Consider the following 142,825-nt stretch of genomic DNA (forward strand, 5'->3'; position numbering starts at 1 on the left):
TTTGAAAGTATTGTAATTCCTTCGTGTTTTGGCCCCACTTTGCACTTCTTACAGGAACTTAGCTGGCTCAACATCAGTCAGTGATAAAGGCGGGTGAACTTTGAAATCGTTCCGCAATTTTTGTCTTCAGATACTTCGATCTCATTGCATTTTTAAGGGCACAAAACCCCACAAAATGCTCCCAACACCTTCTGCAAAAATAGGACCCACACCAACAATTTTAGGTGGATTTTTCAAGTCTCATGTTCCTCACTGAGCAGTTTCTGATAGCTATCTTTCTGCTACCTTTGTAAAACTTTCCCAGGACCTGGCGGGACCTTTGAACACCACCCATTACAGGACAGCAAAGGAAGTGCTGTTGTGCACAGGCTGCGGCAGCCGATAAGAGCCTGAACTTGCCTGCCTTTTATTTGGCAACCCATAGAGTGCCTCCTTCCCCTCCTTCATTCACCGGAAGACACGGGATTCCAGCCTGCAAGGCCACCGGTTGCTGGAGGTCCAGGTCACGACTTTCACTTGCGGAAGCTGGAGTGGCCTACCAGACCCTGTGAAATCCCCCAGCATCGTGGACAACGCCCCCATTTCCCTCAAGATGGTTGTTCTAGTCTGAGCCGACTGTCTGTGGTGTCCATCGAAAACTGGGGCAGCTCCAGCGTCTTTCTGTCAAGAGTTTTGGGGCCGCGAGTCCGGTTGGAAGGGGGAGATGGAAAGGCTGGAAATACTCTGTTTTGACTTTGACTTTGATTTCATCGTGTACTGGAAATAGAGATACGTGAAATGGAATTTTTCAAAAGTGTACATATGTGTGTTTGTGTGTGTGGGAGGCTTCTGGAAAAAAAATCTCTGCACTGGTTGAAAGCGCTTCCTAACATGTAAGGATGTAAAATCGCGTGGTCTGTGTTCCAAAACTGAAGACTCGGGATTCGGAGCCCGCACGTTGTGGCATTCAGAGCAGAGCCCAGGGCCGAGGCACAGGGCAGGCTGCGGGGTCCAGGGCTCGGCCCCCGCGCTCTGCTGCGGCTCGAGACCACCCCTCATTGCCACCCGCACCCCCAGCCCCCGGCGATCGCGAACGCGCGGCCGCCTCGCGGTCCCAGTCCCCGTCTCCGCCCCGATCGCGGTGGGCGGGCCCAGGCCGGGCCGGGTGGGCGGGCGGCGCGGCGCCCCGGGCTCCGGGCTCGGAGGAGACGGCGGGCGGCACTAGAGGGAGCTGCTCGCGCCGCCGCCGCCGCCTCCCGGCCCCACGCCCGGCCCCGAGCGCCGCCTCCCGGGTCCGCGCCGCCGCGATGGCGGAGGACAGCGAGTCTGCGGCCAGCCAGCAGAGCCTGGAGCTGGACGACCAGGACACGTGCGGGATAGACGGGGACAATGAGGAGGAGACGGAGCACGCCAAAGGGTAAGCGCGCGGGCGCGACAGGGCGCGGGGACCGCGCGCATCTCGGGCTCCACTCGGACCCGGGTCAGGGGGCGCGGGCTGGTGGCCCCCGCGTGGGGTTCGCTCGGCCCCGAGACCGTGGGGAGGTCCAGGTCGCGCGGCTCGCGGACGGAGCGGCGTGGTGCGGTGCAGCGAGGCCCTGGGGTGGGCGGGGAGGCGCGGGGACTGGCGACGCCGCTGTCACCTGCCGCGGGGCCGCCCGCCCGGCCCCGGCCCGCGTGTGACTCAGGGGGCCGAGCGGGGGCGCGGCGCCCTTCCCTTTGTGGCGGCTGCGGTGGTGGGAAGTCGTCCTCCTCGCCTCTCCTTGTCATCCTCTCCTTAAGTCCTTCCAGACTCCCACCCCTCCCCCAGCCTCCGCCGCCACCAGAAAAAAAGAAGAGCTGATGGTGGGGGGTGGTTTGAGATCTGTCCCTCCTGGTTTCGGTGCTGTTGGCCCGGACCTGCGGAAAGTTGTGCTTCCCGGGCCGCGGCCCCCACCCCGCCCCGCGCCAGCTGGGCAGGGGGCGCCCAGGGGCTCCCCGGCCGGCCGTTCCCGGGGACGCGCAGGGTTGCCACCGCCGACTGTGACTGCAGAGCTCTCTAGGGCAGATTCGATCCCCTGAATTTAGGCTCAGTCGTGGGGGGCAGCTCCCGCAGACCTGTCCAGATCCTGCTTGCAAAGCTGGTGTTTCGTCTCCAAAGCCGAATGCACCATGCGTTTTAACATCTGATCCGGTTTCTGACTCCTTTCACTGGCTCCCTGTCTCCCCCGCACACTTGATTTGCTCTCCCGTTGGAGAAAAGATTGCTTCCGGTTAAGGGTGGTATTGAAGTTCTGTTTTTAGAGGCGAGGGGGTCATTTTAAATAAAGACGGGTGTTTACATTATGTTTTCACCCGGTTGGATTCCAGCTATGCGCTGGCGCTGTGCACTTAATGCTGCCCCTTAGAAGTGAGATTTTGCATACCATGGTGATGGATGAAGTGGGTCAGCTTAAAAACATGATAGGGAGGCCTTAGTCACAGAGGGCTTATTTATTCAGTTCATGGAGAGGATTCTTTAAATGATTGATGATTTAAAGTGTAAAGCGTTTGCATTCTATTTAACGTCTGTTTGAAGCTTTAAGAAAGGAACTTTTATTGCACTTTAACGTGTTATAAAATATTAAAAGAGATCAAGAAAAAAGCTGACTAGATGTATCTCCCATTTGCGAGTTGCTTCTTTTATTTTTGCAGTGAATATGTACTTCGGTGGCAGCTGCAAGCACTGAATGTTATAATTCAAGTCTGGAATATTTTTTTAAAAGAGAGGAAAGGAAATTCTACAGAAATCGGAGCCTGAGTTCTGTTTATGCAGTGATAAAAACTTGCCTATGATAGGTAGCTAAATATAGATATGTTTTTGAAACAATAGCACCAGTGCCAGAAATGAGCCCAGATGCAAATGTGATGGATTACCCAGATAACTTCAACATCTGTCCATTATCTTTCTGGCGAGACCCTGCATTTCTCTCTTCACTGTAATTTCTGTTGATTGTTCTTCGTTCTTTTGAAGATCTGGTTAGTACTTCTTTGCTTACACAGTCAAGAATGTCCATGGTACAAAGAATTAGTCATCTCTGGGCCGGTTGATCGGGGCCTGTCCCCAGGAGTCTCGCTGGTAGGCTGTGTGAAGTTCCAAGATTGGCAAAGGCATCTTCTTCCCCTCTTCAGAGGTCTTCGGTTTCATGCATCTGCACATTAATTATATGTTAGCACGGTTACTCAACATTTAGAGAAGCCCAGTGGACTGAAATGTTTTAACCAAGAGCAGAAACATGATAACAGCTTCTGGTGGGAAGAGCCTGATATAATGGATTTCCTGTAGTCTATCAAAATGTAAGGAGATCAGTAAAAATGCAAGTTGCTGCCATTGTTGGATGGCGTTTTTTTGGATTCGAATTGAGATGATGTGTGCCAAATGGGGGGAGTGTGTTTCCTTTGGCTTGTGTACTGATGGGGTGGCTCAGTAGAAACCTAGATTTCTTCTCATAAGTGGCTCAAGTTTATAAATGTTAAAATTTGAAAGACTCTTCTTTTCTATGCCCGGCTTCTTCATTCTCCACTAATTTAAATTGAATGACGAATAATGAGCCTTTGGAGAATGAGAAGGTAAATGCTTTACCTTTTGAAGGTGAATTATCAGTTTGAGGCCACTAGGTATCGATCAGTGCACACAGCAATAATTTACTAAATATACCCTTGTGGGCTGAAAGAATTAATTTACCCCTACAGCTGAGTCTAATGTATTTACTAGTTGTTTTAGACCTGTTAAAACCAGAGCCTTGGATAGAAAGAAAATACCAAATTAGCTTATTTCCCCCCACAATGTAAGTATTACTCTATATGCTTTTCTTTCATTTTCATAGAATTTCCTTTATGGACTTGGTATTTCATTTTGTGGATAATACCAAAAGACCGTGAATGAAATATTTATGTTCAATTAAAAGCAGTGGCTTAAGTATTATAAAATACTTGCATCTCACTATCTTTATATCTTATTTTTCATAGCAGATGTGCTCTTGATTTAGCTTTTTGGTCCACCGAAGTATGAAAGTGGAATACCACTGTAAAAATTTCATAAATTCCAAAAAAACATCAAGGAGGGGAGGGATTGTCCGTTTTAATCAGTGAAACTATATTTAAAGAAGTGTAGTTTTATTATCTTCAAACAATATGGAGCAATTAGAACTAGACTAATAGAGGATTACCCAGAAATATTCTTTAAATAACTTGTTTTAACACCTGATTTACAATTGGGGGAAGTAAGTCGATATTTGTAAAAAGCTTGAACCATCTGGAAAACTTAAAGCAAACTAAAAGTTCTAAGACAGTCTTGTTGATACTGTTATATTCTTGGCAAAGACTTTCTACCTAGATAAAAATTAACTTCAACTATCTTCTTATCCTTGCCCCATTGAGGTGCATCTTCTCCGTTTGTGAAATACCTGGGAGAGTGGTCATAGCTTTTATTCAGTCTACCACCCCACCTTAAGCATAGTTACTGTCCAGTGTTGGAAACAGGGTCACACAGCTGGCCCCGAATAAAATTACCCTTCAAATTGGCAACAAAATCAATTTCTCTCCTTGCTTTACCAGCTCTGACTTTCAGAATGTGTATTTCCTAGACAAATTGACGTTATTCGTCTCCTTTCCGCTAAGAAAACTTTATCCTCAGTATTCACTGTGGTGGAATAGGAGGCAGCTACCAAGAATATTTATATAGGGAATAAAATAAGCATATATGAATATGCTTTTGTTGGCAGATAAATGACTGAATTATTCCCTGGGGTAGACATGAAGTAGTTTTAATATTTGAGGGTTATTCCCAGACATTTTTAATAAATTTTTTTCTTAGAAAAATTAAAGATCTGGTATTTGGCAAAAATTAAAACTTTGGAATTCTTTTAACAAGGAACAGAACCTCTCTTCTCCCACCCCCAATTTAGGAAAAAAACTGAAGTTATTTTCTGTGCAGTATGTTATTATTTTTGACTTTGAGTATTGTTGAGATTGGCTCTGGGAACTTCTTAGTCAACTGTGTGGAATCAGTGGGAAGATGCAAAAAATTGCCATAACTCTCAATAGATTTTTCTTGTCATGGAAAATTTAAGGGATAATTCAAAGCTGCCCTTTCTGAAACTTGATCTCTTATCAACTATATAAATCTCCGCGTAATGGTGTGTCAACAGCTTGTGCCCAAGGAAGCTTCTCAATTCGAGAAATACAGTTTGAAATTATCAAATGTCTGCTCAGACTTGCTTCTGAGATGGTGATATCACCCTTGGGCCCAGAACAAACTTTTTCCAGACCTTAGCTAAACTATAGAAAAGTTGTAAGTACAGGACACTGACGGTGCCATCTTGAAATTGTTGATTAACACAAGAAGTACATAGTAAATAGATACGAGTTAAAGTCAGTTGGTTACCTCAGGGATTGGAACCAAGTTCCATACCAAGTTCAAGAAGGACGTTGGTTGATTGGTTTGTTATCCCATTTGAAAATATGTTAATGCCTTTTACTCGTTATAAGAGTAAAATATGCTTATTAAAAATTCAAACAATAAAGTGTATAGAGAGTGAAAGATCCTTGGTCATCTTATTTCTTAGAGATACCACCACTGACAGTTCAGTCGAGTTGTGTGTGTGTGTGTATGTGTGTGTGTGTGTGTGTGTATCTGACATAAATAGGGTCATCTGTTACATAGACTCATTTGTTACCTTGTATTTTTCACTATTAGTGTCGTCTGCTACAACTTTCTGCCATGAGGGAAAGGTCCAATACGGAGGTCATTAGCCACTGGAAGTGTGGCTGGCGTGACTAAAGAATTGAATTGTAAATTTTATTTACTTTTAATTAATTTAAATTTAAATAGCCCGGTGTGGGTCGTGGCTGTTGTATTGGATGGCACATGTCATATCCTGCCTTTGAATTTTATAAGCTTTCGTGGTACTCAGAATATTTCCTTATTCTTTCCTTGTTTTTTGCAGAATATGTCAAGTTTTCATTCTTCCTTTTTTTTTTTTTCCTAGTAGTTTAGAAGCTCTATATCCTTTTTTATTCTTCTGGGAATTATCTTTAAGTTTTGAATAAACATGGTTTTCTCTGTATTTCTCTATCAATGTCAAAACTTAACCATTGTCCAAAATAGTCTACTGCCAAACAAGACAAAATGTGTTGGATGTTTTGACTTCTTCCTTTACATTTCCTAGGTTTCGTTGAAATAATCTGGAATTTTAATTCCATGTGGCTTCTTTTATTTTTGCCCTTGTTAAAACTTTTTTTTCTTAACTATTACATTATATTCAAATCCATAGTATCACAAACTTCTTAGACTTTGCTTTTCTCACACTTTACTGTTTTTATTACTTACCACTGTTCCTTATAAACTCCACGCTCTCCTTTCTTCTTTGAGTACTTTCTCTTTTAATTTTTTTTTCTTTTTTGGTGAGGAAGATTGGCCCTGAGCTAACATCTGTTGCCAATCTTCCTCTTTTTGCTTAAGGAAGATTGTCACTGAGCTAACATCTGTGCCAATCTTCCTCTATTTTATGTGGGATGCTGCCAGTGTGGCTTGACGAGAGGTGCTAGGTCTGCAACAGGGTTACAAACCTGCGAACCCTGGGCTGCCAAAGTGGAGCATGCAAACTTTACTACAACCTTGGGCTGGCCCCCTAATTTTTTTCAGTTGAGCATGTGGATGATATATTTTCTTAATTCTTGTATGTCTGAAGCTGTCTTCCTTTTGCCCTCACGCACAAACCATAGTCTGGGTGCGCATGTAATTCGATGAGAATTATTTTCCTTCAAACTCTATAAACAATGTTTTATTTCTTCTAGCAATTTAGTGGTCAAATGTTGTTTCACTGCCAGTCTGCTTCTCTTTCTTTTATAGGTAACCAGATTCTTTTTCTTTATTTTGACTTGTTTCCAGTCTAGAAGCCTATAGGGTTTTTCTCCCTGTCTTTTTATAATCCAAGGGTTTCCACATCCTTTACCTTCTAAAATCACTGTTTTCTTTAATATCTAAACACAACAGCCCAAGCTCATACACACTGATGGGGTTTCTTGGAGACTGAGGTTTTCATGGTCCTCCAGTGTGTCCATGCTGCCGCCAGCTCCCCCATCACTAGCTCCTAACGCATTGGGTCCTTTAGCGTCTCTCCTTAGACGTCTGACACTGGGTGGAATACAGTTAGCTGTCTTTCCTCTCTCTGATCATTGCGTAGGGCCGAAAACAACTTCAAATTCAACGTCACACGTCACTGTTCAAAGGGATTTACCACAGTACACGCCCTCCATAAGCCTCAGCTGCCCACATCGTTCTTGGGAGTCCCCTCTCCCTCTGAGAGTGGTCACGTCATTGTCCCACCCCTGCCTCTTCTCCAAATTCAAGGTCCAGCTCCAAAGTCCTTTTCTTTCATGAGGCCTCCTGTGGTCATTATAACCGAGAGTGATAACCCCTGTCAAAGACCTGTGGCCCTTACTGAACGTATCCTTCATGTGGCGCCTTTCCACCAGTCGCCCCCACTCCCCATCTCCCCTCTCATCTTCTCAGGCAGACCTTTGTTGACCGCGAAGGAAGCTGTGGCTCAGAGAGATAAGTGGCTTGTCTAGAGTCACGTGACTGGCAAGTGGGGAACGGAGTTCTTTGTGTCTGTTGTTCAACGTGTCTTTGTAACGTCTTCTACAGACTGGCTCAAATAAAAGAAGGTTTTATTTTAAACATACAGTAGATTCTCTCAAAATAAAGTATGGCTGAGCTTTATTAGCCTTGGGGACCAGAAGGCCAGGAGCGCAAAGTCTGTCTCTCTATTCCTTCCTCTCTTCTCTCTCTGTCAGTCAACTACTAACTGCCTGGAGAATCTGTTTCTTAGTTCAGATTCTCCAGAGAGGATCTCACTGGCTTCTGGCCAGCAAGCCTGGTCCAGTCAGCTGGGGCAGAGGCTGGGAAGGCAGAACGGGAAGATTGTCATGGGTACAACGTGGCCACCCAGGGCCCCACCTTTAGTGCGGTCTGTGGTCGAAGCCATTTTCAGAGGAGATGGTGAACAAGGTTGGTACCTCCAGACATGTCTACAGAACATGGACATGTGTCTGCCTGTCTACCCACAGGTGGACTGAGCACAGAGACAGCACTTGCGGTCCCCGACCCTTGCAACAGCTGGTACATTGCACACGTTGGTGGTTTAATAAAGATTTGTTGAGTGGATTCCAGTGGTTCTTAATCTCCATTGACAAATTAACTTCTAATTTAAAAAATTTTCCGGTGTACATTAGGAATAGGTGAAAGATTTTCTTTTTTTAATTGTAATTGAAAGAGTTTGGATTATAGAATCTTTAGTTGCTTTCTCTGCCGTCTAGGACCCAACATGGTAGAATAATAGTTAATTTTCTGAAGGCCACTGAGACTTATCCAAGTTTAAGTAACTTGCCCAGGCCACATCTCAGATTCGGACTTAGGTCGTGGGCCTCTCGCTGTCCGACTCTAAACTCTTGCCTTTGGATTAAATTGTATGATCTCATTGACCATAGATAAATTAAAAAGAGTAATTTGTTTGATAATGTTTCAAGCTTATCTCCGTGTAAGTCATAGATCACCAACTTCAGTGCCTCTGGGGCCAAAATTCACCAGTGTCCTGGGCATGTAACGTACAGCATGGGGACTCTAGTTAATAATAGTATATTGTATATTTGAAAGTTGCTAAGAGAGTAGATCTTAGATATTCTCATCACAAGAAAAGAAATTTGTAACTATGGGTGGTGATGGACGATACCTAGCCTTACTGTGGTGATCATTTCACAGTATATACATGTATCAAATAATGATGTTGTATACCTGAAACTAATACAATGTTATATGTCAATTATATCTCAATTGAGAAAAAGAAATACAGTGGGAATTGGCATTTAAGTATTTAAGAAATTTTCAGTTTGATGTTGCTGCTATTAGTAAAAGTTTATATTTCCAAAATATTTTTCCTTCTGCCCTCCTTGTGCGTCTTCTATTGTTCTTTCATACATTGAGAATGGATGGGACGACCCAAAATTGACTTGCTATGTACTATGAAATCTGGAAGAGGATTTGTGTTCTGTTAGGCTCAGCAGCCCTGAAATAATTGAATAGCCATATTTTTTTAAAAATATGTTTTCCCCAGTCTCTGACTCTTCCTTGCTTAATCATCATATTCTTTGATACATGTTAAAGAAAGTAAATAAATCCATACATTGCCTTGTTTAAGAAAATAATGCAATTTGATTATAGAGAACCCTTTCGAGTTTTGCTCGAGGAAGATTAGCCCTGAGCTGACATCTGTGCCAGTCTTCCTCTATTTTGTATGTGGGACGCCACCACAGCTTGGCTGATGAGTGGCATATGTCTCTGAACTCAGTATGGGTCTGAGCTGGTGAACCTGGGCCACTGAAGTGGAGCACGCAGAACTTTAACCGCTCAGCCACAGGGCGGCCCCTTAAAGGACTTCTTTTAATTGTAGCATCAATATAATTTGCAATAAGAGTTTTTTCTTTTATGTTTCTTTCTTAGCCGTCTCATCTCCTTTCTGGTTCAAGTTCTATAGCTGCCCCACTGTAGCCTCAATCATATCAGCATCCTTTCCCTGTGCCCCTGCCCTGCCCTCCCCCCAAGCACTGCCGTGGTTCAGGCCTCCAGCGTCACTTTCCTGTAAGAAGCAGAAGGGGCGCAGGAACCTGGTACTGAGCATCTCTGGATGAGAAGGCTGCTGGAGGAATCCACTGCAGCGTGCTGGTACTTCGGCTCCACAGCCCTGCTACTTAGCACTTGAGGCCAGTAGTGCTTTCTCTCTGCCTCAGTCACCAGGTGGGGGTCGAAAACTGAGCTGGGATTTCAACTAAACAGCTTCTCTTTTGTTAGCACATTGTGCTTCTATTACTGCCTTAAACACGCACACACACACCTAGGAAACACGGGCTCCTTTATTCCCACAGCCGTGTTCACTGAGTGTTTCAAGTTCATATAGTACTTTCCTGGAGAAAGATGGCGACTCAGTTAATATGATAATTTCCCGAAGTTTCTTCTCTTTTTTTTGGAGTGAAGGGGTACTTGTTCTTCACTACCTTTTGGGTATTTATTAACATTTTAAAGATTTTATTTTTTTCCTTTTTCTCCCCAAAGCCCCCCTGGTACATAGTTGTATATTCTTCATTGTGGGTCCTTCTAGTTGTGGCATGTGGGACGCTGCCTCAGCGTGGTTTGATGAGCAGTGCCATGTCCGGGCCCGGGATTCGAACCAGCGAAACACTGGGCCGCCTGCCTCAGAACGCGTGAGCTTAACCACTCGGCCACGGGGCCAGCCCCTTATTAACATTTTAAAGAAACGGAAGAGAAAACTAGGGGAAGCAGAGTTCTTTTTTGTTTTTCCAAGTGAAGTCTTTAAAAAAATTCTTTTTTCTGCAAACTGGTGCAGCCACTATGGAAAACAGTATGGAGATTCCTCAAAAAATTAAAAATAGAACTACCATACGATCCAGCCATCCCACTACTGGGTATTTATCTAAAGAGCTTGAAGTCAGCAATCCCAAAAGTCCTATGCACCCCGATGTTTATTGCAGCACTGTTTACAATAGCCAAGACGTGGAAGCAACCTAAGTGTCCAGCAACAGACGGATGGATAAAGAAGATGTGGTACATATATACAATGGAATACTACTCAGCTGCAAAACAGAACAAAATCATTCCATTTGCAATAACATGGATGGAACTTGAGAGAATTATGTTAAGTGAAATAAGCCAGCGAGAGAAAGATAATCTGTGTATGACTCCACTCATATGAGGAATTTAAAATTATGGACTAAGAACAGTTTAGTGGATACCAGGGGAAAGGTGGGGTGGGGGGTGGGCACAAAGGGTGAAGTGGTGCACCTACAACATGACTGACAAACATTAATGTACAATTGAAATTTCACAAGATTGTAACCTATCATTAACTCAATAAAAAAAAAAAATTCTTTTTTCTTCTCTGTCTTTCCTCCTGTTCTCCTCCCCCCAAAAAAAGAAAAATAAATTAAAAGTTTAAAAACTAAAAAGTTCTTTTTGCAAAAGCACTTCATTTTTAATGTAGAACATTAGAATGTATCATCAAGCAAAAAGACAATGCTGTGCTATATTCACAAATACATTTTCCTATTCGTATATATTTATCAGAATGCAAGTATACTTTTCCTGTTGTCCTGGAAATTCCTGTTTGTCATTCGATATGCCAGGAGCATCTTTCCAGGGCCTTGCACAGCCCTCCCCTGAGTCCTGTGAGATGGCTGGCCAGTCCAGTGCACGGCTCCGTGTCTGGCACCATGATCTAGTCCCCTCTTGTTGGGCCCTGGGTCGAGGCTGCTAGTGGGCTCCTTCTGCCAAAGCCACACTGTTTTTCCTTGGCACTCAAGTGTCTTCCTCCTCCCTCCCACTGCCGGGGTGACCATGTGATGGGAAGTCACCTGGGACCACAGCAACCCAGCAGACACCCTGGGGATGGCCGAGAACAAGGCAGAGGGAGGCTGGCCCATCTTCTTCCAGCAGAACTCGCATGCAGGCAGCTGAGATGGCCATGAGAGAGAGGTGAGCTCCTGTGTCGACGCTGCCGTTACTTTGGGCCTCTATCCCGCAAGCTCAACCTGTACGCTAACTAATAGAACACCTGTGTGGTAGCTTTGGCTGTGTAGACATTGCTGTTTTTTAATTATTATTTTTTGAATAGGTGGTGTGAGCATATGGTACAAAATTCAAAAGGCACCCAAGGGTATCCAGTGAAAAGTAAGTCTCATTCTCCCAACACTGAGTTTCGCTCCCCAGAAACAGCTACTGTTGCCCATCCTTGGCGTTGTCTTCCAGTGGTGTTCCAGACACATATACAGATGCGTGTGTGTGCATGGGCATGCTTGTGCTGGGTACATACATTCAGCACAAATGGTAGTGAAGCTGGGTACCTGAGGGTTACTGTAAATATTCAATAAGATTACCTTGTTAGGAAAAGAAGTTAATCTCGTCACTTTGCTGTTTTCTTGTTTAACCTGAGGGGTAACTCAAGGGTCTCACAGATTTGTGAGCTTGTTTTACAGAAGAAAGAGAATGCCTTCAAGGATCACCAGATAACCAGCCCCCAGCTGCTGTTGCTGCCCAGAAGTCAGATTGCCCCGGGCTTATGGGGAATGACCCCTTTGTGTCTCCAAAACTCCTCCTGCCAAGCCCCTTAGCTCTATAAACCCCCTGCTTGCTTCTCTTGTTAAGGTGGATTTGGGAGAACCCATGCTCCCACCTTCCCGTCTTGGCCACTTTGAATAAACCTTTCTCTATCTCCAAGCAGATGTCTCAGTGTTTGGCTTACTGTCCAGGTGTATCTTGGGAATCATTATATATATCAAAACACAAAGACCAGCCTCATTTGTTAAAGGCTGTATGTCACATTGTTGAATGGATGTACCATTATTCACTTAATCTGTCCTCTGTTAGTAGATCATGAGGTTGTTTCCAATCTTTTGTGCTAATAAACAGTGCTGAAATTAATATCCTTGTATACATATTACTTCTCCAGAATATTTCTTAATGAATATTTAAAAATCCTTCTTAGCTAACAAGTTTTAGAGAATCAGTGTGGTGTGTGAAAATGGGTATTAAACCAGGGATCAAGAAACTTCCGTCACTAACCCTCAGTTTGATTTTGGAATAGTCGGTTAACCTCTCGGGATGTGTGTCTTCATCAGGAAATTGAAGAGTTTGGCTCTTGAAGTCTTATGATTTAGCAAGGATGCACTTTGTCCTGGGCCCTGTCCCTACCCTCAGGGATAATGGAGCATAGACCTTGTGCCTCAGGCGCCCGGCAGGCCCCAGTGCATTCCTTGGATTAATTTTTTGCTGTCCCCAGCCCAAGGGGAAGGGGAAAGGAGAAATTTTGGCAAAAGAGTAACCCCAGTAACTGGCTCCTCTCCTGGCTTATCCCAACTGTAAGCGTTCCTTCTAGGTTCCACCAGGTGTTCCTTTTCTTTCAGACAGTTTCTCTGAGCTCGGGGGTGTTTCTGTGCTTTTAAAAATGTCCTTTTCTCTTTCCTCTACCATCCCAAGGTGGACCGTGTCCTTTAGCTCCCTTCTGGATTTGGGAGGTCCTACCCTTTTGTGTTTGAGAATTCTAGGTTCACCTTGGTGGTTTCCAGTGACAAGTGCCCCAGCACAGCCTCACCTTGGCCCGTGCTGGCCTTGACTCTGTCCCTTGCAGTCCTGTTTTCTCTCTCTTTTGCTTCCAGCCTTTGCTCTTGGTCGCATGTCACAGACTTATCTCTCAGCCCTTCTCCTCTGGATTGAGCTGTTGTGTCTTCTCTAGTCCAGGCTTTTTCTACTCCTTCTGAGCCATCCGTCTCCTGGAGTCCCGTAACCCGCATCCGCCATGGGTCTTTCCTGGTTAGGAATTGACGATTGATCCCCTTATTGCTGGTGCAGCTTCCTTGCCCCTCCTCCCAGATGTAACTACCTGAGACGGCAGTTTTCCTTCCACACCTTGAGATCTCAACCCTTCTTCACAAGATTTTTCTGGGAGAAAAAAGCATCATATTTTGCCACATGCTGTAACTACAAGGATTTCATCTAAATATGGAACATTCCTTTGATGACAGACTTGACTAGGTCGGTGATCAGCATTGGGATATAGAAAAGAGAAAGTCAAAACTGAAGATTTGAGGGCCAGCCTCAGTGGCCTAGAGGTTAAGTTCAGTGCACTCTGCTTCAGTGGCCCGGGTTTGGTTCCCAGGCACGGACCTACACCACTTGTCTATCAACAGCCATGCTGTGGCAGCTGCTCACATACAAAATAGAAGAAGATTGGCAAGAGATGTCAGCTCAGGGCGACTCTTCCTCAGCAAAAAGAGGAAGATTGGCAAGAGATGTCAGCTCAGGGTGAAACTTTCCCAGCAAAAACAAAAAACAAAAAAACAAAAAAAACCCTGAAAATATGATATGCAAGGGAATTCAGAAATAGGAATATAATTTGAAATAGGAATATATATATATATAAAAACTTCAAATTAACTTTACTGACATTAATATTCTTAAATATAATAATGCTAAGTAGAGTACTGAGTTGCTAATATTGAAATGAATCAGCCAGAAAACAGATTTTTTGACCTCTTAACTATCTACCTTTAGTAAACTCTGAAAGACCTAGAAATGAGAAAAATCATATAAGTAGGAGTTAGTGTATATCTGTTGTTTTATCAGAAAATCATTGTGAGCATGGGTGAGCAAAGGCTGTAGGAAATAGGATAATTTTTCACTAATTTTCACAGTCTTAAACGATATACTTTGCCAGCTCCCTCAAGCCTTTTTTAAAAATTTGATTTTTCTTCTTGTTTTGTTCATCATTTCATCTTTAGGAACAGTTTTTACCTAAGATGCAAAGAAATAAGTCTTTAAGAAATTTGTTTGCTGAATAGCTGAACAATTTACATTTAGTCTTTCAATTATATGTAATGATCTTAAAGATATATAAAAAAAGTTTCATTTTGCATTTTAAATATGTCCTCCTTGATTCTGATCTTGGGCTATTTGCCACGACAGGTCTTACTTCACAAACTAAAATTCACACTAGGCTTGTTTCTGGCCAACGAGTATTGATAAAATTTTATCATATCTTAATATTAACTCTTATCAGAATTAGGTTTTTATGGGAAGTAGGCACCAAAATTGTTTGATAATAATGAAATAATTGTGGAAAGGGAAGCCTAATGAGATAGGACACATTTTCCCACATTTAGATTATGGTAAGAGTTGAAAGAAGTAAAAGCTTGGAAACAACCCAATATCTAAAAAAGGGTGGCTGGTTAGCAAACTAGAGACCAGAAACTGGCCAAGGGAGTCGTCCGGGTTCTTCCACTCCAGCTGGCCTGGCCTGAATCCAGGGCTCATCGAACCCACTGCCCAGAGCCAGCCACCATTTGCTGCAGACACTCATGTAAATATTGAAATTGTTGGCTGGTCCCACCGTGACCTCTGCCCAGCGCTTGGGTCTCAGTAGCTGCAGCCACTTGCCCCCTTGGCTGACCTTTATAATGATCTCTGCTCCTTGCTGGCCATAAACTTCAGGAGTGGCTTTGACCTCTGAGCCATTCAAGGGCTTCTCTGTGACTTGCTGCTTTGACCAAGGATGATGTGGCTTTGAAGAACCTCTGATATTTTCTACGTCAGTCCCAAAGGGAGAAGGAACGTGCTGAGAAAGGGATGGAGCTACTGAACCGATGAAGCGACTGGAATCTTCGTTTTGATCAGACCATAAGGAAGCCAGATGATGACAGCTGGAAGGTTGGCTTCTTGCTCTGGATGGTGCATCACACTTGGGGAGAAAAAGGATGAAGAAGTCATTACTGGAACTGCATGGTTGAGCCGCTGACGAAACCAGGCTCACTCACGTGACTTCTTCAAGAGTCTGAACTGCAGGCAAAATCCACTATGGAACTGGGTGGCCACGTGATGGGCCATGTACCATGGGTGCCCCGCATCCACCATGAGGACGGGCTTGTGGCCAGTACCCCCGGAGAATCTGACTCTGCCTTCGCCGACTTCCCACAGCTGTGGTGTGAATTCTCTTCCGTCAGCAGGACACCATGATGCACCGTGGGTTACCCTTCCTTTTTTTCATAAACTGCACCAAAACCTCCTCATTTTCTCCCTTGAGGTGCCATTCCTTCTAGGAAAGTGGTTTTGTATCCCAAACAGCACACACACACACACACACACACACACAGAGTACCAAAGATATGTTACACTTCATTAAAAAATAGGCTAATAAAAAATGTTCAAAGATCATGACTAGAATGAAGACCTAAATATTGCCAATAAATATCTAAAAAGATGTTCAGCCAGTGGAAATGCATCAGCAAGAGGCCATACAGTGTAGTAGTTACGTAGATTCTGCAGCCAGACTGGCTGGATTCTAGACCTGGCTCTGCCGTTATCAGCCATGTGACTTCCAGCAAGTTACTTAAGCTTTCTATATTTCAGTGTCCTCTTCTGTACAAGGGGAACAAGAATAGTAGGACTTACCTCCCAAAGCTGTTGTGACAGTGCACAAGGTTGAAATCTGTAAGGTGCCTAGAAGTGCCTGACGTGTAGGAAGTACGCTGCAGTGTTACCTGCTATGATGATGATGGTGATGATGGCGATGACCATGATGCTGGTGGTGGTGGTGGCGGTGGTGGCAATGCCAGATTGTTCTCCAAAGTGGTCATATCAGTTTACATTTCACCAGCAGCATACGAGCATTCCTTTTATTCACGTTCTTCCAGTATTATCAGACTTTAAAATGTTCAGCAAATCAATGGATGGAAGTTGAATCTGAGGTGGTTTTATTTCCATTTTCCTTGCTTCCGGTGAGGAGGAGCGTCTTTTCCTTTTTTGGCCATTAGGGTTTCCTCTGTTGTGAAGCCTTTTTCATATCCTCAGCCCCTTGTTCTGTCAGTCCTTTGTCTTTTTCTTATTGATTTTTTTTATTGATTTCTCATTCATCCAGCAAATATTTATTGAGGACCTTTTATATGTCAGACACTGTTTTAGGTGCTAAGAATACAAAGGAAAACACTGTTTTATGGATCTTATGTTCTAGTTAGAGGAAGACAAACAAATAAATAATACAATTTTAGCTAGCAATAAGTTAGATGAAAAAAAGTAAAGCAGGACAGTCATCATAATAGCTAACATTGACGGAGTGATTTCTGTGTGCCAACTACTATACTAAGTTCCTATATATATTAACTCATTTTATCCTCACAATTTTTCTAATACTATTTATTGAAAACGTCATCCTTTACAGCTATGGAAACTGAAGCACAGAGAGGTTAAGTAATATACTCCAAGTCACACAGCGAGAAAGTAGTGGAGCCAGAAATTCAAAGCCAGGTGGTCAGACCCTAGCTAATGCCTGTGTTCCTGGCCAGGATATTATGTTTTCTTTCTCTACTAAACTGGAGATAAAATGTGAAGGGAAAAAGAACTTTTTGTATATTCTGGCTATTAATGATACTTTATCATGTGTTTTATAAATATCTTGTCTGTTTCTGTAGTTTTCAAATTTTGTCTATAATCACTTTGCCACAAATAGTTAACTTTGATGTACTCAAGTTATTGCATCTTATTTGTGGTTTGTGCCTTTGGGTCCTTGTTTAAGGAATTCTTTCCTTTATGGAGTCCTTGTCTTATTCTTTCAGTTATTCATTCAACAGAATTGTACTCGGCATCTGCCTTATGCCAGATGCTGTTCTAGGCTCTGGATAGACGTTAACGAAACCAACAAAAATTACTGCCTTCTGTTTTAAGGTTTTATTTTCTAAGTTTGGGTTTTAAGTCATTTGGATTTTGTTTTTGTCATTTGTGGGAAGCAGCAAACTAATTTTGTTTTTCTCCATACAGGGAGTCAGTTTTTCTGATTGTGTTTATTAAAATAAGTTCAGTTTTTCACCGCTGTTCGTGATGTCACTGTTATCATGTCTCACGCTCCTGGATACTATGGGCTGTTCCTGGTCTGTCTGTTCTGTTTCATTGATCTATTTGTCCGTTCTTGAGCTCTGGTTTTTTTTGTTATTGTTGTTGTTGTTGTTTTGAGGAAGATTAGCCCTAGCTAACTACTAGCAATCCTCCTCTTTTTTCTGAGGAAGACTGGCCCTGAGCTAACATCTGTGCCCATCTTCCTCTACTTTATATGTGGGATGCCTACCACAGCATCGCGTGCCAAGCGGTGCTGTGTCCGCAGCCGGGATCCAAACCGGCGAACCCCGGGGCCGCCGAGCAGCTGAACGTGCATACTTAACCACTGCACCACCGGGCTGGCCCGTCTGTTGTATTTTAATAATGTTTTAGTTGCAAAGGTGTTGTGATTATTGTAGACAATTTAGAAAATGCATAAAATACGATGAGAGTTACAATCACCTATAATCCCACCATTTTCAGTGCAGGAAATTGGAACTCAAGGGGAAAAATCGTAAAATAATTGTAATATCAAACTGCTAATGGTTCTTATGGGGAGGAGCTAAGTGATGTCTCTGGTGGAATCCCATGAAATCTAAAATTGTTTCTCATCTTGGGATTCACATGCCATAAATTGAGCTCTTTTGATGTTGCTCTTAAAATTAATGTATTAGTTATAATAGGCTAAGCTGCTATAACAAATAGACTCGAATGTGTAATTGCTCAATTCAATGGAAGTTCCCTTCTTAACCCTTTGACAGTCCTGGGTGGGTGTTCAGATGGATGGCAAGGGGACTGTCAATCAGAGACATATAGGCTTCTCCCGTCACGTGGCTCTGCCGTCCCTCTAGTGTCTCACCCTACACCTGCGTCCAGTCGGCACAGAGGAAGGAAGAGCATGGAGGATGACCCCCGAGAGGGTCTCTGGGTCAGCAGAAGTGGCAGACATCACCTCCGCTCCCGTCCCACTTCCTAGAACTGAGTCACATGGTCATACCTGACTGCAAGGAGCTGGGAAATAGAGTCCAGCTGCGAGCCTAGGGAGGCAGCGGGGGTGGATGTTGAGAGCTGGCAGAGTCTGCTGTGCCTGTTTCTCCTGGAGCACCGGTAGAATGTTTACGTGGCTGGGGGCCTTCGTTCATTCCGTCAAGTGCTGTCTGTGAAATCCTTGAATACTTCTTCAAAGAGATTTGCTGGATGTGCTTTTTAAATATCTAGCATTTCCACGGCTGAGAAGGAGTTCACTGGTTTATACTTGGCCTTTGAATACACCAGAGATTCTCTCTAGACACAGACGGAAGTGTCTGTCCTTCCTGGGGTAGCAAAATTGGGAGGCTCTTCGTACGAATTCTTGGGGAAGCAGGAAGTGGACTTCTGTTGTTAGAGATCCAAGAGATCTCTGTGAAAGGGCTCTGTGGTTTCCATGGCCAGAGTTCTGTGATTCAGTAAACAACCTCAGCAACTGAGGGTCTGAGTCAGTTTCTCTTCATTGGATTTCCAAGAAGAGTCCTCGAGAGGGACTTGCGCGAGGCAGCCATAGCCAGCTCTCCATCTACTCAGGCTAACGTCATCCTACCAGCCCCAGGGACAGGATTTTCACCTGTCCGTTCTCTTACCAGCTTCGTTGAGATGTAACGCACAGACCCTACCATCCACCCGTTTGAAGTGTACAGGTAGTCATTCACAGAGTTACACAGCCATCACCACAATCAATTTTAGAACATTTTCATCACCCCAAAAAGAAACCCCGCATTTCTTACATGTCCCTCCCAACCTTTCTCACCTTCCCGGTCCCTGACAACCACGAATCTATTTTCTGTCTCTATGGTTTTTGCCTGTTCTGGACATTTTATATAAATGGAATCATACACTGTGTGGTCCTTTGTGATGGCTGCTTTCATTGAGCATAATGTTTTCCTGGTTCATCCGTGTGGTAGCGTGTGTCAGTACTTCATCTTTTTCTTTGCTGAATAATATTCCATTGTATAGATATACCACATTGTCTTGATTCATTCATCAGTTGATGGGCATCTGGGTTTTTCCCACTTTTGGGCCTATTATGAATAATGCTGCTGTCAGCAGTCACGTCCAAGTTTCTTTGTAGATGTCTGTGTTCCTTTCTCCTGGGTAGATACCTAGGAGTGGAATTGCTGGGTCCCATGGTAACTCTACGTCTAGCATTTTGAGGAATTGCCCGACTGTTTTCAAAGCAGCTGAACCATTTTCCCTTCCCGTCAGCACGAGATGAGGGTGCTGATTTCCCCATATCCTGGCCAACCTTGCCATTACCTTTCTTGATTGTCGTTACCCTCATGAGTGTGAAGTGGGACCCCTATCAGCTCCCATTCCCAAATTCTAGTCTCCTAGGCTTCTGGGAAATGGACCAGTAGCTCTTCCTCGTTCAAGGGTTGGGGAGTTCTGCTTCTCATCACTATGTAATGATCACCTGTCGCTGGGAGTTGGAAGGAAGAGATGGGTAATTTAGTGCCAATTTCTGTAGGTCTCTGTCAGTTTATTTTTAAAGTTCAGATAGAGAGAGAGAGAGAGAGTGAAAACCTTGGCAAATTAGAGTTAACAAAAATGATTGCAGTTTCTCCATTTTACCAAAATAAGATGGTGTAATTTTAACAACACAGTTTGGGGGAGAGATTGGGGCACAGTATCAATTAACTCCCCAAATGTAACTTAACAGAAGCTTCATTGCACGAGTGTCCTCTAAGTTATCGAATAGATGATATAAACGTATTTAAGGAATTTTGGTGAGATAGTCTGGTGTTTTTATTTTTTTATGCCTCTATATCCACTCCCATGAGTTTCCATGAGTTTAGTTTGTCTCTTTTAGGAGAAAATGGATTCACACTCAGGACAAAAATTCCTGGGCTCTTCATTGGTGGAGATATTTCCATTCAGCTGGAGAGACATCCAAGCCAGTCATGACCTCTCAGTCTGTATCCCTCTGGATGGAAGCTTCTTGGGAATTTGGAGATATTTTGAACTGAATGTATTGGACCCAAAAGCCATGAGGTCAAGTGGTTCCTGGAAAAGCCACAACCAGCAGCAGTGAAAGGATTGAGGCAGGAGGGGGGTAAATCCTTGGGTGGCGAACCCAAAGGCATGTCCTGAGTGACGTCAGTTACTGCCACCTCCCTGCTCCCAGCACTCTGCTGAGCACTAGCAGATGTTCACTGAATACATAATAGGCCGCAGTAGGCTTTCCCACTCAGGTAGGGAGAATTGTAGCTCTCCAAGGTACTTCACCTCCTGGCAATACGTGATTGGACCCGTCTCAAAAGCCAGAATCATTGACTCATTCATTCAACAAGCCTTGTTATAGAAATCTACCGGTGGCAGGCATGGAAGAGTGAGAGACCTTAGGGATACAAGTATGAATGGCTTTCTTCCGTACCTCCCACACCCCGCCACAAATGCCTATGTAAATCATGTGATCACAGTACAGCAAGTGCCCCACTTTACAAGGTGCCAGCCATGGGAACATGGAGGGAGGAAAGCCTGAAATAGTCAGACTCCCAAAGCAGAGAGTGTACAAACCATACTATCCAGGGCATATTTCGAGCTCTAGTATCTGGCTGTGATATGTTTGTTGAAGCCCAATTGCCAGTCAGATATTTATGGGCCACCAGATGATTTTAAATATGAGCTCCACGGTAGTACAAACTGGATTCTACTGAGATTTGGTGAATATAAACTGCTCATTTTGGGGGGTGGGAAGGCCTTACTATTTGTAGACCTCAGGGGTACCATTTGGCGGGGTCTTAACGTGTCTCTAAAGATGAGCACGACTTTCTATTTTCAGATGAGGAACAGAGAACTATGAATCTGTACCTCAAGCGCCTCTTAGACAGTTTTTCTCACTATTGAATGTACCTTTCCTATTTTGACTTTCCAGAGAAATGAATGATCCGTATTGGATTTGAAAGTTTGTGATTTCAATATATGAATAAGGGACAGAAAGAGGAGTCCCTTGATGACCTAGATATGGGATGCTAAGGCCAGCACTTGTGTGGTAGGATACTCCACGTTATGACATGGTAGAAAACACCCCCACACTTGTGTTGCGTAAGTCAGCGAAGGTTCATCTCCCACCTACGCTGCATGTGTGGAGAGGCACTTGGGCCCATGTGGAATGGGGCTCCCTCACCTCCCAATGCCATCCTCTTGCAAGGCTGCAGGGCTTGGCTGGAAGGGGAGGTCAGCAGGGAGGAGAGCGTAAGGGCTCGCCAATGCTTTCCCCTGAGAGGAACACCTGTGCCTTCCACGCATCTCCCCTTGCTGGGCATTGCTCTGCCTGCCCGGGCCTCACTTCAGGGGGCCGAAGAAGGGTATGCCTTCCACTCTCAAGTGTCCGAAGGAGAGGAAATTCAGAAATACTGGTGAGCATGACTGCTTCCCACACATCTGAGAAGTAAACACCCGGGTCTCCTCCTGTGTTTCTCCTCTACGCTCACACGGCTACCACATTCCCAGCACTTCTGACGCCAGATGTGGGGGTTTTCCTCACACCAGGCAATTCTGCGACACCAGCTGTGTGTCCTGCAGTTTAACTCGATTCTGACACTGTCTACTTGGAGATAGTGTCAGATCCACAGATTGTGTTCAGTCCTAAAACACTACCCCCTCCCCCCCGCCTTCAGATGCCAATCACAAGTCCAGGTTGTCCCCTGTGCTTCTGATCGACTGGCTATAAATTGGAGGTTCCCGTGCCCCGCTCCTCAGGTCGATTAATCTGAATTCACAGAACTCAGGAAAACAGTTTACTTACGGTTTACCAGTTTATTATAAAAGGGTATGATAAAGGATACAGATAAACAACCAGATGGGAGAGATGCATGGGGCAAGTTATGTGGGAAGAGGCGCAGAGCTTTCCTGCTCTTTCCAGGCGTGCCCCCCTCCCAGCACCTCCATGTGTTCACTAGCCCAGAAGCTCTCTGAACCCTGTACTTTTGGGATTGTTACGGAGGCTTCCTCACGTAGGCAGGATCAATGATTGACTCCATTTCCAGCCCCTCGCCCCTCTCTGGAGGATGGGGGCTGGGGCTGAAAATTCCAAGCTTCTAATCATGGCTTGGTCTTTCTGGTGACTCGCTGCCATCCAGGAGCCACCTCAAAGTCACAGAGAGTCACCTCTTTAGAACAAAAGACAGTCCTATCACCCAGGAAATCCCAAGGGTTTTAGGAGCTCTGTGCCAGGAACTGGGGGGCAGAGACCAATATATATTTTTTATATTATTTCACACATTTTATAGAGAAATGAGACACATTCTGTTCTTAAGAAGCTTACGCTCCAGTGGGAAAAGCAGATAAGAATACCAAGTTTAGAATGTGCTAGATGGAAGGATGCTTAGATGGCAGGGGGATCATTGAGTTAGGGGCGCCTTATTCAGATTAGAGGAGGAGCAAGAAGGTTTCTCAGGGGAGGTGATTCTTGGCCTGAATCTTGAATGACAAGCAATTCACCAGGGAGTGAAGAAGACAGGTGTCCTGGCAGAGGAAGCAACATGCTGAAATGGGTAATAATAACAGTACGTGTTATTTATTGAGTGGCTTGCTCCATGCCAGCCACTAGGCCACGCACTTACAGGCCGTGTCTCATTTAATTTCCCGTCGGCCTCCCATCTTTGTATAATCTGTTGCCTTAAGAGCATATGCTCCACAGGACGGGACTTTGCTTTGTTCAGTGTTGTATCTGTATGTTCCAGTAACTAATGCTGTATAACAAACCACCAACCACTTTATTGCTCACAAATCCTGTGGCTTAGGAATTTGGAAAGGGCACCGTTGGAGGGGGTTCTCGCTGGGAGTCTCTTATGAGGTCATGGTCAGATTTTGGCTGGGGCTGCAGTCAGACAATGGCTCTGCTGGAGTGGATGCCCAAGGTGGCTCACTCACAGGGCTGGCCATTGGCCGGAGCTCAGCTTGGTTCTTACCCAGCATGTGGCCTCACCAGCATGGCAGGTCTCAAGATCGTCTGACAGAGAGAACATTCTATGAGAAGTGGGTGGCAGCTGTGTGGCCTTTTCTCACCTAGACTTAGAAGTCACATATTGACACATTTGTTGTGAATGATTGGTTGTAAGAGAGTCACAAGCCTGGCCACATTCAAGAGGAGGAGAGCTAGATTCTATCTTTCATTGGGAGGAGGCTTGGAAAATGAGGTCACATTGAAAACTACTACAGTCCATCTTCTGGCCAAAAATTACTTACATTGTCCCACATGCAGAATACATTTACCCGCCCTAAGACCCTCCCCGAAATCATTTCGTGTTTTGGCTTATGTCTTAGGCTCAGGCTTGAAGTCCAGAATCTCATCATCTAAACCAAGTCTAGGTATGGATGACGCCCCTCAAGGTTGACCTGAATATGTGTGGACTGAGCAGATATGTTATCTGCTCCCCACACACATTTGTGGAGTGGTGGACAGATGTAGCAGAGCCACTATAGATATTTCCAAAGAGAAGGAAAGAGACAGTGCACGGCACTCAGTGGTCCACGGCACTTCTGAAATCCAACCCGTAACGTGTCGCCAGTTCCCTGACTTGAGTTCATCACTCTCTTTGGGAGCTGTTCTCCGTGGCTCTTGCCTCTGGCCTTTGGGCTCTTGGTTCCACCTTTTAAGCCCCTGAGTCACCTCCATCTGCTTCCTGCCTCTGAAAGGCTGAGGGTCCACAGGCTTCTTTTTGTTTTGTTCTGCTGTCTCTTTTAAGCTAATTCTTAAAAAAAATGTCATGGGTTTACTTTGTCAATTTATAATCCACTCCATTAGGCAGAAGGCCCAGCCACAAATGTCTTCGAGATAAGCTTTTCTCTAGCTTGGGTTCTCTGTGAGCCTGAATGCCCTGGAGATCCTTAGAAGCCATGTTTAGAGAGCGGATGTAGAAGGCACGTCCTTCAGAAACTTAGAAGGCCTTTGTCTGTTTGGAATGTTCAGTGAGGCCCCGCCTTGGATCTTGCTGAGGTCCTAACAAAGGGTCTTACAGCTCCACCCCAGATTTGACTTTTTGTCTTGAGTCCATTTCTTAATATTGCAAATCCTTTGCCTTCTGGAGATGTTGGGGATGAGGAACACTTTTATTTTGGAATCCAGCAAGTCCTGGCTGGGTTTATATTTTCTCTAAATTCCACTCAAAAACTGAATAGCTCATTCCTTAATCTCTTCTCTTTCATTTTATTTCAGACAGCTGGGAGAAGCCAACACTTTCAACCCTGTGCCCAGAAATCTTTTTAATTAGATCATCAAGCTCATTAGGTACATTTTCTCCTTTCCACAAACTGTTCCTCTGTTACATAACGAGAGTCTCTTTCCTCTGATCTTCCAATATCATTTGATTCATTTTCCTTTGAGTCCCTCACCAAGAGCCTCCTCCAGGCCATCAGCCTTCTGCTAAGTCTCCTCAGGGTCTTTCCACCTGGTCTTGAAGCCACCTGTTTTAGGTGTTTGTCACAGCCGCCTTCCATTTTCAGATACTAAATTTCGGTTGCAGTCTTTATTCCTGCATACAAATCATCACAAACTTGGTGACATGAAACAGCAGTCACTCTATTGTGTTTGCACATTCTGTGGGTCGGGAAGTTGGAAAAGGCAGTTTCTCACTTTGGGGTTGAAGACGGGTACCTGAGGGTTACTGTAAATATTCAATAAGAACATGATTAACCTTTGACCTTGTTCCCAATACAGACACAGATGAAACGAAGTTCATGTTGTTAATTTGCTGTTTTCTTGTTTAACCTGAGGGCTAACTCAAGGGTCACAAGGATTTATGAGCTTGTCTTGCAGAAGAAAAAGAATGCCTTTAACAAGTTACAACTACGAGATAACGGCCCCCAGCTGCTGCGTTTCACACCAGAAGTCTGATTGCCCAAGGGCGTATCTGGAGTGAAAGAAACACGGATTTCCCCTCTTTCTTCAAAACTCCTCTTTGCAAGCCACTTAGCTCTATGAAAACCCCCTGCTTTCTTCTTTGGTTAAGGTGGATTTGAGAGACCCTATCCTCCACCTTCTCATTTTGGCCAGTTCCAATAAACCTTTCTCCATCTCCAAGCACTGCTGTCTTGGTGATTGTGCATTGGGTGCACAAACTTGCAATTAGGAGCTTTGGGGTCATGGTCTCTCATGCAGTGCAGCCAGAGGCTGCCTCGGGTTCAGCTGCACTGTCTCTTGCAGTGCCTGCAAGCCATGGTCTCAGGGCAATCAGACCTCCTCCGTGGCTCCTGGCTGCCCCCAAAGTGAGAATCCCAAGGGAGCCAGGTAGAAACCACATGGCCTTTTGTGACCTAGACTCAGAAGTCACATAGTGTCACCTCTGCTGCATTAAAAGCAAGGGACAAGCTGCTCAGATTCAAGCAGAGGGGAAGAGACCCCACTTCTCGATGGGAGAAGTATCAACAAGTTTTTGGACTGCTTGCTTTTGGAGCAGTGTCTGGCAAAAAGAGGACCTCACTATGTAATTGCATCTAATAAGCAGGTGTGTCTGCCTCTCTGCTTATATCATCTTGTCAGTCTTTGGACAATAGTGTGACCCCTGTAATCATCATGTTATAATGGGGCTTTCTTGTATTTATAATGTATTTTTGAAAAGTTAGGACATGGTACTTCACATGGTACACATTTTATTCTAAATGAATTAGAAGACTAAATATTTTATTCCCAAAAGCCATAAAATGAGTAGAGGAAAAAAAGCATAGAAAGATATTTATGTAATTTTGGAATAGGGAAGGCCTTTCTAAGCAAGATTTAAAAGCCAAGAAGCCACAAGGGAAAAATTTAAAATATTAGAGTCCATAAAAATTTTAAATGTCTGTACAGGAAAAGAGACCATAAATAAAGCTGAGAGCTAAAAAATAAACTGGGTAAAGTATTTGCAATGTAAATAATAGACAACAAACGAGACAGTGTAATATAAGCACAAAGTAGAATCTCTGTCATAGGGCTGTTGTGAGGATTAAATGAAATTGAAGTGCCCAAAGTAAATACTTAATAAATGACAAGTTCTATCCATGGTTTTATAAAGAGCACTGACAAATCGATTTTTTTAAAGACAGCTACTAGAAAAAGGATATGAATGAGCAATTCATGGGAAAATATAAATAGTCAATAAACATAAGAAAAGATGTGTAGCCCCACTCCAGATTAAATAAAGAAAAATTAAACGTACAATGAGACTTTTTCTACCCGTAAGACTGTCAGAGATGAAAAAAAATGGTAGTATTTCAGTGCTGGCAAAGATGTAGGGAAATTGATGTTCTCGTTTACTGTTCTGTGTTCCTCTTTAGATATGGTGTTCCCCACCCCCCCAGCTTCTTTCAGGATCTCTTCTTTATTTTTGATTTTGTGTAGTTTGAGAATGATATGCCTAGGTGTAGTGTTTTTGGCATTGATCCTGCTTGGTCTTCTCTGAGCTTCTTGGATCTGTGGTTTGCTGTCTGACATTAATTTGGGGGAAAATCTGAGTCATTATTGTTTCAAATATTTCTTATGTTCTTTCTCCTTCTGGTTTTCCTTTTATGCACATGTTACATCTTTTGTCATCATCCCACAGTCCTTGGATATTCTCTTCTGTTTCTTCAGTCTTTGTTCTCTTTGCTTTTCAGTTTTGGAGGTTTCTATTCAGGTTTCCATTGCTGTATCCTCAAGCTCAGAAATTCTTTGCTCAGCCATGTCCAGTCTACCAATAAGCCCATCAAATGCAGTCTTCATCTCTGTTAGAATGTTTTTTATGTCTAGCATTTATTTTTGGTTCTTTCTTAGGATTTCCATCTCTCTGCTTACATTCCCCATCTGTTCTTGTATGCTGTCTACTTTATCCATTTGAGCCCTTAGCATCATAATCATAGTTGTTTTAAATTCCTGGTGTGATCATTCCAGCGTCCCTGCCATGTCTGGCTCTGATGCTTGCTCTTATCTTTTCCAACTGTGTTTTTTGCCTTTTGGTATGTCTTATAATTTTTTCTTGATAGTCAGGCATGATGTCCCAGGTGAAAGGAACTTCTGCAAACAGGCCTTTAGTCATGTGTTGGAGCTGTTGGAGGGAGGGGAAGTATTCCATAGTTTGTGATAAGGTCCCAGCCTTTAATGAGCCTGTGCCTCTGGACCATGAACTTCACAAGAGTGTCTCAATTTTCTTCTCCCCCATACATGGGACAGGATGGTTAGAGCTGGCTAGAGTTGGGTATTTCCCTTCCCCAGGTCAGTTAGGCTCTGATAATACCCCAGCAGGTTAGGCTCTGGTTAACTAGTTTCTCCTGAGAGCAGACCTTGTTAGGAAGAACTGAATACTCTGGCATATTTCAAAATGATTCCTCCTCCCCTCCCACTGCCGGAAGCGCAAAGGGATATTTCTCCAATATTTACTCTGAGGACATGGTTGAGCTCCCAGAGGTAAAACTCACAAAAGTGTGGGAGACCCTGTGACCAGGTGCCCCTGGAGTTTTTACCTCTCAGACTTGCCCACCCTCAACTTGCAGCAATTCATCAGTTACAGTCCAGGTGTTTCTACCCCGGCACTGGATCTCGTGGAGGTTTCCACTCGTGAGTCTCTGCTCCGGGAAGCTGGGACTCTCTGCATTCACTCCTCTTTCTCTCTAGTCCTGGAGGCAGCGGTTGCCCCGTGTCCTCCTCTCTCTACAGATCCAAGAAGAGTTTTTGACTTTTCAGTCTGTTCTGCTTTTTACTTGTTGTTGGCATGGAGTGGCGACTTCCACGCTCCTTACCATGTGGAACTGGAAACCGATTTACTGTTGGTAGAGTGGAAATTGGTACAATATTTAGTAAAGTAGTCTTAATTATCTAGTAAAACTAAAAATGTGCATGCCTTTTGACCTACATTTCCACCTTTGGACCTATTAGCATGAGTGCACAAAGATGTATCAGAATATTTTTTTGCAGCAGCAGCAGCATTTTTAATATAGAAAGGGTTCAATAAAATATGATATATTTACACAATGGAATGCTATCCGGTTGCTAAAAAGAAATGAGATCACTCAATATATCCTGACATGGAAAGAAGTCCAAGACACGTTGTTAAGTGGAAGGAGAAAAGAAGCAAGTTTTAAAATGGTGTGCTTAAGATTCAGTTTTTGTTTAAAACTGATTCATAGTAAAAACAAGGGCATGCTTAGAGAAAAAGACAATTTTGGAAGAATATAAACAAGGAAAACTGTTGGCTGCCTTTGAGGGACAATGTTGTAAGACTTTTAATATAAATTAATGACATCTGTGTCTTGTGTGACCAATATGTATTTGATAATTAAGTAAAAATTCAAGAAAGAAAGTAGGACAGATAGCGCTGATTGAGAACAATAGAACGGAACTGATCCTTTCCATCACTTTCCCCCACTTCAGGCAATAACGTAATAATAATCTCTAACTCTAAATTTTAATTGACCTTCTGGGACTATTGTGGTAGAGTAGGCCCAAATAAATGGAAAATTTAGGTCTCCTCATGTCGTTTTTTTGCCTTTCACTCTTTCAGAAGACGATAGTCATAAGACAACAAGGGTTCCAAACAGAAATGTTTTACCAGTAAATGTTTTTTTCACGTAGAGTTTTTTGTTCTTGTTGTCAATCCTTCTAGTAAAAATCTTTGTCGGGAAGAATTCCCCCTCTGCAGAGAAGCATTTTCTTTGTTTCTGTGGTGTCAAGATTAGTGATTTGTTGTACCCAAGAGATGATTATAATGGAGGTTGGTTGGTTTTTATTTTTTTTTTGGTGAGGAAGATTGGCCCTGAGCTAACATCTGTTGCCAAATCTTCCTCATTTTGCTTGAGGAAGATAGTCCCTGAGCTAACATCCTTGCCAATCTTCCTCTACTTTCTATGTGGGGTGCCACCACACCATGGCTTGATGAGTCACCCGTGTGTAGGTCTGCTCTGGGAACTGAACCTGCAAACCCTGGGCTGCTGATATGGAGCACGTGAACTTAACCACTATACCACCGGCTGGACTGTAAAATGGAATTTTTGCAACATGTATCTCTCCCTTAGAAGGCTGACCGAGAAGTAGATTCATGGAGCAATGATAACTGAAGGCTGTCTGATGTCCGTTATAAGATATGGTTTCTATCTGCAGTTTTTCTGCTTAGATACCATCTAAGCACCGTGTGGTGTGACTGAGTGTAGTTATATCCTTCTGAGTTACTTGTCCTGCCAAATTCCTAATCTGACTGAATTTCATTCCCCCTTCACATCCTGTTTTGGGCTCCTGGGCCCAATTCCAAAACGTATGTGTGTTTGGAGGGGGGATTTCCACAAAACACCAAGCAATCCTCAGACACCAGCAGGGTGTCCAGGAATTCAACTCATTTCTGACGCTATCTACCCAGAAGGTAGCATCAAATTCCACAGGTTAAGGACTCAGTCCTACACCTCTTCCAGCCCCGCCACGTCAGGCACCAGTCACAAGCCCAGATTGTTACCTGTGCTTCTGACCGACTGTCTTAGATCAGAGGTTCCCACGACCCCAGCCTCCGGATCGGTTAATTTGCTAAAGCAGCTCACAGAACTCAGAGAAACATTTTACTTACTAGAGCACCAGTTTATTATAAAAGGACATAACTCAGGACCAGCCGGGTAGAAGAGATGCAGAGGGCAAGGCATGGGGCAAGGGCACGGGGCTTCCATTTTCCCTGCAGATGCACCTCTCTCCCAGCACCTCCTCATGGTCACCAACCCAGAAGCTCTCTGAACCCCTGTCCTTTTGGGTTTCCATGGAGGCTTCATTACATAGGTGTGACTGATTAACTCGTTGGCCATTCTCCTGCCCCTCTCTCTTCCCTGGAGGTTGGGGGCTGGGACTGAAAGTTCCAACCTTCTGATCACATGGTTGGCTCCCCTGGCAATAGCCCCCATCTTCCCAAAAGTCACCTCATTACCATAACATGAGACAGCTTTAAGCTCTCATCACTTAGGAAATTCCGAGAGTTTGGGGAGCTGTAAGCCAGGAACCATGGATGAAGAGCAAATATATGAGAAATATGTATGAGAAATACCTATTTGGTCATCCGAGTGATCAAATATATATATATATATATATTTCTTGTAAGTCGCAGCATCGCACATCCTAACATTGCCTTTTCTCCTGTGTATAACGTGTATTGTTCTAAACCATCAGTTTTATATGCTGATTTTTTTGTTGTTGTTTTACCCTCTGTGAATTTCCTAACAGAAGTCCCGGAGGGGATTTGGGTGCCAAAAAGAAAAAGAAGAAACAGAAGAGAAAAAAGGAGAAACCAAATTCCGGAGGCGCCAAGTCAGACTCAGCATCTGATTCCCAGGAGATTAAAATTCAGCAGCCTTCAAAAGTGAGAGGCCCGGTTTATTTTTACCTCTGTGGTTTCTCGTGTGTGTGAGAGCGGGTTTGTTGGCTCAGAGATGTCCTTAGGGTCGTGTTTGTGTACTCGATGCCACTCTAACTGGAGGTATTTACGGCCTTCCTAAAACTGACACTGGCACCCAAGTAACCAAGAGGCACACACTGTGCTTCTGTGTGTGTGTGGATTCCGCCTTCCTTTTTGCCCTTTCTTGGTGAATTACTATGTCGATTGTAGTGCTAGAAGAAAGTCTCAATGTGAGCTTGTCAGGTTTTTTTTTTTTTGAAGTTACACTTAATCTTTGATTACTTTTAGTTCAGAAGATATTCATGTTTTAATTTTTCTGGGTGTCTGTCTAATTACCTGAATAGCACAACATCATCTGGCAGCAGATGTCGGCTGGAGCAGCCCCAGGTAAGTCTTTCGTTGACTTTCAATCGGACCAGTCTTCAGGGGCCGATCTTAATTCCATTGTCAAGGGTGGGAAATAGCTCTCAAGGATCCCTCTGAAGAAACACCCATTTTAGACCAAACCAGAGTTGTCCGGCTGGGCCCTTTGTTGGCAGGTTGCTGGCCTCGTGTGCGTCTGGTGGTACAGATGGCAGGTGCCCCTGTCTGTGGACCAACCCCAGTCACCCTGGCTGTGAACACGGCCTTGTGTGCTGGGCCCAGGGAAGCATAGAGCCCTCTGGATGCAAGAAACTCACAGCGAAAGGGGGAGAATTAGAAGGATAACAACATGATGTTTTGATGGTTGTAGCTCTAAATAAGCCAGCCACCACCACCTTGTCCTGGGTCTGTTTCCCGGTCAGGAGACCGACCCTCCATCTGTCAGGTGTCACACTGTGGCGGCTGCATGTTGCCGTGATTCTGGAAGCTCTGCCACTGGGATTTCAAATATCAGCACCCAGGGGGGACAGGTTTCAGCGGAGCTTTCAGACTAAGACAGAGTAGGAAGAAGGACCTGGCTGCCCACTTCCAAGAAAATTGGCCATGAAAACCCTGTGAATAGCCATGGAGCATTGTCTGATACAGCGCCCAAAGGTGAGAGGATGGCGCAGAAAGACCGGGCAGGGTTCTGCTCTGCTGTCCACAGGGAGCTGAGTTGGAATCTGAGTGCTGAGCACTAACAGCAAAGCTCCAAATAAGTTGTCCTGGGGTCCTGGATAGCGGGTGATGTAGTGGAAGGGGCTCAGGAAGTGGAGTGGGGACCTGGGCTCGGCCTGGCCCCATGGCTCTGGAGCTGTGTGCCTTTGCACAAGGTTCTGTGCCCTCGGAAGCCCATCTCCTCATCTGCAGAATGCCTTCTCCCCAACTCACAGGGCTGTTAGGAGGTTACAATTAGGTCATTTTTATTAAATGGTTTTTATATTACAAGCCAGTGTCTGCAAGGCGGTTATTCGCATGATGCAGGTTTTGCAGAGTTTTAAGTTTTCTTCTTGTACAAAGTTTACTTGTATCACACGAAGTGAGTCTTGCAGTAGTTTTTGTTGGTGTTCCCTGTTTATACATAAGGACCAGCAGTCACTGAGAAGGAACATTGCCTGCCCCCATTTTTCCCTGCCTGCCTCTGCGGGGTGAGAAGAAAGTGGAATCTTCTTCCCTAGCTTTTCAGCTTGGTTCTCAGGTACTAAATATTGTATCCACCAGACAGCCTTTCCAAGGTGACTCAGACAAGGTACACCATAAGCTTGCCAGATATTTCCTCCATTTCTGAACGCTGCTCCGTCAGGTAAATGCGGCCTTACCTACGTGCACTTGTGACATCTCCTTATTGCTTCTGTCATCTCCATCAGCTTCCACCCATCTCTATACCCCTCGTCATTTTGAGCCCTTCTCCCACCTCTGGTCACTTAGAAGAAACTAGAGCCAGCCCAGGCAGGAGGAACTGTTAGCGTTATACGGTAGAAAAATGCTTTTCTTTTTTAATTAAGAATAAGTCCAAATTGTTTTAATGTGGACTTTTCTGCATTGCGTTTTTTACAACTGAGGCGTCTTTCCCTTAAGCTGATGCCAGATCTAGATGACACCGTAAATTATAGTGGACTGTGTTTAGAGACTATTCTGCTTTATACTCAACAAAATAAAATATTTCTTTGGATTCTTGTAGACTTCTTAGTGGTAGGGGACTTGGACGTTTTTCCAAGGTGTTAAATTAGGAAAATAATGGGTATAGAGTACAGGTGATGTTTAGTATTTCACAAGCAGCGGATGTGGAGGAAAAGAAGTGTGCATGACTCTTCCATTGGCATATAATAGTGGGATCCTAAATTGGCGTTGATAGACATGCTCGCCTTTCCTAACACTAATTCATTTCTCCCCAGGTAGTGCTACTATGGAAGGTGAATGGATAGGTTTAAGAGTTTATCATAGCTGAGTTTTCCTTACTGCTTTGTCACCATGGATTTGAAAATTGTGCTTCGTTGAATCTACTGTAAGAGAGCACTGGAATAGGGAGCATTGGGATAAACTGTTAATGGTGATTTCGTGTGAAGACTACTGGTCAACCTGATGAGGCCAATTTGGTCAAGTGGAAACCACACCAGGGCTTCCAGTGGAGCTGGGTGTCATTAGCTCCTTTGGAACAAAGATGCTGATTCATGTGTGTTACAAAATCATTTGAGTTTGATATTTCAGTGTTAGAGGATTTAACTCCAATATCAGGAAAGAAGAATTACCATGACAAATTCAGTGCAGACACTGTAGGTATATTTTTATGAGCCTGGGTTCTACTTTGACTTTTTAAAGATAAAAGGATGCATTTTCAGGCATTATTAGTTCAAATATGCTGTGCTCTGAGTTCCTATTTAAGTTGTTGGTCTCCTCATAGATTCTGTCATTGGGGGTTCAAATGGATGTAAATTTCATTTTGCTGGAAATCAATTACTTTTATGTTGGATGTCTAAAAGAGACCCGAAGAAGAAAAATCTAAAAATGCAATGAATTAGAACAGCGAAAGTATTTTGTTAAATTAGTATGTGTGACTGAGGTATGACCTTATGATTTAGACCTCAATCAAAATATAAGATCAACAGCTTACAAAAAGTGTGGAATTGTGGCAGTCCTGGGCGATGCTGTTAGACTTATAGGTGGAGACAGTAAGACTTTCACCTGCCTCTGGTTAGGTACTTGGTTTCCTTCAATCATTTTAGTGGCAAGATTCTTAAGGAAAGCTGGTGAGTAATGCAACCACAGGTTGGGCTGTATTAATTAGATCCTGTTTTGTACTGTGAAACGAGTAAGCTTCCCAGGGTAAAGGATTTGCCACAAACCACTGACTTGAGATTCAAAGTTGAGCAGAAGTTCAGAGCTGCTGTGTATAACCCAGCGAGGGTCGATGGTACCTTTCCTTGGTGCCCATGGTGTGTTGACACACAGGAAACCCAAGGGCTCTGAAATTCCTTCTAACCACTTCTGAACGACAGAGAAGAGCATTCTTTATATGGCATCACAATTCTAAAATGAATCAGTTATCTCACATATTGAAAAAACTCACTGGTTTCCACATCCAGTCCTACATACTGTACCACTCTCTCATTTCAAGTATAGTCTCATTTTCCATGTAGCGTTACATTATTTGAGAGATTTTCCAAAAAAAATAAAAGAGCTGGGGAATCTTCAGAGATGACAGGACTATTGGCTTTGAGGACGGAACTTTAGAATTTAAAGGTATTGTCAATTTTATAAACTGAGAATAGGTTTTACTTAAAAAGAGGGTCAGTTTCCAACACTTGGGTTGGGGAGGCTGTGATTGCCAAGGATCTGAACTCAGAGTGGAAGCTGCTCATTCTTGTTGTTGGAAGGTTTGTGTCTGGATCAGCATCCGCGTTAGGAGAGGGCATCCTTGTGGTTCAGGAGGAGGGCATCCTTGGAGTTTCCTTTCTTGATTAACTTCCTTCCCAGCTCAGCACTACATTCAGATTTTTCTTTCTTTCTTCTTTTTTTTTTTAATGAACTAAAATTCCCCTTGTCTGCCTGGTTTCCATTCTAGAAGTTATTTCCTTTGTCCCCACATTGCTGCCGCAGAGCATTAACCATAACAGTGAAACCAAGGCTAATGGCTGGCTGGCTGCTGTGTGATAGTCATACATGCATTCTGTGTCACTCCTCTTTGCTGGTCTGCAGGATGAGTAACGGTGACGACCATTGGCAGGTGGGTGGGAGACTGAAGCAAAGGGTGGTTCGATTTACTTTAGATTTCCCCAACTATCAGAGCCCCATTACAACTACAGAGCTACTGTGATCTTTAACATCATGTGTTTGCTAATATTTTCATCTGTTAGCATACTGGAGCCCAAGGCCCTGACCAGGCTTAGAGGAGGATTGCCTGTTTTGCGATGTTGTAGTCTCCAACACAGATGCACCTGTACCTGCCCCAGGTTTTGGAGGAGCGGCAGCTTCCTCATATTTTGTGTCTGTGTGTCTTTGCTGTTGTAGAACCCCAGCCTTCCAATGCAGAAGTTGCAGGATATCCAGAGAGCAATGGAGCTGTTATCCGCATGCCAGGGCCCCGCCAGGAATATCGATGAGGCCGCCAAACACAGATACCAGTTTTGGGATACACAGCCGGTACCCAAACTAAGTAAGCTTTTCTGCCTTTTTTTTTTCCCCCAAAACAAAACTGGATTGACGACAAACGAAAAACACAAAAGACACTCTTCCTCACTTGTATAAGTTGTTTCATACCACAGATGAGAAATTTACACAAAAGTAACATTTTTTTCCTTAAAATATAAATATGGGGTAGTGACTTTGGCTTTTGGTAACAACGTTAGTCTAATTCCTATCCTTATTAAAAATTCCACTTTTCAGGCTGGCCCCGCGGCCGAGTGGTTAAGTTCTCACACTCTACTTCAGTGGTCCAGGGTTTCGCCAGTTTGAATCCTGGGCGCGGACATGGCACCGCTCATCAAGCCATGCTGTGGCGGCGTCCCACATGCCACAATCAGAAGGACCTACAACTAGAATATATAACTTGGGGGTGAAGGGGTGAAGAAGAAGAAAAAAGAAAAAAAGAAGATAGGCAACAGATGTTAGCTTAGGTGCCAATCTTTAAAAAAATAAAATAAAAATCCAATTGCCCACTCTCGAAACATTAGCATATTAAAAATATATATAAAAGAGGGACTCTCGGGGCTCACCTGGTCGTGTAGTGGGTAAGTTCCTGTGCTCCACTTTCTCGGCCCAGGGTTCGCTGGATCAGATCCCAGGCACGGACCCACCCACTGCGCATCAAGCCATGCTGTGGCGGGATTCCGCATGCAAAGTAGAGGGAGATTGGCACAGATGTTAGCTCAGCAGCAATCTTCCTCACCAAAAAAAAAACAGAGGGACTCTCCCTTAGCCCCTATTTTTTGGTTCCAAGCTTCATAGAGTTCTGTTTTCTATACACAAGTGTTTAGCTGTCTCACATCTCAGTTGTTCCAAAAGACACAGAAAATTTGCCCTATTAAATCTCACTGAAATGGAAAATTTTGCACTATTTAACAATAGGATTCTGAACGCTCACCAATGGTGTCAATTATTACCCATGCAATAACATTCCAGTATGTAAGGGAATTGGGTCACTTTGTAAGGGCTTTGGGTCATGTAAGAATCTTTCTGATAGGCCTCTTCCCTGAGCACTTGGCCTGCTCCATCACATTTCAATAACAATTTTACCCCTTAAGTTTTCCATAAACATCATTTAATTGTTCCGCTTTCATGTTATGCAAAAAAAAGATGCTGATATAAAAAAACATAAAATGTTTTAAATGTATTACAGGCTAAACTTGGTGGTTGTATTATGTTTGCATGAAGATAGATGATCATATAGTTATTTTTATGTTTTTCTTTCTTGATTGTTCAAGTTCCAGAATCTGTATAATATGAAGGATTAATTGCCATCCAAAACTCTTTAATAGCCCACTTATGTACAAGTAATCAGTTTTATCACATAGAAGTCAGGGAACAAGCTTTCTCTCTGCCTTCAAATAATGCTTTTCAAACTTTTTTGAAGTTACTGCTCATCTCCCACCCACGCGCGACCCAAGCAGCTTAAAAAGCATGAGCTTCAGAGTGGGAAAGAAGAAAGACTTTATCCTTACTTGGGTTTTCTTTCAGCCTCTAGAAACATATTTGGTGGTGAAGGAAGACTCTCTAGAATGAACTTCAGGATTTTAAATGACAGTGAATTGAGTGATGCTTAGCTGAAGGGATGTAGAGTTATTGATCTGGGTGTGTCGGGTTTAGCTGAATGCTGCTTGCCAAGCTGCCATGGCTTTCAGGTCCCTGCCCCGGGGAGAAGAGAGGCGCCTCCAGCCGGCACTAACCCCAGTGCACGTTTTTGGAAGACAGCCCAGGTGCTCAGCACATTTCGGCCCCTCCCCTAAATCCTTGCAGGATTCCCCAGCTCGTAGGACGCCTGGTATGCACCTCCGCTAAGGCAGCGTCCAGGTTAGTTGGGGAAGAGGGAGACTGAAGTGAGGGGAATGTTGGAGAGTCAGGGGGACTCTGCTCCTCCATTTCTCTCTGGAGTGGTTGGTGCCTGAACACACCCAGCCTTTGAAAGCTGCTTGAATGGGAGGGTCCCCTGATGTTGTGGGACAGCCAAGCCCCAAGCAAAGGTCTGAAGGGACTCTAAGGGGGCAGCTGGGAATCTGGCCCCTTGGGCTGACTTGAGAAAGCCTACGGTGTTCACATGGAGATGAGCTGGTGGAGGGGAGATGGGACAAAGTACCAAAGCCAGGGAGTAGAAAGGTGAGAAAATGAAACCCTTGGCGCTGGTACAGACCCTGTGACTCCACCTGTAAAAGGTCTGTGATGGTAAAAACCTGTCCCTGAGGGTCACGTATTCAACGGATGTTCGTTTGTTTGTCTGTCTGTCTTCTGGTTCTATCTGTCTATTTATTTTATTTCTTTATGGCATAATTGACATATAACATTATATTGGTTTCAAGTATACAACATAATGATTCGATAATTACATACATTGCAAAGTGATCACCACAATAAGTCTGATTAACATCCGTCACCACACAGTTACAGAATTTTTTTTCTCGTGATGAGAACTTTTAAGATCCACTCTATTAGCAACTTTCAAATAGGTAATACAGTATTTTTTCTCTTTTTGTGTGTGTGTTTTTTTTTTGAGGAAGATTAGCCCTGAGCTAACATTCGCTGCCAATCCTCATCTTTTTGCTGAGGAAGATTGACCCTGAGCTAACATCCATGCCCATCTTCCTCTATTTTATACATGGCTTGATAAGCAGTGTGTAGGTCCGCTCCTGGGATCTGAACCAGGGAATCCCGGGCCACCAAAGCAGAACACGTGAACTTAACCAGTGCACCACCGGGCCAGCCCCGATAATACAGTATTTTTAACCGTAATCACCATGCTGTACGTTACATCCCTGGGACGTATTTATAACTGGAAGTCTGTAACTTCTGACCCCTTCCCATTTTCCCCATCCCCTGCCTCTGACTCCCACCGATCTGTTTCTGTATCCATGAGTTCTTTCTTTTTGTTGTTTAGTTTGTTTTAGATTCCACATATAAGTGAGAGCACATGGTATTTGGTTTTCTCTGTCTGACTTATTTCATTTAGCATAATGCCCTCAAGGACTCTCCATGTTGCAAATAGCAAGACTTCCTGCTTTCTTATGGCTGAATAATATTTAGCAGATATTTGCTGAGTGTCTGCTATTAAATGCCAGGCACTGGGGTACATCCCGGGGAAACAGTGGTGGGAAAGTAGGATAAATGGTGGCCAGATGGGGGTTTTCAGGAGGACATACTCCAGGTAGGAAAAAACTTTCATCAGGGAAAGATGCTATGAGAAAGTGATGTGTAAGCTTCTATCTGAGAAAACTCAAGTGGCTGGCCATGCAAAGAGCAGGAAGGGCCTTGGGGGCAGAGGAGAGCCCCGATAGGCCTGAGCTGGAGCTAGCCGGAGGCAGGTCCTGTGGCTGAAACCTGGGAGCAGGGCAGGTGGGTGTGCCGAGGGTGGCCAGGCAGGCAGCCACCTCGGTCAGGAGCCTGGGTTCTGTCTCAACTCTATTGGGAAGCTGCGGAGAAGGAATCGGAAAAGGGCAGCTTTGTGGAAATGGCCAGAGACGTTGGTGACTGGAACCGCACAGCCAGCAGTCTGGGGAGGAGGAGTAAACGGTCCTGAAGTTCATGTTAGATTTTGCTGGGCCAGGTCAGAGGTCAGTGCAGCCCCTTCTCCTGTTTGTTGAAATGCAGAGTCAAAGAGAACGTGTCCAAGGCTGTCATCAAAGCCACGTTGTCTGCAATGGCACTGCACCATAAACCTTTAACCTAGGGACTGAGACGGAGAAATCACTATCGTTTCATTATATACCCTTTGTCGTCGGTTGACACAGGATTTCTCCTTTTATTTAATTGGCAAAATAGCAGCTCTTCTCCACCAGTATTTCACTCCCGAGCTGGCTGAAACGATAGCACGTTTTTAAAGATTGTTACACCCAAACATGATTTTGTTTTATGTAACGGACCATTTTGGATGGTCAGAATACCTTGTAATTGGATACTCTCTCTTTTTATCTTTCTCTTTCTGGCCCTCTCCAGATGAGGTCATAACGTCTCACGGTGCAATTGAAGCAGACAAAGACAACGTGCGTCAAGAGCCGTATTCCCTGCCGCAGGGTTTTATGTGGGACACGTTAGATTTGGGTAATGCCGAAGTGGTGAGTAGGTCTCTTACATTCAGCACCTGCGTTCACACGCGTTGTTTCTGAGTTGATCTGAGCACCACAGACGGGACACTTGTTTGGTCTTGCAGCTCAAGGAGTTGTACACGTTGTTGAATGAGAACTATGTGGAGGATGACGACAACATGTTCCGCTTTGACTATTCGCCCGAGTTCCTGCTATGGTGAGTCCGGCTGCTCACGTGAGCCATGGGTGGCGCGGTTGGGGTGGTGTATCCCTGTGTTCTTGGACGCTAACTGGCGCCTGTTTTCCTTGCCCACGTTGACTTCAGGGCCCTGCGTCCTCCAGGCTGGCTCCTTCAGTGGCACTGTGGGGTCAGAGTGTCTTCGAACAAAAAACTAGTCGGGTTCATAAGTGCCATCCCAGCAAACATTCGGATTTATGACAGGTACATCTTCAAGCTTGCCTGGGTCAGTTTTGTTGCTTTTCCAAGAATTGCAGCTATAATGGGCTGTTAAAATGGCTTCGTGCAGGCTGTTGGTGGTGGAGGAGCTTGTATATGTGTGGGGGCGGGAGTATACGGGAGCTCTCTGTATTTTCTGCTTAGTTTTGCTGTGAACTTAAAACTGCTTTAAAAAACAGTTTATTAATTAATAAAAAAAAGGTCTTGGACTGTGAACAACAACAACAAAAGGACCACTCTCTTTTTCTCTCTCTCTTTTTCTCGTCTCCTTCAATCTCATACATGCATGCACACAGATATGTATTGTGTACATATACACATACATGTCCGTATATATGTAGCAGAATAAACAAAGCATAAACAGGTATTTCAGGTTTCTTTCTGGGAGAAAAAGTACTTGAAAAGATTTTAGGAAGGATAAAAACTTTCTATCCATAAGATAAGTATGTAGCATTTTTGCTCCTGGTCTCCAGCCCAGAAAGTCAAAGATGCAGCTATGAAAGTCAAAGATTTAATGCATAATAGGTCTGTTTACTTTTTGGTGTATTAGGTTAGCTTATTTACTGCTAAAAGCATTTGATCCCAATGGGTTTTGTGCGCCAAACAAAAAGCCTGCATATCTGGAACCAGAGCAGGGGGTGGGCTTTGAAGCTCTAGAAGGTTTATTTTAGCTCAGAACAGCACCTGCTGGTCTGGTCCAGGCACCTCTCAGGGATCCAGGCAACTGCATTATACTACAAAGCAACATCTTACCAGATTCTGCATCTGGGTGGCCCAGTTATTGCCATCATTATATGCAGGACAGGAAAACAGATATAGAAAGTTTAAGAAGCACATCTGATCCCATTTCTAAACTGAAAACTTAGAAAAGACCAAAGTCCTAAAATTTATTTAGAACGTGGGGGTGTGCATCTCCGTGGCCTAGAGTTTTAACCATTCTGGCAGAAGAGTATGGGGAGGAGTGTGGCAAGCTGAGTTTATGAAATGTCTAAATGATGGGATGTTTTTCTTAAATATTGTGTCAAAAGAGGTCTTCCAGTTTCTTAGTCTTTGAAATTTGATGGGTGTTGTCTTATTTTTTTAAATGTTTTCATCTTAACGTTTGTCCTGATTTTTGACATCTTTCTTAGTGTGAAGAAGATGGTTGAAATCAACTTTCTTTGTGTTCATAAGAAGTTGAGATCAAAACGGGTAGCTCCAGTGTTAATTCGAGAAATAACTAGAAGAGTGAACCTGGAAGGGATTTTCCAGGCCGTCTACACCGCTGGAGTGGTTCTTCCCAAGCCAGTGGCCACGTGCAGGTAATAGCACCACACCCTTACCTGTCCTTCGTGCATCGAGCCCCCCTGCCGTGTTGCTAGAGGTGTTATTCTCCTCGCATGTAACTCACAGGGATTCTGGCTTACCCGTGATTATGCAGTTGGTCGGTAGCAGAGATGGAGACTAGCATCTAGAGCCACGGAGCCCGGGATTCCTTCTAGTGTACCAGACAGCCACGTGTATGCTAATGACACGGGATCTCCATTTCTGCGTCTCTTCCATTGGAAAGACGAGTGCTGTCTCTACCTTGGAGGAGCCCAGGGCATCACGATCGTGAACTGTCGTGTGTGTACCATCTTCCTTCCTCCTCTGATGCTCAGTTTTATATGTGCTCTACAGCGCTATCAGGAACTATTCCAAAAGCTTGATAAATATCAGTTAAAAAACCCAGAGGTACTTGTTTGCTAAGAGTAAGACGGCTTCAGCTCTGTTTTTATGACCTCATCTGATCTTATCAAGCTTTCAAAGGTTAATCCAGCGAGAAAATCGTTTATCAGACTGTCACTTGACTAGCCTGTTTGTAAAGCATCAGAAAGAGTTGGTCTCACTCCACTATTTCTATTGACTCAAATAAGATGAATCTTCAGATAAACATAGTATAAAAGAGCAAACTATAAAATTACTATCTCCTGTTAAATTATTCATAAATAAACAGAATAAATAAAACTTCACAGGTATATTTTCGTGCAAATCATTCACCCCAGTACCTAAACTGGAATCACATAAGAAATTCAAGCTAGTTTCTCAAAAAGTCATTTTCTTTGGTGTGCATTATATAAACGTGTAGGCTGCTAATTTAGGGGGAATATTTTCATGTTTTTAAACTTTCTCCTTTGCTTTCTGTAGAATCAACAGTGGTCATTAAATACTTGCAAACTGGGCATTATTAATATTTCTTTTGCAATTTTAAGGTTTCTTTTTACTGAAAGAGATGAAAAGAGGCATGTAATAACTAGGAATACAGAACATATTTTAGAGATGAAAAATGAGTGATAAAATAATTGCATACGAGGAAGACCAGCATCCAGCACTGTGCCAGCCACAACATAAGCGTTCACTGAATGCTGCTGAAGCGTTCGCCGAACAGCTGAGCTGAAACAGAGAGTAAAAATGTGGAGAGTCAGAAATCAATCCGATTTTAAAACCTTTGTTGTGTTCCAGATACTGGCATCGATCGCTAAACCCCAGAAAATTGGTCGAAGTGAAATTTTCTCACTTGAGTAGAAATATGACTTTACAGAGAACAATGAAGCTATACAGGCTTCCAGATGTAAGTAAGAAATGATTTGCAGTTTTTTGAAGCTGGAACAACTGAAGCTTTTAATGTAGAGAAGAATTATTTGCAGGAGTCTAAAAACTGGCCCATGTGTCTGAAGATATGACTGTAGCTAAAGACTGCGTGGAACTCAGGGGCTAGGAAATAGGGAGGGTCCTTTGGAAATATCAGGTGTTTTTAAGTTCTTCATTTTGTGGTTGGATGGATTGAACTCAAGACATATGAGTGTTGAAATTTTGAGTATTTATAGTCTGTTAATAAGAGGGAAGAAAAGTTCAGGTTTCTGATGATATCTTAACACAATGGAACTAAGGAAGGAGGTTTAGAGGAGAGATCTTGGGAGAGTAAATAATGTCTCATTAAATTATCCTCTTTTTAAACCAGCAAATTCCCAATTCGAAAAGTTGTCTCTTAATAGGGGAAAATTTTAACGTGCTCACCAGTCTTGGCTTTATTTGGGGCTTGGCTGGTATATTAGTTATCTATTGCTATGTAACAAGTTACTGCAAACATACTGGCTTAAAACAACACATCTACTATCTCTCAGGTTCTGTGGGTCAGGAATCAAGGCACGGCTTAGCTGAGGCCTCTGCTTCAGGGCCTCTCATGAAGCTGCCATCAAGGTGTCAGCCAGGGCTGAGGTCTCATCTGAAGACTGGACTGGGGATAGAGCTGCTTCCAAGCTCACCTGACTGTTGGCAGGCATGAGTTCCTTGCAGGCAGTTGGATCGAGGGCCTCAGTTCCTCACTGGCTGTCAGCTAGAGGCTGCCTCAGTTCTTTGCCACATGGGATTCTCCGTAGGGTGGCTTACAACATGGCGGCTTACTTCATCAGAGCCAGTGAAGACAGAGAATCGGCTAGCAAGGTGGAAGTTAGAACCGTATGTAATCAATCACAAAAGTGACATCCAGTCACCATTGCCATACGTCATTGGTTAGAAGAAAGTCACAAGTCCGACCTACCCTCAAGAGGAGTGGACCACAAGAGCATGAACACCAGGAGGCAGGCATCGTTGGGGGCCATCTTAGAATCTGTCAGCCACAGATGGGCTCTTTGGTTTGAAGTTTTGATTTTGTCAGAGCTGTTCTTTCTTTTGGATTCTTACAGAGTGGTTTCGTTAGATATTGTAACTTGACTGAAGGATTCACATGGAATGGAGCCATGTTCCTCTAAAAGCGGTGAGGACTGTAGTGGCCTTTCTAGGGGCAGCCGACTCCAGTTCCTTTTGTCTTTTGGCCAGTTGTGTGTTTACTAAACACATGTCGTCAGTGGCTGCATAACTGATGTCTTTTTCCTGATGATAGACGAGACTCAACTAATTTCTGACCTGAGGCAGAATGTAATAACGAGGGACGTGGAGGTGGAGGAAACCAATGTGGGAAACGTCACGCTCATCCTTCCTGGGCTTCACAGCCTGGCACAAGGATTGGAAGGCATGTTCTTCCGTCTGTCTTAAATGTTCTTGCAGACAGTGGGGGCTCAAACTGATGAACTCACCACCTCTCCACGAGGCCAAGGAGGGAGGGGGAACATAGATCAGAACAGAAGGAAGTAAGAACCGCAGGCCCCATGACGGAGGGTCCACGTGACCTGGGGAAGTGGGAGCTGGCCTCCCAAGCTGGGGTGACAGAAATGAAGGTAAGAGCATGGCGGTGTGTGCCCTGAAATGGAGAAACAGGAAGATGTTCAGAGAAGTCACACCCTCATTGTGACAATTAATAGTTACTGATCAGTATTCTTTTGAAGCTAGAGACGATTTCTGCTAATGGCTAAGACCCAGAGCGACTGAGAGGGACAGAGTCACACAGAGCACAAACGGCAGTGAGAAAAAAGGGGACAGTACACAGCAAAGATGAAACGCCCCCTCTGCAGGCACCTTTTGTTCTCAGTGTCCTCCTTGCCAGTAGTTAAATACTCTGCTATATGCGCGTTGAAATAAAAACTTCAAGAGTGCCTGCTTTTTTCACTAGGGGCTAATTCTGTTCTACTTTGGTCTGCCCAGATTTCAGTTTATTGAACCTAAAACAGCTCGCGTGTGAGGAGAGCGCCCACTTACATGTAGGTTGCCTAAAATGAAATGAAGAATAGGAGTTTTTAGTACCTATCATTGGTTTATTCAGGATGCTTAGAACTTAAGGGGCTAAAAGTACTTTTAACTTGACTTTGTCCATCAGCCTTTCTATTTTTGCACAAGAGTCAATCAAGTCACAGATAACGAAGTTTCAGCGAGTTGGTAGTAATTCACTGGGAGGCATTGGCTGTAAAGCCACACTTTGGTATCTTAGTTACAGTGGACTTAGGTCCCTTGCGTACGGCAGTCCTATCCAGCCATGGTGTTATGGTGACTGCCTTTTTCTTCCCCAATAAACTGACATTTATAAAGTGCTCTCACACGAAATATTCAATATATTCTTACGACAACCTAAGATAAGATAAGATAAGAAGTTGGTACTCTTATCTCCATTTTACAGATGAAAAGACCGAGGCTGCCATTTAGACAAGGGCCTGTCACTAATAAGTGGAGGACTTGGGATGCAGGCCCCAGTCTTCCATGTTCCCCCCATTAGATCTCTCTGCTTCTGCCATCACCTCTCACACACCCTTGGTGGGGGCACCGTGGGCCAGTCCCAACAGACGTCTCGCTATGTGGTCATTAGAGCGTAGGTTCAGACAGGGAAGGACAATTGTCAAGGTCCAAACGGCTCTTGTTGGCATGTTCCAGTCGTCTTCCCCCTTTTAAGTCATAAGGAAGGAAAGAAAAATGAACAGCAAATTAATGAAAAAGAGAGTGGGTAGAGGAGACGAAAGTACCGAGATCAGGAAATTGGAAGGTGCCGACAGCACTCTCCTGGGTGTCTGTCTCCTGAGCTGGAAGCTGGACAAGGCAGCCTGTACCAGAGCACCTCCTCCCACAAGGGCCCAGATGGATGATGCCACCACTGGCCATCACATCACTGAAGGACAGTTTATACCATTCAGCATAAAATGAAGAACCGTACTGAATACGACTTCTGCTCCATGGATCAGTCTCATTTCCTGATTCATCATTACTGTTGCTGCTTCCAGTGCCTGCTTTCTCTCCTCTTCACGGACTTCTGAAGATGAGAGTTAACATATACTGGGGCCAGAATTATGCTGGCCTTGGAACATCCGTGTTCTCGTTTATCATTTATAACAGTCATAGGAGGGTGGGTCTTTGACCTCATTTTGTAGAAGAGGACATTGAAAGACGAGATTGATTTGCCCAGAGTCTTCTAGTCGGACAGAACCATCCCAGAGCCCATGTCATTAGCCACTAGTATCTCAAATACTAAGGTTTCTCCAAGAATAACGTTTCCCTCCCTTTAAACATTGGTTTGGGGCCAGGCCTGTGGCTGAGTGGTTAAGTTCATGCGCTCCGCTTGGGTGGCCTAGGGTTTCACCAGTTTGGGTCCTGGGCGCTGACATGGCACCGCTCATCAGGCCACGCTGAGGTGGCGTCCCACATAGTACAACCAGAGGTATTCACAACTAGAATATAAAACTATGTACTGGGGGAATTTGTGGAGAAAAAGCTGAAAAAAAGAAAAAAAAGATTGGCAACGGTTGTTCAGGTGCCATCTAAAAAAATAAATAAATAAACATTGGTTTGTTTTTAATTTGGTGTTGAGCATTTCCAAACAAGTTGGAAATTTTCTTTTTTGGTCAATACTCTTAAAGATGAAAGAATGTGAAGTAGATGAAAAGCAGCAGTCAGGTTAACCTCCCAGCATCTTTCTCTCGTGTTGCAAGAAAAACATGCTTGTCAAGACAGGCGAACACGTGTGAGACATTCTAGATTTAGCAGCAGTGGCCAATTTTTTTAGTGTTTAGTGCCCTACTGCTCCTTTTGAATAAACAGCCATAATCATTGCCTACCTCTCTACTCTGGAATCTTGGCTCTAAAACAGTTCACACCACATAGTCTGACAGAGAACAGCGCTGCCTCTGTTTTCCAGTAGAGCTCTGAGCTTGACTTCTGTAGGCCCTGATAAGCAGGTTTTACACAGATTGCAGTGTAGACACAGTCCAACGAGTGATGCATTTTCGTTGCATCGTGGGAACGTGTATCTGAATGAGATACAGAGTTTGCTTAGGAAATTTAAGATTTTTCTCAGTTACTGGAAATGCTTTTTAGCTTTTTATTGAACTCTCAGAAGACTTTGCTCTTCTGGACTTTGCCACAGCTTATCATTTTTATCTTGGCTTCACATTCTTCCCACCTCTTCCTGAAGACAACAGCTATAACTTGAGTGTTTATTTTACATTTTAACATTTATGTCATGCTTCCCTAGGTTTTTGGGAGAGTATGTGACTTCACGATGTTAGAAAGAAGCAGGTTTAGGCTCTGAGATACTGTTTTAGTCACCAAAAGTAAATATTCTCCTCCTGTTTTCTGGAACCTTATATTTTTTATAGCTTATATAGTCTGATGCTCTCTTTTGCTTTAATGCTTCTGTAAAAACTTATTTGAAGTGCTTATAAATGGCCGGGTTTATATACTTTCTCCCTTCCTCTTTGTCCAAACAGCCTGTTTCACTGGTCTTCCTTATCTGAGTTCTACTACCCGTTTTTCTGACCTTCAGAGACTTGAGAAAGCAGTTCTCAAAGTGTGATGCAGGGACCCCTGGAAGTCCTCAAGACCCTTTCAGGGGATCCGTGAAGTCAACGCTATTTTCATAATAACACTAAAACAGAATTTGCATTTTTTTACTTTCACTGTCTTATGAGTCTACTGTGAAGTCTTCCAGAGGCTATGGAATGTGTACATATATATTTTTTGTTTTAAAATTTCTAACTTAATTTCTATCATGATAAATATGGATAGATAAAACCCACATAAGCAAAGCTCTTTGGGAGTATGAAATAATTCTTAAGAGCATAATGGGGGATCCCAGACCAAAATATTTGAGAACTGCTGCTTTAAGGCTGTCTTCTGGGCAAAAGATGTTGATTTGGGTGATTTCACAGTATGAACACTCAGTGAATGAGAATTGTGCTGCAGAGGAATGCCTTGCTCTAGAAAGAAGTTGGCAAGCTTTTTCTTCATTTCTGAATATTCTCTATTAACAGATATCATGTATTCTGTTGCTTTCATCAATTAATTGCTTGGTATTATTGATTATTGCTGAACCAGTAACAAAAGAAAAAACAGTCTAATATTGTGAAAGGCTATTTAAAATTTATAAAGATCATCCTCATAGCAGAAAATAATCTTTTTTTAATGACTTCGTATACATTCTATATGGTTCTGGTCTTCCTACTAGTATTTAGAAATGCATATTTGTTATATTTACCAGTATTTGGAAATCACATAGGTTCCCTTTTCCCATCAATTGCAGCATAGAAATGCTACCAGATACTAAAATTGGCTCAGGGGAGACAGAAGGAAAATACAGTTTCATGCCTGGCTGGCACATAAATGCCAGGCCGTAGAAGTGTCATCTCTCCAGAGCTGACAGTGACTGTTTCCATGCCTGCAGCCTTCACCTTGCCTTATTGGGTAAATGACTGTGGTACCAAACATAGGAACTCATTCAGTCATTCCACAGTCATTCAGTATCCAGGCTGCTGTTGCCATGCTGGTCTGAAGAGTGAAGCCTTGGATGGAAGCTGCAACCTGGGGATTTCTGGTCCTTTGCCTTTGAGATCCACAGAAAGACTAGATGTAGGACTCTATTAGATGTTGAAGACTTAAGTTCTCTCAATGTAGACTCTTAAGCTATATTTTAGCTGCATCACTATGTCTTTATAGATTACACAAGTCATAACTGAGTGGCACATAGTAAATACTCAGCTGTCGGGTCTCTAAATACAAAGAACGCCCCTCCCATCTCCCTCTCCCCCGCTAATCAACAATCAGTCACACGCTTTGCCACAGAACCTTAGAAACCTCTGCACAACCACTAACGTCGATCAGAGCCGGCACTTAGATAAAATCCTCTTTTCTGCCTTGGGCTCCTGCCATACTGCTGGTCTGAGGATGCAGGAAACTGTAATGAGCTAATTTTAGAGGCAGTTTTTTTATTTTAGAACATTTAGAAATAATTGAGGATAGAAAAGGTAGAGTAGCAATATTTATATACATTATTTTATTTCTTCAAGAAAAAAGGTACAGTTAACTGGAGAAATGAAGTTGTATTTCAAAGTTTTTCATTTTCTGTTTGTAAAACAGGTGAATGTACTGGGCTTTCTCACTTCTGGTCTCAGGGCCCTGGTGTCTGGTCGGTTCCTAGAGAGCTGAGTGAGGTCTGGAGCTCGTTTGAAGACAGGCACTGGAACAAGTCCAAATGGGGACCTGTCCTGAACTTTAGGTTCTTGTATTCCTGGGGCCTAACGTAAAAATTGCGATGTTCTGGAATGATGGATTCAAATACCTATTCTGATCCCTTTTAATCGAAAGATAGTATGAGAGGCCAGGGCCAGTCCTTTGCAGCCAGCCATTCGCCTTTAGAAAATACTCTAGCTGTTAAAATGCCTGCCTTCCCGTTCTCACCAATGTGATTCACTTTTATTTCATTGTTGACAAGAATAAAATAGCTGCATCCTTTTCACGGGCTATTGAATAAAATAAGTTTCTCAACTGTTTTCAACTGTGTTTTCAACACGTCAGGCAGGGCAGTTTTAAAGCACAGTACTCCAGAAACCATGCTAAGATTCTTCTGTCCTGTCATGCAGGCTGCTAAAGTTCTTGGCATTGGTCTAGAGATGAACTTGGACTGTTCCGTTTGATTTTGTTTGGGTCACAAGCGATGTCAACCACAGACCCGGCACAGAGATGAGAAGATACACTGTCCAGCATATATTCTAACTCAGTGCTTCTCAAACTCTAACGTGTATGCACATCACCAGGGGTTCTTGTTAAACTGCAGATTCTGACATGGTAGGTCGGGGGTGGGGCCAGGTTTCTGTAGTTCCGACAAGCTCCCGGGTGATGCTGGTCCAGCTGGTCCGCAGACCACACTCTAGTGCAAAGTACTTTTACTTCTCTTAGATTTAAACTTTCCAATGTGTTTTGTTTTCACTCTAACAAGGTTACAAAGACTTCAGGCTTGAGACCGATGGAACCACGAGATATCAAAGCAGTTCGAGAATTAACCAACACTTACCTGAAGCAGTTTCATCTAGCCCCGGTGATGGATGAAGAGGAAGTTGCCCACTGGTTCCTCCCCCAGGAGCACATTATTGACACGTTTGTAGTGGAGGTAAAGATGAGGTGATAAGCCAGTACAGAGAAGTATGGAAATACTGTACAGTCGAGTCTGTTTTCCAGAAAGCTCATAGAGTGCCCATTTCTTTCCTTCCTCTGTGACTTACTGCTTCTATACCAGATTTCTGCTCACCTTGATAGAACCAGAGTTGCATCTTATGGTTTCCATTCTGGGAAAGAGCACACTTTTACTACTTATTAATGGGAAATGAGGATACTTTTCTGTTGTTACCTGTGTGATGACTGCTTTTCTCAGTTTTGAAAAAGCCAATTTTGATGACCTCATCTGAGATAGATCAAAGTTTAACGTTCCTTTAGTTTTGCAAAACTGTTTGGAACTGAACTGCCTTTGGTTGAGATGGCATAATTCAACCGCTTCACTCAATCCTTGTTCAAGGGAAGGAAGGAAAAGTGTCTAGATCTTCTGATTATTGGTTAGATGAATTTGAGAGAGTGCTTTGTAAACTTTTTTTTAAAGCTTAGAATCTGCTGCTCAAATGACATCTCACGTAGAGGCTTAATTTTAGGTTGGAGTGGAATTGGGTTGAGAAGTTGGGATTTAATCTGCTAAGTACCTGGAGGAGAGAAAAGAGTGGGGAGGCCCGTTAGAAGCTACTGTAGTGGTCCTTCCGCCATTCATTTGTAAGCACTGAGCCGGAAGTGTATTTTCAGCATTGTCAGGCCTTGTCTGGATGTAGGATTACGGCCGAGTTAAGGCAGTACTGGTGGGAGTGGACAAGGTAGATTGAAAGGACATTTCTGGAGAACAACTGAACAGTCTTTGTTTTTAAACTTTTATTTCTAACACAGTGCTCGAGTGGACATCTTTGTGCACAAATTTTTATGCACGTGTGTAAGTTTCTCCAGGGCAGCAGTTCTCAAAGTTTTGATTTTAGGACTCTTACTCTCTTAAGAATTGCTGAGGACCCCAAAGAGCTTTTAGTTTTTTGGAGCATATCTACAGATATTTACTGTATTCAAAATTAAAACAAAAAATTTTAAATATTATTTCATTTAATAATATAGCAATAATAAACCCATTACATCTTACCCAAATAACATATTTTGTATGAAAAGTAACTATTTTCCAAAAAAAAATTAGTGAATAGTATTATTTGATATTTTGGTGAATCTCTGTAATGTCTGACTTGAGACAACTGGTTCCCACATCTGCCTCTGCATTCTGTGATATGTTGTTTTGGTTGAAGTATGTGAAAAAAAAATCCCGTGAAGTATTAAAGATATGGAAAAGAATGAGTATTTTAATAGCCGTTGTGGATAATTGTGGATATTCTTTATCTGAAATCTTATTAATGAACTTTTCATACTCTGTTAGATTAAAACCCACTGGTCTCTCTGGTCCTTGGAATGAATCTTTTACCAGTGTACGAGTTTGCGACATCATACATTGATCATTTAGAAAATACTGGTTCAGTGAGTTACAAGATCTTCCAAATACTGATATTCCATTATATAATATCAAAAAAATCACATTCATCGATATCACCACCACTGTCCTCAGAGAAGTATATGATATAACTCTGAGTGGAGGACACAGGTTTTTCCAAACTTTAACTTGCACCTGAAAGCTCACATTTCATCACTGGCAACAAATCCTGCCAGTTTTTTCTGTAGCAACAGGCTCACATCATTCATTTTCTAGAAAATGCACCAGATACCCCAATCTGAGCAACCGTCATGTGCCGCTCCTGCTTTAGCGTGGTGTTCCACGAAGAAAGCAGCTGGTTCAGCTCACAGCTCAGTCGCCTGAGAGCTTCTCCTTGAGACAGCCCTCATGTCTCAGGCTGCAGCAGGAGCGCGTTGTGTGTACTTCCTGTTTCATCACACAGAATATTAAAAAGATGTGTTCTTAAGGGTGGAGAGTTGTTAAAATTAATCATTCTTAAGCAAGGACGTGCCTAAGTGAAACCCGTTTGAACCATGGTGGTGTGGTGATGAATAAAACAGCCACTGTACAGTTGGGTGCCACTGCCTCATTTTGTGCTGTGGCACCAGCCGTGGTACCCACCGTTGCGTCTGCGCTCTCAGTGCGGATGTCCATGTGGTGGCCGAGGCAGGCACCTTCTCAGTGCTCTTATGGAAATGCTTTTGACTTCACAGACTTCTGAAGGGGTCTCAGGGACCCACAGGGGTTCACAGACCACATTTTGAGAACTGCTGCCCTAGGGTGTAGACTTTAGAAGTCGAACTGCTGAATGTGAGGGTCAGACACATCTTTAACATTGCTGAAGGTTGCCAGTTAGCTTGCCAGAGTATCTCTTCGCAGTGCCTAAGAGGGCTGGTTCCTCCCAGCCTCACTAGCACTGGGGTATTACCAGACTTTAACTTTAGGCCAGTCTGATGGTATCAAATGGTATCTTCTTTTTATTTGTTCTTATTATTAGTGAATGTGAACACGTCATAGACCTGTCAGCCATTTTTATTTCTTTTGGATGAATTTGCTATTCCTGTACTTTACAGTAAAAAAAAACAACAGACAATCTTCTCTTTTGTGAACGTTTTTCTGTTTGCTGAATATGAACACCTTTTCTTGTGGTCTGTTTCTGGGTTCTTTATTCTGTTCCACTGATCTCTGTGTTCCTCCACCACTACCATGCTATCTCGATTATTATAGCTCTATGTTATGCCTTGATATCAGGTAGAGTGATTCCTCCCACTTCATTTTTCTTTCTCAAGATTGTTTTAGCTGATCTATTTCCTTCTCCTCTCCATAGAAATTTTGGAATAAGCTTGTCTTTGTCTACAAAACACCTTGCTGTGATTTTGATAAGAATTATGTTAAATGTATAGATTAATTTGGGGAGAACTGATAAGTCTTCCAATCTATGACCACGGTATGCCTCCATTATTTAGATGTTTTAAAATTTCTATTATCAGCATTCTGTAATTGTCAGCATCCACATCCTGTACATGTCTTCTTAAGTGTATACCTAAATACTGCATTTTCCTTGGAGTGATTAGAAATGGTGTTTAATTTTGGTTTCTGCATGTTCCAGTGAAGTATATAGGAATGCAATTGCTTTTTCCGTGTTTATCTTACATCCTGCAACCTTGCTGAAATCACTACCAGTTCCAGGAGTTTATTTTTAGATTTCTTGGGATTTCTACATAGACGATCATGTCATGTGCAAACAGGGACAGTTGGGTTTCTTTCCTTCCCGTCCATAGGCCTTTTATTTCGTTGTCTTGCCTTACTGCAGGGGCTACATCTAGCTCTTCCAGTACTCTGTTGAATGAGAGTGCTCAACATCCTCACCTTGTTCTTGATGTTAGGGGGAAAGCAGTCAGTCTTCCACGGTCAGTCTTACACCATAATATCAGTTGTGAGTTTCTTGTAGATACGTCTTATCAATTTTAGATAATTCCCAACTTGCTGAGAGTTATCATAAATGGGCATTGGATTTTGTCTAGTGCTTTTTCTGCTTCAATTGATATGACCATATGATTTTTCTTCTTTAGTCTGTTGATATGGTTTATTCATTGATCTTTGAATGTTTGACCACCCTTGCATCTTGCATACATAGAAAAAATCCACTTGGGTGTGTAATTCTTTTCATACATTGTTGGATTTGGAGTGCTAATAGTTTGTTGAGTGTTTGTTGAGTTCTTGAGAGATACTGGTCTGCAGTTTCTTTCTTTTTTTTTTGTACTGTCTTTATCTGGTTTTTGGCCTCTTAAAATGACTTGGGAAGTGTTACTTCCTCTTATATTTTCTAGAAGAAATTATACAGCACTGGTGTTAATTCTTTAAATGTTGCTAGAATTCTCCATTTGAAACCATCTAACCTTAGAGAATTCTTTATTATTAAAATAATGAATTCAGTTTCTTAAATGGTTATAGGACTATTCAGATGATCTATCTCATCTTGATTGACTTTTAATAGTTTGTGGGTTTTGAGGAATTGGTCCACTTCTTAATTGTCAAATTTCTAAGAGTAAAGCTGTTCATAGTATTGCCTTTTAATGGCAGCAGGATCTATCTCTTATTTCATTCCTCATGTTGATGATTTGTATCTTCTCTCCTTGTATTTTTAGCAGTTTTGCCAGCATTGTATCGATTTTATTGATTTTTTCCCCAAAGAACAAAGCGTTTGTTTCATTGATTTTTCTCTGTTTTCCTATTTTCAGTGTCATTGATTTCTGCACTTATTTTTATTAATTCCTTCCTTCTGCTTGCTTTGGGCTTATTTTGCTCTTCTTTTTCTCATTCCTTGAGGGAGGAACTTAGATTATTAATTTAAGACCTTTCCTTTTACAGTGTAAGCATTTAGTTCTGTAAATGTCCTTCTCCACACTGCTTTAGCTGCATCCTACATAATTTGGTAAGTCGTATTTTCATTTTCATTCAGTTCTATACAATTTTTAATTTCCTTTGAGACTTCTTTGACCCAGGAAGTATTTAGAATTCTGTTGTTCAATTTTGGTGTGCTTACTGATTTCCTATTGATTTGTAGTTTGACTTCATTATGTTTGGAGAACACACTCTGAATGATTTCAATTTAGTTCTTGAGGTTTGTTTTAGGTCTATATGGTCTATCTTGGTGAATGTCCAATGTGCTTGTGAAATGTGTATCCTGCTGTTTTGGTGTGGAGTGTTCTATTTATGCTAATTAGATTCTATTGATTACATTATTCAGATTTCCTACATCCTTGCTGGTTTTCTTTCTAGTAGTTCTCAGCTGATGAGAGGGGTGTGGAAGTCCCCAACTGTAATTGTGGGTTTGTCTGTTTCTCCTTCTAGCTATATCAGTTTTTCGTGTATTTTGAGGATCTTCTTTAGTACTTCCACATTTAACCTTAATGTCTTCCTAGTGGATTGATCTTTACCATCATGTAAGACCCATCTTTGTCTCTAGTAATTTTCTTTGCTCTGAAGTCTACTTTATCAGCTATAATACAGCCCCTCCTAAAATTAATGTTTGCATCATACATCTTTTTCAATCCTTTTACTTTCAACCTATCTGTGTCAATGAATTTGAAGTGAGTTTCTTGTAAACAGCATAGAGTTGGGCCACATTTCTTTATCCATTCTGCCAGTATTTCTTTTGATTGGTGTATTTAGACCATTTACATCTGATAATTATTGATATGTTAGAGCTTAAGTCTGCCATTTTATTATTGGTTTTCTGTTTGTTTCCTCTGGTTCTTGTTCCTCAATTTTTTTTTCCTTCTCTTCATGTGGGTTACTTGACCATTTTTTAGGATTATGTCTTGACTTATTTATAGCGCATTTGAGTGTAGCTGTGTGGTTTTCATAAGGGTTGCTCTGGGTCCTACAATATCCATATGGGATTCATCACAGTCCACTGGTACCCACATTTTACCACTACAAGTGCCCTCACTTATATTTAGGTCCCTTTTCCTTCTCGACTTTTAAATATCCTTGTCTTAAGTATCAGATGGTGTTATAATTTTTATTTCAATCACCAAGTAGATTTATAAAACTTATGAGAAGCATAGTTTATAGTATGTGCCAAAATTTCTGCTTTTTTAACTGTTCTTTGTTCCTGATGCTCCAAGACTTCTGTTTTTTTAAATTTCCTTTGTGTTTGGAGAATTCTTTTGGCCAATTTGAAAGGTATGTCCACTAACAACAAATTCTTGCAGTTTTCATTGGTCTAAGAATGTCCTTATTTCCCGTTCATTTCTGAAGGACAGTTGCACCAGATATAGAATTCACAGTTGAATGTTCTTTTCTCTCAGCACTTAAGAAATGTTATGCCACTTCCCTCTGGCCTTGTGGTTTCAGATGAGGAGTCTGCTGTCATTCTCACTGCTGTTACCCCATAGGTAATGCATTGTTTCTCTATGGCTACTGTCAAGATTTTTCTTTGTCTTTAGTTTTCAGAAATTTAATTATGACATGTCTTGGTGTGGATTTCCTTGGGTTTATCCTGTTAGGGTTCACTCAGCATCTTGAATCTATTGCATGTGTTTTGCCAGATTTGGGGAGTTTTCAGCCATTGTTTCTTCAAGTTCTTTCAGCCCCATGTTTTCTCCTTTCTTTCTGGGACTCCAGTGATGTGAATATTGGATCTTTTGTTACTGTCTCACAGATCCCTGAGACTTAATTATTTTTTTCAATCAGTTTTCTCTCTGTTGTTCATATGGGTAAATTCTACTGAATTCTTCAAGTTCAGTGATTCTGCCCTCTGTCATCTCCACTCTACTACTGAGCCCATCCGCTGGCTTCCGTTTTTGTTTGTAATTTCTCTTATGGTATTTTTCAAGTTGAAAATCCTTATTAAAGCTGAAAGTTTAGGTCTTTACTTCATTTCTGATACTGAGCTGCTAATACAGAGCAATAGAGAATCACTTCAGCTTAATGTCTTCCTTGATGTCTGAAAAAAGGTTTAATGAATCAGAAACACTCAAAAACCAGATAATCCATCCCTCTGGAATTCTCCTTTCTGCTGAAAGAAATACTATCACTGGCATGCATGTGGTCTAGCCTCCTCAGCTATATAATTCAAAGGTGTCATAGTTTGGATTATATGCAGACTGCATAGGCCACCACAGCTAATTAAAACACTCCAAACAGTCCTGAGTTTCTTGTATTGAAGGGTATACCAGTGACGATGACATGAATACCATCTTTTGTGTCCCTTTTGATTTTTGAAAGCTTCAGATTTTCTCATTCACACATGTATATTTTAGTGCAGTACCAATGCTTTTCACAAGTTTCTCAAAAACAGCTTCCAAACTTTACCCAGCTTCACTTCAACTTGATAAAATTCTTGCCTTGTGCCGAGATGTTACATATTACACAGTATCTTTTAGTTGGAGAAGGCAGCCTTCAATCTGTAGCGCGCTTATTTCCACAGAAACAACCACCTGCTTTTATCACTGTTCCCGAAGTCTCGAGAGACTCATTAGTCAATCTGAGGGATGCTTTCCTTTTAGAACATTCTACTTAAGAACTTTACTCGAACTGCCGACCTGCACCTGGGCTAAGGTGCAACTCCATGCTCCCCTCAGGCTCTACGCTGCATACTCTGAGGGGCTGCGAATCAGACTGCCGAGAGAGAAGTATGAGTTGCTGATTTTCCTTCTAACAGACAGTTACAGTGTGAGTGGAAGATCAGAGAGTTAGCTTAAACGCATGGATGAAATTTGTTTAAGGAGGTATTTACCTGACGTTACCTTTGTTCTTTAGAGCTCCAGTGGGAAACTAACTGACTTCCTGAGCTTCTACACACTCCCCTCCACAGTCATGCACCACCCTGCTCACAAGAGCCTGAAGGCTGCTTATTCCTTCTACAACATTCACACGGAGACGCCGCTGCTGGACCTCATGAGCGATGCGCTCATTATAGCCAAACTGGTGAGAGACTCGCTCCTTTTTGTCCTACATGTTTCTCCAAAGATGAATGTCAACGTATATAAAACATCTTATTGTATTTTCTTCCACACAGGTGGGATTCATTTGAGATATTTTTTTTGATTGACTGTTAGCCATCAATCAAAGGAAGAATTTTGATAAGAGTTTCTTTTAAAACATTAATGGCTGTTTTCATCATTAATTCTATTGCAATGTAACCAAAAAGACATTTTACACAAATTAGAAACTTGTTTTTAAACCTTATATAAGAATACATATAAGGAAAATACACAATCCCACGATATAAGGAAAATACATCAGTGTGTGTGTAACAGGGAATAATTAGCAACAATAAGTTTTTTGACAACTAAAAACAGTTTCTGAATTCTAAAGCTAAGAAATTTTATTTTTAAAATTAAAGGGATTGTTATTAAAGGAGTTTAAAATGAAAGGAATTAAATTCAAATTGTGCCTTACTATATCTGCATTATTTATTTCCTCAGTGTAGTAGTTAATTGTTAAATTCTTGCTACAAATAAACATTTTCAACTCTTCCCAAAAAGGCCAGTAAGAAGTTAAGGTAAAAACCCTGAGAAATAGAAATTTAGCTGCTTCATCTATACCACATTTTGTATATTATTATCTAACATTTTAAAGAAATTCAATTTTTACTTTTAAAATTTTACTAATTTATTTCACAGTTATCAGTCCAAAAGAAATATACAACTTAAAGTCTTTAAAACTTTGACTTTTTAGCTGTAGCTTCAGCTAAGTCAGAACTTAGAAAGGCCAAGAACTAACAATTCTGGAGATGGAGCCAACTGCTCCTTCTAAAACAGGGACAAAGTATTTTCTGAAATCTTTATGGATTATTTTATGTCAGTGTTAGCCAGCATACTACATTTTTTGATTCAGCATTTCTGGCTAATCTTGCTGACTCCATCAGATCCCTGCTAGTTTTCTAAGACAGTTTTGAACTGAATTCTTAACCTATGCTATATATGGCAGACATTAAACCTTATTATACATGCATATTCAAACTACTAGTAGAGGAATTAAACGTTATACTGAAATACATGATAGAGAAAACGTGCTAGTCCTTTGAAATTTTAAATTTTAAATCCTTTTTACATTGGCAGAAAGGATTTGATGTATTCAATGCACTAGATTTGATGGAAAATAAGACATTCTTGGAAAAACTCAAGTTTGGTATAGGAGATGGCAATTTACAATATTACTTGTACAACTGGCGGTGTCCAGGAACAGACTCTGAAAAGGTAAGAGAAGTTGATATGCCCTCTGTAAACTGAATAAATTTACCAAGAAACCTCATGCTTGCTTCCCTTCGGATTAGTAAGTTTTAGTAGCTTTTTAAAAATACAGATCTATTCTACTATAATTTAATTTTCTTGCTTACCTGTTCTTACTATTCCATTTCTTCCCTCCCTGTAGGTTGGACTTGTATTACAATAGATGGATATTTCTATTTGTAGAACTCTGAAACCATCATGTGTTAATATTCCATTTAATGATTCCTGGAACTGCCATTCCAAAGAAGAAAAAAGCACAACTTAAGTGAAATCGATGTAGTTGGTAACAATCAGAAAAGATGAAAAAACATCGCTATGTGACCAGTAGTCCACATTTCTAGCTAGAACATTAAGATTCATCCTTTTTTTCACTGTTTACTTATTTGTAGGAGGGACGAAAGGGTACAAGGAGCACATTCCTCTAATTTTCAACTTTTCGCTGTCCCTTGATGAAGAGAAGGTATTTTTCCACTCTCTAGAAAAGGGACTGTTTTTCTTGGGACTGAACAGACGTCACAGAATCGTGACTGTTGCGTGGAGATAAACTGCTGCATTTTTATTTATTAAGTGGTGGTCCTTTTGTCTGTGTAACAGAATGAAGCATCCATTTGGAAACTTTTCTTGAATCACCTTACATGATGTCATTGAGAACGTTTATGGAATCAGCACTTCTGTCACTCAGTGATGAGTGGTGGATGTTTAAGTGCAGAGCAAGGTGGAAATGTACTAGTGACTAGTACATTCATTTCTCCCGAAGCAAAGTTGCCAAATGAATAAACACACAGATTTGTACTTTGATCTTCAACAGGTCAGTGGATTGGTTCAAGAGCAAACTTTTGTGCAAACATCAAGTGTGCTCTCTCAAAGAGTACACGCCTGTGACAGACTTTGCTGCTGCTGCACAGACTCATTTCTTCTCGGCAACAGCAAGGATATGTGAGGAAAAGAAAATAAAAAGTTCTAAAGTCAAAAGAAATGCCCGGTGGAATTTATTAGTTCTGTCAGGACATTGAGAGTTCGAATGTTTTTTATTACTTATGCGAAATTGCACATATTCCTTTATGCTGACTTTAATTTATCATGAAACTTGTCATGCTAATGGAAGATGTCTTATTTGTAAATAAGTATTCATAATTTTGTTACTGATTGTTTTTATCTAGAATTTGAAAAACTAAGTTTCTCAGTGTACATAGAGATGTATATATTGCCAATAGTCCAAGGGGAAAAAGATGCTGGATGTGGCCACATCAGCTGGCCTTGACTCAAATTCCACAGAGTAGATACTTCTTCCTGCCTTTACTGTACCAGGGCCTCAGCTGTTCAGTCCAGAAAAACTGAAGTATTTCAGACGACATGATGGCCTTTCCTTCATGTTACAAGTGTCAAATGAAATCAACCATATCTTATCCCAGGCAGGAGCTAGCAAACTATGGCCCACAAGCCAAATCCAGCCCATTGCCTGTTTTTGTACAGCCCACCAGCTAAGGATGGTTTTTACATTTTTGAATGGGTGGGGGGAGAAAAAACAAAAGATGAACATTTTGTGATTTGTGAAAATTAAACAAAATTCAAATCTCAGCTTCCATAAATAAAGTTGTATTCGAACACAGCTGCACTCATTCGTTTGTGTATTGCCTGTGGTTGCTTCATGCTATAAAAGGCAGAGTTGAGTTGTCCCGATGGAGATTGTAGGGCCTGAAGACCTACTTACTATCTTGCCCTTTACAGAAAAAATCTGACCAGTTTACACCAAGGAGCTGTAAGCCACTCTGCAGCTTGCCGTTGTCCCAGAAACCAACCCCCTGCTGTGGCATCCCTGAGACCACCACTAGAGGGTGTGCGTGGGCCCCACAGTGGTGCGTTATTAGGACAGGGCTGTTTACTTTGCTGAAGACACAAAGGAAGACTTCTCACAGGGGAGGGTCAAGTCCAGTTGCATGACCCTTCTCTCTTCACAGGAGAATGGCTTCAGAAGCAAACCTGTACCAATTCACCGGAACATTTTTTGAGACACCAGCAGTAAGTAAACGAGATTTTAACATAATCTGGAGTCAAGGTTGTAGTTGGGAATTATGTTCCACTCATTTTTATGGCACAAAGTCTTATATGAAGTAGGTTTTCAAATAATTGCCAGTCATAAACTTTGCCACAAGATTACCTCATTATGAAAATGTGACATTGTTCCTTTACCCATTTACATAATTCTGATTGTTATGGAATTCATATTCTTTTACTGTCATTTTAAAATAGTTATTAATAACTAGCACATTTGCCTCTTTATAATTTAAGATTACCAATGGAAATTTTAAAATAGACCATTGGTAAAACTGTTTACAAAGTAGCTATTAGAACTAAATTTCAACGCAATAGTGTTTTATAGATTCAAAAAAACTAGAATGTCCTGCATCCTTTGTCAATAATGGAAATGCTCTATTCCATGAGGCAGCCTCTCACCCCTTCTTTTTTTGCCAAGAAAGCACTCACTAAGATTTAAATGAAAGGGAAGTGGTATAATTTATGAGTCAACCAGAAAATAGGCTGAAAATAAACTCTGGCAATCCAAAACCTTCCCCCTAAATTACAGAAAGTAACTTTTCCAAACACACACTGTCAAGAGCAGACACTTTCACAGAAACACAGAGCATTGATTATGCTCCATTTCCTAACATGGAGGACCCCAGTCATTGCAGACTCACCTCTGCGCATCCAAGCCCCTCAGTTTTTTCTTCTCTTCCCGCCACATTTCACCTAATTAGCATCTTATACACGTTAAATTTCCAAGGAAATAAATTAACCATGTAAAGGGATGAATTCTAACTAGTCAAAATACCTTATCTATTTATCTACGGCTTTTTCTCTAAGTATCAAGCCGTTCTCCCAAGCCCATACTTATGCCTACCTACAGAGAAACTAACATTGACAGGAAGTAAAAAGGATGAATTGTTTCTGAAGACAATATATTGCTTGGCGTTTAGTATCTTTCCTTTAAAACTGATAATACATCCACAATCTGGTTTCATCCACTCCACTAACCAGAACCATGTGTAGTGTGGCACATTTTCCAAGTTTGATAGAAAGATGTTAAGGGCTGTGGGATACAGATGTTCTTGCTTACAAGCATCGTACCAGCCTTTTAAAAAGTGAATTAATGCAAGCATGGACATGTTTCAATCAACTTCTGTTTGATATTCATACTTCTGAGTAATTTTTGTACTTAGTGTTTTTAAACTACAGCACAGCTGTGCTGTACAAAAAGTCTTACACAACTGAAAAGAACATTACCAAACAATATCCCAACAATATGTGTAAAAGTAACTCATTTTAATAGTTTCGAGGTTCTTTCACAAGGTCTCATTTTACAACTGTAAGAAATGTCAAGTTTAAACGGGATTACTTTGAAGTCTTTTTTTACTCTTGGGGGGTTTCCTTATCTTATTGGGGTTTGGAATCAGTTTCTTTATCTTAAGCGGTTGTAACACCACAGCCTGCTGTCCTTCAACAGGCTTTCTCTTACATTTAGAGACGTCTTCAAAGGAAGTTTCCAAAAGCTCTTTGTCTTGACTTTCCAAAGATTCAGGCTCTAAGTTGTCCCTGGAGGCTTCGAGGCTGTCTTGAAGCCACGCTACATTTAATCTGGGCACTCTGGGAATTATAGCTTCTACCTCATCCACAAAGGCAGTGGTGTTCTTTTTGAAACCCAAAGCCAGGACACATTTTAAGCCGATGACAGGGGCAACCCTCTCACTGAGCCGGGGAACCTGGCAGGCAGGAACGGTTCTGCTCACGCTTAACTGAATCAGGTGGGAGGTGATGATGGCAGGCTGCACTGACTTGCACACCAGGACTAAGAGCAGCTCGCTCCTCTCCAGAGCTCTGGTGACCTCATTAACACCGATGGCCAGCTGCTTCCTGACGTGGACAGGGGTCCACCCTGATACTTGGTGCTCGCCTTCTGGCTGCTTCTCCTTCTCCTCATTGATATCAACATCTATGCTACATTTGTCTCTGCTTTGTTTTTTTAAAAAAGGCTGCTTTTTCTTTCTCTTCTTATCCTCGATCTTCTGCAGTCCAACAGACCGAAATCTGTCTTCGAGTGTCTGTAATATGAAGAGCATATCCTCTCTCTCCAGAGGGCTCCAGCAGAGAGTGTACGGATTGTTCAACGATGTCTTTACCGTTAAAGGTCTCGTCTTCCGAACAGAGCCCCTCGCTGGTGCCTGCGGAGCTGCGGCCATTCTGAACACCCTTCACAGAGAGGGAACAACAAAGGGAACCCCTGTGAGCTCTCAGCGTGTCACTTCAGACGACCTGGGTGGTATCTCTGATTCTCGAAAGCCTGATCATATAGGACCAATTATCGGAGCAGACACGTAACCTTTCTTTAAGTAATTTATTTTCTCCATTTTTTCATGACACTGTCTTTACTCATATACAGGCAATATATGAATGTTTTGCCTTACTGCATTCACAGTGAAATTCTATTTCTTTATTTCATTTATTTAAAATGTTCCATGTTTCTACTGGTTCATTAATTATTTATCCATTGAATGACTGGATGGTATTAACCTTAGAGGTTTGGCACCATTTTCTAAACTGCTTTCCAGTTAGGCTTCCAGTCATCCATAAATACATACTCGCTGACACCTCCAATGTGCAGGCCGTGGTCTCGGCACGGGAGTTCAGCAGGGAGCGGTCCCCACGTCCACCCACACAAGTCCCCGTATCCGCCTGCACTGGGGAGCTGGGGAGCGGGGGCCATTCATGGTTAAACAGGTGTGACTCTCTGAATGGGAACCGTAATATACGCACATCATTAAAAATTCAAATGATCCTTTCATTCCATGCCCTTCCGTAAGTCTCCCTACCCCCCAGACCCTAGCCTTTTGTATCTCTCTCCTAAAACATCTGATACACAGGCAGGAGTGTATGCCCCTTCCTATGGCTATTCCAAGCAAACTCCTCCTCCAGTTGGCAATTTGATGAAAACTAGGGAAATTTTGTACTGAAATTTAAAGATAGTAACCCATTGAGGAAAAATAGTAAGAAGGATCCTTACTGGGAAATATTATAAAGCACTGGTCTATGGAGCATGTGCTGTTTCTCCTTCCCAGAGGCAACTGCATTTCTCTTTCCTCCCTTTTCTTCCTCACCTTATTCCTGAGGCTCAGCTAAGAACACAGGGACCCACGTGGCAAAACTAAAGGAAGTGAAACAAGCCAGGCCTGGAGCAGTCTGGAGTTTGGAAGTGTCCCTACTACCAGGTAACCAGACTTTCTCCTTCCAGGTCATTTATCCCGCCGAGGCCAGCCTCTCCTGAACTGCCCCAACGAGGATTAAGAATCAAGTCCTCTCCAGTTAAACTTCCATTGACTAGGCTGGCTGCTGACAGAGAGGAGCAAGCGACTTTGGGGGCTGTGCTGGAATTTATGAGGCACCTTCTCCATGTATTAATTGACTCACAAAATTCCTGTATAATTGTCCAACATGTGGACGAGGGCACAGACTCAGGTTAAATACCTTGCCCAAAGTCAACAATCGGTTTCCCACATTCAAATTATATGCTCTTTCCATCATGGCTGCAGCTCAAAACCAACCCATGGCCTTTTTTTTTTTTTTTATAACTTATTTATTTTTTTTTAAGATTTCCTTTTTCTCCCCAAAGCCCCCCGGTACATAGTTGTGTATTCTTCGTTGTGGGTTCTTCTAGTTGTGGCATGTGGGACGCTGCCTCAGCGTGGTCTGATGAGCAATGCCATGTCCGCGCCCAGGATTCGAACTAACGAAACACTGGGCTGCCTGCAGCGGAGCGCGCGAACTTAACCACTCGGCCACGGGGCCAGCCCCAACCCATGGCCTTTTAAAACATACAGGTGGCTGGTCCTTACCCCAGAAATACTGAACTGGGATCCCTGGGAATAGGCCCAAAGCATCTGTATGTGTAAAAAGCTGCCCAGGTGACTCTGATGCAAAAGCAGAATTAGGAACGGCTGGTAGAGGACAGGCAGCCTTTCCACACTGGCAGCACTGGGAATGGTCTCGCGACCTCTACTGGTCTCCAGTGTTCCTCCTCAGTCACCTTCTAACAGAAGACCAAAATGAGCCCCTCGGGGTAAAGAAGTCAGGCCTTGTTCATGTCAGTGTCACCTACTGCTAGACACTCAGGGTCTGCGGCCTAAGCCTCTTTCTTCACACCACCCCCCCGAGCAGCGCTCCCAGCCCCCATCCACTCCATGCTCCCCTTAAGCTCAGGGAATCAGGAAGGAGCTCACAATCCAGTGATGACTGGCAGAGGCTGGCACCACGTTTACGGTAGCCAGGAAGACGAGCAAGGCAAATAGGAGCCGACAGAGCTCTTGCCAAAATGCCAGTCAGTTAATGAGTCTGAGCATTCAAACAACACGGAATCCTTAGATAAATACTTACAGTTAAGTGCCCTGGAGGGAGAGCAAGGTCAACCTTAATGCCTCCTGTCTTCAGAACCTGCTGGGGGAAAGGAGAGCCAGTTTGGATAAGCAGAACCTTATGTCATTGAATCCAAAAACTAAGTACTGACTGATAAGGAGAAAGAAGAGTGAACTCTCTAAGGCCCTCCACACCCTGGCCCCCATCTTCCCATCAGCCTTCTCCTTACCTGCCACACCATGCCTGTTACACCCCTCCACTGAACCACAGACTACTGAAGGAGGCCACCAGTTTCTCACCTCCATGTCTTCATACAAACAACTCCCTCTGCCCCAACACCATCTTTCTTACTTCAGCAAGTATTTCTGGATTAGCCACAATGCACCAAGCCATAAAGTATTAAAGTAAAAACAGTCAGTGGCCTCCCCGAGCTTAGAATCTATGAGGAAGACGTATCAGGAATTAATAATACAATACGATGTGGTGCACATTAAGGTCAAGAAACTACAGGACACTAGGGAAACGTACAGCAGTTGAGGGGTCAGGACTTAGTTGAGGGGTCAGGAAGCGTCTCCTGTAGGAAGTGACTCTGAACCTTTATCTGAATAATGCCTACTAAAGGGAGAATGAAGGAGAAAGAGAGTATCCCAGGGAACAGCATTAAGGAAAAGGAAAAGAGCTGAACGTCGCCAGGACAGATGCTAGAGAGAGGTGAGACATCAGGCAAGGTAGGTAAAGACGAGACGGGGAAGGTCCTTGCAAGCTTTTAGTGGCAAGCGACTGTAACGTTGAAAGCACAGGGGCACGATTAGAAAGGCACTGCGGAAAGATCTTCGCGAAGTCGGGCCTGGAAGGGTCCTCTGCCGAGACGGGAAGCAGCAAACGGCTCCTGGAGTCGTCCTGGGAAGACAGGACGGTGGCCCGCAGTAGAGTCGCCGCAGAATGGACGGACAGAAGTACATGCTAGTTTAAATAGTTGAGAGAAAATCCTGGACTTGTGATCAACGAGGGGTAAAGCTGAGAGAGGACTGAGGGAATCCTCCTGGGCTGTGGATCTGGTTGCGGGGGAAGGGGAGCCCCAGGTCCCAGGGGCTGCATTCCTGACCCTGAGTTAACCCCTCCCCGGGACGCCGCCCCTGTATCTCCAGCCTTCGATTTACTCTTTAGCGTTCGCGGTTCTCTTCGGTTGTCGCCCGAAAGTTCTAGAGTCCCGAAGGGCCAGGACGGGGCTTTATCCTAGTAATCCTCGGACCCAACACACATTCAACACAGGCGGGGTGCAGAGCGCCAGCCAAGGCCCGGAGGCAGGAAAATACAGGCGTCGGGGCGGGGGCGGCCAGGCGGGGTGGGCGGAGGCCCTAGAGACCCGCGCGCCGGCTCTGCGAGTACCAACCCGACCCACCCAGGCGACCCTCCGGCCCGGCGGCCCCGGCCGGGCTCCAGCTCCCGAGCGCGGCGGCGCCGGCTCCACGTGCAACGCGCGTGCGCAGAGCCCTCGCCCTCCCGACTCCGCCCTCCACGCGCTCAGAGAACCTCACATTTCCTCCTTCTGCATTATAACGGTCACTCCGGATGGAAAAGGTCGGCGCACGGCGTCGCCAAGCCTGGGAGCCACACAGCGAGGCCGGACGTCTGGAAACCCTGAGCTGGGGAGCGGGGGGTGGAGGCGGAGGCTCGGCAAAGTGCCTTCGGGCGGCAGTGCGCAGGCGCAGTGTCTGTCTCGCGAGACCGCACGGTTGCCCTGGTAACCGTCTGCTCGCGTCTCCCCAACCTGGTCTGAGGGCCTGTGTACTGCCCGTAACGTCCTGCAGGCCGTTCCTGTCACCTGGCATCCTCTCCTTTCCAACCCAGTTTCTCCCTTTCCGCGCCTGGCAGCCTCAGCCCTCTCGCTCCTCCCCCTTCTGTGTCGGACTTGCCCCAGGGACGCAGATCCGCGTCCCAGCGCCGCCGTCTCCATCGAATCCCCGCCGAATCCCCAGCAGCAGGAAAAGCAAGACAAACGGGAGACGAAGGGTGGATTGAGGGGAAACAACGTGCTGACAGGCGACAGTGTGGGCGATCTAGAGCCCCCTAAAGAGGAGGAGAGTAAAGGCTGCTCTGAGCGCTGCGACTGCAGTTCAGAAACTCCGCATGTCCGCCCCAACCGGTGGAGACGAGCGGTGACAGCGGAGTCGCTGCGAACTCGCGCACAATTGCACGACAGCTGAAGACCATTTTCAAGGTCAGGCAGCTGAGTCTGTTGCTTTGCCCTTGGCAAGAACTTAGACGACAGTGGATTGCTTCTGACCTCAGGAGCCGCGTCGCTCCATGCCTCCTTTCCGGTTCTTTTCCAGTCTGACTGAGCTGCTCTTCCTTTTCCTCTTCTAATCATCTTCTTCCCTTTCTGAGTCACTTCGCTGCTCGTTTTGTTTCCCATTTTTTGGTCTAGTTTCTATCTTTTCAATTTTCATCAACTACATAGTAGCTAACTGGCCATAAGGTAAAAAACCATAAAGCAAAAAACCATGTTGCTTTTTGTCCAAGATTATTGCAGGTTACACAGGGTAAAGTTCAGTGTGATTTTTAAAATCACAATTAGAAAGATTAAAAATAAAGTTAGAGGGGTCCCGCCTGAGACTGAGTGGTTAAAGAGTTCCCTGCTCCACTTCCTCAGCCTGGTGTTCTTGGCTTGGGATCCCAGGTACAGACCTACTCCGCTCTCAGCCATGCTGTGGAGGCATCCCACAAACAAAACAGAGGAAGATTGGCACAGATGTTCGCTCAGGGCCAATCTTCCTGACTTAAAAAAAGAAAGAAAGAAAGAAAGAAATTTACAATGAGTTTGAGTGTAACAACAGACTTTATTTCATAAAATGAATCCTGTTGTTTCATTGTGATGAACTGCAAACATATAATTCTAAATTAGTCTTAGAGCTAGCTTTTAAGCTGTAAGACGAAGAGAGACACACATGTATAATGGAAATACTACAATAATGAGAAGGAAATGTGTATAAGGTTTTGGTCCCCTAAGGTTTCAGATTTATGGTTCCAGTCTGTATAGTTAGATTTATAGCATCATCTCAATTTACATTTGTTCTCTGAAGATTGCCTGCCATTACATTGCCTGGCTCTGGAGCCAGGCTGCTGAGGTTGAAAGCCTAACTTCATCACTGACCAGGCTTGTGACCTAAACCAAGCTACATAACCCTCTCTAGGAAGGGATAATAATGGTCTCTGTTGTGAGGATTAGAAGAGATCATCTGTGTAAGGTGCTTGGCACAGTTCCTGGCCCGCAGAAAGTGCTTGATAACGGTAACTGTGTTGAATGCGGTGAGACGCTGAATTAAGAATTCAGTTAACAGGAGCAGCACCCAGTGGCGCAGCAGTTAAGTTTATGCGTTCCACTTTGGCAGCCTGGGTTTGCCGGTTTGGATCCAGGAAGGGACCTACATCCCTCTTATCAAGCCATGCTGTAGCAGGCGTCCCACATGTAAAATAGACAAAGATGGGCACAGATGTTAGCTCAGAGCCAATCTTCCTCAAAAAAAAAAAAAAAATTAGTAATTAAAAAAAGAATTCAGTTAATCAAAATTAACTGTAGCCTCTATAATTTTAGCACTTGTGTTCTGTTTTAAGACTAGCAATAAAATTTCCACAAGAATGTTGCTAAAATGAAAAACTACATTTCAAAGGTCATTTCTCACCCATTTGTATCACACAAACATGACAACAAAAAAGTGAGAAGAAAAAACGTTTGCCATGACTCAATTACCTCAAAACACGTTTCCTCTCTGTGTTCGCTTCTAATTTGTTTCACATTTATGTGTCCACTGACATTGTTAAAATAACATAAATTAAATTTGGGGTTCTGGTTTTCATTCAATATAACATTTTCCCATGTTTTCCAAGCATGGTTTTCAAATTATCACTTTAACACGTATATTGCATATCCTCTACTGAATGATCAGTTTCACTTTTTAATGACAGCTGTTAGTTATTTTATTGTAGAAACTCAGCGTAACACACCATCATCTCCGCCACCACCTCTCAGCCCTCCTGTGTGCTCAGCAGAAACTGAGAAATGGGAGGAGAAATACATCCCACACGACAGGGAGGCCTCATTCCAGGAGGAATTGCAGGGCGTGCCACCAAGGCTAGGGCAGATTCAGTCAAGCCTTGCCTACATGGCTACAGGGGGACATAAAAGGGTGCCGGGGCCTTGGCAGAGCTGTCTTTTCAAGGAGGAATTTGAAATACCTTAAATCAGATGGTAACAAGTTTTTAATAGACTAACTTTTAGAGTTGTTTTTTTCTTAAGGGAAAGGCCCAACGTGATGTGATGCTAGCCTTTTGATTTTCCATAGATCCTAAAGAGCCAGCACCAATTTTGGGAGTAAAGTATCCATGTGATATAAAATATAGGCTGCAAGTAACTGTTCAAAATATGCCAGAGATGTACTTGAACAACCCCTATAGTTTTAAAATTAAAGTACAGATATTTTTATGAATTAAAGTATCACAGAATACTTTCTAAAGCAGTATGAGAATAAGTGATTGAGAAGTACTTTTAAGATAGAAATGTGTACGTATGTCTGTGTATATGTATTAAGTAAAAAATATAAATAACATTTTACTTTGTTCAATATCTATTTATTTACTTGCTTATGTTTTGCTGAGGGAAATTGGCCCTGAGCTAATGTCTTCTCCTTTTTGCTTGAGGAAGATGGTCCCTGAGCTAACATCTGTGCCATCTCCCTCTACTTTGTATATGGGACACTGGCACAGCATCACTTGATGAGCAGTGTGTAGGTCTGTGCCCAGGATCCAAACCTGTGACCCCTGGCCACTGAAGCACAGCACAAGACCTTAACCACTACTCCACCAGGCTGGCCCTGGTTGAATAGTGAGTGAGCATCTTTTATGTGCTAGATGCTACATACATAAGGAGGAGGCAACTGTTTTTCTTTCTTCCCTCCCTCTCTCCCTCTATCCCTTCCATCCTTCTTCTTCCCTTCTTTCCTTTCTTCCTTCCTTTTTTCCTTCATTTTTTCAACAGATGACAGTATTTATTGAATTCTAAGTGTTGTGGATAAAGCAGTCAACCAAAAAAAGTTCTAATGGAGGAGACAGACAAACAGAAAAAGTAAAAGATATTATGTCAGATGATGAAAACTGCTGTGGACAAAAACAAAGCCAAGCAGAGAGGAAATGGGTGATGGGATGGGTGACAAAAACCTGAGAGGTGACATCGGAACAAAGACCTGGAAGAGGTGAGGGAGTGAGCAGAGCAGACCCCCCGGAAAGGGTGTTCAGGGGTGAGGGCCCTCAGGCAGGAGTGCGCTGAGCCTGTTAGAACACCAGGGAGGCCCATGGAGCCAGAGCCTTTGAAGAAAGGGGAGGATGGGGGGGGGGGGGGGGGGGGGGGCTACGGGCTTGTAGACCGGGCTAAAGATACTTTTTGTCCTGAAGGCCTCCTGGAGGAGGTGCCATCTAGGCTGAGTCTTGAAAGAGGACTCAGCGGGTGAAGAAGGCAGGAGAAGGGCATTCCGGACAGTGGAGCTGCAGCGGCCATCTATAAGCCTGGAAAACAGGGAAGTTACGTAGCTGAGTATTCCTGGGGCAGAGTGTGTCTGCGTGCAGGAAGGAGAGCCATGAGACTGTGGACCACCACTTATGTTATTCAGGGACTCTTCTGAGAAAGAGAGCTAAGCTGTCATATCAGATACTAGATCTCAGCCCTGGCTGCATCATTCCTGATGTTTGCTCCCTACCCCACCACCTTGCACTCAGAATCTCTGGAGCTGGGAATCTGGTTTGTGTTTGTGTTTTTCCTTCCAGATGATTGGATGGGCAGGCAGAGTTAAGAAGTGCTCATCTTGACACGACTAGCCAAAGCAATCTAAAGATTCAGTACCATTCCTATCAAAATCCTAAGGGACTTTTTTTTGCTGAAATAGAGAAAACCCATACTAAAATTCATATAGAATCTCAAGGGGCCTCATGCAGCCAAAATAATCTTGAAAAGAACAGCATCAGAAGACCCAACTTCCTGATTTTAAAAACGTACTACAAAGCTACAGTAATCAAAAGAGTACGGTACTGACATCAAGGCAGACACAGAGGCCAATGGGATCGAATAGAGAGCCCTGAAACAAACCCTCACATATGTGGTCAATTAAGTTTTGAGAAAGGGGCCAAGACCATTCAGTGGGGAAAGGACTATCTTTTCATCAAATGGTGCTGGGAAAACTGGGTATCTACATGGGAAAGAATGAAGTTGGACCCTTCTACAAAAATGAACTCAAAATGGATCAAAGATCTAACCTTAAGAGCTAAAAGTATAAAACTCTTGAAAGAAAACATAGGGGAAGATTTTCATGGCATTGAATTTGGCAATGCTTCCTTGGATATGACAGCAAGAGCATAAGCAACAAAACCAAAAATCGGTAAGTGGATCTTCATCAAAATTAAACCTTCTGTGAATCAAAGGACACTATCAAGAGAGTAAAAAGACAACCCACAGAAAGGAGGAAATATATTTGCAAGACACATACCCGATTTGCAATATTACTTTACACCCACGAGGATGGCTATTATTTAAAAAACCAGAAAAGAACAAGTGTTCGTGACTATATTGAGAAACTGGAACCCTCTGACATTATAGGTAGGAATGTAAAATGGTAGTGCTGCTGTGGGAAACAGTTTGGCAGTTCCTCAAAATAAAGGAAACACAGAAGGACAATATGACCCAGCAATTCCACTCCCAGGAATATACTCAAAAGAACTGAAAACAGGGACTTGACAGATACTTTTACGCCAATGTTCATAGCAGCATTTTCCATAATAGCCAAAAGGTGGAAACAATCCAAATGCCCATCAACAGATGAATGGATAAAATGTGTTCTATACATGCAATGGAATGTTACTCAGCCATTAAAGGAATGAAGTGCTGATACATGCTACAACATGGATGAACCTTGAAAAACATTATGCTAAGTGAAATGAGCCAGTCACCAAAGGAGAAATACTGTGTGATTATTACATTTACCTGAGGTACCTTGAATAGGCAAATTCATAGAGACAGAAAGTAGAGTAGAGCTTAGCAGGGCTGGAGGAGGAGGGGATGGGAAGTTATTGTTCAATGGGTATGGAGGCTTTGTTTGGGAGAATGAAAACATTTTGGAGACAGTAGGGGTGGTTATACAGCATTGTGAATGTACTTCATGCCACTGAATTGTACACTTGAAAACGGTTAAAATAGTAAACTTCATGCTATGTATATTTTACTATACACACAAAAAAGTACTTGTCTGTGGTCCCTGACTCGACAAGAAGCCTTGGGCTAGAGCGCCGCAAAGAGCAAACTGGCCTAAAAGGAAGGCGGGGACACCGTTGCACAAGGATATGCTTCGTCTTTGCACCCACAGATGCCATTTGCATTCACTATGGTCTAAAGGTGTATGTATTTTCCTCCAGTTTCAGGGATGCTGACCCTTTCAGTCTGCAGGTCACTGAATCTTGCTGACAATGGTTGTTCAGTAGGGGTTATTGTCTGTCATTGAGTCTGGAGGTTTCCCAGGATTGCCTCACTGGGCTCCACAACATTCCATCAAAGTCCCAAGGGCTTTCCATATTTCCCTTTGGCCATCCTCAGAATGTTGGCATTTGCCCTTAGGCTTATCCTCTCAAGGTCACAATTTAGCTGTCACAGCTCTGATCATCACATCCTACAAAATCACGTGGTATAAGGCAGTAAGTTTTCCCTTGTGCGTTTCTTTTATTTTATCAGAAAGAAGAATCTTTCTAAGAAGTCCCAACAGACTTCCCTTCGTGGCTCATTGGCCAGAATTGCTCACATGCCCACACTTGAACCAATCACCAGCAGAGGGGAATGAGTCAAACAAGACTGGCTTAGCCCAATGATGATTCTTCTCCCGGAGATGGGCGCACCTTCCCTGAGCATATTATGGCTCCATAACTAAACAAAAGCAAGATTGTTGACAAAAACGGGGGAAAAGGGTGCTAAGTGGGGAGTAAGTGGTATCCCCAGTTAGGAGACATTTTGTTTGATGGAGTTCACTTGCAGAATATGTTAACTGGACATTAATATACACATTAATACACATGCAATATTATAAACACAAAAGCAGAATAGAAACAAAATTATAAGGCCTGTGTACTTTCAATCAGCCCTGGCTACGTATTATCACTCAAACCAAAGGCTACGAACTTCACGAGTTTAATGAGGAACATTAGACAAATGGGAGATCGTTGCCAGTGATGTTTTGAGAAGATAAAGCCCTGAGGTAGCCATTATATCTCGTTAGTTTGGGTAAAAGGTGAAAGATATTTATGAACCTTTACTTTGAAGACTCAAAAAATATAAATATTAAACCAAATTAAGGTAACAGTGCCTCCTGTCAGATTTATTCTTTCTCTGAAGCTTGTTACAAGGAAATGGTCCTGGCTAGTTTTGCTGCAAAGAGTCCTCTGGAGACATCCTCACAGTAAAATGATGTGAAATGTAACCTGGTCTCTTTTGGGAAATTATATTAATTGTTGTTTCAGAAAATTATATTACAATGTTTGTTGTACAAAATTATTTATTCATCTAATGTTGTAATATAATCACCAGCACTGTAATCACTAACTCAATTTTAGGACATCACTGAGTTTGGTTTATAACTTTACTAGTAATGAAGTGACTTGACGTCATTGCTTAGTCAGAAAGTATGAAGAACCCTGTTTTGATTTTCTCCCTATAGACCTGTTTATACTCAATCTGGTAGCACTTATAGACTCGTTTCATGTAACAACAGAGTAGGAGTCTTTTGTCTCACACTACCATCCTTGCACGCTTGTGAATATTCATCACTGACACATGTTTCGACCAATCACCATAAACAAATCCAACCAATCACACAAAACCATATATCAGAAATGCATAACATATCATACTAAATATAGCATTTTAAAACACTTAGATTTATGAAAAAGCTAAATCTCTGATTAGTGACTCATACAATAGTAAGGTTAGCCTCATCCCAGAAGATGTCACAAAGCAGGAAAGAATATAACATGGGCAGAAAATTTTTATCTATGTCCTTAAAAAGTATCTTTGGAAAATGCAGTTTGTGTCAGGTTTAACTTTAAGTGTAGACATTATGAGTACTTCAAAGCCAAAACTTACTACAGCTTTTCAAACTAGAAATGAAAAGGCCCTGGAAGCTTCCTAGACGTTTTCATTTCTAGTAAGGTAAAGGTTGATAGCTATCACCCATCTAAGCAATAAGCTATTTGGTGTCCTCAAGAGCTTGCTTACAAGAGTGAAGTGTCCTAGAGTCCCAAAAGTCAGCAAACCACTGTTGATTATCCCCAGCTTTGTTGGGTCCATTTCTTGCTTTGGCCTCACAAAGAGCCATTGTTATGCAATTTCAAGCTTCTGTTTAGTCCCAGGCTGGGGGCTGTGTTTCATTCTTCTAGCTCAGGAAGCTCATTTTCAGTGACCTGAAGAACCCTGACCAAGTCTCCTCCTTGACATCGTGGGGTTTCGTCTATTCTGTTTGTTATTAAGTTTTACCATTCCCCCCCATTTTTTCTTTCTTCTTTTCCCCCTTTTTCTTTATGATTCTTTTTTTCTCTCTTGTTTTCATTTTTTGTTTACTCTTTACTGTGCCTTTTTTTCATCATTCCCTTTTTTCAAATTCTGTTTTTTTCTTCCTCATTTTTTCTTGTATTCGCTTTGTTACTATCTGTTCTTGTTTAGTGGCATGTTTGCCTGGCGTTGGGTTTTGATGCCATTATAAAAATCAGTTCATCAGGTGGACTCTGGAAGTCATTTCCTTTTGTGGTGATTTATGCAAAGCTTTTCATCAGCTTTTCCCAATTTTAAGTTGACCTTGGGACATCTTGACTCCAAGGTCAGCAGTAAGTCCAACACGTTTCAGGGCCTCTCAGCCAGCTCTGCTGAGGAGGAGAGCCAAACTGGCAAAGACCAACTCTGAAGACCATCACCAAGGGTAACTTGACCAAGTTGAAGTTGGCTCAGAACATCCCGGCTTGAGAAAGAGGTAGCTGTGAAGGTCATTAACAAAATTAGCAGAACTCCTCCAAACTCCAGAGACTGTCCCCCAAACAAGAATCATGAAGGCGTTGAACTGTCCCAAAATAATGATTTGAAGTGATCCCGACTGAGGAAACACTCTCCCTTGTCATGGAGAAATCTAATGGAAGAGAGCTGTTTGAGTTCCTAGTGGCTCACGGCAGTCTGCAGATAAAGACACCCTAGACGAACTCCAACAGCTAGTGTCTGTGGCACCGCGACACTACAAGTGCTTTGTTCATAGAGTTAAAGGCAGAATCCTCTGCTCTTGGAGGCTGACATGAAAATCAACTTTGAAGACTTTGGCATAAGCAATGTACAAGCTGAATACCTCCTTGGGCAGTCCTCCTTTATGCTGCCCAGGGACTCTTCAAGGACCAAATATGATGGACCCATGGTAAATGTGTGGAATCTGGATGTGATGCTCTGTATGATGGTTAGTGGATCCCTGCCTTTTGATGGACCCCGGGCTTCCAGGAGCTGCAGGTGCTCAAAGCAGTATACTATATTCCCATTTCCGTGTCCAGGAAATGTGGAAAACTGCTCAAGAAATTTCTCCTTCTTAATCCCAGCAAGAAAATAACTTTAGAGCCCATCAAGAAAGATCCACAGATGAGTAAAGGTCATGAAGATGAACTAAGTCCTTATGTGGAGCCACTCCCTGACGCCGAGGAATCTTGGCCAACCGACTTGATGATGTCCTTTTGTCACACAAGGGAAGAGATCCAAGACTCGCTGATCACCAGAAGCACAACAAAGTGATGGCCATGTATTTACCCCTGAGATACAAGCCAGCCAAGCTGGAGGGCCCTGTCATTGCCCCGAACCCCAGGCTTCAGCTGATCTAACCAGCAGCAGCAGCGCACTTTCCTCATCTCACAAGGTACAGCGTGAAGTCTCTGCCAACACACAGCTGTGGAGATTCAGCAAGCTGGCTAATCCCACCTTGAATTCCTATTCAAAGAACATTCAAAAGAGCAATGCAGGACGTAAGTTGCCTGAGGAGGGCCAGGTGTCAGCATGGAAGGGCAGCAGCAAAGTGAACAGGGCTGCCAGCCCCTTCCCTGCCTGGAGAGGAAGAGCCCACCTTACCTCCAGGAACAGCCATGTCTCCACCAGCACGAATTCATGCAGGAATCCCCCTTTTTCAGTGGGCCATCTTGGCCAGAACTCCACACAGAAGGGCAAAGACAGCTTCATGGTGCCAGGGTCCAGGGCCTCCACAGCCTCGGCTCCTCCCCCACCCAGCTCCCTGGCAAGGCCCCACCTGCACCAGGGGTCCAAGTGCGCCTCCATGCAGCCCAACCAATGCTTGGGGCTGGACCCCACAGAGGGGACCTGGGAGCTGCCCCAGCCCAGCACAGTCTCCCAGTGTGTCCCCTTGGCCCCTTCCTCCACTCACACATCAGAGGCAGTGGCAGAGCCACAGAAGGAACCAATTCCCCAGGGGGTGTGTCCAAAGGCAACTCCATCCACATGGGCAACCTCAGACAGATGGGCAGCCTCAGCCCCTCCTTGTGACAACAGCCAGGGCCGGCAGGGAGCCAGTGGGAATTTCTTGAGCAGCTTCATCTGTGACTTAAGACAGCTGTGTTTCAGGTTTGCCAAAAGGGCATGAAAGCAGAGACCAATGGGAGAAGCTCAAACCTCACGTCGTGGGAGCAGAGGCAGCGAAAAACTGTGGGGACGCCCAGTAGCGCTCCTTACACTCGACATGGAGTATGAAGATCATGAACTTCCGGGAGCCCAAGGAGAAGGCGCAGGAGGTGGGCCAGGAGCCGACGCAAACGGCGGCCAGCGCGAGGGGAGCGAGAAAGCCTCGCTGCTGTGTCCGCAGAGGCCTGGCCGCAGTGCCTTGAGGATGGAGCAGCCCAAGAGTGGCGCCCTCTCTCCACGGAGTTTCAGGCAGTGGAGAACGCGCCCCCGCGGCCCTCTAAGATCCCTGCAGCCTAACGTTCAAAGGCTGCCAAGAGCTTCCAGGGAGACAGGAGGAGAGGGACCACTGCGTCCCCACCTGGGCAGCCTGTGGACACCTCGGGGGTGTGGCTATCTGTGTTTGTGCTGGGCCTTGTGCCCGCTGTGCCTCCACGCTCGCGGGCCACGGCAGTTGGGGTTTTCAAATGGCAGTTTGCTAACGTCTCAGAACCTTAACGAATTCTTCCGGGAAAAGCCTCATAAGGGACTTTTACTGAGGGGCCTCACTAGCATTGATCGCCCACCAATGTGAAAACGGGTTTAGAGTTTATCCTAAGAGAGTTGGGTGCCGCTGGTATTCCAAGACACTCACTGCGACTGCAGGTTGGAAAATGAATGGGATCAACAGCTGAGCTTCCCTTGTCCTTCAAAGTGGCTTTAACCCAGGGATTGGAAGGAGGGAGGCAGCAAGAGGAAAATCAGCTCAAGTGTCCTTGGCTGCTGTGTGACCTTCTCTGGTTTGTCATTTTCCCCACAATTTATTCCAGGACACAGAAACAGGAGGATGCTTTCCCCACTTGTTCTATGTACTGACACAATGGTGACACTAAAAATCAAAACAGGACATTCTGAGAAAGGGAAGTTAACACATGGATGCATCACAACCACAACAAAAACCAAACACCCCTCAAAGCATAGCAAACAATCCAGCAGTGTGTGTGTGTAGGGACACTATATCAAGACCAAACTGAGATTAATAAGGAACTCCAGGTTGGTTTATCACTTGAAAATCAATTAATGTAAGCCATCTCTTTAAAAGATTAAAGGAGAAACATCATATAATCATCCCAATAGAGACATCAAACAAAGCTTTTGTAGAAATTCTACGTAGTTTCCATACTGCAGGTCCCAGCTAGTGCAGAAATGGAAGGAAAAGAAAGAAACGTGTGAGGGCTGGAAAGGAAGACATGAAGCTGTCATTATCCATAGACTGTAGTTCGCTATGCAGAAAACCCAAAATCATTTACTGAAAAATATTTAAAATTGAAAAGTTTTATCAAGGCTGCTAGATTGTCAATCTACAAAAATCAATTTCCTTTCCCTATATCAGTTATAAACATAAACAATTAAATTTTTTAAAAGATGCCATCTACATCATCAAAAGTTATGAAGTTACCTTGAAATAAATCTACAAGAGATGTGCAAGACCTATGGGAAAAATTTAAGAACCTTCTTTGAAAACACTAAATATAAGACAACTATTTGAAAAGATGTTTGGGCGTCATGAATAGTAAAACTGTGTCATAAAGATATCAGCTTCTCCGCCCCCACCCAGTTGGTGTAGAGTTTCAAAGCAAGTCCAGATCAATTCAAGGAGTTTCTTTTATGGAACTTGACTCATGGGTGTTAAAATGTATATAGAAGAGCCAAGTGCACCAAACAGCACTTTCCGAAGAAGAACCAAATAGGGAGGATTTATCGATTAAGACATGGTGATCCACGTGGAGGGATAAACAAATGGAGAGCCCCTAAAACTATTCTGCAGTTGCACCTCCCATTTTTCTCTTAAACCCGCTCTAATGAGGCTTTGCCCCTCCCCACTGCATCAAAGCTTCTCTTAACGTCATCAGTGATCTTGACAGTGACCTAGATTCAATCGTTAATTCGCAGTCCTCAACTGACCTGACATACTTTCTCAAATCATGTGCTTTCCCAATCCCACACTCTCTTGGTTTTTCTCTTACCTCAGTGATCACCTCTTCTCCATTTCCTTTGCTCGTTCTTCCTCTTCTCCCCAAACTTTTATTAGTGTTGGGATTTCCCATGGCCCCATCTTCAATCTTCTTCTCTATACACATTCAGTTTCTAGGGTCCTCTGGTCTCAAGGCGCTAAATACTATCTCTACATTCTTGAGTCCCAAATGTTAAACACCCCACCAGACTAGACTAGGACGTCCAACCGCCCATTTGACATCTTCACTTGGATGTCCAATATCTCGAAAGTACCATGTCCAAACTGAACTTCTGATCTTTGCCACCCCACCAAACCTGTTCCACCCAGGGTCCTTCCAGTCACTCAGACCAAATGTCTTGAGGTGATCCTGACTCCTGGCTTTCTTTCACACCCCGTGTAGAATCTATCCAGGACTCCTGTGGACTCCACTTTCTAAATAGACCCAGAATGTGAACTGTTTCTCACTACCTCCACTACTGCCACCCGAGTTTGAGACCCCCATCAGTTCTTCTCTGGATTATTATTACAATAAGGATCTTGCTTCCAACCTTGTTCCCCTATAGTCTATTTTCAACACAGCAACAAGAGTGATCCTTTTAAAAAGTAAGTCAGATCATGTCAGTCCTCGCTCAAAACCCTTCAAGGGTTCTGTTTCCTTCCCCCTGAAAGCCAAATGCCTTTGTGCAAGGCCTTGTCTGATCTGGTCTCCACCTCCTGTTCTCTGACCTCTTTTCTTACTACCCTGCTCCAGCCACACGGGCTGCTGGCTGTTCTCACGGCTGCCAGGGAAGCTCATTCCTTAGGGCCTTTGTCCTGGATGCTGCCTTTGCAGGGGACACTTTTCCCCAGGGACCTTCCTGGCCTGTTCCCTCACCTCCTCCAAGTTTTTACTCTGATGGCATCTTCTAAAGAGACCTACCCTCCCCATCCTATTTACAATGGCACGTCCCCTCCTCCACCTCACATACCCAAGACTCTCCACCCCTTTTACTCTGCTCTGTTGAAAAAATAGCACTTATCACCTAACATCTTTTAATAGACTATATTATTTGCTTATTATGCATATTTATTATCTGTCATCCCCTACCAGATGTAACACAAGAATAGGGATGTTTGTTTGTTTTGTTGACTGATGTTTCTTAAGAACAAAGAACAGTGCCTGGCTCATATTAGGCACTCAGCAATTATTTGAATGAAAAAAAGCATGCAGGAAGGTAGAGGATAGGGTGGAATGGAATCAGGAGTGTCACAGATGGAAAGGTAATGTTGAATTTCTTAAACTGGCGATAGGTTCATAAAGGTGCCCTTTATTTTTTAAATTTTACAGATACCTATACGTATGTACGTATATTGGCTTATAATTAATATTTAATAAAATAGTAAAAAAAAGAATTTGTGTATCCAAATTGACTTACTCCCTAAGGGTTCCAGAAAGCTGTGTTTCCACTGTACCTAGGATGTTATCATCACTGGACGGAGGATATCATTGTTTCCATGGTCTCTTCTTTGTTTTTGCTCCTGAGACAAGACACCCATGTGTCTGGCATCCAGTCAGGGGAGGACAACCCAAGAGAAGATCATGCTTTGAAAAGACTCCTTAAAAGAACATTCTAGACTTCTAGAATAAAACAGAGCACAGCATACCGTCTCCCTTCCCTTCTCCTGATTTCTTACAATGATATAATGCTGAAGTGTCTCCACTGCAGATACACACGGATCTTGGAGCTCACTGCAGTGTTCCCTGCTGAGACACTGATAAGACCCAGCAGAGAAAACACTCTGCTCTGAACTGCCTTTTGCCTCTGTACCTCACGGTGCACATCCCATCATCCAGGAATTTAAAAAATAAAAAACAAAACCTTTTTTTTCCTAACGTTTGCTTTTTGTCTGTTACTTGGAAATTCATTGATTTTACTATGAAAAGATATTCGAGGAGGAAAAAAACAAAAACGAAGAGATTTACATGACAAAGTAGCAAATACCTTTTAAATGTAGTTTTATTCAAAAACAAGCTAAAATGTTTTCAGGCCTTTCTTCACCTGTCTCTTGCATTGTTAGTACCTTGTCGCCTTCTTAGACCTTTCAAATGTGTAACTTTCTTAACACTGAGTTTGTGGTTTCCTCCAGTCACCTTGCCCCACGAATGCTTCTATTTAAATGAAGAATCGGAAATTAACCCCTCATATGACCAGCCAATGTGGTTCCAGTTCTTTGAATGTAATCAAATGTGAATCACAACCTCACTCTGTGTGTCTGTAGACTTGGAGTGACATTGGGTTTGTTCCCATGGAGAACAGGGACAAATTGAATAGGCATGTCGCCCTGGGCCTTCACCATAATTGAAAACCAGCTGGGTGGTTGAAGCACCTGCTCAGAATGTAAGTGTTTTTGCTTTATATAAAGAGGAGAAAAGATGCAAACTCCAAGGCTTTTCCATTCTTGATAAACTGTGCTTAGAGACGAGTGGGGAGACAGGAGAGGTTTGAATAAAGGCAGTCTACCGTCCAGGTTTCTAGGAATTATGGGCGGGAGAGAAAGTATATATAAAAGAGGAATGCCAAGTGAGGTCCGGGCCCTGGGGAGACCTCTTTGGATTTCCTGCAAACAACCTCTCGAGAAAGAATAGAGGAGCGAGCCAAGAGCGGAGAGGAACTCATTTAAACGCCCAACTCTTTGCCTTCCACTTGCAGCGAGGCTGGCGGCTGACGCTCCTAACGCGGGGCCTCGTGGGCCCGGGCGGGCGCAGTGAGCAGGGTGGGTGCCACTCTCTGCCCAGTTCCGCCCCCTCATTCCGGCGGCCAATGGGAGCCGGCCGTGCCCTGGGGCGCGGCCAATGGGAGCCAGTGGGCGGAGGCGCGCTGCCTTCTAAGAAGCGGCGGGTGTTGGGGGTCTGGGGAACCCAGCGCTGGAGTGCGGCGGTAATCGGCTTTACCACCATGTCCCTGCAGGTGAGCCCGAGGGTGGCAGGCCGCGCGGGAGGGCATGCTCCCGGGAGGGAAGCGCTCACGTGGGGAGCGGGGCTGCCGTGACGCCCCCCCCCCCGGGAGACGGTGCATCTCGGACCTGGCGCCTCTGCAGCTGATGCCTGCCCTTCTCGCCCCCCGGGAGCGGTGCGCGGTGACCCCCGAGGACACGCCCACCCCCTCGCGAGCGCCCCCTTATTGCGGTGGAGACGGCACCCGTGCCCTCTGTTGATGCTGAGCCGGGCTCCCTATGGCAACTCTTGTAACCCCCGGGGATTTGGTTGATCGCAAAGCCAGCCCAGGCCCGGGGAGGGCGGATCCCGGGCTGGTCCGCTGGGACGCGCGAGCCCTGCTTGAGCCCGCTCTGTCCATCTGGGAGAGGGGGCGAGGGCAGCCGGGGTCTCACCGCGTCCCTAGCTCCTTGGAACATCCAGGGGCTCTCTTAGGCAAGGGTTTTTCTGAAGAGCAGACATCTGTAAAACTAGTATTTAAAAATACTGTTTTTCTGATATGTGAAAAAATATATGTTCAGGGTGGAGATTTTGGGGGAAGAAAACAAATAGAAAGCAAATAAAAACATCAGGAATTCCTTCACCCAGGTGATAACCACTGCTAACCTGATGGGTCACTTTCTCGCGTGTGAGAAATGTGTATGTGCGCATGCGTACGTGCATGTGTCTCTGTGTAGGTAGATACACCGATTATGCTATTTATGTATATACAGTTTTGTTCCTGTGCTTAACACTATAATCATTTTCTCATCATTAAATATTCTTCCAAAATATCATTTTTTAGAAGTCTGCATAAAAATTTTAGGGAATGAGCATGGTTGGCTTCTTAAGTCATTCATCGGGCAGTATGTTCTGGTGGGTACGCGCGCACGCTCCGGAGTCAGCCGGGTTCTAATCCAAGCCTCACCCCTTCTAACCTGTGACATAGTTACTCATCTAAAAATGTGCCTCAGTTTCCTCATCTAAATATGAAGGAGAGCGACTGTTAAGATTAAAGGAATTGCGTGTATGGAGCATTTAAAACAGCACCTGGCGTGTGGTGAGTGTCCAATAAGGATAAGCCTCGAATATTTAGATATTTTTCGCTTATGTTTGACTTATGTCATTCATATTAAACTTGCCCCCAAATAATCAAATCTTACAATATCAAAACTTTCTTCCTTTTTAGCTTAGTACTTTGTTTTGTTTGGCAAGACAAATGGGATTTCTTTTTTTGTTTGAGCAAGATTAGCCCTGTGCTAACATCTGCTGCCAGTCCTCCTCTTTTTGCTGAGGAAGCCTGGCCCTGAGCTAACATCCATGCCCATCTTCCCCCACTTTATATGTGGGACGCCTATCGCAGCATGGCATGCCAAGCAGTGCCATGTCTGCACCCGGGATCCGAACCAACAAATCCCAGGCTGCCGAAGTGGAACGTGCACACTTAACTGCTGCGCCACTTGGCCAGCCCCAACAAATGGGATTTCTAATTCAGCTATGACCTCCAAATTTTATTTTAAAATTACAATATATTTACCTCCACGGCAAAGCTTTTAGGAGAGCTGACAGTCATGTAAACTGGACATCATTCTTTCTTAGACGATGAAGCTAAAAGGTAGACTGCTTCAAGAAGATGCATCTTTTCGAGTCTGGGAGATTCATGATTTTACAGACACATTTGTATGATCTAAGAACCATGCAGTTCCTTGAGTGTGAGAATTTAGGATCTTCCTAATTCAATTCCTCAGTGGGAAAGGATTGCTCAAAAAGGCATTGTCAACCGCCTGTGTGGGATGCCCATATTCTTGGGCTGCAGAAAGTAAAGCTAGATTAGGTGAGAGTCACCCCCAGACGCTGTCTTCAGCTGCAGTGAAATTGAAAGGAAATTCACAGAGAGGCTGGCTGGTCAGTACTGCTTGGTGGGGAGAGACGGGTTCCATCCCCAGGAAGGCAGGATGCACCCACTGGGAGGGTTGGTGGTGACACTGGGGTCACTGCTGCAGCAGCTGTGTGGCCAGGGGGCACTGTGGTGAAAACACGAACAGGAGAGGGTCTAGGCAGAGGCACATTGTTCTGAAGAATCTCAACCACAGTTGCGAGGGAAGTGATGCACACATGCATTCATCCAGGGCGCTGAGGACCTAGCTCCTCTGGGGGAACCAGCTCAGCAGAGGCTGAAATTCCTCACCCAAAGCAGCGAGCCCAGCTCCACTGTAGCACAGGAACATGACTAAAGTTTCCCTTTTGCCCAGAATGCTTTGAAATTAAATGTAAACAGCTGTACATTTAAAGCTGTTTCTCACCTGCAATAACTTTCAGACCCTCCTAATATCCACTCACTTATTCATTCATTCAACAAGGGGCTCAGACAGGCTCGCACCACCTGCCAGCGCTCTGTAAGGAGTGGCTCCTGCTTCCAAGATGAATATTTATGGCTGCCCTCTGTTATGGATATCTGGAGGAACGAAAAAATACAGTCCCACCCAGCCTTTGTGTTGAGCCCTAATAAATGCCATTCATTCCCTCTGGAACACCCTTCCTTGCTCCTGTGCATCCAGTAAACATATGAACGCCCAGGCTCAGCTAAGCGCCATCTCCTCTGGGAATGTTTCTCCCACAGCTGCTGCCGCTCCCTCCTCTGCGCTCCCAGAGCACCCAGCCAGCTGCTTCTCTATTAGAGCAAGTATCACAGGGTCGTTGCTGATCTGCTGCTCATCTCCCACTCGACTCTGTGCTCCTTGGCTGCTCTGTTCATCCTTGTCTGCCTAGCCAAGGCCTGGCCCCTCCTATATATTCAATACGTCTGTTAAATAGTATGATCGGAGGGATGAGCTCTGAGTGGGCAGAGTCAACAGAAGGAAATCAAGAATATTTACATTCCAAATCCTTTAATCCTAACACCTCATAGAGGTGGTTGGTATCTTTTCTTTTGGCTTAAGCTGAATCTCAGAGAAGCCGCATTGCTTGCATAGAGTCCCAGGGTGGTGTGTCTCAAAGCTAAGAGTTCAATCTCAGTATCCTGATGCTGGGCCAGTGTTCTTGCTCTACAGCTCCTCTGGTTGGGCTGGGAAAGGCCTGATGGAGGAGGGCCCATGGGAACCACCCGACAGCGCAGGCGTGTATCAAGTCGCGGCGCCTTGGAAGGAATGACAGAAGGAATGACCCTGGGCCCTGCTCTGAAATGGGCTTCCCTACCCTGGGAGGGAGGGGGGACGGGGAGTCCTGAAATTGCGTGGGAAGCTGTGTGGGGGGCTGAACACGGGTGGGGAGGGTCCAAGACTTTCATTAGGTTCTCAGATGGTTCCCTACCCCCCTAAAATATGAAGGACAATTTTCCAGAAACTCCTTCCTCGAAGGCAGGGACCGAGCGTGGTTTTTGAGAAGCCTTGGGATTCTAATCAAGGCGTGGCTTGCCCAAAGGAATGGAGTTGCTGTCACAGGAGAATGGCCTGAGATTTTAGCTCCAACAGAACACCTGAGGTCCCTGATGAAGCTGAAGGGGGAGGCCCCTACCCCTCTCTGAATAGCGCTGCCTGGCCTCGCCCTTGGGAAGCCCTGAGCACTAACGCAGCATTTTAATTTTGTCCTTATTATGGACACTTTGTGCACATTATAGAGCATTTGGAGAGTATGCAAAGTATTAAAAAACCAGAAAACTTACCAGTAATCAGAGGCCAATTACTGTTCACGTGTTTTAGTATATTTCTTTCTAGTCTTTATTTTTCTACATAACTTACAAAGCTGAATGTATCAAAACAATTTGGTATTCTTTGTTAAATCATAAAGTATTTTTCCTGTCTTGCTTCATTGCAAGTACTTTTGTCAGTTTTTTCTAGAACTAGTTTTTTTTTCTTTTTCAAAGAGCCTTATAAAAAATAATAACAGCTAACTTTTGTTGAACACTAGCCATGTGCCAGGCACAATTTTAAGTATTTTCCATATGCTAACTTATTTAAATCCTCCTAACAACCCTGTGGATAGGTGGCGCTATTGTCCCATATTACGGGTGAAAAAAACAGACACAGAGAGGTTAAGTAACTTGCCCAAGGTCACACAGCTTGTAAGTGATGAAGATGAGATTCAAACCAAGGCAGTCTAGCTCCAGAGCCTATGTTCTTAACCATGGCATTGTGTATAAAGCAGCTGACAATTTCCTAGAAAGACACTCAGAAAGATGAGGCAGGGGGTGCATCCGTTGTCACGTGCACCCATGCTCCTCAGACCCCCCATAAGGATTAACGAGGAGGCTGGGCCATTTTCAAGGTTATTTAGGTTGGAGACCCTGGTCTCTGGTTTACAAGTGATTTTGTTAATCACAAAACAGCTGTCCTAGTTGTGGTACTGTTCCGTCTTTGGCCCCGGATGGAGGTTGTACCCAGCGACTCTGCTGAGGCCCTGGGGATCTGCCGCCGCAGTGGGCCTGTCCTCTCTCCACCGGGCCTTTGGATCTTTGGATGACAAGGGAGGTGTGGCCCTGGAGAAGGAAACTGGGGGACGGAGGGAGGACCCCTAGCTGAGCCTGTCTTGTTTGATACCCAGGCTGCAGGCGCTTCCTGCTTTAAAACAAATAACAAGGTGAAATACAGTTTATTTAAAAAAAAGAAGAAGAGAAAATTTCTATTAAGGAAAATAATCACCAAAGCCCTTTGTAGATAAGCTAAGAGAGGAAAGGGATAAACCTTGTAGGAGCGCTCAGGCTCCAGGGGAGGAGGAGGCGGACCTCGTCCCTATGCGCGATATGCTGAGGGACGGCTGCTGGCCGAGTCCCGGGCCAGGGCCCTGGGCCAGCCTGAGGGTCCTGGCGAGTCAGGCAGGTTGGGGCTCTCGGAGCTAATTCACAAACAGGGAGGACAAAGTTTATTACCCTGTGTATTTGTACAGAGTTTCCACGCAGCCCGTTAGTTTTTGCTCATCGGCTCTCAGTTGGCTAAACAACTTCTCCTTTTAGGAAATCAGTTGAAATAAGTCTTAGAAATTTTGGTCTCAAGGTTTAAAGGAATCTTTACAAGCAGCTCAATGAAATCAGAAATATTGTCCTGAGAAACTAGCTAGTCCACCAAATGGGTATAAATAATACTGATGTTGAAGAATGCAGGCAAAGAGGCACTGGGAGATAAAGGGTCTGGACAAAGATGTTAATTGTAGCAAAGTTGTTGCATGTAGCAAAGTGGATTTAGGAAGAAGAGGAGGAAGTGTCCAGGAGGATGATCAAGAAAGCTGGCCTGAGTGTAATATTATTTAAAAAGAATTAATAGAAATGTTTGTTTATGTGCTTTTAACTTATAAGAAAAAATGTGTATTTAACTTATAAGAAAAAATGTATCAGATGGTTGATATATGAGAAATTTATACCTGATATATATATCAGAGAAAAAAATATATATATATATTCCTTTTACCTTTTTACTACCTTCACTCATTTCTCCCACCGCCCACCTCTGGCAACCACCAATCTGTTCTGTTTCTATGAATTTGGTTTTTTAAAATTCCACATATAAATGAGATCTCAGGCTATTTATCTTTGTCCATCTGACTTGTTTCGCTTAACATAATGCCCTTGAGGTCCATCCATGTTGCATTTGCATGTTGCAAATAGCAACATTCTTCCTTTTGTAATGACTGAATAATATTCCATTGTTTGCGTATATATCACATTTTCTCTATCCATTCATCCATCAGTGGACACTTAGGTTGTTTCTATGTCTTGGCTGTTGTAAATAATGCTGTAATCAACATTGGAGTGCAGATGTCTTTTCAAGATAGTGATTTAGTTTCCTCCAGATAAACACCCAGACGTGGAATTGCTGGATCATATGGTAGTTCTATTTTTAATTTTTTGAGGAACCTCCATACTGTTTTCCATAGTGGCTGCACCAATTTACATGCCCACCAACAGTGCACAAGGGTCCTTTGTCTCCACATCCTCGCCAACACTGATCTCTTGTCTTTTTGAGAACAGACATTCTGACAGGTGTGCGGTGATGTCTTATTGTGGTTTTGATTTGCATTTCCCTGATGATCAGTGATGTTGAGCATCTTTTCATGTACCTGTTGACCATCTGTGTGTCTTCTTTTGGAATATGTCTCTTTAGATTTTCTGCCCATTTTTTAATTGGATTGTTTATTTTTCTGCTAGTCAGTTGTATAAGTTCTCTCTATATTTTACGTATTAACCCCTTATCAGATACGTGATTGGCAAATATTTTTTTCCACTCCATAGCTAGCTTTTTCATTTTGCTGATCATTTCCTTTGCTGTGCAGAAGCTTTTTAGTTTGATGTAGTCCCACTGGTTTATGTTTGCTTTCAGCGTCAGTTTAAAAACAACCCTTGCCAAGATCAATATCAAGGGGCTTACTGCCTATGTTTTCTTGTAGGAATTTTATGGTTTCAGGTCTTACGTTCAAGTCTTTAAACCATTTTGAGTTGATTTTTGTGTATGGTATAAGGTAGCAGCCCAGTTTTGTTCTTTTGCATGTGGCTGTCCAATTTTCCCAACACCATATATTGAAGAGACTGTCCTTTCCCCATTGTATATTCTTGGCTCCTTTGTTGTAAATTACCTAGCCATATATATGTGGGTTTATTTCTAGGCTTCCTATTCTGTTCCATTGATCTATGCCTCTGTTTTTATGCCAGTAACATACTATTTTGATTACTATAGCTTTGTAATATAGTTTGAAATCAGGGAGTGTGATGCCTCCAGCTTTGTTCTTCTTTCTCAAGATTGCTTTGGCTCTTTAGGGTCTTTGGTAGTTCCAAATTTTAGGATTGTGGGGCTGGCCCTGTGGCCGAGTGGTTACATTCACGTGCTCCACTTTGGCCGCCCAGGGTTTCACTGGTTTGGATCCTGGGTGCAGACCTGGTACCGCTCATCAGGCCATGTTGTGGCAGTCCCCCACACAGCACAACCAGAAGGACCTACAAGTAGAATATACAACTATGTACTGGGGGGGGCTTTGGGGAAAAGAAGAGGAAAAAAAAAAAGGATTGGCAACAGATGTTAGTTCAGGGTCTATCAAAATTAAAAAGTTAAAATACATGTTTTAAAAAACTCCAAATTTTAGGGTCATTTGTTCTAGTTCTGTGAAAAATGTCATTGGAATTTTGGTATAGATTGCCTCGAATCTGTAGATTTCTTTGGGTCATATGGACATTTTAATATTAATTTTTCTGATCCATGAGCACAGGCTAGCTTTCCATTTATTTGTGTCTTCTTCAATTTTTAACCGTAGATAAATTGAACATTTTCCATATTAAAAATTTTATTTAGTCCGTATCTTGTCTATCTATCAGGCAAGCACTGGGAGAATTGTCGAGGAATTAAAATAAATTAGGATAATTCTGGTGGAACCAGAGCAGTAATTGTTCATTTCTGTTTGAAACCTCCCTCGTCCTTGAGTTCCCACTGCTTGGTGGTAAATGCCCCCACAATGCCTGCTGACAGTTAGCAAATGCACCGTGTGCCTTTTCTCCTTTGTGCTCTAGGCTGACTTTGACAGGGTCGCAGAAGACGTGAGGAAGCTGAAAAGGAGGCCAGATGATGCAGAACTGAAAGAACTCTATGGGCTCTACAAACAATCTGTCATTGGAGACATCGACATTGGTATTCTATCATTTTAAAAATAATACATTTCACTTGAACAATGTTTATAGAAACATGGAGTGAAAAGTAAACTTGAAAATATGTCTATCCTTCTTTTGGCAGAGTGTCCAGCAATGTTAGATTTAAAAGGCAAGGCAAAATGGGAAGCATGGAACCTCCAAAAAGGTGCTGTGAATTCTTAAATAAGTTAAACAAACCTTCTTAATTTCCCAACCCATCAGTCAGTGAGATCATCTGTTTGTGTCTTTCTAGGGTTGTCAAAGGAAGATGCCATGAGCGCCTATGTTTCTAAAGCTAGAGAGCTGATAGAAAAATATGGAATTTAGAATTCAGCAGATGAGAAATTTTTCCCTTTGAAGTCTTCATAACGGTATCATGACCTAACACTTAGGTGAGAAATACACCGTGAACTCTTTACGTATCGTGTGTATTTTTGCTATTAACATGAATTGTAATCCTTAATTAGAAGTATGCTGAAACTACATATTTAACTAAATTTTACTTGCTAAAACCAAGTGATTTAATTTGAAAGTTCTTAAAAATAATGCTGCTCTGGGAGTAGGTGCACAAAAACATTAGCAAGTGTTGGTTCTTTTGTCTTATCTGTTTTTCTGCAATGAGTTAGTACTATTGGTGTAATGAAAACAGTTTATTAAGAACCAGTGACAAGGCCCTTCCTTGGTTGTGCCATGTAGCTTTGGGGTGCACACTGACTCAGGGCTTTCGCAATCACAGACATACCTGGTTCCCATCCTTTCTCTGTGACTTATTTACTCGGTGACCTGAGACAAGTTACTTAACCTTGCTAAGCCTCATCTATAGAGTAGGGAAAAGAATATCAGTCTCACGGGGTTGTAAGCATCGAAGGAGATAACTGTAATCATCATACCTTCATTTTAAAGCAAATGCTGTATAAAACCACAAATAAGCCCCAAATTTTTGTTAATAAACTTATGAGTCTATCTACAACTCTTCAAAGAAAGAAAAAAACCATCATGGAGCTATCAACTATTTTTCTTTAAATTTTTACGTTTAAGGTAAATCCAAAAATCAGACAGAAATGTAGTATCTAGTGATAAGAAACTGTACAACTGCTGTGCCTCTTATGTTTAGTTTTATCAGAGGGAAAATGTAGATTCTGGAATATCACTTTGGCCCAATTCTCAGTCTTTCCTGCCGGTACACAGGCTTCCTGAAAGAAGTCAGACTCATTTTAACAGTTCTAAAATCTGTTTGAGAGTCCATAGGATAAATAGCCCCAATACAGTGGACCTGCATAAGAGTTTAGGTTTGATATGGTATGGCCAGAGAAATAGATTGATTTCATGTTACTTTAAAAAAAAAATCTAGATTGACTAGATGAATTTTCAGGGAATTATGCTGAGTGAAAAAATGCCAGTCCAAAAAGGTTGCATACTGTATGATCTCATTTATGTCACATTCTTGAAATGGCAAAATTATGGACTAAGAGGGCAGAATAGTGATTGCCAGGGAGGAGGGGGGTGGGCGTGGCTACAAAAGGGCAGCAGGAGGGATACTGTGGTGATGGAGGATAGAAAGTTCCACATCTTGACTGTATCCATGTCAATATCCTGGTTGTGACATTACACCGGAGTGTTCCAAGATGTTACCATTAGGGAAAGTAGGTAACTCTGTACTATTTCTAACAACTCCATGTGAATCTACCGTTATCTCAAAATAAAAAGTTTAATGAAAAACGAATCTAGCTTGGTTTCTAATCTGGAGTATTTTGGAAAGTCAAGATGATTCTCATCTCTACTAAGTTTTGCCTAAAGATAGTCAGAAGTCTTCCACGATGGAGTCAACGTCCAAATCCAGCAAAGGGAGACGTCACCAATGATAGGCCTGGTCTCTTCCAATCGAGGGCCTGGAAACTCTTCAAGCTCTTCCCACATGGACTCACCTCCACCAGGCGGAGAGGCCGGCTAGAAGACCCACTCCAAAAGCCTGGCACTGGCAGCATCATGACGTTCCCATTTGCAGACTATCTTGAGTAAAAAGTTTTCAAGTGAATAATCACAAATCTAAATTACTTTTGTACCAATCTTTCTGTTAAGGGAGCCCTCGGAATCATATCAAACCTAAGAGTTAAGCACAGCACGTACTACACATTTAACATAAATTGCTTGATGCTATTTTTAGCCCAAATTTATTTTGCGAATTCTAGCTCAAAGCCTTTCCTCCCTAATAAATTGCATATTATTTGTGCTTTGTTAAAAAGGAGTGATAAATTCTGAAAAATACCTCCTGTATGCATTTTCCTTCATCTTATTTACTGACATGGTATGTGTATTATTTTAAAATCATAACAAAAACATGCACCCATATTATGTGATCATGAACAAATCAATGCTTTAAAAGCTAACATTTTAGTATGTTACGCTGTGTCAGGCAGTTGAAGTCATAAGGAAGAGACATCGGTTGCATCAAGTAGTGGAGTTTATTGTGAGGATCTGTAGGAAATCAGGATATCTGATTGGACAGCCAGGAAGTGAAGAGACAAAGACAGTTTGGGAACTGCGAGAGGGTGCAGGATCCAGACAGCGCCAGGGATGCGGTGCCTCTCCATTCCCATCGGTAGGCATTTGTGAATCCCCCTGGTAGTGTCCTGCCATCGTCCTGACTTAGCTAATTTTCCTATTTCTGCTCTTTTCCCTTTTGGCTCCTGGTTGTTTCCAACTGTTCTGCTTTCTCGTTATGTCAACATCAAATTGTCGCAGAGCGAGGCTGAGGCAGCCTACCAGGCATGGCATTTGTGCTTGGCCACACCATACGCCAAGGACCAGACACTAGACTGGTTGTCTGTGTGAGGCTTGCCCTGGGCCCCAGTCAGTCATTGCCAGGGCAGCAGCAAAGCCACACAGAGCCAACAGGCCGTCGATGTAGGAGGAACCCGTTGGAAGGTGTTCTGAGGACTTGCCAGCACAGACGGCAATGACAGTTCAGGACGGTCTTATTTTAATAAAACAGGATGTACATTTTCTCATTAAATGAGAGAACCCCACATTTCAAAAGATCTGATCAGGCTTTGAGCCACAATGTGTTGCTGGAACAATAATTTATTTTCTCGCATTTCCTTGTCTATCATTTTCACTGTTAAAATAATTGAAGGGGAAAAATGGATAGTTTACCAAGCAAGAATTTTGTTAACCTTCCCACAGCTGAGACTCAAATGAGATTCTAATAGGAAAACAGAGGACCCTGCCAAGAAGTATTCTTTACCCATTTGTCTTTTGTCCCCAGATACATAAACGCTCTGTAAAGAAATCACCCTGACAGTGGCAAATATATCATTTTCAAATCTCGAAATAAAGGCAGTGAACTATATCTGAAAAATCAAGAAGAGTATCATATAATCACTTTGACTATTTTAAGACTAAAAGGAGGAGAGCATTGATACTTCTAGACACTTGGTAATGTAGTTCTTGATGAAGCTCTCATTGGATGGCTCCATAAAATAAAAGTGATCTCCTGGAAGCACGTGAATATCAACACTTCCACTGGTCACATCTTTCCAGGCTAAAAATAAACCAGATTATATTTAGTAGCAAATGACATCACCACCAACGAAAGACTTACTCCCAGATATTTTCTAAGAGTTGACGCCCGTGGTAGAGTTACTTCCAAGGTCTCATGTTCTTTAAGTCCTGTATTTTTAATTTCTCTAAGACCTATCAGTATATAGTTGTGTTCCCTGTGTCCTCTCATTTTACACCGATATCTCTCCACTTACGCTAAATAAAACTTGGGCCAATTTTCTGCTCATTACAGTAACTGCTAGTTGACCTGAGCTGGAAATCATGGAATAAATATCTCAATAAAATACCCAAAACTATCAAAATAATTTCACCTTCCATATCCTTTACGATATCTTCAGATCCAAGGAAACAGGTTAAGTCACAGGAAAGGAGAGCCTCAGATGGTCTATCAAAGCTGCAAACGTGAAAGAGCCAGTTAGTAATTCTGCGTGGTCAGCATCCCAGAATCTTTTCCTGTTGGTGACTTCACTTAAATGAACCGTGGTGTGTCTTCACTTCTTACTTTTTTGCTATTTCCAGCAATGCAAACATTGTTTTTTTTACCAGTGGGACTTCTATCCGTCAGAACCTGCCTGAGACTCATGGTGGTCTGGGCCATTCTCCAAGATCATCTAGCTTCTAGAACAATACAGATGGCAGCAGGATGGCCCTTGGACACCCAGTCCAACTTAGGATGAAGCTAGTTACAACCAGTGCTGTAACTGTCACTCCCCAGAAACAACTCTTTCCCAGCCCGCCATGGTCCAGCAGAGGGTGGCAGTGAATGGAACAAAAGCAGGTTCATGCAAGCTGGGCCCCTGAGCTGGTGCTACCACAGCAACCCACATTTACTGAGGTAGCTGCTGGCTGCTCTGTGGGCCACTAGGGACATGTGGATAAATAAACACAGTCCCTTTCCCCCTGCAGCGTAGAGATTGGCTGGGGAGACAGACGTTAACGAAATAATCGGAGACAGATGTAAGTGCTACCAAGTTCAGGGTGATCTGAGAACACTTGATAGGTGGGGGCGGGTTGGGTCAAGCAAGGAAATGGAGTTGGAGCTGAGATCTGAATGAATACAAAAAACTTGGCAAAGGGCAGAGAGGCAGCTAGGGAAGAGGGAATAGAATGAGCACAAACTCATGGCTGTTGTTCCGAGAGCAAAGGGAGAATTGGACCAAATTAAGGCAGAAGAGGTAGGCAAGGGCCAAGTGTAGGCCTCATAAGGGGTTTATGGTCATCCTAAGAGTGACAGGAAGCCACCAAAAAGATTTAAGGCAAGGTCCGTCATGATCAAACTTGACTTTTATCCCTCTGGGAAGTGTGGGCTCCTCTGGGGGAGGACCAATTCAGTGGCTGTTTAATAGACCAGGCAAGAATTCCTGCTTCTGTCCAGAACATAGAAAACTAGGTGTGCCACTCCCAGCCTAACCATGAAAAAAAGCCCAACAGACTACAAGATCCTAGATTTTCTTGAACTCATCAGAGAGCTGAGTTTGCAAGGCAAACTAGAAACTGAATTCCAAGGAGGGACTGGCACCTATAAGGAGAGGTGGGATGTCTGGACTGGCTCACGTGGGCAAAGCACAGGAGGAAGGAGTGTCTGCTGTACATTTGAGCAAGAAGAAATTAGCTAAAATGTTAAAGTCCTGGAGACGAAGTGTGGGGTGGTGTGTCAGGTGGAATTCACACCGATTTGCAGGCTCTTTTCCATGGGCCGCCACTAGGGGTTCACCAGAAAGACTGGAAACAAGGCAGGAGGCCAGAAAGAGCCCCCTTGGCAGGGCAGGTGGGCAGCAGGAAATTGGCTGTGGCCATGAGACAGATGCTAACCCTGCCCCCGCCCAGGCCCTTCTCTCTCACTAAGCAAAAGCCTCAAGCTGCTGGGGGAGGGGAATCAAACACTTTGACCCCCAGGCACAGGCAAAGACCCATGGCTTCAGGGCATAGAAAGATTAACCCTCTACCCTTGGGGAAGGAGTGGGAAGTGGTCTTGGGCCCACAATCCAAGCAGAAGTATTCCACTTCTGGGGAGGGACTGGAAACTTCCACCCAAGACCAACCACAGATACAAGGAGAAGGGATGGGCATGCTGAGAAACTCCCACCCACAAGGCCCAGGTACAGAGGGCCCGCTTAAAATTGAAGTTCAAGACTGTCCAGGACATTTAAGAACTCTCCATGTTACCCCAGAGGTGAACACCACTCATCAGGTAACAAGCAACAGCTGTCTGTCAGTGGGGAGAGACATTTCTGAGGCACAGGGAAGACTGAAAAATTGAGAAAACTACTCCAGCAACCGAGTCCCCACAGTAAGCACACAGTAACACCAGAGGGCTTGGGAGCTGGTGTTGCCCTGAAGTAACCATAGTAACAAAAAATCCAAACACAGCTCAACTCCAGTCTAGGTGGACTCAACTCCCCACACTGATGACCTGACAGAAGAAGAGATGTGCTCAAATCTAGATGTAAAAAATACTTCAGTTTCTGTTTTATGCATATCTGGCTTTCAATTAAAAAAAAAATCAGACACACAAGAAAGCAAGAACTAAATAACCCATTGTCAAGAGGTAAAGCAATCAAAAGAATCAGACTCAGATAAGACCCAGATGTTGGAGCTATCAGGGACTTTAAAATACCTGTAATGAGATGTCAAAGGATTTAATGGAAAAGGTGGACAACATGCATGAACAAATGGGGATGTTCATTAGAGAGATGAAAACCATAAGAAAGGGACAAAAGGAAATTCTAGAAATAAGCAGCAACAACTATGAGGAATTCCTTTGACAGGCTCCTCAGTGGACTTGACACAACTGGGGAAAGAATCAGTGAACTTCAAGAATGGTCAACAGGAATTATCCAAACTAAATGCAAAGGAAAAAAAAGTTAAAAAAAGGAACACCAAAGAGCCATGAGACAATATCAAAGACCCTAGCGTGTGTGTGTAGTCAGGGTCCCAGAGGAGAGGAGAAATCAGCACAATAGTCCAGGCAAGAGATGAGGACAGCCTGAGTGAGTTGGGAACATCAAAGCTCTGCCACCTGTCACAGATTTTCCTTGTGGCCCCCAGGCTCTGAGCCTTGGTAGAAGGTGATGGGAAAGAAGAGATCTGAGAGACACTCCAGAGGCCTGCTATCACTTGTGTTGGAAAAAGCTCAGAGCTATGGAGGGATGAAGAGAGAAGAACAGACTGAGAAGGTGGAAGGAGCAGGAGCGAAGAGAGGAGAAGAATCCAGAGAGCAGGGTTTGAGCAGAATTTTTGGAATTTGGAGAGAGAAAGCTCACAGTTGTGGGTAGCTATGGTGATTTGATTCCCTGGGGAGAGAGTGAGAATAATTAAGGGTTTTATGTTCTCCAAATGGAATGTCCTTGTGAGTGATTTATCTTTTATTTCTGGATGTGGGGAGGTTTTTTTGAGAGCTGTTGAGAGTTTAGCTAAGCTACTCTAATATTGCCACCTTGGCATCCACACTGCGGCCAAGTGGCCTGCAGGGACTTGAATTGACATCAGCCCTCTCGAGAGTGCATGTCCCAGGTGACAGCCCAGAGTGACCAATAAACGGAAGTTCCTGGTATGACTCCCCCAACCGCCCTGTGATAAGCAATCTCTCCTGCCTTCCAGAACCTTCACCTTGTGTAACTCTTTGATAAGACCCCTGAAAAGCTTACCAAAATCCCACCTTTTTTGGTTTGAATTGGCCAATCCGGCCTTAGCCCAGGAACCTCAAAGCACTCCACTCGAACACTCTAATAAAGGCATGTGTACGTGTCCTGCCTCACTCTCTGCCTGCATCCAGCCTTGACCTTCCCGCGTGGCCCATCAAGGTGCGCCATGAACCTCCTCCAGGGCCCACGAGTAATAAGCTTCTCTATTTCAATTTCTCTGTGGTCTCCTGTTGAACCCAGGCTCATGATCCGACACCCAGGGCTCTACTTAACCAGTGCTCACTCAACAAAGTCACAACAGGAGCCTTCGGTAGTGAGTTTTCTGTTGTATTTTGTTTTTAAAACTTGCTTGTTGCAAGTTTGTTTGTTCTGTGCTGAACTGTCTACTAAGCATGACCTCATTTCATCCTCACCACAACACCTGGAGGAAGTGACTTCCTCTGACTGGTGAGATGCACATTGCGAAAGAAACTCGTTCTGAATTTCATAACTAGTCAGCCATAGGCAGAGGGTTTTGATCCTGGTAAGTGGCATGTTTAACCATTGTGCAAGACTTAATTATTAAAAACCAGCTTTGCAGATGCTATTTTATTGAAGGTCCACCCTGATTTGGATTGTTTTTTCATTTGGGGAGGGGCATGTCAGACTGCTATTTCTTTGATTCTGACCCTGAGCTAAACCGGGAACACAGACAGCTGAGCCCTGTGAGAGCCACACATGGGCCAAGATGGTTGGGGTAGAAATGGAGACACATGCATAGATGTGGGGCCTCCAGGAGATGGATGGTGGACGTTGTGATGGATGGGAGGTGGGCAGTGAATGGAGGGACGTGTCAGAAATGAACAGGATTGTCTGTTCTCAAGGTGCTTCAAGTCTGCTCCACTTTTTGTAGCTATTTGTGCAAACTTGTAACCACAAGCACTGCCCATAGTGGCTCTATGTCCAGTTCCAGGCTTTGTGGAGGAAATAAAAGAAACACAGGCTCGAGTATCTGCCTTCTAGGAACTTACACGGAGGAGAAAAAGCCCAGGCAAAAGAGAAGGAATGCATGACAGTGGATAATGGGGACTAAGGGCCAAAGGCCGGCCCCACAATAGCACTATGGGGAAGTTAGACTAGGAAGAGCCATTTCTAGGTTAGCTTCTTGGGGAAGGCTTTACAGAAGGTTAGGACTTTAGACCTGTCAGAAGAATCAAGTGTCAGTACAGACATCTCAGGAGAGAAAGGATTGGTCAGGCGCCATGGAGCTCCATGACATTTTCCATGAGTTCTGGGACAAAATTCACAAAGAAGCAGACAGTCCTCCTTGCCCCGGTTCACCTACACGCTTACCAAGTAGGATCTCCTTCTGCTGACCCCTCTAAGAAGGTGAGAATGCTTTGGCATTAATTAATGCAACAGAGATCTATGTGATAAAACATACACGTTGAACCATCCACTCACACATACATGCGTATGCATATATATTTTTTAAAGAAAAATATACTCTATTCATCCTTTAGGGACACAATTTCTGTGCCCAGGCTCCATTCTAAGGCAGTAAAAATATCACAGGTGACCCCAAAGTAAGTGAAATCAAACTCTTAGAATGTTGTCCGCCTGTGCAAGCAGCCTCGGAGGACTCCGAATCTACATTTTCCTATAGATAATTATTTTTTCAAAAAACCCACTTGTCTCGGTTACTTACACGTAACTTCTAAAAATGCGTGCATCTGCTAGCACTTTGGTTGTATATTCTCGCAAAAGTTCCTTGTCATAAATAAAATCCTTGGGAGTGCCTCCATAGTCCTTAAGGAGGCAGGCAATTCTTTCTTCTGACAATTCGTTTTCTTCAGGAATGTGAAGCCGGGCCTTTGATTTGAAACGTTAACAGTGTAAGCCTGATATTTCATATAACACACTTACTCATAAACTGAGAGCTACCTATCTAAGGGAAAAGTCATCAAATCAAGGTTCGGGGCCGGGGCGGGGGACTTCTTTATGTGCAGGTGTCAGGGGAGACCTATTTCTTTTTGAAAGCAGGGAGATGAAACTTCACTAGTAATTCCAGCGTCATAATGCCACCAAAATGCCACTCTTGCCTTGGAGGCCCAGATCAATGAGAGCCTTTCTCTGGATGGCAAAGGGAGAGCACAAGGGCAGTGGGAACAGCAGCACCAGCTCTAAAAGCCAAGGTGGTTCCAAAATGTTGACATCACTGTCCCCTTCGGAGATTTCAAGGATTCTTCCCTGGATCTGATCCAGTTGCTTTGCTGAGAGTTGACTACGTTCCCAGCTGACTCAGGATGAAAGAAAAAGCACTTATGGTCAATACCGGCTCAGAGATGGCAGGGACATTGCAAGCACTGACCGGAAAACAGTTAAAGCTCATTTCAGAGAAAAGGAGAGACGTTGGTGTTGAAAGAGATTGGACGGTCTTTCCATGAGCCCGAAGTATCCCTGCCATCATCCCCTGCTGGGGAAAAATTCGCCAGATAGGAAAATAACTTGATTTTCTCCTCACATTTCCCTCCTCTCCATCACCCTCCCTAAGGAAAAGGAAATTACTTACATGAGGAGGCGCTACACTCGACACAAACAAATGCGCTGGCTCTAGCTTATGTTTTTCTTTTAGCTGCAGTGCAGTCATAAAAGCAATATAGGATCCCATACTAAATTTGGGAAAGAAAAACATGATAAGTGTCCAACAAAACTCATGAGAATCCATCAAAAGTCGATAACAACAAGGCACCCACAGCAATGATCATGAAATCGTCAAAAGATAAAACATTGGTTGAATAGTAACTCTAATTTATTTGTGAAAGGTATATCTTCCATGATTTATATCAGCATCAAAACTGTTTCAAAACATCTTAAGTAATTCAAACGAAGATATGGTACTGATTTCCATAATGTGTTGACATTAATTTAAATTTCCTTTTCTCCCTTAAAGATATATGTCTCTCTGAATTGATAGTATATACCAGCAGTTCTCAAAGTATAGTCTGGAACTCCCTGGAATTCCTGAGACCTTTTCAGGTAGTCTATGAGGTTAAAGCTATTTTCAGGATAATACTAAATCATTATTTGCCTTTTTCTTTCATGAGTGCATGGTTGAGTTTTCCAGAGGCCTGTGTGACATGGGATATTGCCACAGTTTGAATGCAGAAGCAGAAATGAGAATCTGCCTGCTTTCTATTAAGCCGGACGTTAAACAGGTTTGCAAAAGTGTGAAATAATGCCACTCTTCTTTTTTTTTTGAAAATAAAGTCTTTTACATAAAAATGTATTATTTATGTCAACATATAATGGGTTTATGAATGCTATTTTAAGATAATTTAAATATCTTTAGATTTCTTAGTTTTCATTTCTAATATGGTAAATGTTGGCAAGATTTATCCCGCATAAACAAAAGCTCTTTAAGGTCCTCTATGAAAGTATTGAAGTATGGCTGGCACCAAAAAGTGTGTGAACTGCTGTAGACGTTATGTAGATATTTTGTAAACAATACTGCCATAGATGATTTTTTGTAAATATCTTAGGGGAGAAAAGAAAAGGAAACTCAGTCCTATGTTCATTGCCGATGGAGTGTAAATTGCAGGTAATTTGTAAATACATATCAAGAGCTTTAACAACGTGCATATCACTTAAATTCTGGAAATTCATCCTAAGAAATGTGTAAGTGATGTATACGAGATTGTCTACAAAAATGTTCATTAAAGTGTTTTTATAACAGAGAAACATTGAAGTAACTCTTGTGTCCACAAAAGGAATTTGATAAAAACAAGTCATGAAGCAGTGTATTCTTACAGCAGTCAAAAATTTCCACAGCAATAGTAAGTGAAAAAAGTCAGGAAAAAATGTGAAACAGGACCTCATCATTTAAAAATAATATGGAACCACATCAAAATTTTAAAATATTATCTAGGTTAATGGATACTTTATTTTTCATTTTTTGCTTGACCATTTATGTAAATGTTAGATAATATAGTGGACAAAATTTATTGAGTCCTTACCATATACCAAGTAATTTGTGATCATTATTCATTTAATCCTCATAAGTAGGAATGATTATTATTCCAGCTTTACAGAGGAAAGAACTAATTCAGAAACCTAAGTAATTTGCCCATGGTCAAATTGAGTAAGAGGCAGTCAAAACGCCAGGCTTCATGACCTAACCTTAAAATTATACAGCCTAGCTTAAGAAACATACTATTTATGTAATTTTTTAATTTTAAAAATAAATGGGATATAAGTTGCTGCTAGAATCTTGATTTTTTACAAATCTTCAGTTTCTGCCTAAAAGGAAAAAAGGTGTAATTCCTGTACAAACTGGCCAATTATAAGAGTTGTGACTTGTCATAATTACCCAACGTGCTGGAACTATTTCCTAAAGAGAAGATGTCAAGAGGCGCCCAGGATTTACATACTCCTTAAAGATTTCAGTTAATCACCCCATCTGGCCTTTCTATCTTTGTGGTCTCTGTTGACATTTTCTTTCAAACTGACTTTCTTCTTTGAGAACAGCTATCCCCATATTTAATCAGTTACTCCTTCAAGCAGTGATGAAGAAATGTAATCAAAACGAAAGGTCTGCCTCTCACAGGACACAAAGGAAAACGTTAACCATAGATGTGTCATTGAAGAGACTCCCTCAAATGTGTTTTAAAACAGATTTCAAATACCTGTGGCCAAGAAATGCAAATGGCTTATCCTGGAGGACCGGCAGCAGAGCACCAGCAATTTCATCAACGACCTCATGGATGTCACTTGCAAAAGGTTCTTCAGATCGACTTTCTCTTCCCGCAAGCCTTATGGAGTGCACTGGGGATGGCAAACCACAGTTAGCACTGGGGTGTTGTGAAAGGGCTTCTACTAACATGACGTGAACAATGTCAAAGAAATGAATAATAATGGTCAAATCCAGGGAGAGAAAAGTTTTCAAATTTGCTGGTAAAAAGAGCAATAGCGAAAAATATAGCAGACTAAATATCTGAAAAATACTCTCCAACTACAAAACACCTAGAAATACTAGATGAACCACACGTATGCATAATGGGGCTCACAATAAAGGAGAGGGAACACCCGGAAGGAAAAAAATGAAAGGGAACTGAAAATTCAAGCAGTGAGCATCTGCCAATGAGTGGCTGCTCAGACGCCCATTACCTATGTCAGGAAAATAAAACATCAGATTTCAAGGGTGGCCTAGGTGGTCAGCAGACAAGGCATTGGAGTGCCTTAAATCCACAAGAGAGGAAGTGGACCAAATAGACCAATGGAACAGAATACAGAGCCCAGAAGTAGACCACATGCATGCGGAAACTCAATTTATAGCTGAGCTGACATTTAAAATCGGTGGGTGAAATTTAGACCTCTTGATAAATGTTGCCAAGTCAATTGGCTATTCCTGTGGAATAAATAAAATTGGATACCTAGGTCACACCATGCATGTGCAAAAGTCAATTCTAGCTGAAATATGACAAAATACTTAAGAACTGATAGAAGAAAACATAAGCAAATAACTTTGTGACTTAGTGTTAGGGCATACTTTTAAAGCAAGCCATAAAAAGTACAAACTTTAGAGAAGAGTTATTGACTTGACTCTATAAAAATTTAAACCTTCTGTGAATCAAAAGACAACACATGAAAAAAGAAGAGGTGGCACAAACTGAAAAAGACATTTGCAACCCACAAAACCTACAAAAAATTAGAGTCCAGAATAGAAAAAGAATTTCTACATGTCAATAAAAAGACGACAAATGGAAAAGTGGGCATAAGATACTAACAAGAAACTCAGGAAAGAAAACATATAGTAATACATATATGAAAAGATGCCCAGTCTCACTTATAATAAGGGCTATTCAATTTAAAATCAGAAGAATTTATCTTATAACTGGAATTTGTATCTTTTGACCACACTCATTTTCCCCTCCCCCTCACCTCTGTTCCCTGTTTCTATGAGTTCGGTTTTTTTTGGATTCCACACATTAGTGAGGTCGTATAGTATTTGTCTTTCTCTGCTTTATTTCTACTTAGCGTAATACCCTCAAAGTCCATACATGTTGTTGGAAACGGCAACATTTCCTTCTTTTTGTGGCTGAATAATATTCCATTGTTTACATATACACACCACATTTTCTTTATCCATTCATCCATTGATGGACTCTTAGGTTGTTTCCATATCTTGGCTGTTGTAAATAATGCTGCAATGAACATGGAAGTGCGGATATCTCTTCGAGATAGCAATTTTGTTTCCTTTGGATATATACCCATAAGTGGAATTGTTGTATCATATGATAGTTCTATTTTTAATTTTTTGAGGAACCTCCATACTGTTTTCTATAGTGACTGCACCAATTTACATTCCCACCACAGTGCACAAAGGGGTCCTTTTTCTCCACATCCTCACCAACACTTCTTTCTTGCCTTTTGGAGAACAGGCATTCTGACAGGTGTGCAGTGATGTCTTATTGGGGGTTTGATTTGCATTTCCCTGATGATCATTGATGTTGAGCATCTTTTCACGTACCTGTTGGCCATCTGTGTGTCTTCTTTGGGAATATGTCTCTTTAGATTTCTGCCCATTTTTAAATTGGATTGTTTCTTTTTTTGCTAGTGAGTTGTATAAGTTCTTTATTTATTTAGGTATTAACCCCTTATCAGATATATGATTGGCAAATTTTTTTTCCCATTCCATGCCTAGCTTTTTCATTTTGCTGATCATTTCCTTTGCTGTGCAGAAGCTTTTTAATTTGATGTAGTCCCATTGTTTTATGTTTGGTTTTGGTGTCAGTTTAAAAACAATCATTGCCAAGGCCAACGTCCATGGGCTTACTGCCTATGTTTTCTTGTAGGAGTTTTATGGTTTCAGGTCTTACATTCAAGTCTTTAAACCATTTTGAGTTGATTTTTGTCTATGGTATAAGACAGTGGTCTAGTTTCATTCTTATGCATGTGGCTGTCCAATTTTCCCAACACTATATATTGAAGAGACTGTCCTTTCCCCATTGTATATTCTTGGCTCCTTTCTCATAAATTAATTAGCCATAAATGTGTGAGTTTATTTCTAGGCTTTCTATTCTGTTCCATTGATCTATGACTGATTTTATGCCAGTACCATACTGTTTTGATTACTATGAATAAGTTCTGGGGATCTAATCTACAGCAAGATGACCATAGTTAACAGTGCTGTGTTCTCTATTTGAAAGTAGCTAAGAGAGTAAATCTTAAAAGTTATCACAGGAAAAATTTTTTTAACTATATGAGGTGATGGGTGTTAACTAAACTTATCGTGGTGATCATTTCACGATATGTCCATAAATAATTATGTTGTTCACCTTAAACTTATACAATGTTACATGTTAATTACATCTCAATAAAACTGGGGAAAAAACAAAATCAGAATAATTTCGTGCATAGACTGGCAAATAATCACAAACTTTAGCAAAAACAATATTGTCAAGGATATAGAGCAATAAGAATTTTCATATACTGCTTTGGCAGTGTAAATCATTGCCATTTTTTTTGAGAACAATTTGTCAATATTTCCTATAGTTGAAGACATTCATAATCCACCACTCAGAAATTCCACTCCTATATGTAGATTCTCATACCCATGCATGTAAGAACACATACATAAGACTGCCCATAGAAGCATTGTTAATAAAAGCAAAACAATGAAAAAGACCTTAATGCCTATAAAGAGAAGAACAGATACATAAATTGTGTTATAGGCACACAACTACTATATAACAGTTAAAAGTCAGTGAAGTAGGGTACACATATCCACAGGATGAATGTCAAAAAATAGAGGAGAAAAAAGCAACTTTCAGAGGAATGTTTACAATATGATACATTTACATAAAGTTAGAAATACGTGAAATGATACTATATCTTGCTTCTATTTGAGGAGGCCAAGAGAGAAGAGAGTGGATACAATTGGGGAAGCGTACATGGAGACTTCAATTGTAATGTTTTATTCTTTCAGGATAGCAGCAAGCGTGGTTACGTGTGTGGTATTATTCTTTATATATTTTTATATATCAACGATTTAAAAATTTGTTTAAAGGAGCAGCCTTTAATTGTCTATATTGGACTGTCAGCTGTTCATTAAAAACCTCGTATGAAAATAGTTCCAGGAGTTTCTAAAACTATATTGATATGTTAATAACAGGACTCTCTTCTAATGAATGGATTTTTTTGAGACCTCGTGTCAGAGTCCTGGTGAAAGTGGAAAGGGGAATAAAGGGGCTTGGAAGGCCTGAGGGGAACAGAGAGGTAGTGTTGGGAAGGGAGCATTTCCTGGGAAGAAGGGTACATTGGAAATGGGCAATGTCTCTTGGAGGCCTGAGGGCAAAAATGCTGGTGTTTTTCCAGGGCTTTTTTGGGGTTACTGTTTGTTTGTTTTGCCACTAAAAACAATACTATAATGTGAAGAGCCCTGTTCATCCACGTTCACGTACTTTGGGGAATATAGCTGTAGGTGAAATGCCTAGAACTGAGGTTCAAAAAGACCGAACAGGAAGGCTGTTGGCTCCTGGGAAATGGAGACTGTTGGAGCTGAAGAGAGCTTGGGAAATAGGCACAGGCCAGGCATCTCACTCTACAACTGAGAAAACTCTCGTTATGTAAGACTGCGAGTCAACACAGAATTTTATGAGATTTCCTATTTGACCTACTTTCCTATTTAATTTAAGGTCGTCCATCTAACCTGCCAAACTTAAACAAAGAAAGGCAGGTGACCCTGTATCGTATAAATCATCTAATAGAAGGGAAGGAAATGGGATTAGAAAGGATAAGAATGCCAAATGGTTTTTCTCTTAAAAATATCTGAAATAGAACTTCAAATAATTTATGCAGCTACTCCCTCCTCAAGGAGATGGAGGTTAGTGCCCTATCCCTTGAGTGATTTTCTTCCAAGGAGTAGGGTATGAAAAGGGACGAAAAGTAACTTTACAGTGGAGAAACCTGCAAACACGACCTCAGCCAGAAGATGAAGGAAAGTCTGAGAAACCACCGCAGACTTAGAAGGCTAAGGAGATAGGCCCACTAAGTAATGTGGTATCCTGGATGGGCAGAAAAAGGACATTAGGGAAAAAACGAGTGAAATCTGGAAAAACTGCGGAGTTTAGTTAATAGTCACGTGGCAGTGTTGGTTCCTTATTTGTGACAAATGTCCTGTGCTCATGTAAGACGTTAATAATTGGGGAAACTCGCTGAGGGGTATAGAAGAACTGTACTATTTTTAGCTTTTCTATAAATCTAAAACTATTTTTTTAAAGCTGTATTTAAAATAAAAATTTAATGGAGACCTTATCCTATCAAAAGTTAAAAAAAAATCAGAAGCAAATATATCAAAGTGGTAATACTGGAAAGGCAAATGGTTAGGACACTATGGTTTGTTAACTTACTCTGTTTAACCAGCTTTAATACTTCCGGTGACTAAGCAGTATCTTGCAGCAGACCAACTCTCTCACTGAACGAACAGATAAACTGAATAAAATACACACACACACACACACACACACAATCTGTTTGAAGCCCTGAGCTGCTGAGGCAACTAGGATTTGCCTGGAGAGACGAGAACTCTAGAAAAGTGAACTGAAATTCTTCCAGCCTCTTTTCCACTATGGAGATGTGTCAATTATTTGGCACAGGTCAAGAGTTCGAGACCCGAGGCTGAGGGCTACTTCTAAGAGGCCCGGAACCCAGCAGAGCTTTTTTGAATTCCCACGGGGCTACCGAGATAAGAATTGTAACACAGCGCTGCAAAGGCAGCCAGAAATTAAGAAGCTACGGTCTCTTGAGACAAGAAGCACAGTGCTTTCTTCTGCAAGGCATCTGACTTATTCTTAAACTATTCATATCAAGAGATTAAGGAGGGGCCGCCCTGTGGCTGAGTGGTTAAGTTCCCACGCTCTGCTTCTGCAGCCCAGGGTGTTGCCGCTTCAGATCCTGGGCGCAGACATGGCACTGCTCATCAGGCCATGCTGAGGCAGCGTCCCACATGCCACAACCAGAAGGACCTACAACTAAAATATACAACTATGTACTGGGGAGCTTTGGGGAGACGAAGAAGAAGAAAAAGAAAGAAGATTGGCAACAGATGTTAGCTCAGGTGACAATCTTTAAAAAAAAAAAGAGAGAGATTAAGGAAATAGAAACAGGAAATTACTAAGAAGAAGAATGGTGTTTAGTTTCACAAGGCTGTGAGAGAAATGTCAAGTTTATAATTTGCCAACAAGAAAGATCCTAGGAAAGACAGGGTAATAGATTCAAACAGAAGCACAGAGAGAAAAGGGGCTTAAAAAATTGAACAAAGTTGCATTGATCTGTTGGACAATATCAAGTGGAATAACAAATATTTAATAAGGATCCAGGAAACAGAGAAAGGGGAGATGCAGAAAGACATTTTTGAAGATACAATGGCTGAAAAATTTCCAAATTTAATAACAGTTGTAAATGCACAGATTCAGAAAACTCAATGAATCCCAAGCATGATAAGCACACCAAAGCACATCATAATTTATAAAAGTGCTAAAGAGACAGCCTTAAAATCAGCTAGAGTAAAAAAAGACAATTGCATATATAGTTAATAAATATTGTTCACTTCTCATAGAATGCAGGTCAGAAGACAATGGAATGTCACCTTTAGAATGATGAAGGAAAAAAATTTCAACCTAGAATTGTAGACCCATATAAATCTTTCAAAAGTGAAAGCAAAATAAAGACAATTTCAGTCTTCTTTGAGAATTTGTTGCCAGCAGACATGTGCTATAAAAATGTTTCCTTCAGGCTGAAGGAAAATGATTCCAGATAGAAACTCAGACTATGCAAAGAAAGAAAGTGCTAAAAATGATAGAAATGTGGGTAAATATAAAAGATGCTTTTCTCATTCTCTAATTTTTAAAATGTAACTATTCAAAGCAAGAATAATAAAAATTTATTGTAGATTAACAACAGCAAAAGGACAGGAGGGGAATGGGAGTATGCTGTTGTATGGTTCTTAAATTTTACATGAAATAGAACAGCATGTTAAAAGCATCATAAACTGTGATCAAGGGGGATTTATCCTGGGATGCAATGATGGTTCATCATATACAAATGAGTAAATTTGATACACCACATTCACAGAATGAAGGATAAAAATCATGTGATCATCTCAAGAGATGTTTAAATAACATTTGACAGCCTTTCATGATGGAGACTCTCAACAAATTAGGTATAGAAGGAGTGTTCCTCAACATAATAAAGGCCACCTATGACAAGCTGCCAGCTAACATCAAGCTCAATGGTGAAAAGCTGAATGCGTTTTCTCTGAGATCAGGAACAAAATGAGGATGCTCACTCTCGCCACTTCTTTTCAACATGGTACTGAAGTCCTAACCAGAGCAATGAGGCAGGAAAATGAAATAAGAGGCATTGAACTTGGAAAGGAAGAAGTAAAGTTGTCTCTTTTGCAGATGACATGGTCTTATATGTAGAAAACCCTAAAGAATCCACCCCAAAACTGTTAGAAATAATAACTGAATTCAGTCAAGTTGCAGGGCACAAAATCAACATCCAAAAATCAGTTGCATTTCTTTTTTTTTTTTTTTTTGCTGAGGAAGATTTGCCCTGTGCTAACATCTGTTGCTAATCTTCCTCCATTTTTTTGCATGTGGGTTGCTGCCACAGCATGGCAGATGAGTGGTGTAGGTCCACACCTGGGATCCAAACCTGCGAATCTGGGCCGCCAAAGCGGAATGCACCAAACTTAACCACTACACCACCAGGCTGGCCCCTCATTTGCATTTCTGTACGCTAACAACATACTGTCTGAAAAAGAAATAAAGAAAACAATCCCATTTGCAATAGCATCAAAAACAATAAAATGCTTAGGAATAAATTTAACTGAGAATAACATTTGAAGATGGACTATAAGTTAAAGATCAGTATGATAAATCCCAGAACGACCACTAAAACAGTAAAACAAAAATATATGGCTAATAAGGCAATAGTGGAGATACACAGAATATTTTTTTAAATACTCCATTAATTCGAAATTAAAGGAGAAAACAGGCAAAATGCAACAAATCACAGATGCGACAAATAGAAAACCATTGCAAGATAGCAGATTCAGTTCAACCAATAATTACATTAAAAACAAGTTGTAGGGTTTGAATGCCATCTCCTAAAAAGTCCTTCAAGCTCTAATAGTAACAAAATAAAAGCAACAGAATTTCTTACTTGAGAAATATAAAAATCACCTTATTGAAGACCAATCTTGAATGCCTATTATTATTAATTATCTACCAATAAGGGAAATCTTTACTGTGCTTCAAATTCCTATATGTGCAGATCATCTGATCTTATAAATTGCTTAGATGGTGATGAAAATTAACATACCTTCCAGTGAATTATGAATCTTTTGTCCCCACTTGGCAAAATAGTTGGAACCACCTCCTGCCCAGGGAAAACAAATCAGCCTAAAAATTGCACCAGGGTTTTGGTATAAGCAGTTCACAACTTTTGCATTCCTAGGGAGAAAATTCAAATACATTTAACATTACATACATCAATTAACCTGGACAAACTGAATTAGGTGTATTTTAATGGAAATCTGTGTTAATTATAAGGAGGATATGTTCAAATATAAAGTGATTGCCAATTTTTCCAATAAGAAAGGCCCAGAAAGGCTGTTATGGGTTTTTGTGTGTGTATGTGAGGAAGATTGTCCCTGAGCTAACATCTGTGCTAGTCTTCCTCTGTTTTATGTGGGATGCCGCCACAGCATGGCTTGACGAGTGATGCTAGGTCCGTGCCTGGGATCCAGGCCTGTGAACCCCAGGCTGCCAAAGTGGATCACGCGAACTTAACCACTACTCCACTGGGCCAGCCGCCAGAGTCATTTTTTTAGAAGTGCAAAAATCTTCACTAGAGACTACCACAGTTTGGTGAAAACTGCATAGCAAATGAGTGACTTTTCTGAACCTCTTTTTTTTTAGTCTATTGAAGAGTCTAGAAAACTTATTTGAATTCAACATTTCTTTAAAGCAGTTCCATATTTTAAAAGTCAAGAATCCCTACTTCAATCTATTTTAAATTATTTGCATTCTAATTCGCAAAAAAATGTGTTAGGACAAGAGTGGGTTTTGCAGTTCCTGAATCCTGTGTAATTTGTGGGAGTGGGGAAGTTCTTTAAGAAAAATAATAAGAAGTTATGAATACAAAATTCGGTGCGGAAACTTTGATCATTAGTTTCAAGATACAAACCATCTACTTCCAGTGAGGATGGAGGTAGGAACTGCCTTTCACTTATTTAGAGCAATGTCAGTCTCGGTGGGTCCTTGGAACCCACACTGATGGGAGGCCTACACTGCACGTGAACCCATGGCGAAGATCCCATGAGAAGGGAGAGCCTGGGAGGGTAGTGCCCATTGCGGCTGAGCAGAACTGCTCTCACTCTTGGGTTCTTGCCTATCTCCCCATCCATCCAACTTCTTCTCTCAGCCTAGAGAAGGAATCAAAGACCAATTCAGAACTGACCTTGCCGAGTGCAGCCAATCCTCCAGGCAGAAGCCTTCCAGTTGAACTTGCCCTCTCTTTCTCTCCCCCCTCTTCATTTTTGAGTTACATAATAGAATTCTAAAACTTTAGAGTTGAGAGGGATCAGAGAGAAATCATTTAATCCACTATTAGAACCTAGTGACTCTGACTGTGGAGACAGAGGCCCAATCCCGTCTGATCCAAGTCGTGGCTGCACCCCTGTTGATATGACATTAGGCAAATGACTCGAGGACTTTAGTCTCAATGTCTTCATCTGTAACATAATAAAGTCTTGCCTGCACTTTGATTAAATGTGTTAAAAATGCTTTGCATGGTTTTAGGCACACACTCAACAAAAATAAATGTTACCTATTATTGCTTATTTGACAGTTGAAGAAACTGAGACTCTGAGGTGGTAAGTCACTTGCGCAAGGTCACTGAGACAGTTAGTGACAAATCAGGAATTAGAACACAAATCCTAAAAGCTGCTTTCTGACTGAACCCTTTCCTCATATTCTCAGCATCAATATACAAGTGGACCACTAAGCAGCAGGGAGTGGAGAGCAGACCTGGGAAGCTGTGGGTTAGAGAGGCAGGGACAAGAACTTCTTTTCCCTGTTGGTGCTTAAATTGAACCTCTCCTTCACCTCTCCTAATCCACACGAGTGCTTCAGCCAAGTCATGGATTTACAATTTCACTTTAAAGTCACCACCAAATCAGTGGCATTTTACATACTGAGTGGTTAGTGCCATTTACAACACCTTGCACCAGGGGCAATCGCCACCCAATGAGGCTTCTGTGAGAAGCCCCTTTCAATCTGACAAAGCAACCTCCAGAGGCAGAGTAGTGGGACATGAGGGGTGGAGGAAGAACCAGGTTGCACACAGAATGACGTACCTGGCCATCCCAGCTTTGTCTTTTCTCTCCATGCTGTGAGAAGATGGTGCGAAGTTGCTGGTCACAGCAACTTGTTGGCCAATGCCGAATTCAGTACCTCTTTGGGTATAAAACCTCTGATCAGCCTTGTGCACACACAGCAGTGACCAGATTTCTTTTTACTGCTCCAACTCCTGTTAAAAAAAAAAAAGAAGAGGAAGAAATAGATTAGAAGCAACATAAATGATGCAGTCCAAGAATAAGGAGTCGCCTGCCTCAGTTCATATTCAGTGACCAGTAAGTACTTCCATGAGCCAAACTTCCAGCTAATCTACAGAAAGACAAAGACGCCACATTTCTAAACAATAGCAACTGAACAATCCTGCAGGCAAACACTCAATATGCATGCAGAAAACTCTCAATACCTACTAGAAAATTGGGGTAAGAGGAGATGTCTGTTTTTAAAATGTGAATGTCTTGGTTTTCTAGATATTTATAAAGTTGTTCTCCCTTAAATCTTAAGGAAGAGTTAGAGTGTCTAAAAAAGACTTCACTACTGTGCCAAACTTCCAGCTTTGCAAGTTGCAAATATTCAGAAAAGAGAAGAAAAACAATGACCAGAAGTTCTGTCCTTTCTAGAGGCTTTGATCTCTTTACTTCCTGGGAGTTCCTTGAAGCCCAAGCAGTAATCACGTCAAAACCCCAGTCTACTCAGCTGTGAATCCCAGAAGGGCTCCTAGGAGCCCAGGCCGATCCCTCCACCTACGGTGCAGTGCAAGGCCCTTGGAGGAACAGAAAGACTTGTTTAAATAGAGCAGGAAGGTTCACTGAGGTGTCAGATCCTTTTGTCTCTCAGAGCCTTTTCTAAGAAATAATGGATCAGAGCCATCGTAAACCCTCAGAAGAACCACCTGGAAAGTACGTTAGGCGTTCTCGGACTTCTGTGGGAGTCTGTCCGTCTTAGGTAATGACATAAGGTGCCCTAAAAGATGACTCTTCTACCCAGGAAAATAGGCAGGTCATAGGCGGGAAACGTATTTTCAGTGCTTACAACTGAAGGCCGTTATTGAGTGCTGCAAAGCTTCAATAAAATTAGGCTAATTCCTCCAGCTCTTTCTAATTGAAATAGCTAAAACCCTTCTTTCTGATGTCATTTTATTTTTGACTTGGCACATCTTGGGATCAGTTATACTTGGGAGAAGTAAACATTTATTCAATTTATTCAAATGTATTTATTCAGATTTATTTCCTGAAGGCCCATGATCAAGGTCTCAGGTAATATCTCAACATTAGAGTTATCCCAGGTAAAAACTGTAATGATTCCGCCCTCAAGAGAAAACCACTAGAAGCATCTATTTGACTGGAGACCCAGAGGAGATAAGAGAGGGAATCAGGTAGAAGGAATATTCACAAGGTAATGGCTTAGAGTTTTCTAGAAATGATGCATGACACTAGTCCAAAGATAAAAGATGCCCAGCAAATGCCAAGCAGAATAGATTAAAAAGAAAGCAAGCTACCATATGGGTGCATTATAATGAAACTGTAAAACAAAGAAATAAATATAAAAGACAAATATTAAAAGCAGCCAGGACGGTGAGGAAATGGGGATGAATTATTATCTTATTATCTTGGAAGGAACTGCGGTTAGATTGACGGAAAGCTAGAAGAGAGTATGATGATATCTTCAAGTGCCAAAAGAAAAATTGCCAAATTAGAATTCGCGAAACAGCTTTTAAGAAACGGGGTAAAATAAAGACATTTCAGACAAGTAGAAACTAAGTTTGTCATCAGAAGACACTCTCTAAATGAAATTTTAAGGGAAATACTTTCAGCAGAAAGTAAATGACTGCAGATGGAAGATCTGAGATGCAAGAAGGGATGAAAAACAAAGACGGTGATAAATATGTAAGCAAATATAAATAAACATTGATTACATAAAATAGTAATTGTAATGTCTAGGGGACCCTAAAATATATATGGAATTAAAATGCCAGACAAAAATAAGGTGTAAGTCAGGAGCATGTACAAGAAGGTCCTTATACTATCTTTGAGGTTTCATTAAATTTGGACTTTAAGAAATACGCAAGTTTTAATTTGTAAAGCAAGTCCTTAAAAGAACAGAACAACATACCATAAGTCACCCATCCTGGAAGAGAGGAATGTTTAGTCAGTCACAAAGAAAAGAGAGAAAAGTAAAGAAAAAGGTAAAACAGAGAGAATACGCAATACAAGATGGCAGACTTAAACACCAAAGATAGTGGTGTTGTTTTATATTACATATCAATGGGCTAAATTCTCTATGTACAAAGCAAAATCATCAGATTGGATTAAAAAATAATCCAGCTATATGCTGTGCATATGAGATGTACCTAAGAAGATATTACTCTTAGTATTTTAAAATGATTTCAAATGTCAAATACTTACTGCCAGGTCCTAGAGTTGGCCCTGAGGAAACAATCTCGGAAAGATGACTAGCTACCTGCCAGGCAAAGGGAAATAGACGAGGAGAATAGAGTGACTTGAGAACAAGGCAGAGAGAACAGCGTGTGCCCAGCGGAGAGATGGGATGTGGTCAACTGGGAAACAAAGGAAGTTAAATATGGCTGGAAGGCGGAGCATGGGGAGCAGGTGGGAAGAGAAAAAGCCAGGAGGTAAGTAGGGTGATGACCTTGTAAGCAAGCCATGTGAGGGATTTTGGACTTGATCTTAAGAACAGTGAGATCCATTGAAAGGTACAATGACCAGAATTGCCTTTCGGAATGATGGCTCTGGCTACAAGGTAGTGACAAAGAGAAAATTAGGAGGTGATTGTAATCATCTAACAGAGAAAGGATGGTGACCTGGCCTAATCATAATATCAGCGAACACTTCCAGAAGACTTACTAAGGGCCAGTCATTGTTCTATGTTTTAATAGGTATTAAGTCTTTTAATTTTCACAATTATGTAGGTGCTCTTCATAAAAACCATGAAGGTATTATTATCATCTGCATTTTGAAGATGAAAAAACTAAGGCACAGAGAGGTTAACTGACTGACTAAAAGGCACGTGTTGGAAGGGAGCAGACCCAAGCAGTCTGGCTCCAGAAGCTGCGCTCTTAAACCCTAATGCATCCCCTCATTGTGCTAAGGGGCTGGATTCCACAGCTACAGACCCTGGAGTCAATAGGAATTGGCGATTTACTAGATATGGGGAGTGTGGCGGGGGAGGAATCAGGATGACGCCCAGCTTTCTCGCTTGGGCACCTGGGTGCATGACGATGTCATTTACTCAAATGAAACGCAAGAGGAGTGCATTTGGGGGGCAGGTGATGTGTTTAGATTGAATTGTTAAGTTTGAGGTACCTGTGAGGCCTCCGAGGGAAGATTTTCAGAAAGTATTTGGGCATTGGGATCTGGATCTCAGGAGAGTGTCTGGGAGTAGACTTGGTGGGTGTCTGCACTGAGGGGAAGTTGAAGCTGAGGGATGGAATGAGAAGAGCTGGGAGAGAACGGAGAGCAGTGTTCTTAACTGGGAGTGGAGCCAGAGAAGGAGGCCAGAGACTCCTCCAAAACTCATTTCCTGGAAGAAATGCCCATGCCTATTTGTTGTATTAGTGCCCAGTGCCATTTCAGGGAGTGGGGGTTATGGACACCCCCTCCCCCAACCTGTGGACTCACTGAGAGCTGGGGGTTTTCAAGTTAAGAGTGACAAGAGGGGCTGGCCTGGTGGGGTAGTGGTTAAGTTTGGCACACTCCACTTTGGAGGCCCAGGGTTGGGAGTTCAGATCCTGAGCAGGGACCTACACCACTCGTCAGCCATGCTGTTGTGGTGACCCGCATAAAAAATAGAGGAAGATGGGCCCAGATGTTAGCTCAGGGCTAATCTTCCTCACCAAAAAAAAAAAAAAACAGTGACAAGAAAATGGGCTAAGACAGAGCCCTGAGATTTAAGGGCAGGCAGAGAAAGAGAAGCTGCCAAGGAAGCTTGGGTGAGGAGGCCAGGAAAGTAGAAGGCCAAAGCAAGGGGGCCCCTCAGGTAGGGGCCGCTTTGCAGCAGCATGTGCCCCATGTACTGGACGGCAAGTAGAAACGCAAGCGCAGTAGGAAGGTGCTGGATGAGTGACTCCAAAGTCAGCTACAGATGCCACTTTATGGGGAGATTTTAAAATCTCTAGCTTCTCTATGAGCAGCTATTCCTTAATCAAAATGCTGGCAATTTTTTGAAAGAGTTGAGTGGTAATGTTACAGACACCTGGAACGATTGGCTAACGCTCTCAGAACCTACGCTTCATCACTCTCTGCTTGTACCCTCCTCTTGACTCTGACCACATCTTAACCTTTCTCTCCAACACCACTCAGGTTGCCCAAGACTCGCACTTGTCTGCAGATGGCCCTGAGGGCTGGGGGAAGGCACTTCCTGATCCATTCTGGCTGCGTCCCTGGCCCCTAGCTCTTTGCCTTGGCAGTACAGAGAGAGCACTCAGAAGTCTTTCCCTTGGCTGAAGTCGCTGCCAAACCTACAGAGGAAAGAGCAGTGCTTACAGCAGTGAAGAGCAGAGCCGGCGTCCGTGAAGATGAGGTCACTTCAGATTAATGACTCCCAGATGTAGACAGTTCAGGCCAAGGAATTTACAGGGATGTGGGATTTTGCACACCATCCCTTTGCCCCACACAGACCCTCCTCTGCCTGTGGACAGCGCAGTAGAAGTAGAGGTCAACAGGCTGTCAGATAAGCCTGCGTACACACCCTACCCAAACAGGTCCATTGACAGCGAGTAACATATAGCTCTTGCTATTAATAATTCTTAGGAGATTTGAGATCCCAGTAATGTGACTTCAAAGTACTCTTATCAGACTCTGGACCAGAGCCTCTTGAAAGATTCACCAGCAGCGTTCCTTAGCAGACTTCTCATGAAAGGCAGACACTACTGCAGTGTGTGGAAAGAGTCCGCGCTAACTTCTAGAAACTCAGCCACGGTGTGGCCCTGGGCAAACCACACACCTCCGTGGGCCTGCATTTCCTTAACTGCCTCGTAGGTTTGGGGTGAGATCAGTGGAGAATGTCTGTGAACAGCCCTTGGGTTCGCAACTTTGCAAGTTGGAAAATGGTATGCTACGTGCCTGTACTTGGCTTCCTCTCCTCGGGGTACGTTTCTACCCCCATACTTCCTCCTGGGGTCCCAATGCAGTGCTGCAAAAAGAAAGTAGGAGATGCTTGACGGGGAGAAAAACTGGGGCACAGAAGATGGGGGTGCTTGCACCATTCCCAGGATTTGGAATGTCACTGCTCTAACTGCCCGTACTTTCTCTGGTCTGTAGCTTCCTTTTCTCTAATTTTGCTTCTTTGTGCTCGTAGAAAGCCCTTCTCCCTCCCCTGCTGCCTCCTCTCCTTGCTCCCACTCAACTCCTACTTCTAGAAAGTTCAGTGAATGACCCCAGCTTTTTTTAAAAAAAATATTTTATTTATTTATTTATTTATTTTGAGGAAGATTAGCCCTGAGCTAACTGCTGCCAATCCTCCCCTTTTTTGCTGAGGAAGACTGGCCCTGAGCTCACATCCGTGCCCATCTTCCTCTACTTTATATGTGGGACACCTACCACAGCATGGCATGCCGAGCAGTGCCATGTCTGCACCCAGGATCCAAACTGGCAAACCCCGGGCCACCAAATCAGAACGTGTGAACTTAACTGCTGCGCCACCGGGCCAGCCCAACCCCAGCTTTTTAACAGTGCTTCCCATTAGAAAACTGACCCTATAGTCTGAGATACTCTCTGATTTCAGCAAAGGTCACAATGGTGCCCAGTGCAAGCTCCCAAGATGATGACTCATTAGTCCATCGTGGAACACACCTGCAAGACCAAAATGGCAGGGCCACAGGTTACTTCCAACCTCTAGAAGCTCTGGGATGGGCTAGTCTACCTTCACCACCATTACAGCACAGTATGGCCTCACCCTTGCCCCATCACTGCATTTCCCTTTGGAGTTTCTTGGTGTCCTTTCTTGCCTGTCAAAGAAGTTCTAATAATGTTGAACTTCAAAAAGATGGAGCCTGCCCTCTCCTTCTAGGAGGTTTCTTGGACCCTATAAAAATGTCTCCACTTCTTTCTCTACTAGCAGTGACACAAAGTAAGGATTATCGGGAGAGCAGCTTGCCTTAAGTTAGAAAAGGATTATTCCTTCCTTAGGGCCATGGGTGTCTATCTGTCTCTGACTTAACTAAGAGGTAGGGGCCATTCTAGTGCTTTCTCAAACAGCCAGCAGGCTCCTATTTCCCAGGAGCTTTTCCTAAAGGTCTACCTTACCGGTCTCTTCTCTCTCTCTCCCCTCTCCTTTCCTCCCTTCCCGCCTCTCCTTCCTCTCCTCCTCCTCCTTGCTCTCCTCTCTTCCTTCTTCCCTCTCTACCTCTTTCTAAGTATATATATGCTAATAATGTTAATGAAAGGAATCAGTCGTGCTTATATGCCTAGATTTTAAGTCATGAAAGAATTTGATCTTTATAGTCACTCATCTTGATTAAATACATCCAGAAACCTGAATTTATGAACCTTAAAAATTAAGGAGCCACTGATTTCTAACAGTTATTCCTGCTAAATATAAAATCCACGGTCAGTCAAATTGCTCACTGAGTCCTACACTTTTCTTCCTTGATAGATATCAGAATGAAGGAAGCTGCTTTTCGCAAGAGGTAGAAATACAGGACCAGATTCGGTTACCACTTCTCTGAATTGAAGAATATGTTGACTTTCACGTCTTCTGAGAACGACTTCAGGCATCGCTTCCTATGCCTGAAATGGCAATAGTGAGAAACCTATGCATCCAGCAGTTTGAACAGGAAGTCACAAAATTCTCTGTGGGATGGTTTTCGTGTTGCATAATTTATTTGTGTCTTGGTCAAGAAGTCTCCTTCTGAGATACTTGCAAATTGCCTATTACCTTTAAGGCAATATGGCCATGGAGCAAAGATGTTGAGCAGTAGCTAGGAATGGGCATCCAGATGGCTCTCATAGTGGATTTCACTAGTGTAAACAATTTTCATTGTTGTTTTATAGATTATGTGCAATAACGAAAGGAACTTAGGTAAACCAGTAAAAATCACCCCATGAAAGGCGTAAAATAAAATAAATTAAGCATAATCAAAATACATTTTCCTCAATGCAAAAAAATCTGTATAGCTATAGTTTAGTATGAATAGAAAGGATCTAGTGTGTGCTTTGAATCCAGTGTGTCTGGGGCCATATCCTGGCTCTACCATTCAATGAGCTCTGGGACACAGAATCTCTCTGTGCCATGCTCGGTTATTGTGAGAATTTGTGAGTCTCAAATGTTAGCTATAGTCCTTTTGATTAGAAAGAAATTCACCAAAATTGCAACATATTTTTTCTTTGGGCATGGAACCATAAATGACTTTTAATTTTCCTACTTAGGAAAATTTCCTAAATGGTCTTTAGTGAGCAGGTATCATTTCCAAATGAGGAAAAAAATCCAATGATTTCTAGTTCATTCTGGTAATAAGTTATTCCTACTTTTATATCATAGGGCTCAACTAAAGTCTTAATAATAGACTTCTATTTGTGAGTCATTAGTTGAATGTATTATTCATCCATCTATTCACCCATCCGTACTAGAACGACAATGGTGGGAGATACAGAGACAGATAAAAAGTGTAGATTTCTGCTTCTAGGTGTTCATAGTCTTGTTAGGAGGCTCGGCATGGATAAGAAAACAGGTTTTTATGACAGCGTGTGATCAGTGCTGAAATCAAAATGCTGTGAGTTGGGTTCTATTCAAGATGGCAAGGTAGGAACATCCCAAACTCACCTCCTCCCACGGACACACTGAGTCCACAACTGCATATGGAACAATTTCTTCTTAAAAAAAACAAAAGCCTGGGGCTGGCCAGGTGATGCAGCGGTTAAGTTCACATGTTCTGCTTCGGTGACCCGGGTTCGCTGGTTGGGATCCCGGGTGCAGACATGGCACCGCTTGGCAAGCCATGCTGTGGTAGGCATCCCACATATAAAGTAGAGGAAGACGGGCACAGATGTTGGCTCAGGGTCAGTCTTCCTCAGCAAAAAGAGGGGGATTGGTGGCAGATGTTAACTCAGTGCTAATCTTCCTCAAAAAAGAAAAAAGAAGCAAAAGCCTGGCTGAGTGACAAGTACACAGTGGGCAAACGAAAAGAAAACCTCATTGAGGCAAGTACGAGAGGCTGGGACACAATGTTGTGATAAACCCCACTCCCCAGCACAGCAAGGCACAACTGGGAAGGAACTCAGACCCGGAGCTTCTCCCTGAGAAGGAAGGGGTTCAGACCCCACCTCGAGCATCCCAGTTTTGAGGATGCACATTTGAGAGACAAGCCCCCAGAACATCTGGCTTTGAAAACCAACAGGGCTCATGTCCCAAGACCCACAGAAGCAGCCATCTGAGAAGCTGCTCATAAACAGCTCTGGCTGAGACTCACCCCAGCGCTCAGCTCAGAGGCAGCTGATTACCCAGACTTAGGTGAACAAGGCTTACCTGCTTATGTTAAGTCCTCAGCTGGCGGGGCAGGTATCTAACTTAACACGCACATTCAGGAGCCTGCTGGAACACTCTCAAAGTCAGAGTCGGGCTGGCACCTTTCTTCCTGCTCTCCCTCTGCGTGACCCTGAGCACTGGTGTCTCCTGGAGGGACCTTTATACCATCTGTTTTTTTTGGCTGCCACACAGCGGACACTGCTTGATCACCTACGTAGAGCTTGCGTTTCTGGGCTCAATGGCACTGTAGCCATCTGAGATACAGTTCTTGGTAGGCTGTCACCCCCAGGGCACTGCACAGACCAGAGCACACACCCAAGTCTTTCTGTGGAGGAGGCCTCTGCCTTTCCTGGAGCTTTGACTTAAGGGGCAGGCTTCAGGTTTTATACATATTTAGTGGCCTAGGAGCTTCTCTCTAGAAAGTAGGCTGTGGACACCATCTTGGTCCTCTCCCTCTGCCCTGATCCAGCTCACTGCTGCCCCCAGGAAAGAGTTTATGCAGTCTTCTGGAGCACTGATTTCTGCAACTGCCACTCAGGGAATGCCTCCAGATTGCCTTGATGACTAATGGGGCTTAAGCTTGCAGTCTGCAGAACAGTATATATTTGTGTATTTTGTAAAGCTGATGCCTGAGGATCTGGCTTCCAGTCAGCCTGAATCTAGGTGTTGAGATCTTCCCCTTTGGGATGCTGACAGGTCTCGGCACACCCTTGATAGTATGAGTTATTAAAAATAAAATATGCTGCTTGGACAAACACAAAGTTTTGAGAGACAACCAAGAACTGAGGCAGAATTGAACAACACAGTTCATCTTCTACATGAGGCCACACCTTCAAGACGGGGGTGGGTGGTTGTTTGATCTACTGTATAAAAACAAATACACAGAGTCAAGCAAAATGAAGAAATGCAGGAATATGTTCCAAAGGTAAGAACAAGATAAAACCTCAGGATAAAACCTTAATGAATTGGAGATAAGTAATTTACCTGATGGAGTTCAAAATTGCAGGTGTACATTATAATTAGACATCTGTACACACTACAAAGTGTCACCTCCAAAAGTCCAGTTACAATCCATCACCCTACTGTTGATCCCCTCCACTCCATTCGTGTACCCTCCAAACCCCTTTCCCCTCTGGTAACCACGAATCTGTTCTCTGTATCTGTGAGTTTTGTGGTGTGTTTTCTTTTGTTTTTAGACTCCACATATGAGTGAAGTAATACTGTACTTGTCTTTCTTGTTCTGACTTATTTCACTTAGCATAATACCCTCAAGGTCCATCCATGTTGTTCCAAATGGCAAACTTTTGTTCTTTCTTATGGCTGAGTAGTATTCCGCTGTGTATTTATACCATATCTACTTTATCCAATCACCTATTGATGGATACTTAGGTTGTTTCCATATCTTGACTATTGTAAATAATGCTGCAATGAACATAGGAATGCATATAACTTTTCAAACTATATAATAATAATAATAATAATAATTTTTAAGAGTTCAAAGTAATCACCATAAAGATGCTCACTGAACTGAGTAGAAGAATGGATGACCACAGTGAGAAATTCAACAAACAGATGAAAAATATAAGAAATTGCCAAATAGAAGTCCCAGAACTGAAGGATATAAGAATTGCACTGAAAAATACACTAGAGGGGTTCAGCAGCCAACTAGATGAAGTAGAAGAAAGGATCAGTCAACTCGAAGATTGGGCAGTGGAACTTAGAGCAGCAAAAAGAAAAAAGAATGAAAAGAAGTAAAGATAGCTTAAGGGACTTATAGGACAACATCAAACAGCCTAACTTCACATCATGGGCTCTCAGAAGAATAGGGAGAAAAAGGGGCAGAAATCTTATTTGAAGAAATAAGGGCTGAAAACTTCCCTGACCTGGGGAAGGAAATAAACTTCCACATCCAGGAAACTCAGGGAGTTCCAAATAAGATAAACCCAAAGAAACCCACACCAAGACACATTATAATTAAAACGTCAAAAGTTAAACACAGACAGAGAATATTAAAAGCAACCAGAGAAAAACAATTTGTTACATACAAGGGAACTTCCATAAGATAATAAAGAGATTTTTCAGCAGAAACTTTACGTGCCAGAAGGGAGTGGCTCATTATATTTAAAGAGCTGAAAGAAAAACTTTCGACCAAGAATACTCTTCCCAGCAAAGTTATCATCTAGAAGCGAAAGAGAGATAAAGAGTTTTCCAGATAAGCAAAACTTAAAGGAGTTCATCACTAGTAAACTGGCCTTACAAGAAATGGGTGTTTTTTTCCCTAAGATTGGCACCTGAGCTAACATCTGTTGCCAATCTTTCTTTTTTTTTCCTTCTTCTCCCCAAAGCACTCCAGTACCTAGTTGCATATTCCAGCTGTAGGTCCTTCTGGTTGTGCTGTGTGGGACGCCACCTCACTGTGGCCTGATGAGCGGTGCGATATCCATGCCCAGGATCTGAACCAGCGAAACCCTGGGCCACTGAAGCAGAGTGCACGAACTTAACCACTCGGCCACAGAGCCGGCCGCACAAGAAGTGTGAAAGCAACTTCTTTTAGCTGAAAAGAAAAAGGGTGCTATTAGTAACAAGAAAACATATGTAAGTATAAATCTCACCAGAAAGGTAAATATATAGTAAAGGTAGGGGATTAATCACTTATGAAGCTAGTGTGAAGGTTAAAAGGCAAAAGTAGTGGGGCCGGCACAGTGGTGTAGTGGTTAAGTTTGCATGCTCTGTTTCAAAGGCCTGGGGTTTGCTGGTTCAGATCCCAGGTGCGAACATTGTACCGCTTATGAAGCCATGCTGTGGTAGGCATCCCACATATAAAGTAGAGGAGATGGTCATGGATGTTAGCTCAGGGCCAGTCTTCCTCAGCAAAAAGAAGAGGACTGGTGGGTGGATGTTCGCTCAGAGCTAATCTTCCTCAAAAAAAAAAAAAAGATAAAAGTAGTGAAAATAGTTATGATTTCAATTATTAGTTAATGGATACACAAGATAAAAAGATGTAAAATGTGACATTAAAAACAAAAAGTGACGGGGGCTGGCTCCGTGGCCGAGTGGTTAAGTTCGCGCACTCTGCTGTGGCGGCCCAGGGTTCGGATCCTGGGTGAGGACATGGCACCGCTCGTCAGGCCACGTTGAGGCGGCGTCCCACATCCCACAACTCGAAGGACCTGCAACTAAGATATACAACTCTGTACGGGGGCGGGGGGGATGGATGGGGGGAGAAAAAGCAAAAAAAAAAAAAGATTGGCAACAGTTGTTAGCCCAGGTGCCAATCCTTAAAAAAAAAAAGTGTGGGGGAGGGTAATGTTCAGCTTTAGAATAGGATCAAATTTAAGTTGTCGTTAATTTAAACTAGACCGTTATAGATATTAGTTGCTGTATGGCCTATCCATTTTCTAAAAAAGATTGGCCTGATGTGAAAGCATCAGCTGTGCTCTCCGCAAGACGAAATGGGAAAACACAAATCACACAGACTCAGGGAACCAAAACTGCGTCTGATGGTCCCGGGGGCCGTGTGTCTGAAGTGAGTCTTGCTGCAGAAAGATAATCTGGCATTTAGAACATTCGAGCTAATTACTAAAAATGCTCCAGGCAAAAACTGCCTACCAACTTGTTTGGAATGGCTCTTAACTGTAACAAAATGTGTTCCATGGTCAAAAATGGCAGACCATGACTGAAGCTCACGTTGACTCCAACTCTACGGGTGGTTATTTGCTTCACTGCTCTGTGTAAATCTATGTTTCCTCTTCCCGCCATAACAAGTGACCACAAACCGAGTAGCATAAAACAGCACTAGTTTATTCTCGTATAGTTCTGGAGGCCAGAATTATGAAATGGATCTCATTGGGTAAAATCAAGGTGTTGGCGCGGCTCTGCTCCTTCTGGAGACTTCGAGGGGGAATTCCTTTTCTTGTTTTCCCAGTTTCTAGAAGCTCTATGCATCTATGCATTCTTTCCCTTTTGGCTCCTTCCCTGAATCCCTCAGACCTCGGCTTCCATCATCGCATCTTCTCTAACTGACTCACATGCTGCCCTCTTTAAGGACCTAGTGACTACCTTGGGCCCACCCAGGTATTCCAGGATAATTTCTCCATCTCGAGTTCTTTAACTTAATCGCAAGTCTGCAATTTTTTTTTTTTGCCAGGTGAGGTACCATATCCACACGTTCCAGGGATAAGGATGTGGCTGTCTTTGGGGGCAATCATTCTGCCTATCACAGTGTGTTTAAAAGAAAGTAGTATCCAATTCAGAATACTTCTTATGCTCAGCACCTGGGGGTCTGCCAAATCTGGAAGATGATGGAAATCATGACTAGAGAGGTACAGATGAATGACTTGAAAGTGCCAAGTAAGGATCTCAAGCAGTAGTGGGAAAGGCATAAAACAGGCTTGCCGATCTATTTACCCTTCCCCTTATGTGTTTGTTCAGAAAAATAAAAAAGTGCTGAAGATGCACGACTTTGAATTGATAAGCTAATGGAACTTCCTTGTGAGGACAGTTCTGGAAGACAGGAGCCCAAGTTGAATGAATTGATGGATATGAGCCCTTTACCCAAAATTCTATCTAAAGGTCAGAGCTTATAAATGGTAACAAATGAAAAAATCATATTAGTGAAAAAAGCTGCAATAAAAGGATATCTTTCATCTATTTAGTCTCAAAGCCCTCATGACTCCCTCACGTGGAGGGACTTCTTAAGTCTTAGAGGTCAATGCAATCATTGACCTTCCTCGCTTATTAGCACTTAGGCTGTTTCTGCGGTGATTCCAGGCACCATTGTAATATAAGTTGTCTGGGTGGGGAACACAGAAGCCCACCCTGGGACAAGGCTTCAAATACAAGGAGTTGACTCGGGTGGAAGGGTCCTTGGCAGGAGCGTGGGGGCAGTGGCAAGGAAGGGGGCCATGCAATAGATTATGCAGCAGCCAGATGCGGCTGCAGGTGATGGGAGCTAACTCCTGCTGGGGATTCTCTGGGTACCAGTGTGAAACACACACCTCAGTCTGATTCCTCCCGAGGTGGCAGGCTGCTGGGCCCTCTATACACTTCTGCCACATCAGTCATTGGCTGAGGGGTGCTCCCAGGGGCTGTCCTTCTTTGGCATTTCCCATCTACTCAGCAAGAGGCAAAGGACACCAAGGCAAGAGAAAGCCCTTGAGCCACACAATGCAGATGTGGCAGTTCACAGCGATGGTCTTGTAAAGTGGTAAAGGCTGGGGTGTGTGTTGGGGGGTGAGGGGGGCACTAGCATAACCACTGGAACAGTTTCCAATGGGTCTGTTTTTTCCCTGCCTAATGGTTATGCTAGCACAGTTAAAGCGTCAGGAAGAACAGGACCAAGACTAAGATGGATACCACTTTAATGCTTCTGCAGTTATATTTTAGAATAGAACAGGATTAAGTTTGATGGCTTTTGTGTTTCCAAACATTCAACTGAAGTTTTGCATTTTGAATTATTTTGTAGAATGACAAACATTTACATAATGTAGGATGAAACAATGAATTCTTAAAAGATGACATCAAATAATACAAAGAAGAAAGGCTAGTAAGCATAAATTTTCACTTTGTGGACTTCCTTGTCGTCACATTCCCTCTGTTTGTTGTAGTAATAGAAAGTATTGTCCCTTCTCTGAAGTTTCTTCACATATCCTGTCTCTGGCCACCGATCTATCTGCACATATCAAAAAGCAGAATACAAACTTTGAAATGCCAGTTTTATACAATATTTTACTATCAAATAGTTAAAAGTACAACTCATGTCAAAAAATCCAATGTAAGGGCCTGGCCCCATTGCCAAGTGGTTAAAGTTCCATGCACTCCGCTTCGGTGGCCTGGGTTCGTGGGTTTGGATCCCAGGGGTGGACCTACTCCACTCACTGGCTATGCTGTGGAGGTGCCCCACATACAGAGTAGGGGAAGATTGGCATGGATATTAGCTCAGTGCTGGTCTTCCTCAAGCAAAAAAAAAAAGAGGAAGATTGGTAATGGATGTTAGCTCAGGGCGAATCTTCCTCAGGAGAAAAAAATTAAATTTAAAAATACTGGAGCTCTTAGACACACAAACACACACACACACGAGACACATCAGAAGTTACAACCTTATACTGCAGAATAACTAGTTCAGTGCTTCTCTCTAGACCCCAATTTCTAGATTGAAATTTCTACTCAGTAGCCCAGTTAAAACATTCAAAATTATTTAAACTTTATTCTTCTTATGTTTACAAATGATCTCAAACATTATTGCTTCCTAATTTCTAAAAGTAATTCCCCAGGAGGAAATTAGGGCTACGCCCTGGCCCCATTCTGAAAGCCCCTCCTGCGATTATTGACGCTATAGCAGTGACTAAAGGAAGCATCTAGACTCGAGAAAGCTAAAGGTGCACGTGTGTCTCCTCATGTCCATAGTTCAAGTTTACCTTGAAACTCAATTTTAATAGACATTCGAGGTCATGAATATAGTCCTCAGCAATCTTTTCTCACCTTCTCTCTACCAGTCTTTCTTGAATGTCATATTAATTTGCTTACTTTATGGTTTGGCTCGATCTAGTTTGGACATTTTTCTCCCCTTCCTTGCTGAATTCATGTTATGCCTTCTTGGTCAAGTCAATGCACTTCTCTTGTTGTTAGATAAGTTCCTTCTGGATTGTCTGAGATGTACCCTATCATCGTCAAAAACCCATTATTCAGGTTTCACGGTCTAGAAAATCAAATCCTGTTCTTCAACACCATCTATACAAGCAGCGCTGGGCTTCTCACACTTCCCACTTATAAATCACAGCTCTCAAGTGGAATAGGAAAACCCCAAGAAGACAAAGGAACGCACATCCTTTATTTTCTAACAACTCATTTTCATTTTCTTCCCTTGTCTCATTTATTTAGGAATGAGCAAAAAGAGATAGCAGCGTATCTGATAAGCCTTGCCAGGCTTTCCTGCACACACATTATAGAAAAGAGTAATGCTTCCTATCGCTTCAGTCGAGCCAACCTTTTGTTGCTTCCATTGCCCTCTGCAGAGAAAGGAAGGTGTCCTCAAGATGCCGTTACAGCGCTCTTCCTTTGGGAGCCAGCAGCAGGTTCTCTTTCATTTACTAGGGCCCCGAAAACCATCTCTTTCAGTGGAGAAACAGTACAACTGCTGCTGCTTCAGAACACCCACAGCCCCTTTATATGGGATGAGCCTCCAAACAGCTATATTGGTTCTGTGTTCCTCAATCTCTAGGCATTTTCCTTTGATACCTCTTTGCTATTTCATAATTTTTTCTTCTTGGCTTTTTAGTCCATCGCTCCCATTCAATCTAGGAAACTTCATTCCTTAGTGTATGGTGGAGTGGAATGATAATGGTCCTCATATCCAGTTCTCAGTAGGGAGGGAGATGGGCAAGCCCTAATAGCGCTCATGAGGGTGAGTGCCGCTCAAGCCATGCAGACCACCGGATGCTGGTAGAGACAGGCCCATCAAGCAAGCTTTCAGTTACCATCCTATCTATCCTTTAAGGCCCACTGCAAATGCCTCTGGGAGCATAAAGGCTTTTTGGAGAATTGTCCTCATACGGAAGCGATTTTTGTCTTCCTCTAAGTTCCTGTACTTTTTTTTTAAGGCACATATCTGTGGACTTGTATAAGATTTATTTTTCTTGTCATTATAAATCTTCTATTCCAAGAACATAAGCATAATAAAAGCTATCATTCATTAAACACTGTTCATTGACTCAATAAATTATTATTGAGCACTATGACAATGTCAGGCACTTCACACAGACGATTTCATTTCATTCCTGTGACCATTTTCTACAGCAGGCACTGTCATTGCCATTTTACAGCTGAGCTCAGTGAAGTTCAGATCCTTGTTCAGGATTACCCAGCTAATGAGAGGGAAAGCCAGGACGCAAATTCTGGACAGACTAATTCCAAATCCTGTACTCTTCCCACGGGTCCTCTCAATTTCTTGAGGTCAGGCACTCGCTTACTGAGATTTTTATCCCCTAACGTGCTTGGCCCAGAAATTTGCACATGGTAAATACCCCAAAATTTATACTGAATGCAAAACCTTTCCATAATTGCCAAGTCATACAGTGAACACTCATACGTTTGATCTTCCCTATGCCACACACACACACATACACCTCTCAGTTGTTTATTGGGACTTCCTCTTTAAGGATGTTGTGTTCTCTTAAATCTGATTTCATCTCAGTCACAACAGTGTTGAACATGGGTGTGTAGATGCAACATGGAGATGCCTATATAATCACATTGCCTATATGATCCCAGATCTTATGCATCTTTTAGGGGCATCTCAATCGTAATGCAAGGTATGAAGCTTATTTTTGAACAGCACTAAAACTGCTAATGGTTGTGTTTTATCTGTTTAAAAGCCATAGATGATACAGCAATGAAGACTACCTTTTGGTAATGGGGACAGAGTAAAATGTTAGTAGATGTCAGAAGATGAATATATGAAAATCACAGTCATCAAATCTTTATTTGATCAGTATTTTTAACTTCATTCTTCACCAACCATAATAATATCTGTTAAATTAATGTCCATTAAGTTCAAGTGTTTATTACATTTTAGCTCTGTATTGCCTCCATGCTGTGGTGGCGGCTCACACAGAAGAACTTAGAAGTGTCTACAACTAGACTATGCAACTATATATTGGAGTATAGGGATGGGGAAAAAAAGGAAGATTGGCAACAGATATTAGCTCAGGGTGAATCTTTCCCAGCAGAAAAAAAAAAAAAAAGATTCATTTAACACAGCCCAGTTGCTCAACAAAAGCTGGATAGTTCTTAATGTTTCCATGCTGAGCCACCATCTCTTCCCCTAGTCTGAAAATCACTCTTGTGGGCCTCAGTCTCCTATCAATAAAATGAGAAAGCTGGAGTAGAATTCCCTTCACTTATTCTCTGGTCCTTTTTTTTTTTTTTTTTTAAGTACTTTTCACCATCTAACTCATTTTGAGTTCAGCTTTGTAGAGGCATAAATCTTACCATAGAAACTTGTTTCACTTGTTTATATTCAATTTCATCCCGATATCCTGCTTGTTGAAATCTGTACAGATTTTCTATCTCTTCTGACCATTTTTTGGCACGACTTATTGATTTTGGTTTCACATCAGAACTAGCCATGGCTACAGAAGTCTTTTTACCAGTTATTTCTGAAAGATGTTAAAATAACATTAATCGATAACATGACAGTGGTAATTTTGTAAGTCCTTTTAAGAATAAACAATACTAACATTTTTAAAAATTAGAGAGTCGAGGATCCCATTAAATACATTAAATTTTAAACATTCAATTCCAAGATTGGGAAGGATTCATGCTCTATTTTGGAGATAAAATAAATCCTGAAAGATACATAGAGAACTGCTTACTTCTTCATCAAGTAAAATTGCATTCAGACTTATGGAGTCATGTCCTAAATACTGTATACTAAATCTGGCATTCCCAGCAATAGTTTACACCTCTCTGAAATCACACTCTTACTTTTAACTGCTCAATAGATTGCCAAAATGTCCCAACACCATGCCATTTGAATATATTCAAAACTGCATCTCCCCGCCCATCAAGGGACGAATGGATAAAGAAGATGTGGTATATATACACAATGGAATACTACTCAGCCATGAGAAATGATGAAATCTGGCCATTTGTGACAACATGGATGGACCTTGAGGATATTATGCAAAGTGAAATAAGTCAGAGGGAGAAAGTCAAATACTGTATGATCTCACTTATAAACAGAAGATAAAAACAACAACACACAATCACATAGAGGCAGACATTAGATTGGTGGTTACCAGAGGGGGAAGGGGATGGAGTAGGGCAAAAGGAGTCTTTGGGTGGTGAACATGATGTAATCCACACAGGAATTGAAATATGATGATCTACACGTGAAATTTATATAATGTTATAAACCAGTGTTATCACAATGAAAAAAAAAAAAAACTGTCCCCCCCCCCCCCCCAAAAAAAAGGGATGTAAGATCAGTCTTCTCAATCTCCTCCCCTTCTTCTTCCTGGGAAACAACAGTTTCTTCTTTTTCCTTTTCTTGACCACTTGGAGATATCCCAGTCACTGCAGTCCATTTACTCAGATCTCTGTGGCCCTGCTCTTGTGACAGCCCAATGTGGGAAGACAGACTAACACAGAGTCCATGAAAGCTGTTTGGCTGTCACGATACTAAGATCACTGATTTTAAAACAATGTAGAAGGTCACCAATAGTCTTTGAAATGCAAATATTCAACTCTAGTTTATGTAATTGTCTATTCACCAAACTTCTATAGCCATTTTATTAAAGACATAATCTTGTACTTGTTTTCTCAGTTGCAGCTTATTTTATTACCAAAATCTATCAGTCACTCAACTGAAATAAACTGCCTAGGATTTTCACCACGATTCCTTGAAATCATTCTTCCATTAAAATATATTTCTATTGGCTGAAATACATTAAAGTCAGACCTTATAAAGCAGATCCTGTAAATGAATTCATATTTTTTGAATTTTTTCAATTACAATGACAAATACTCATTATGTTGGAAAGACAACAAATACATTAAAGCACACAAAAAAAGGCAAAATAATCACATCAATTAGAAATATCCATCCTTAACATCAGGTGAATATCATCTCAGATATTTGATGTTAGAAGGATAAACTTAAAAAGTTTTATAAAAAGGAGTCTTACAATAAATGCTTTTACAAGTAATAGCTTTAGCTTTACTTGGATTTAACAGGTAGAAAAACAGGAAATAAAATTGACAGAATTGCTGAATTTCAGATAAATTTTCTTCAATATGAAAGCTGTAGCCTAAAAGTTCCCTCAGTGGTTCATAAAAGAAGATAATGAATGGGGCCAGCCAGTGGCTTAACAGCTAAGTTTGTACACGCCGCTTCGGCAGCCTGGGGTCCATGGGTCTGGATCCAGGTTCAGACCCACACACCACTCATCAAGCCATGCTGTGGTGGTGTCCTACATACAAAATAGAGGAAGACTGGCACAGATGTTAGCTCAGGGACAATCTTCCTCAAGCAAAAAGAGGAAGATTGGCAACAGATGTTAGCTCAGGGCAAATCTTCCTCACCAAAAAAAAAAAAAAAAGATAATGAAGACTGTTACGAGGCTAAGAGTCATTTGTTTGAACTCCATGTATAAACCACACACAAGAACTGATGGACTCTTTTCTATGAAAAATAAAGTAATTGGTCTTATGCTTCCTCCTACCTCCTCTAGATTTTTGTTACATTACTTATTTAACATTCTAAAGGTTAGGCATTTACATTCTATTCTGAAACCATAATTCTCAGTGGTTTGGACTTAGCTCCAGATTTAATTGAATTAAAATGAAGTTATTTGAGTCATGCAGTTCACTCTGATGAAAGGAGCAACTACCCAAGGGGATATATCATTAGTATTTGCATTTTTTCCAATGTTCATACCAACGTGTATATTGACTAAACCAAAGAAAATTAAAGTATTGTTAATATTTGACTTTTTAAAAACTTGATCCTTATTTATTAATTTAGGTTTAGGCTCATGTTGTATTATAAGGCAATACACTGTGATGTTATTGCATGTGCTGTATGTATTGTTATTGTATGAATTTGTTATTGTATTGTAAAATTTGGAATACCTGACAAAATAATAAGTAAGCCATATTTCAGTGAAATCGTTCAGTTCCATTCATTTTCATGGGAAGTCCGTTCCCATACAATATACTAGAATTGACCAAAAAGTGAGTTGGACATATGTGGTACAGCCTGATAATTCATTAACATATATAATTATATATAATATATATATTCCATAGAAAAAATGACACTAAGAAACATGAAAGGAAAAAAGTGCAAATTCACTATATTAAAAATACTTCCAAATTAGTTATGTTTTTATGAATTTAGTAAATTGATGAATTTCATGAATTTGGTGGCTGTATTACTTATGTTGCTTTTATAGATGAAGCACATTTAAAGTACATCTAAAAGTAGTGCTACAATTCTAATTTTTGTTTTACCCAAGCCTTCTGCTTTAGGCTTGGCTTTTTGATACATAATAAAATACTTTTATTTATTCATCTTCATTCAAAAAGTATTTTCCTGAATGTCATGCATGTAATCTTTTGTCACTTTCAAACAAAAACAATCTTGTCAACTATACATATGAAAATAATATAATTAATAGAAGAGCAGAAAATATGTTACATTCAGTTGAATTACTGGGGAAACCGCCATTTTCTTGGAAGAAATACACATCTTCTGGACGTATCAGGCATTTCAAAACTTTGTTTTCTCAAAGCAGAACAAGGGAACATGCATGCATTTTCACTGAAATAGGAACCCCAGTGGCTGCTCTAACTATGCCATACAGTGGCAGTGCAAATTTCTTTTTTCTTTTTGTCTCATAACTAACTTTCTACTTATCAAAAACAGAATGAAACTAAAATTAGGAAAGATCAAATTTCATTGGCTCTGGGAAATTGAGTGGCAATATTAATTCTGCTAATAACATTCAGCACTTTGAAATTCAGTGGTTTCTTTACTGATAGTTATGGCAAAAATAGTTCACATAAAATACATTCGATCTCTATAATACTAAGCTGTTTCTGCAGAAACAGGAAATGGCAATGCCTGACTTTCTCACTGTGCAAAAATCGAATTTTATTAAACAGTATTAGGGTTTCTATGGGTATTTAAAAACCCACCAATATCAAATCCTTAACAATCTAAAGTTCTAATCTCATGGTAGCAGCCTTTGAGGTAGCCAGCTATCTCAAACTCCCTTCTATGCAGACTCTTTTCAGCTCCTTTTCGCTCTGAAAAGTGCTTTTCACTTTTAGACGTCTTAAAACCCCGACAGCTTTAGTATCCTTAATCTTCCATTCCTTTCCCCATTTTTTCTGTTCCTAGACACAGCAGGCTATGGCAGAGAAGCCCTTTAAGCATGTAACCTTGCTAAAGTCAATTAACATCCCGGGGCCTCAGTTTCCTGAACTGCAAAAACGTCTCATTAGGACGGTCCCTAGAGTCCTCACACTTCCCAAAGTTCTTGGGTGTTCAGTAGAAAAACAAAATTGGCTCCCAAAATACACCCTTGTGATGCATGGTCCAGGTGTGCGAACCTGCATCTGTGCAGCACAGACCACTCCTTTGGGGCGCCCACGGCTGACTGACGTGCCTACTCCGGCCCCTCAAACGTTTTTTCTGCCAGAAATCACCACTCGTGTCTGTGAGGTACAATCTGCCTAGAGAAGGCCGAGATGGAGAAAGTATTCCAAAAACTGGGCATCAAGGGCCCATCTGCGCGAGAACTCTGAAAGGAGACCCCAGAATCGCAGCCTCTAAAGTCGAAGGGGGCGCGGGGCGGCCCAGAAACTACTGGAGACTCAGACTCCGAAACTGAAGAGGGACCAAGAAAAGACCCTGCCTGGAAAGGATGAAGGAAACAGCACAGAAGCAGGCAGGACGACTCGCCGAGACGGCGAGCGAGCACCTGAGCGGAAGGGGCGGGGCCAGGACTTCCGGGGCGGGGTTGAACGGGCGCTTCAGCGGCTCGGCTGCTCGTCCCGAGTCCGTCTTCCTGCGGTCCTCCTGGCTCAGCTGACCCGGAGAGGCCGGGGCGCCCCGCCCGGGAGCTGGCAGGAGAGCGCGGCGGTTCTCTGTTCTCCACTCGGGATCCGTCGGCTGGGCAGCGACAGGCCAACCGTCGCGGCTTCCGCGACCCTCGCGTCTCCTAGCAACGCGTGGCGGCGCCCCGCTCACTCAGGCCCCGCCCCCTGCGAATGGGCTTTTCTGCGCACGCGCCAGGGTTGGGCAGGATGTGGCGGGTACAGTATGGCGAGTCCAAGTTGATCCCTGGTTGGGAGGGATCCTTGAAAGGCTCATCCCTAAGCAGAGGTGGAGAGCGAAGTGCTTTATTTGCTGCTGCTTCAGTCGTAGACGGAATTCCCTAAAAAGGCAGATCAGAGAACCGAGACCATTGGCGATTCTGGTCCCAGATAGTAACTACCTAACTGTCCCACCCTCCTCCTCATTTTACTGGGATTAAAGGAACCAATCCATAGGGTTGAGCATAGTGCCCGGACAATTAGTAAATTTACAGTAAACGACTTCTACAGCTTAATTTTTTCTATCATTACTTCATTATTATATATAAAATATTGACGTGACAACTCTCAAATTCATTTCCTCAGTCCAGATCTCTCTCTCAACTCAACCCAACATCCACTTGGTTGTCCCAAACGATTCCTTCCAAACGCCCTCACTGCCCTAACCTGCGCCTTCACAGCCTGTCCCTTTCAGTTGATGGCCCCTAGAGTCCATTCTTTCTCTTACCTTCCAGATCCATCCATCAGCAAAACCTGTTGACTTTACTGCTTCCGCTCAAGTCCAGGCCACCATCATTTCCCCCCTCTGGGTATTGCAATAGCCGCCAACAGGTCGCTCATCTCCCATAGTCTGTTCTCAACACAACGATCAGTGAGATCCGTTTATAACAGTCAGATTGTCACTCCTCTGCTTAGAATCCTGCAATGGCTCTCCATCTTAGAGAGTAAAAACCAGTGTCTTTACAAGGCCAACAAAGCCCTACAAGATATGGCACAACCCCTCCTTCCTTGCCCTGTAGCCCCAGATCCCACTTCTGCAGCCACACTGGCCTCCTGCCCATTTCTTGACTAGCTCCCACATTGAGGCCTTATTTATAGCTGCTCCCTCTGCCGGGAATGGTCTTCCTCCAGTTTTCCCTTTGGCTAACTTCCTCATCTTCACTTCTTTGTTAATATCTCAGCTCACTCATCCCCATCCCTCTATGTTGCTCTTCCATCGTGGAGTCTATCCGCCTAACTATGTTCTAGTGTTTCTTTTTCCAATAGCACATATTGCCTTCCAATGTACTATTTAAATAGCTTATTTCTTAATTTTGCTTGTCTTCTGCAGGAATGTAATTCCCATGAAGATAGATCTTATTAACTAAATTCCTAGAAAAGTGCCTACTATTCAACAGCAGGTTGCACCAACAGTGTTAACAGAATATCAATATATATCAAATAAATGTGGTTTGCCACCATCACAGCCAATGCCAGTATGATGCTGTGGAAGTAGTATAGAACAGTGGCTAGGAGCATGGCGTCTAAGGCATGACCTTGGATTTGAATCTGGGTTCTATTACTTCCTAGCAACATGATCTTGTACACGTTACTTAATCACAGTTTCCTTAATTGTAAAATGAAGACAAAAACTGTACCTATCCGATAGAGTTGTTGTGAGGATGAAATGATAAAAATGAGCCACTTAGCACAGTATCTGGAACTACGTAAATGATAGATAGTATTATTTCCACTAGAACGTGCACTCCATTACCACATGGGTTTTTCTTTGCCTTGCTCACTGCTGTATCTTTAGTGTCTAGAATGGTGTCTGGTACATAGCAGATGGTCAGGGACAGTTTGTTGAGTGAATAAGTGAATTCTCACCATCACATTTCCTGGAGTATTGTGGCAGCTTTCTACCCAGACTCCTTGCCCCAGACTGCTTGAGTGTTCTTTTTAAATTTGAACCCAGCGGTTCTCAGAGTTTAGGATCTATCTGAATGCCCTGGAGGGTGTGCTAAGACAGACTGCTGCGCCCCACATCCAGAACTTCTGATTCAGGAGCTCTGGCCTGGGGTAGAGAATTTTCGTTTCTAACAAGATCCCAGATACTGTGGGTGATGCTCTTCCAGGGTCCACACGTTGCGGAATACTGTTTGCAAAGAGTTCCCGGACCCAAATCCAACATGGGAGGAAGGAGAGCCATTCCGGGACTGTGAGCAGAGGAGTGACATAATCTGATGTCTTTTAAACCGATCACACTTAAAATTGTTAACCCTTAGTGGTAAGGACAGTACCTTGTTTTTATTTTAAAAACTTAAGACAATGCCTGTTGTATATTTTACACTGCTTTTTGCTATGGGTTGAATTGTGTCCTCCCCAGCGCGACACAGTGTTGTGTCAGGGTTTCCTGCAGGAGCCACCCTCTTCGCGCTAGCTACACCCTTGATCCCACGCGGCTGCCTCAGCCCTGAGCACAACGGCGGCCCCACGCCAGCTCAGCTCGCGAGTTTAAACCCCTAGGTCGCGGGTGGCGGGAACTAACCAGATGCTCCTTAGCACCGCCCCCTGGCTGCAGGGCTCCTCTGATTGGACGCGGCTGCCTCCGGGCGGCCAATGGTACGGCGGCGGCATGTTCCCGGAAGTGGCGGCTAGGTCAGGGCCACCTCGGCTTCCGAGGCTGGCTTGGGGTCCAGTCAGCTGGGGTTGGCCGGCGCTATGAGTTCCTTCGAGGGACAGATGGCCGAGTATCCCACCATCTCCATCGATCGCTTCGACAGGGAGAACCTGAGGGCCCGTGCCTACTTCCTGTCGCACTGCCACAAGGGTGAGTGAGCTGCGCGCCGCCCTCCCCGGGGCCGGGGGCTGCGGGTCCTGGCCACGCGCGGAGGTCGCCCAGGGGGCCTGAGCGAGGGTGCGCGCTTCGGAGGCCGGGGGAGAGACCAGCCGCTGCGCCTTGTCCCAGCCTGGCTCTCCAGCCTCTCTGAGGCGTTACAGATTTCTTGATCTGTACGGGGACATAGCAACTGCCAGTTGCGCACCGACCCACGCGGATTTGATCAGGTGCAACTATTCCGTTCTTTTGGAAGCTCTTCCTATTGGAAGCGGCCAATAGTCAGAGGTTGACGAGGATTACTTAATCTTCTTCCACATCCTCGCTACCGTGTTGTAAAGAAATTTCAGAGGAAATTCTGCCGTGCTCCCAAACATTTATCTGCAATCGCGCGCGCACACACACACTCGCTCACTCAAATCAAACATCCCATCTGTAAGCTCGACGAAGTGCAAGCTCTCCCTCCTTTTAGATGTTCTGTCCACTTGCAAAATGAAAGGTTCGTTTTAGTCTGGAGGCAGGATGTGGCTTACCTTATAACAGCCAGGTCAGGCAACCAGAATCCTAAAATTTCACAGCTGAACACGGTTAGGGATTAAGCCTGAAGTGTCCCCCCTAATGATAGGGTCTGCAGGCTTGATGCTCCCGGCTGAGGCTGGAGTGTCTCTCAAACGTTTCAGCCAGTCTCCAGTGCTGGAGTACCACTAATTTCACAGCCATTGTCCATTTTTAACATCTCTTATGCTAAGTCGTCACTAACTTTAGCAATGAAAACTTCAAATATCATTATGCTAATCAACACAGCCTAATTGGCGTTGATCAGAGATGAAGATAAACTGAAGCTCTCTAGTAGCTGCCTCTTGGAGTGCTGGCTTCCAGAAAAACTTGAGTACGATGTTCCCCACTACTCTTTTGGGGAGTGAATCAGAGTGTAACAAACATACCACATACCCATCACATGTTCTAATTTTAAAGTAAATTACAGATATCAAAACCCTGCCCTTCCTCCCAGGGCTGCTGTGAAGACCAGTGTTGCCTTGTGTTTGGAATCAATCACTTTAACCTAGTGTAAGTTGTTGAAGTTTCTGCTTTTGGGAAATGCCTCTCTTTTCTTGCTCAAAGCTGCCAGTTCTCTCTCTAGTGAGGAGAATCTGGACCTTCCCTCTCTGTTTGTTAAATAGCCCAGGGAGCCTCTTGGAGGGTTTTCCTGCCTATTCTGGAGAATAACCTTTTTGTCTTTGTTTTGGTTTTCGTTATGAATCTGCTGCTGGAGGAGCATGCACCTGTTTTGACTTTCTGTGTTGAGTCTCACTCGAGTTTCCGAACTCAAAACGTGATAGCCACTATTAAAGAGTGGCTGAAGGCTTGCCCTTCGTGTCTAGGAGTAGTGAGTGTGGGGGAAGGATTCATCTAAAGGAATTTGTGGAATCTTCATCATTAATTCATACATTAAGCAAGAGATGACTTCCTACTACCAAGCAGATGATAATAACTTGTTTTCTAATCACATGTGGGTCCGTTTACTCAACCTGGACATAAATTCATCAAGGGCGAGAACCGAACTTCTGCTTTCGGTGGTTTCTCACATTGCCATCTGGTGGTTTTTAGCCTTTCTGAGAAACAGACTCAGTGCTATGAACTGAATCGTGTCCTCCCATATCTTGAAATTCTAACCCCCAATGTGGCTGTATTTGGAGATAAGGCTTTTAGGAGGTAATAAAGGGTAAATGAGGGTGGGTCCTAATTCGATAGGATTGGTGGCCTTATAAGAAGAGGAAGGGAGATCTCTCTCTCTCTCCACACACACACCGAGGAAAGGCCATGTGAGTGCATGGTAATAAGGTGGCTGTCTGCAAGCCAGGAAGAAGGTCTTTCCGGAAACTGACCCTGGCACCTTGATCTTGAACTTTAGCCTGAATAACTGTGAGAAATAAACTTGTTGTTTAAGCCACTGAGTCTAAGGCATTTTGTTATACCTGAGCTGACTAAAACAGAATATCTGACATAATCCATGGTCTCTTTTGCTAGAAAAAGTTCACATAAACAAAGGCTTGTCAATTTTGTTTATCTTTTCAAGGAACCAGCTCTTAATTTCACCCATCTTCTCTATTGTCTTTTTAGTCTATATTTCAGTTATTTTTGCTTTAATCTTTGTTATTTCCTTCCTTCTACTAATCTAGGGCTTCATTAGTTCTTTTTCTAGTGCCTTGGGGTATAAAGTTAGGTTGTTGGAGACTTTTTGTTTCTCAAAGTAGGCATTTATTGCTATGACCTTCCATCTTAGAACTGCCTTTGTTGCATCCTACCAATTTTGGTATGTTATATTTCCATTTTTGTTTGTCTCAATGTATTTTTTTAATTTCTCTTTTGATTTCTTCTTTGACCCATTGGTTGTTCAGTAGCATGTTGTTTAATCTCCACATATTTGTGAATTTTCCAGTTTTCTTTGTGTAATTAATTTCTAGTTTCATACCATTGTGGTTGGAAAAGATGCTTGATATGATTTCAGTCCTCTTAAATTTATTGAGACTTGTTTTGTGGCCTAGAGTACGGTCTATCCTGGAAAATGTTCCCTGTGCACTTGAGAAGAATGTGTATTCTGTTGCTTTTGGATGGAATGTTCTGTATATGTCTGTTAAGCACATCCGGTCTAACATGTCATTTAAGGGCAATGTTTCCTTATTGATTTTTCTGCTTGTATGATCTTTCTATTGATGTAAGTAGGGTATTAAATCCCCCTACTATTATTGTATTACTGTCTGTTTCTCCCTTTACATCTGTTAATATTTGCTTTATATATTTAGGTGTTCCTCTGTTGGGTGCATAAATATTGACAAACGTTATTATATCCTTTTGTTGGTTTGATCCCTTTATCATTAGGTAATACTCATCTTTGTTTCTTATTACAGTCTTTGTTTTAAATTCTGTTTTCTCTGATGTAAATATAGCGATTTCAGTTTTCTTCTGGTTTCCAAACTTAGAACTGGTTTGACTTAACCAAAGAATTTAGACCTGTTTGGTTATTTAAGTTTTTGCATGCTAAAGATTCAGAATATATTAGAATGCACTATGTATTTACTGTACTATTTTTTTTTTTTTTGAAGAAAGTTAGCCGTAAGCTAACTACTGCCAATCCTCCTCTTTTTGCTGAGGAAGACTGGTCCTGAGCTAACACCCATGCCCATCTTCCTCTACTTTATATGTGGGACGCCTGCCACAGCATAGCTTTTGCCAAGCGGTGCCATGTCCACACCTGGGATCTGAACCAGTGAACCCCGGGCTGTCGAGAAGCGGAACGTGCGAACTTAACCGCTGTGCCACCAGGCCAGCCCCTTTAATGTACTATTTTGTTTAAATTTTACCTTTCCTTCATTGTTGTCTTTGTGTGTCTGTTTATTTGGAGGGCTGTAGAGCAAGCCTCTGTAGGTAGTAATAACCCATCTTTCAATCTAGGCATCACAGTAGGCTGAGAAGATAATGAAACTCTTCTTATTCTGGCCTAATCCCGAATGATTTCCGAGAGCATTCCATGGAAGTGAACTTGAATTTTCAGAGAGATTGTTTTAAGAATGGAATTGAATGGGTTGTAAGAGTATGGCCTGAAGGTGGTTAGAGGGAAATGAAAGATGAGAGTGAAGGAAGGTGCTGGAAGCAGTTCCAAATGAGACCCTGGTCACTCATTCTTCTGTGGCTTCTCAGAGTGACTGAGACTCTGCCCTAAGATGTAGGGGATCATTCGCCTTTACTTGGCTTCTGGTGGCTGAGAGATGCTCACCCTTTAGTGGTACCTGTCCTGTTTTCAGATGCACTCTTCACTTGCATTGGAGAGTCCATAGCACATATGAATCATTTCTCTTATCAAAGTGAACCTCGCATACATTTTCTCTTGAAAAAAGAGGCTTAAAAAGAACAAACAACTCAGTTTCCTTGGGCCAAGGAATCTTCTGAAAAAATAATGTGTTTATGATTTTTGATTGTTTTATTTTTAGATCACATGAAAGGATTAAGAGCCCCTACTTTGAAAAGACGGTTGGAGTGCAGGTAATTTGTTTTGCTGCTTATTTGTGTTTTCTTAAGTAAACATTTTAATTGAGCTATAATGTCTATGCAGAAAAGTACATACATCATAAGGGAACAATCTGATGACCTTTTACAAGTGAACACATCTGTGAAGCCTCTGCCCAGATCAAGAAATAGAAGAGTGCCAATATCCCAGAACAGAACCCTGACCCTCCCCCAAGGGTACCTTCCATTCTGACTTTTGTCATCATGGTTTAGCTCTGGCTGTTTTTGAACTTTATATAAATAGAGTCGTACCAAATAGACTCTTCTATTTGTTTTATTTCACTTAACATTATATATGAATGGTTCATCCATGCGATTGGGTGCAGCAATAGCTTGTTTATTTTCATTTCTGTAAGTGTGTTTGTGAAAATGGTTGTTCCATTATAAAGAGTCATATAATGTTGTTTATCTTTTCTTGAAGCTGAACAATTGCATTCTTTTCCTGCAGCCATTGCCTAAATCCAAATTCCAAATTCTCAGGATATATATTTGGAAAGGACCTTATTGACTTTTTGACTTTTGAATTGATCTATGTCTGGCTTCTCTCCTAAGTGATATCAATAGTCTGTATTCCTTTTTTTTTTTTTTAGTAAGATTAGCCCTGAGCTAACATCTGCTTCCAATCCTCTTTTTGCTGAGGAAGACTGGCCCTGAGCTAACATCCATGCCCATCTTCCTCTACTTGATATGTGGGACGCCTGCCACAGCATGGCTTGCCAAGTGGTGCCATGTCCGCACCCGGGATCTGAACCGGCGAACCCCGGGCGGCTGAAGTGGAACGTGTGAACTTAACTGCTGTACCACTGGCCGGCCCCAATAGTCTGTATTCTTGATAATGATAGTTAATATTTATTAAGTATATACATGTATATGCCAGGCACTACATATTTATTAGTTCAACAGTTTCTTTGAGTGCCTGTGATGAGTCAAACACTGTCCTGATGTTGAAGATAGAGTAGTGAGCAACACAGATGAAAACCCTCTCTTCTTGGAGCTGATGTTCTCTTTAGAGCCTCTTGATAATCTTTTGAATAGATACTATTATTATTTCTATTTTACAGATGAGGAAACTGAGGAACCAGAGAGGTTAAATTAGTTGCCCAAGGTCACGCAGCCAGTAAGTGGCAGGACCAGGATTTCAACCAGGTCTGTCTGATTTTAGAACCTGTGGATTAGTTATCTATATTGCTGCGTAACAAGTTACCCCAAAACTTAGTGACTTAAAACAACTAATCATGTGTTCTCTTTCTCAGTTTCTGTGGGTCAGGAATTCTGAGGGGGCACAATGGGGACGTCTGGTCTCTGCCCGAATGAATGTCGTATGGGGGCTGACATTATCTGAAGGCTCACTCATTCAATGACTGACTCCTGAGTTGAGAAGACTCAAGTAGCTGGGGTTCCTTGGGCCTCTCCGTCTCTAAAAATGTCTCTTCAGCGTGGTGTTTTCAGGCTAGCTGGACTTTTTAAATGGAGACCCAGGGCTTAAAAAGTATACATCCTAAGAGAGTGTTAGCAGGTGGCCATATTGCCCAGAGACCTAGCCTTGAAAGGCCTGCAACGTTACTTCTATCACATTCTGCTGGTTAAGGTAACGAAGATCTGCCCGGGTCCAAGGGGAGGTTCCAACAGACTCTTCCTGTCGATAAAGGAATCTCTGTGTCCATTCTGTAAGAAGAGTGTGTATAGATGGGATATATTTTAGTATGACTATCTTTGGAAAATACAGGCAGCCATAGACTGTGTTCCTAACTGCTAAGCTATACTGTTGAATTTTTGAAGTTTATTATGAAATTGATTTTTGGGCACTAAAAACCAGAATAGATTTATATGAAATAAAACGTAGAAGTCTTCTGTCTCCCGCACCTCCTTTCATTCTCCAGAGGTAGCTTAATGTTTGGTCTTGTTTTTCCAGACATACCTGATCCTGTACCAACACGCATCTTTCATGTAAGAATGGTGAGGGATACCCTCCTTAGGAGGTCAGAGGACACAATGTTTTCTCTCACCTTTCCCATCATCCTTTACTCTCTCAATGGGACTGAGACAGTCATTGGGGTGGCATGTTGGGAATGACTGTAACCCTTTTTGTGCCAGCCCAGTTTCTGAATAGCTTGGGATAACTGATATGTGATGAAACGTATTTCCTGGCCCCCCAGATGGCATGTTGGATTGCACTGAAACCGCTTTGTTTTCTGTCTTTTCCTTTCAGCTTGAAGGTTTACTTATACTGTTCACCGGTTACTAAAGAGTTGTTGTTAACCAGCCCGAAGTACAGATTTTGGGAGAAACGGATTGTAAGTTTTATCTTTTGAATGACGCTAATTCTGTTTTTCAAGTAGGAAATATTTTTTGAGGTGGATTGAACAAAGTATTAGAGTTAGTCAAAGCCTGGTTCCAAACACACTGTATTTATCCACATTAATTACAATGTTGATATTCAGTCTTTTGTAACTCAACCGTTTAGAAGAGGTTGACATCTTATTGTTGTTGACGTTGTTGTTGATTTGTCTTTCCGGTCCCTCAGCTGTTTGATCTAGCTTCTCAGTTTTGTGTTATCTCATTGAGTTTGTTGCTAAGTTGCGTTTTAATACTTTAAAGTGTAAAAGATTCATTAGCATAATTGATGAATCCTTTTACTTAGGTCATGGGATAGGTTAGGAAAAGTAAACATCTGGGTTATAACAAGAACGGGATAACCAGAATAAAGACAGGATGTATAACTTTGCTTTCCCGCAGAATAAAATGGATCTATGCAACAGAAGGTAGATTGTAAGGGGAGAAAAGCAAGCATGGTATGTAGAAAATGCAAAGATGGCAGAAAAAGTTCTAGGATAACAGTAATTACTATAAATACGAATGGAGTTAATTCAACTCTTGATCAAAAGACAAATTCGCAATTTAGGTTAAAAAAATAAGAAAGATCCACAAGTCGTAGTCCACAGGAAACAAGTAAAACAAAAGGATAAATGCAGGTTGAAATGGAAAGAAAAACAGGAGGAGATATACTGGACAATTAGAAGCTAAAAAGACCAGAGTGGCAATTTTTATATCCTACAAAATAGAATTGAAGGCAAAAAAAAATTCCCAAGTTTCTAAGAGGATGTTATTTATTGTTAAAAGGAACAATGGATCAAGAAGATACAAACAAATATGGAATTAACAAAATAGCCTCAAGCTGGATAAAGTAGTAAGTGATCACCCAGTGCTTGATGAGGGAAAGAACCACAAT

General features: G+C 42.6%; 6 protein-coding genes across 17 annotated transcripts in view; 3 read left to right on the forward strand and 3 right to left on the reverse strand.

Annotated features, from left to right (window-relative positions):
• The first annotated feature begins 1,206 nt into the window (after positions 1-1,206).
• Positions 1,207-59,945, forward strand: NMT2 (N-myristoyltransferase 2). Of its 2 annotated transcripts, XM_046679697.1 has the most exons (13): positions 1,228-1,396; positions 30,603-30,738; positions 31,119-31,161; positions 35,185-35,329; positions 39,316-39,434; positions 39,530-39,621; positions 39,730-39,846; positions 40,992-41,162; positions 42,343-42,451; positions 49,511-49,681; positions 56,864-57,031; positions 58,168-58,305; positions 58,481-59,945. In XM_046679697.1, the coding sequence occupies exons 1-13, from the start codon at positions 1,369-1,371 to the stop codon at positions 58,499-58,501; spliced, it is 1,458 nt and encodes a 485-aa protein (XP_046535653.1). In that variant the 5' UTR covers positions 1,228-1,368; the 3' UTR covers positions 58,502-59,945. The 2 variants fall into 2 exon arrangements, with proteins under 2 accessions (XP_046535652.1, XP_046535653.1); XM_046679696.1 differs by lacking the exon at positions 31,119-31,161 and having other exon boundaries at positions 1,207-1,396.
• A 1,695-nt stretch (positions 59,946-61,640) lies between these two features.
• Positions 61,641-66,431, reverse strand: RPP38 (ribonuclease P/MRP subunit p38). 7 transcript variants are annotated; one of them, XM_046679698.1, is made up of 3 exons: positions 66,279-66,431; positions 64,762-64,818; positions 61,641-62,583 (listed from the first exon to the last, which is right to left on the reverse strand). In XM_046679698.1, exon 3 carries the CDS (start codon positions 62,571-62,573, stop codon positions 61,719-61,721), a length of 855 nt encoding a protein of 284 aa, XP_046535654.1. In that variant the 5' UTR covers positions 62,574-62,583; positions 64,762-64,818; positions 66,279-66,431; the 3' UTR covers positions 61,641-61,718. The 7 variants fall into 7 exon arrangements, with proteins under 7 accessions (XP_046535654.1, XP_046535657.1, XP_046535656.1 ...); XM_046679701.1 differs by having other exon boundaries at positions 64,762-64,821; positions 66,279-66,424; XM_046679700.1 differs by lacking the exon at positions 66,279-66,431 and adding an exon at positions 65,901-66,242.
• Positions 66,432-81,349: 14,918 nt separating this feature from the next.
• On the forward strand, positions 81,350-90,427 carry ACBD7 (acyl-CoA binding domain containing 7). The gene is made up of 4 exons (XM_046679300.1): positions 81,350-81,418; positions 88,910-89,027; positions 89,130-89,192; positions 89,280-90,427. Exons 1-4 carry the CDS (start codon positions 81,407-81,409, stop codon positions 89,351-89,353), a joined length of 267 nt encoding a protein of 88 aa, XP_046535256.1. The 5' UTR covers positions 81,350-81,406; the 3' UTR covers positions 89,354-90,427.
• A 1,022-nt stretch (positions 90,428-91,449) lies between these two features.
• OLAH (oleoyl-ACP hydrolase) lies at positions 91,450-119,638 on the reverse strand. Its single transcript, XM_046680053.1, has 8 exons — positions 119,115-119,638; positions 110,636-110,808; positions 108,598-108,728; positions 100,896-101,034; positions 98,783-98,882; positions 97,919-98,082; positions 92,899-92,981; positions 91,450-92,567 (listed from the first exon to the last, which is right to left on the reverse strand). The coding sequence occupies exons 2-8, from the start codon at positions 110,665-110,667 to the stop codon at positions 92,425-92,427; spliced, it is 792 nt and encodes a 263-aa protein (XP_046536009.1). The 5' UTR covers positions 110,668-110,808; positions 119,115-119,638; the 3' UTR covers positions 91,450-92,424.
• Positions 119,639-124,656: 5,018 nt separating this feature from the next.
• On the reverse strand, positions 124,657-128,289 carry MEIG1 (meiosis/spermiogenesis associated 1). Its single transcript, XM_046678110.1, has 2 exons — positions 128,103-128,289; positions 124,657-124,785 (listed from the first exon to the last, which is right to left on the reverse strand). The coding sequence occupies exons 1-2, from the start codon at positions 128,238-128,240 to the stop codon at positions 124,657-124,659; spliced, it is 267 nt and encodes an 88-aa protein (XP_046534066.1). The 5' UTR covers positions 128,241-128,289.
• Positions 128,290-135,332: 7,043 nt separating this feature from the next.
• DCLRE1C (DNA cross-link repair 1C) overlaps positions 135,333-142,825 on the forward strand; it is a 40,703-nt gene continuing 33,210 nt past the window's right edge. The window contains exons 1-3 of one of the 5 annotated variants that reach the window (XM_046678796.1): positions 135,333-135,525; positions 139,521-139,572; positions 141,806-141,890. In XM_046678796.1, the coding sequence (XP_046534752.1) occupies positions 135,417-135,525; positions 139,521-139,572; positions 141,806-141,890 (246 nt within the window). In that variant the 5' untranslated portion in view covers positions 135,333-135,416. Of the gene's footprint in view, positions 135,526-139,520; positions 139,573-140,657; positions 141,891-142,825 lie in introns of those variants that run through there. The other 4 variants (XM_046678797.1, XM_046678800.1, XM_046678799.1 and 1 more) reach the window with 4 other exon arrangements.

Source organism: Equus quagga, chromosome 12, assembly GCF_021613505.1.
Source record: "Equus quagga isolate Etosha38 chromosome 12, UCLA_HA_Equagga_1.0, whole genome shotgun sequence".
NCBI classification, from domain to species: Eukaryota; Metazoa; Chordata; class Mammalia; order Perissodactyla; family Equidae; genus Equus; species Equus quagga.

What these genes read in the sequence shown, in the direction of transcription:
- NMT2 (XM_046679696.1), top strand. Translation starts at nt 1,287, where the DNA reads ATGGCGGAGGACAGCGAGTCTGCGGCCAGCCAGCAGAGCCTGGAGCTG. An exon ending in AAATTCAGCAGCCTTCAAAA is followed by an intron (nt 30,739 to 35,184) that starts GTGAGAGGCCCG and finishes TTGCTGTTGTAG; the next exon opens with AACCCCAGCCTTCCAATGCA. An exon ending in AAGCCAGTGGCCACGTGCAG is followed by an intron (nt 41,163 to 42,342) that starts GTAATAGCACCA and finishes GTTGTGTTCCAG; the next exon opens with ATACTGGCATCGATCGCTAA.
- RPP38 (XM_046679698.1), bottom strand. Translation starts at nt 62,573, where the DNA reads ATGGCCGCAGCTCCGCAGGCACCAGCGAGGGGCTCTGTTCGGAAGACG.
- ACBD7 (XM_046679300.1), top strand. An exon ending in CATTGGAGACATCGACATTG is followed by an intron (nt 89,028 to 89,129) that starts GTATTCTATCAT and finishes TTCTTTTGGCAG; the next exon opens with AGTGTCCAGCAATGTTAGAT. An exon ending in AGCATGGAACCTCCAAAAAG is followed by an intron (nt 89,193 to 89,279) that starts GTGCTGTGAATT and finishes GTGTCTTTCTAG; the next exon opens with GGTTGTCAAAGGAAGATGCC.
- OLAH (XM_046680053.1), bottom strand. Translation starts at nt 110,667, where the DNA reads ATGGAGAGAAAAGACAAAGCTGGGATGGCCAG. An exon ending in GACAAAGCTGGGATGGCCAG is followed by an intron (nt 108,729 to 110,635) that starts GTACGTCATTCT and finishes TTTTCTCCCTAG; the next exon opens with GAATGCAAAAGTTGTGAACT. An exon ending in TTTGCATTTCTTGGCCACAG is followed by an intron (nt 98,883 to 100,895) that starts GTATTTGAAATC and finishes TCCCAAATTTAG; the next exon opens with TATGGGATCCTATATTGCTT.
- MEIG1 (XM_046678110.1), bottom strand. Translation starts at nt 128,240, where the DNA reads ATGGCTAGTTCTGATGTGAAACCAAAATCAATAAGTCGTGCCAAAAAA. An exon ending in AAGTGAAACAAGTTTCTATG is followed by an intron (nt 124,786 to 128,102) that starts GTAAGATTTATG and finishes TGATATGTGCAG; the next exon opens with ATAGATCGGTGGCCAGAGAC.